Source organism: Zootoca vivipara, chromosome 13, assembly GCF_963506605.1.
Source record: "Zootoca vivipara chromosome 13, rZooViv1.1, whole genome shotgun sequence".
NCBI lineage: Eukaryota > Metazoa > Chordata > Lepidosauria > Squamata > Lacertidae > Zootoca > Zootoca vivipara.
In genome coordinates, this window is record NC_083288.1 from 23,725,368 (window position 1) to 23,867,322 (window position 141,955).

Sequence of the window (141,955 nt, forward strand, 5' to 3'; positions counted from 1 at the left end):
CCTACTGAAACAACAGGCAAACCCTGTTACTGAGGCATGCACATGACCTGACCCAAAGCCCACCACCAAATACCAGAAGAAAATAACACTAATTCTTAGTACCGTACATACAAGTGTATGTACATACTGGGGTCAGTATGTGGCTTTTTTGAGCAGTTGTTCGGAGCCGTGGCCCAGTGCCCTGGCAGAGTCCATCACTAGGCGAATTTGCCATTCAAATTTCCCACAATGCCCTGGAGTGAGACAGCGGCTGGGGCATTAGGGGAAATATAAATGGCAGCTCCAACCTTCAAGCTGTCCCGACTCCGAAAGGCCGACTAAACCAGGTGAGGGTAGCTGATGGGTCTCAAAGCTCCAGTGAGTTAGCGACTTCACCTGCATGTGAAAACAGCCTCCGGTTGATTGAGCGGATTAGACCAATCGTGGGCCCAACGGTCAAGGAGGCGGGTTCTGCAAGTGCCATAGAGGGATGTGAGGGGCAGATGGGGCTCGTCAACCTGGGAAGGGAGCCCATCTAGGAGAAGGAAAAACTCTGATTCGAAACCTCCACTGACTTGCCACACAAAAGAATTAGATACAGGTAGGTAGCCGTGTTGGTCTGAGTCGAAGCAAAATAAAAAAATTCCTTCAGTAGTACCTTAAAGACCAACTAAGTTTATGTTTTGGTATGAGCTTTCGTGTGCATGCACACTTCTTCAGAAAGAATTCACCCCCTCAAAAGAATTAGAGAGGAAGCTCTTCTCTAAGCCATGAGAAGGTAAAGGGTTGCAGAGCTTGGATAATAGGTCTTTAAAAAAGAAAAAGAACCAACACACTCAGAAGACAAGTCATGAAAGAACTGGGAGGTATTTTATTAAAATCCAGCTAAAATTGTAACAAAAAGAAATCTGTACAATGCAAGGAAAAACAAAACAAATTAAATTAATTGACAACAACATTACAAAGGCAACTCTGTGAGGTTTAAAAAGGCACTTGACAAGCCAATTTGAACGTACCTATCGCTCTGTTTTAGAACCATGTCAGAAGGGAGCTGACATGTCCGAACAGTCAGTACCAGGCAAAACCAGAGCAATGCATGCTGGGAGCCTGGTTCTTAAGAGAGCCAATGTTCTGTGAGGAAAGGGTCAATGGCTTACATTTGGTCCCGTTGGGAAATCAGTGGCACTAAAAAAAACCAGTTGCATAGATCACTACCGTGTGTGTGTGTGTGTGTGTGTGTGTGTGTGTGTGTGTGCGTTTGCCCGAATAGCCAAAGTCACTGGCTCCCAGCATATCTGAGGTCACACTGGCAGAGCCCAGGATGAAATCAGAAGCAGGCGCTGTGCCGGTCACCTCTGCCACTTTTGCATGGAAGTTTGTTACAAAGCAGGGCTCTCCTAGAAGCGAAGCACCATGGGACAAAACACAGCATCTTGGATTGGCTCAGAGGCACCCCAGTTGCGTTTGGGGTGGACTGGAAAGTTCTATGCAGGAGGTACTGGGAGGTAGAAACACCCCCCCAGCCTTGGAAGAATCTTAAACAAGGGCCTGGAGGGTGAGGTTCCCAAGGCAGGGATTTTGTTGAAACACCATCAGGGGCACATCTGCCGGTTCCAGACAGCCCACTTCAACCCTGGTGGGCGCAAGGAATCAGAACACACACCCCTCACCTACAGAGGATGTAGGGACCACACCGCTCATTCGAGCCCCTCTGTCTCTGTGAACAAAGAACACAGTGCGTTAAAGGAGTCCTTCCTTTGTCTTTGCAGGGGCACGAATACTTGCCAAAATGCTGTTTGCACTCTCCAGAGAAGTCATGCCACGATGCGCGTGCTCACTGCTGCCCCCTCCAGGATCCATGCAGCATGCACAAGAGTCCACCTGCCAGCTTCAGAACTCGGAAGCAAGAGGAAGGGGCGGGGCATGCAGGAGAATCGGCACAAACCCACCGGGGAGCCGCTGCAGCTCTCTCCTTTCCTATCCTACAAACGCTCTTTGCAATGCCTTCTGGGAGCTGCCTGAGCTCCGGAGCCAAGCTTAGCATCATTGGCAGGCGAACGGCTGGACAGACGCACATGGATGGGAGCAGAGGCGGCACATTGGAGACACAGATAGGAGAAGGGGACACAATGCCAAACAGGAAGGGGTTGTGAAGGAATGCAGGAGGGAGGGTAGGAGTGTGGACACAGGACCAAGCCACACAGTAGGGAGAAAGGTCCAGCCCTTCAACGTTGCTATTAATAACCTTGGTCAGCCCTGTCGCCTTTCGATTTCGGCTCCTGCCACCACTGGGACAAAAATCCTTCTTCGTAGTCACCCATCCCCTCAAACTCGGTATCTGATGGCAAAGCCGGATCCTTTGCTTTCTCCTCACCACCGTTCACCTCCGCCTGAGGGAGGAAAGAACATGTCACACAAAAACAGAACAGCTTGAGAGGGCTGAGTATGTGCTGCTTCCACAGAGTGAGGGAACTGGGCATAGAATCCAGCATCAAAAGATTACCACCCTCCAAGTTTCCAGTCTATATGACTGTCAAAACAGTCTTCAAATCACACGCATGATGCCTGATGTAATCTCAGAAGCTGTGGCAAGGTGGAGGTTGATTGGAACTGAGCTGGCGCCTCCTACTACAGTCGTACCTTGGATCCTGAACGCCTTGCAAATTGAACGTTTTGGCTCCTGAAAGCCGCAAACCCGGAGGTGAGCGTTCCAGTTTGCGAACGTTCTTTGGAACCTGAACATCTGACGGGGCTTCCGATTGACTGCAGTAGCTTCCTGCAGCCAATCAGAAGCCGCGCCTTTGTTTCCGAACGTTTTGGAAGTCGAACGGACTTCCGGAACGGATTCCGTTTGACTTCCGAGGTACCACTGTATAGATGAGCGGAGTTATATATTTATAGCAAAACATTATCTACGAATCAAGGTTGCCAACATTTTCCTTTCTTTTTTTAGGAAAAAAGGTAGCACTGTACCAAGTTATAATCAATTAGAAAACAAAACAACGTTCCTAGCATTTCCTTTATGTAAAGTAGGTAAATGTAAAGGGGTAAAGGGAGCCCTGACCATTAGGTCCAGTCGTGACCGACTCTGGAGTTGTGCGCTCATCTCGCATTCTTGGCCGAGGGAACCGGCGTATAGCTTCCAGGTCATGTGGCCAGCATGACAAAGCCGCTTCTGGCAAACCAGAGCAGCACATGGAAACGCCGTTTACCTTCCCGCTGTAGCGGTTCCTATTTATCTACTTGCATTTTGACGTGCTTTCGAACTGCTAGGCTGGCAGGAGCTGGGACCAAGCAACAGGAGCTCACCCCGTCACAGGGATTTGAACCGCCGACCTTCTGATCAGCAAGCCCTAGGCCAGGGGTCCCCAGACTTACCGCGCAGTGGGCCGGTGCCCGCCGTGCCAACCGCGCGGCGGGCTGGAGGGCAGGGGAGTGCGCGCCCGTGCGCATGCACACACGCACATGGGCGGGGAAAAAATCGCTGAAAATCGCTTATGCGCATGCGTATGGGCCTCCCCCGACCCGGAAGTGCATCGGAAATGACCTCTTCTGGGTCGGGAGAGGCCCATACGCATGCGCACAAAGGATTTCCGGCGATTTTTTGCCGATTTTTAAGATCGTCGCCGCGCCGCGCGCTGTAAGAGCGGGCGGCGGCAGCGGGCGGCGGAGGTCGTCGCAGGCCAGATTGGGAGGCCGATTGGGCCGCATCCGGCCCAGGGGCCGTAGTTTGGGGACCCTGCCCTAGGCTCAGTGGTTTAACCCACAGCCCCACCTGGGTCCTAGCATTTCCTTTATGTAAAGTAAGAAGTCCACAAATCACCCAAGACCGTTTACAGATGTTTGTGAGATGAGCAAGACTCAAAGGAGTTGGCTTCTCTGGATGCACGGGCAGTGAAATCATGATTGTGTCTGTATCCTTTACGCTAATAGTGAACTCATTTTCCAAGTGCTGATACTCAGGCGGCCAAAATGGCACCATCGAGCCTCAAGAGAGGTCTCAGCTGCCTTTGGAATACCCCAATTTGAAGAAACATGGAGAATGTGTGTGAGAGAGAAGAAGAGGAGGAGGAGAAAGGGAATAACTTAGAGAAGGCATGCCTGTCTTCCTGAACGGTACTTCACACTACGGCATTCTGTTGCAGGCCACATTAGTTTTATATGTATAGTCCCATGTGTAAATAATATCCAACACCTTGATAGATCTGATTGGATGATTACCACAACAGATCTGCAAACTTTGCTGGTTTGCAGGACTTGTTTTTCCTATGCCCTCTCCCGTTTTGGAACAAGATAATTGAATGCCTGCTTTTATTTCATATTTTATTTAACTGTAAAGTGCTGGGCTAGATTCTGCATGATTTGAAACCACATTAAATTGTATTTTTTTTACAGGCCGCCTGAATGAAGCTCATGGAGCCCTAGTGGTCTGCGAACCGTAGCTTGGGAATGCCTGGCCTATCACCTTCCTGTCCTACTGATCTTCCTGTGGCGTAGGTGAGGTCAGTTGATCAGCTGTTCCTGCAGCTGCCTTTTTGGCCCCGCCTTTACCTGCCTCTCGTCGCTGACAGGTAGGCATGGCTTGGCCAAAACAGCCTGGTGGGTAAAATGGAGAGGCCCTGAGGGCTGGAGGCTGCCCATCCCTGGGTTCACATTAGAGAGAGACCAAGTGTGTGTGTCTGGCCCCAAGCCACCCAGAAAGCCAGGATATGAGCTTGGGCCTCTCTCGTGAAGCATCCTAGCAGCCACCACATCATTCTGCCTCTGGCCTCGTGGCCTCTCACCTCATCGTCTGGCTGGAGATACTGCCTGGCAAACTCCAACAGCTTCTTCTGCGCAGATGTCTGGTTGTGATAGCGCAAGGCCTCCTGTGAAGGAGACAGAAGTCAGTCGTTGTAGGGGAGGCAAGTAGGGTGGGAAAGGAGGCCCCTTCTTCCCCCCTCAGCTACATGACAAGAGGCTTTGCCCACCAAGGAGATAAGCTCCATAGGCAGAGCACAAGACTCTTAATCTCAGGGCTGCGGGTTCGAGTCCCACTTTGGGAAAGAGATTCCTGCGCTGGAAGGGGTTCCCTTCCAACTCTACAATCCTAGGCATGAAAACACTTTCCCAGCCGCTTTGTTAATGCAGCTCTGGGCCCTGCACATCTGAGCACAGAACCCCAGATCTTAGCTTTCATTTTAAAAGGGAGGAAGCTTCGAGACTGAATGGCTTGGAAGTCTGGAGCCGACAGCTGGTGAAATCTCCAAAGGGGCTTGCGAGGTTTCCAGTGGGGGTGATCTTTGGCCCTCCCCGTGACAAGAGGAAGCAGAAAAAAATGGGCAGAATGTGTGTAACAATCCATAGTAGGTTGCACAATTTCTAATTTAATATAGAATGATAATTTTTATTATTTACACCCAGCCCATGTGGCTGGGTTGCCTCAGCCACTCTTATATTTTTAATACCAAGGGGTAGCATTCTCTGGGATATCTGGCCTGCCAGCTTTCCCAGGACAGCTGGATGTCGGAAACCGGATGTACATTTGGTTTTGCTACAATAGGCTACTCCTTAAGGCAGCCCCCTTACCGGCCGTGGGTGGAAGTCGTCTTCCTCCAGGTGCCACCGCTCACGATAGAAGCGGTAATAGACCAGATTCTGCTGCATGACCTCGTCCCCAGGGTCAAAGAGCATATAGCTGGCCACACTCTGCACGGCATTCTTGATATCATTCACTGTGCAGAGAGAGAGAGAGAGAGAGAGAGAGAGAGAGTTTATAAATAAGTCATAATACACATCATTTAGGAGCGAGGTGAAGGAGTGAGGGAGAAGAGAAAGACAGGGATAAAAATGTCCTGTAGGCCAACTGGCATGCTGTGAGCCAGATCTAGCCCCCAAAGTAATTTTAGCCCCAGCTGGCCCTACCCAATGCTCCCGCCCCCCACCCCCGGCACCGTCTCAGTCTATGACATCACCTAGATGCAACTGTGGCTATATCTGCAACATATGTTTAAAGCACTATTATACCACTTTAACAGCCAAAGCATTCTGGGAACTGGAGTTTGTTAACGGTGCTGAGAGCTGTCAGGAGAACCCTATTTCCTTAGCAGAACTGCACTTCCCAGAGTTCCATGGACACAGGGGTCGACTGTTAAACCACTCTGGGAATTGCAAAAGCATCAGAGAGGTTGGGATGCCATAATGAGTGGAGGAATATGAAATTTTAATTCTCTCAAGATGTTAGGAATTTGATCAACCTGGTGGACTATTTCTATCTTCTGTTATGCAGGTGGCATTCTGTGGCTTGGGTGATATTTTTGTGTCCCCCCCCCCTTAAAATATACAGTGGTACCTCGACTTACGAAGGCGATCCATTCTGCGGCGCTCTTCGTAAGTCGAAACCTTCGGATGTCGAAGCATCCATTTTGCGCATGCGCGAAGCACGCTTTTGCACTTCTGCGCAGGCGCAGAATGTGCATGCGGTGAAAATACTTCTGGGTTTGCCGACTTCGTAAGTCGAAACCTTCGGAAGTCGAGGCATTTGGATGTCGAGGTACCACTGTACTGCTTCATTGCAGTAAAACCTCTAAGCGGCTTACAAGAAAGATTACAATAATAAAAAGCCAGTTAATGCGACAGAATAAATTCTCATATACGCATTTAACATGGGTGAAAATATTTTCTTGTGATTGTTTCCTGTTGTTTTTGTTTTGATAAAAAAAATAGTTTTAAAAAATAAAAGCCAGGTTTTTTTAAAAAAAATTTTTTGGCACAGTGAAGGTGCCTGCCTGATATCAAGTAGCAGGGTGGAAGTTCCAAGGTGTAGATGTTGCCACACTGAAAAGATCAATTCCTTACAAGTGCAGAATGAGCATTTTGGTACTTGGAACAGTGCCAGTTCCGCAGATTGAAATGGAGTGTGTGGGGCGCAGGACAAGAAACCTCTCCCCTGGGATAGGGGCGAGGAGAAGAGGGAATACTGGCCAGATCCTAAACTAGAGAATTCCACAACAATCTGCCAGTAGCCAGCTACCCGACCAACATTGCTTTCCGAAGCACCATTCCTCCCCAACCCTGAGGACTCACACTTGTAGTACGCGAACTGAAGGTAGTGATACATCGTGGCCACAAACTTCTCCACAAAGTAGCCGCCTACATTTGGGATCAAGTCGGTTTCGCAGTCTACTTTGCACTGCAGGACATCGACAAAGTGATCTGGATGGAGGGGTGGATAGGGAAGGAAGGAATCCACAGGGTTAAACATCTATACCAGGCACGTCCAACAGGTAGATCCTGATCTACCAGTAGATTACTGGACGTCTGTGGTAGAGCACTGGTAGATAACTGGCTCCCCCCAAAGAAGCTCAACAACTTTGACTCCCCTAAACAAAGCTCAATTTTTTGCCTGCACCCCCCCAAAAACGGAGCTTTCCCCCGCCCTAAAAAAGCTCAACAACTTTGACCTGAACACCAAAAAGGGGGGTAGATCACTGCCGGTTTTTAACTCTAAGTAGATCACAGTCTCTTGGGAGTTGGCCACCCCTGATATATACCAACTGATGGTTGCCAGGTAGCTAGGAAGCTTCAGAGATTTTATCACCTTTCATAACCATTTGTGGCACTGTCTCCTGCAACCTGGTCCTATTGTCAAGGACTGGGCAGAGGAGGAATGGTGGAGACCACCTCCCCAGCCTGACCCTTCCAGAGAAGAAGTTCAGAATCACAACAGGGGTTTGAGGGAGGTCACAGCTCAGAGGTAGATGAGGGGGAAAGCTGGGAAATAATGGGAGAGGAAGAGGAGGAGGAGGAAGAAGAAGAAGCACCAGAGGGGCGACAGCTGATGGACACAGTGTCTTTAGAAAGCATTCCAGACCCCCCCCCAAGAACCCAGCAAGCATTGAAAGTAGGAGAACAAAGAGCTCAAAGGCTGATGGCACTTTTCAGCACCTGTAGCTGTGACACATGAGAGAGGAAGGGAGTAGAGACTCACTTAGGGCAATACCATTATTCCAAGAGGCTGCATTTCCAAGCCTCTCTCTGTGAATATTGAATAAAAAGCAGCTGGTAAGAACTTTTCCTTGTCTTATCCGTTCTTGGTGTCCTCCTGCTGAAGGGGTCGGATCCTCTGCCGCCTGACACCTACGCATGCTTGCTCAGCGGTAACGTTCTATTTGCTCAAAAAGGCAAATGTATGCAGTTGTAACAGTCTCCCCACTTTTCTGGAAGCCTTGGTATACTTCCCCATACCTACCCCTCCGCCCCAGTTTCCACTTTCCTTGGATATGTCTGGGTTTGGCTCCCATTTAGCTCTCTCAAAGGACGGAGCCAAGTTGAGACCTTGGACCAAGTCATAGTTTACCACAGGGGTAGGCAACCTCAGGCCCGTGGACCGGATGCGGCCCAATCGCCTTCTCAATCCGGCCCACGGATGGTCTGGGAATCAGCATGTTTTTACATGAGTAGAATGTGTCCTTTTATTTAAAATGCATTTCTGGGTTTTTTGTGGGGCCTGCCTGGTGTTTTCACATGAGTACAATGTGTGCTTTTATTTAAAATGCATCTCTGGGTTATTTGAGGGGCATAGGAATTCGCTCATTTCCCCCCTCAAAATATAGTCCGACCCACCACCTGGTCTGAGGGACGGTGGACCAGCCTACGGCTGAAAAAGGTTGCTGACCGCTGGTTTACCATGAGAAGAATGAATGATCACACATAGGTTTGTGGATGCCTGTAAAAGGTAAAGGTAAAGGACCCCTGGACAGTTAAGTCCAGTCAAAGGCGACTATAGGGTTGCGGCGCTCATCTCGCTTTCAGGCCAAGGGAGCTAGCATTTGTCCACAGACAGCTTTCCGGGCCATGTGGCCAGCATGACTAAACCACTTTTGGCGCAACGGAACACTGTGACAGAAACAAGAGCACACGGAAACACCATTTATCTTCCCACTGCAGTGGTACCTATTTATCTACTTGCACTGGCGTTGGTTTCGAACTGCTAGGTTGGCAGGAGCTCGGACACAGCAATGGGAGCTCACCCTGTCACGGGGATTCAAACTGCCGACCTTCCGATCAGCAAGCGCAAGAGGCTGAGTGGTTTAGACCACAGCACCACACTGGACGCCACCAGAAACAACCACCAGGCTAATGAGAGCTCAGAATAGAACAAAGACAGACTGCCATGCCTACCTGAGTAATGGCTGACCTTCCCTCAGTGGCCTTCATTTGTTGTGATGGCAGCTATCACTGCCCTTACCCTTAATGGCTGCCCCTTCCCCAGCGCCCTCACCTGCAATGGCGGGGTAGAAATCCTTAAATTCACGGAGTTCGTAGCTGCCTTCGCAGCCAGTCAAGCAGCTTTCGTAGGCCTTGTAGTACTGAGACAGGGCGTGCTCCATGTCAGCAATGCTGCTCCGGAAATCTCCAGCGTTGTAAAGTTTCACCGCTCGCACAAAAACAGTCTGAAAACAGGGAGGAGGGAGACTGGGCAGGTCAGGTTGAACAAAGAAGCCCACAGACCTGGAACTTAACAAGGAATGGCCATAAAAGGGTGAAGCGCCATTGAGCCTTCTTCCTTTTTCTGAATTTAAAATATGTTTAGGTTGTCATTTTTAAGTGCAAAGGCCTTCCAAGGCGGACTGCACAAGATAAACACACACACACACACACATATCTAGTTACAGGTAGGTAGTCGTGTTGGTATGACGTAGTTGAAACAAAATAAAAAAATATTGTTTCGACACACACACACATATATATTATTCTATACTAGTGTCATTCAGCCCGTTAAGTAAACGGGTGCTGCACCCCCGGAGCCACCTTCGTCACCAGCCTCTGTTGTTCTGGCGAAGGAAGGAGGCGGCAGAGGCGGCGGTAACAGCAGCAGCGGGAGCAGCCCCGCCCCCTGAGGGTGAGGAGCTCAGAATGGGCAGAGGCCAGGGATGGTGAGGCACGCTCGGGCCGGGCTGCTCCCGCTGCTGCTGTTACCGTCGCCGCCTCCGCCTCCTTCCTTCTCCAGAACAACGGAGGCTGGTGACGAAGGTGGATCTGGGGGCGCATATGGTTCTCACGGGGCCGAAGCCGGGGCGGCGGCGGCGGGAGGGGGCGGGGATCCTCTAGGCGCCCATGGAGGCCGCCGCTGGGAGCGGCCCGCTAGCACAGCCTCCAGCACCGCATGAGAGTGTCCTGGGCTCTCAGCAGCCGCAGCTGCCCCCTCCGCGCTGACTCCTCCGCGTGGGGCTTGTCCAGGCTGGCGCCTCCTCAGCCGCCTCCTCCTGCTCCTCCTCCCTCACTCGCAGGTCTCTAAGGCAGGCGGAGGCGGCGCTGCTGCTAGAGGCTGCTGCCACACGGACCCATCTTCCACCTTCACCTCAGGTCGCCGCCACTGCCCCGGTAGGGAAACGGTAGGCAGAGGGGTGGGGGGGAGAGAGAGTGCGTGCGTCCAGTCTCTGCGTCCAATCCCTGGGTCCGTGGGGCACATGCGCGGTAGCGTGGACACAGGGAATACTGGACGCAGAGACACAGGGACTTTATTATATAGGATTTCATTCACAAACCATTTCCTATGAGACATTTTGAAGGCATCTGCAGCATACAGAACACAGCAAATAGATAAACTTAGACTTAGATCCCAAATATTTACATCCTATGCCAGGCATCCCCAAACTCGGCCCTCCAGATGTTTTGGGACTACAACTCCCATCATCCCTAGCTAACAGGACCAGTGGTCAGGGAAGATGGGAATTGTAGTCCCAAAATATCTGGGGGGCCGAGTTTGGGCATGCCTGTCCTACACCCTTTTAAAATGTGTTTTTTTGGGGTGGGGGCTATTGGGTTGTTGTTTTTATTTTTATTATGTACTTTGTGGTTTTATATCTTGATTTTATTCTGTGAACCGCCCTGAGACCCCCCAGGTATAGGGCGGTAAACAAATTCAATAAATAATAATATCTGAATGACAACCTTCTTCCTAACAGACCTTCTCAGGTGTTAAGATCAACAGAGGAGGCTCTCTTGGTAGTTGGGAATTGAGGGAACGGCAACCTCTGAGCCCCCTTTCAACACTCTTGCCTCCACATGGAAAGGGTTAATGATGCCTTCTAGGTCTCAGATGTTCATTGGATTCTAACTTCTCAGAGTTGGGTTCTTCAAAAACTAACAGTGACATTTAAGCACCTTCTATAGTGTTTTCCCCAAATATTAACTCAAGCTTTCTTGGTCCAGGGTTACTTTTCAGAGTTTCAGAAAAAGACAGATTCTAGCCAACGTAAGGAAATATACTGTAGATGGATAACAACTTGACTCTGTATGGAACACAGCTTTTGACAAAACTGAATAAAGGCACCCAAGTCCACTGTCATATTAAGCTGGGGTGGGTGGGATCCATTTATTGAATGAACCATCATTCTGCAGTATCAAATTGCCTTCCTGTGCTTCCGCCACTTGTGGGCGGGGGAAAAATGTTCTCTTGGTTCTTGACACACCCAACTCTATCCAGCTCCCAATTTTGTTCATTTTCCAGCCAGACAAGCACTACAGATTGGTCCAGCCTTCTTATTGCCCTCAGAGCAGGGGTCCCCAGACTTACCGGCGTTTGGGCCGGTTCCCACCGCGCCGATCGCGCGGCGGGCCGGAGGACAGGGGAGTGCGCGCCTGTGCGGGCTGGCGGACGGGGGAGTGCGCGCCCGTGCGCATGCGCACGGGCACTTACTGGCGCAGCAGCGCGCTTCCAGGGTGGAAAAAGTGCCGAAAATCCGTTGTGCGCATGCGTATGGGCCTCCCCAGACCCAGAAGTGCACCAGAAATGACCTCTTCCGGGTCGGGAGAGGCCCATACGCATGCGCACAAAGGATTTTCGGCGCTTTTTCCCCGACCCGGAAGAGCGCTGCCGCGCTGCGCGCCATAAGAGCGAGTGGCGGCGGACAGCGGGGGTCGTCGCGGGCCGATTGGCAGGCCAATTGGGCCGCATCCGGCCCCCGGGCCGTAGTCTGGGGACCCCTGCCTCAGAGGCTTGCTGAAACCAGCAGGCCCAACCCTCCATAACAATGGACACCATTCGCCTGCCACAAAAACACTTGATTCTTTGCCCCCTTGTACATCCAAGACCTTTAAGGCAGGGATGGGAAACTAGAGGCCTTCTGGATGTTGTTGGGGCTCCAATTCCCATCAGCCTCAGCCAGCGTGGCCAGGGATGATGGCAGCTGGAGTCCAGGAGACTTTCGGAGCTCTCCTATAAGGCTTCCGACCAGGGTGGATAAAAATCAATAATTTTTTTAAAAAAATAAATTAAAAAAATCAGATTTTTTTATTTAAATCGGATTTTTAAAAATAAAATGCTTTTTGAGGAAAATATATTACCATCCAAAGGTTATTCCATCATGATATAAAGATTAGTTTTTTAATTATGTAGAATAAGGTTCTATATGTTTAATTTTGGGGGTAAATAAATTCCATTAATCCATTCACAATGTCATGCTCTTCCAGAGGTTTTTGTAAGATTATTGGGCAGTTTCTCTGCCTACAAGATATTATCACAGATGCTTGGTTTACTTTTGCAGTTCTCAAAACTGAATTTGACTCAGCAGAGATCACATGCCTCTTCTTCACAGCAAAAATGTTATAACATCAACAGAGTTGAGAAAAAGACCTTAACCCTATTGTTCTACAAACCTATGAATACAGAAACAACCCCTTCAGTGCTAAGTTTCAAGAAGTTCAGTGAATAGAATAGAAACAATATTTTTCTGATTGTTTGGAGTGGACAGTATTTAAGTTTTTCATGTGTAGGCTGGGCTGACAGTCTAAGTTTCCTAAAATATATATATATTGTTTATTTTTAGCCAAATTAGTTAACAAACATGGATGTTTGTTGAAGCAAATAACATATGCTGTAATGTTATTGTTTCAGTTGAATAAATCTATTTAAATTGTTATTATTAAGGTAATGATTATTTTTCTCCTTCCTAAGTACAACAGTACAAGTATGTCCAAGTATGAATGATTAACCTATTAAACTGGGGATAAAAAACTAATATGAAAAGTTGTTATTCTAAAAATCTTCATCTACTTGCATATTAAAGTTATACCAGCAAGAATTAGTCTTTATGTAGAAAACTATGATTTAAATCAAGCCTTACTGACTAGTGATTTAAATCGTGATTTAAATCAAATCCACCCTGCTTCCGACCGTGGTCCCGCTCCAGGAAATCAGCTCCCTCTTTTCCCAGCCACCCCTGAAAACCTCCCTCGCTCCATTTACCTCATAGGGCTGTGCTTCCAAGTCTATGAGGTATTCGTCCACATCAACCATAGTTTTGTAATAGTTCATGTACTTTTGGGTCATCTCGTGCTTGGGGTTCTTCTGCAGGAACGTATGCGCAGCCGACACAGCTTTTTCAATCTTATTTGCCTAAAGAAAACAAGGGAAAGTAGTTACAGGTAGGTAGCCGTGTTGGTCTGAGTCGAAGCAAAATAAAAAAATTCCTTCAGTAGCACCTTAAAGACCAACTAAGTTTATATTTTGGTATGAGCTTTCGTGTGCATGCACACTTCTTCAGATACACTAGAAACAGAAGTGTCAGACCCTATATATATACAGAGGGTGGTGGGGGTGGGTGGGAATGGGTGGTGGGCTGATGGGAGTGGTAAACCTGGAGATGGGTGTTAATGGCTGCTGATGGCTGCAATTAGTCCTGGGCTGAGGTGCTAAAGAGAGCTTGATCATGCATAATGAGATAAGAATCCGATGTCTCTATTCATCCCAGGTGCTTCCATGGTTTTAAGCTTGGTAATGATTTCCAATTCAGCAACTTCTCTTTCCAGTCTGTTCCTGAAATTTCTCTGTAATAAAACAGCTGCTTTGAGATCTTGTATAGAATGTCCTGGGAGATTGAAGTGTTCTCCTACTGGTTTTTCAGTCTTATGGTTCCTGATGTCAGATTTATGTCAGATTTATGTCCATTTATGTCCTGATGTCAGATTTATGTCCATTTAGGGAAAGTAGCTCAAGCAGAGGGTTTCATGCTTTCCAGACCCAGGGCCCTAACATGCATTTGGTGTGGACCCACATCCAAATTTATTTTACCATACATGGCAATGCTGCTGTTGCGATCAGGATTAGATCAGGTCGTCATTCAGTGAGAGATGCTAACCTACCACCTGAAGACATATGGTTTAAGGCAGGCTTCCCCAAACTGCGGCCCTCCAGATGTTTTGGCCTACAACTCCCATGATCCCTAGCTAACAGGACCAGTGGTCAGGGATGGTGGGAATTGTAGCCCAAAACATCTGGAGGGCTGAAGTTTGGGGGTGTCTGGTTTAAGGCCCTCCAGATGTTATTGGACTCCAACTCCCATTAGCCCCAACTGGCGTGACCTATGCAAAGGCAATTGTGGTTCTTAAAACTAGGGACTGGAACAAAGTTTTTAAAATTTTCACTAAATATTATGCAGTTTACACCCTCTTTGAAACAAGTGCAGACTGCAAGGGATTGTGTGTGCACTTGTGGAATTGCATTGCCCCAGATCAGGCATCCCCAAACAGCGGCCCTCCAGATGTTTTGGCCTACAACTCCCATGATCCCTAGCTAACAGGACCAGTGGTTGGGGAAGATGGGAATTGTAGTCCAAAACATCTGGAGGGCCGAAGTTTGGGGATGCCTGCCCTAGATCCTTATTTTTCTGAAATTTACCTAAATGTTTTCGAAACAATTGGTCCCCTTTTTATTTTTTCCATACAAAATATTGTTGCTAGCTTCAGTACACAACTAATCTCCATTCGTTCCTGAAGGGGAGGTCGGGCTGTCTTTGGTCTAGAAGCAAATACAGTCGTACCTCGGAAATCGAACAGAATCCGTTCCGGAAGTCCGTTTGACTTCGGAAACGATCGAAAACCAAACTGCAGCTTCCGATTGGCTGCAGGAAGCCCCGTTTCCAAAAGAATGTACGAAAACCGGAACATTCACTTCCAGGTTTCGATCATTCGGGAGCCGGAATATTTAACTCCCAAGGCGATCGGGAGCCAAGGCTTACGGCCTAGAACAGGCATCCCCAAACTGCGGCCCTCCAGATGTTTTGGCCTACAACTCCCATGAAGTTTGGGGATGCCTGGCCTAGAAACTGGGTCTTTCCTTTGGGGGCAGGGGAAGAGGGGGGGAAAGGAAGAAAGAATGTTACACTCTTCATGAAATACTAATGGAGTGTGATCACATAGCAGTCATTATCTGGAACAAAAGTGAGATCATGTGGGCGGTGAAACCTGAGACGCAACATTTAAAAAGTAAGTTATAGAAAAAGAGATAACGACTTGCCTACCTATGTGCTCAGCGGAAACTTGGAATTTTAAAAAGCAGACTTCCGTACCCATTAGAGCAGGCATGTCAAACCTGCGGCCCTCCAGATGTTTTGGACTACAATTCCCATCTTCCCCAACCACTGGTCCTGCTAGCTAGGGATCATGGGAGTTGTAGGCCAAAACATCTGGAGGGCCGCAGGTTTGACATGCCTGCATTAGAGTAACTAAAAGCCTCTGAGTCAGCAGCACAGAACTGCCAGGCTGCCATTCAGTGCCAACACTTGAAGTTAAAAAACACATTTGCCACCAATAGTTGCATTCTCTCTCTCTCTCATCTGAAAAGTTCCACTAACTTCTGTTCATGCCTGCTGTTCTCATCATGGTGTCAAATGCCAGGGTGATGACGTGGGAAGGAAAGCTCACCACTGGGAGCATCTCATCTGTTCCAGAGGGAAGAAAGGAGCTACTGTATTCAGGGTCGAAACAAATAATTTTTTCTTCTTCCAGTAGCACCTTAGAGACCAACTAAGTTTGTCATTGGTATTCAGGGTGCGGGAGAGCACAGGGACAACCTACTATCTCTGCTGGTTTTCTTAGATTCTCCTCCAGGCGATTTGGTGGCACCAGGAAGCGACATGCGGATTTTCAAAACCTTTTTCTTTTGCCCTCACCTGTCTAAAACACCCCTCTCTTTAGCCAATTCTGCCCTCGCATTAAAAAAATGTATCTCTGCAAATTTTCCGGAGCAAGTTTTTTTTTATAGAGAGGACGTTTCTAATGAAGTCTGGAAACTGGGTGTTTTTTTAAAGTAAAGTATTAAAAACCTAAGTTCTTTCCAATAGTAGTAAACCTGACTTTACAAAGGCCATTATACGACCTGGTTTTTAAAAGTCCCATTTGCACCTGCACCTTGGTTTTCAAACAGCTTAGTTCTCTAATGTTAGTGACTGTTCCGGTTTGCGAACTATTTTTGGAAGTCGAACTTCCAACGGGGCTTCCGATTGGCTGCGGGAGCTTCCTGCAGCCAATCAGAAGCCGCGCTTTGGTTTCCGAATGTTTTGGAAGTTGACCGGACTTCCGGAATGGATTCCGTTCGACTTCCAAGGTACAACTGTACTGGCAATGAGGCCAGGAATACAAGGGAGAAGGGGCCCCACCCATGGTACCCTGCCCTTCCAACATACCTCCATGGGGCCTCTGAATACACTTTGCGGGTGGACAGCAGAAGGGGCTTAATTTGAATCAGAAGGGTCACAGATGAGAGGCAGAGCATCAGCTATGTGTGTAGGAGGTCTCACCTCAAGATGCCGGAGGTCTCACCTCAAGATGCCAGAAACAGAACATGGGACCTTCTGCCTGCAAATCTCTGAGCTACAGTCCTCCCCAAAGGTCAGCAGCAAAGAGGCGAGAGCAGTGGTCAGATATATAAGCTGATTGTCAAATGGCACCTGAAACCTAGGTTGCGTAGAATCATAGAGTTGGAAGAGACCACAAGGGCCATCCAGTGCAACCCCCTGCCAAGCAGGAAACACCATCAAAGCATTCCTGACATATGGCTCTCAAGCCTCTGCTTAAAGACCTCTAAAGAAGGGGACTCCACCACACTCCTTGGCAGCAAATTCCACTGCCAAACAGCTCCTACTGTCAGGAAGTTCTTCCTAATGTTTAGGTGGAATCTTCTTTCTTGTAGTTTGAATCCATTGCTCTGTGTCCGCTTCTCTGGAGCAGCAGAAAACAACATTTCACCCTCCTCTATATGACACCCTTTTATATATTTGAACATGGCTATCATATCATCCCTTAACCTTCTCTTCTCCAGGCTAAACATACCCAGCTCCCTAAGCCATTCCTCATAAGGCATCGTTTCCAGGCCTTTGACCATTTTGGTTGCCCTCCTCTGGACACGTTCCAGTTTGTCAGTATCCTTCTTGAACTGTGGTGCCCAGAACTGGACACAGTACTCCAGGTGAGGTCTGACCAGAGCAGAATACAGTGGTATTCCCTTGAGTTCCCTTGAGTTACTTCCCTTGAGTTCCTTCGGTTCCTTTGAAGGAATTGCAAAGACTGTTTATGTACACTACTACAGCTGCAAGGATGCTGCTTGCCCAGAGTTGGAAAGATGACAAGATGCCTATGAAGCTGGACTATGCAGGGTTGGCAAGACTGAACGGGAAAATCAGAAATCGGGAGGATCAAAACTTCCAACAGGGAATGGGAGAAATATAGATTGTATTTAAAAGAACACTGTAAACCAGGCACCCCCAAACTTCGGCCCTCCAGATGTTTCGGACTACAATTCCCATCTTCCCCGGCCACTGGTCCTGTTAGCTAGGGATCATGGGAGTTGTAGGCCAAAACATCTGGAGGGCCGCAGTTTGGGGATGCCTGCTGTAAATGCTTTAACTCTTTGGCAAGATTTAAATAACTCTTGCAATGTTACAAAGACTTTGGACACAATGGGGGACTGTAATTTGGATGAATTTATAATATGCAGTTGACAAAGGTATTGAAAGAACCCATGGAATGGAGGGGGGAAGACCTAAGATTCAGAAGAATCTTGTTTTAATTTTAATATCTGCAAGAATTTCAATTGTGTGAATGAATTTGTAAAACCAAATAAAAATTACTTTAAAAAATAAATAAACCTAGGTTGCGGTCGCCACAGCAGAATGCCTAGGCACCTTTTTTTTTTTGCATTGTGATGATGATGATTTTCTATACCACTTTCTATTTTAAAGGGGGGGAATCTCAAAGCAGTTTACAACACATTAAAACCTCAAATAAAGCAATCCAGAATAAAACAAATTCAAGTTTCAAAGAAAAAATAAAAATTCAGAGCCTTCTTCCTTTTGCTTTCCCCATATTTATTCACCTACTTACTTAATATAGCTGTCCCAAAGCAGAACTACTCTAGGAAGCCAGTGTGGTGTAGTGGTTAGAGTGTCAGACTTGAACCTGAGAGACTAGAGTTCAAATCCCCACTTCAGTCATGAAGCTCACTGGGTGACCCTGGGCCAGTCACTGCCTCTCAGCTTAACCTACCTTGCAGGGTCGTTGTAGAGATTCACTGGTGTGTGTGAACCATGTACACCTTGGAGAAGAGGGTTGGATATAAATGCAATAAATAAGCTCTTCCACTTACTTGCTTAAGAGAGCTGGAGAGGCCAGCTAGATGGAGATGTCAGTTGCCAACCTGGCATTCAAAGATCTCCACGGGGTCGCAACTGGACCTGCGCCAGTCACTAATTTCTAATACTAGGCAACACAATCCAACCCCCCCCACCTGTGCGTTTTCCAGCAGGAAACCTGGATAGGAGAGACATTGTGGGACCCCCCCCCCCAGCAACCCACAATGAGGCCTACTGCCCTCCTGATAACAGCCCACCACATCTCCAGACTCCTCTAGACCAGGCATGTCCAACAGGTAGATCGTGATCTACTGGTAGATCACTGGACGTCTGCGTTAGATCACTGGTAGATCATTGGCTCCCCCCCCCAAAGAAGCTGAACAACTGTGGCTCCCCTAAAAAAAGCTCAACATTTTACCTTCTCCCTGAAAAAAACTCAACAACTTTGACCCGAACCCCCTAAAAATGGGCCTGCCTCCTTCCTAAAAAAAAAAGCTCAACAACTAACTTTGACCTGAACCCCCCAAAAGGGGATAGATCACTGCCAGTTTTTTATTCTCTGAGTAGATCGCAGTCTCTTGGGAGTTGGCCACCCCTGCGAGTCTAGACCATGTGATGTATGTTGCAGAGCACACCCCCAGGCCCAAAAGTACACCAAAATGTGGCATCTTCCCAAAAGTCTAGCTGCTTTCCCAGCATCACTTTGGTAGACAGACAAAGGGTTAAACAGCCTGGAAACTCCACCAAGAGGAGGCAGCCAAGGAACAAGAAGTCCAGGGAAGATCAGAAGTGAATCTGATCATCTCTCGGCAATAGTGTCCACCTCCTCCAGGAGTCTGAAAGCTGCGGGACGTGGCATCTGAAATGCCTCTGTTCCAGGAAAGCCAGGGGAGGCTACCTCATTGGTGAAGGAGATTGGGGGGGGGGGGCGGAAGAAAGAGAAGGGGAGGAGAGACCAGAAGCTGCTGGCAAAAGGCACTGCTTTGCTCATCCAACTCTCCTCCTGGAGGCCCAGATTTAAAGAGCCAGGCTGTCAGGATTAAGTTACTTAAAAGGGAAAGGGTCCTGGGAGGAGGGGGGGCAGAGAGAAGGAAAAAGAGGCAAAGCAAAGGAGGAAGTGAACAGTTTCCTCACTGGCAATGTAACACCTTTCGGGTTTGGAAAGCAGGGATCAGGAATTAGATGCACACACCACACTGTTTCACAGTTCACAAAAATCCCAGCACGGAAAGCGCGTAGGAATGAGCACAAACTCCTCATCTGCAGATTGTTGCGAAGCCTCCCAAATGGAAGGCTGTCAGAGGAGGTGACTGTTTCACGCTATGGTACTACCAAGTGATGGGAGTGCTGAGAGCAGTGGGGTTGATGGGGGGGGGTCCTGCTTGAGGCAGTTCCGTCTCCTGCTCTTGACCTGCTCAAAGGGACCCAAGCAAAGGAATGTTTTCAGAGGGAAACAGCACACACCTCGAACTTCCATAACCTCAAACTTCATCCATTCAGGGAGTCTGTTCGACTCATGAAACGTTTTGAAAACCAAGGTGCGGCTTCTGATTGGCTGCAGGAGCTTCCTGCACTCAAGCGGAAGCCGCGTCGGAGGTTCGGCTTCTGAAAAACGTTCACAAACCGGAACACTTACTTTGGGTTTGCAGTGTTTGGGAGCCAACTTGTTCGACCCCTAAGCCGTTTGGGAACCAAGGTACCACCGAACTGTGAGCCTGTACTGTTTAATTGTAACACATACTGATCATTCATTTGGCGGTGTGTGTACACGTGTTGAGGAATCATAGCCTGTGAAGATCATGAAGTGTGGTGCTCTGGGAGGGAAATCTACATGAAACAAATCACACAAGTGGGTTTTTCATTCAGGGGACACGAACTGGCTATAGTTCCTTGACACAGTAACCTTTCCACATGCAGGATTCAGTATCTTTGCATAGCGGAAAGCACCTTCCCTGAAAGCTGGATAGCTCAGTTGGTTGGAGCGTGTGAAGGAAGGTCATAAAATGAGAAGCAACCCGTAGATAAGGTCCCCTGATGTGCACTGGAGGGGCTGGCGGAAGGAACAGGCCTTGGATGTTTTCTACTGGTCACTTTGAACCCCAGATCCGAAGAAGCTATGGAAACATTAACTGAGAAAGAGGCTCCGGTGCAAACCTGGAGATCGAACAGAAGCTTATTTTGCTCTTAGAAATATTGAAGGGGTTCTGGGAACACAAGAGTACTGAGAAGGCCCTTAGATCCTCTGCGGTGGCATCTTTTAATGAAATGCATTGTCTCCAGAGGAAGAGATGTGAAAACCCGCATCTGGAAAGAACTCCCTTTGTCTAGAAACTTTTTCTGCCTAATATCTGATGGTTGGGAACTCTCTGTAGTCAACAGGGAAAGAAAGGCACACTGTATCATCTCAGGACTATTCTTTCCTGTATTTCTGCCCACTGGAAACAGATGTCCTGCCTCTGCTTTTACTAAAACACACTGGACAGTCTACCACCTCTGGGAACCATTAATACTTCTTACAATGCTTACAATATTTAGATCAGGAATAGGCAAACTCGGCCCTCCAGATGTTTTTCAGACTACAATTCCCATCATCCCTGACCACTAGTCTAGTAGCTAGGGGTGGTGGGAGTTGTAGTCCCAAAACATCTGGAGGGCTGAGTTTGCCAATGCCTGATTTAGATCATAGAATTGTAGAGTTGGATGGGATCTTGGGGATCATCTAGTCGAACCTCCCTGCTATGCAGGAATATGCAGCTGTCCCATACGGGGATCGCACCTGGAACCTTGGCATTATCAGTACTGTGCTCAAACCAACTGAGCTCAGGCTGTCTACTACGATATACTTTTTATATTATTTTTGTATGCCGCTTAGAAGTTGTTCTCTCTCTATATATAGAGGTTTAAAAGTGATTTTAATTAATTAATATTTTGATTAAATCGCAATTAATTGACATCGTTTCCGAGGAAGCCTCGAGACGCCCCCCTGCGCGCGCTCCCCATTTGCGCCCCGCTCACCTTGAAGAGCGCGTAGTGCAAGTACTGGTAAGGAGTGCGGCGCTGGAAGTCGCGCAGGGTGTCTGCGGGCGGGTAGCTGAGCTGGAAGGCGGGCAGGCTGCGCTTGCACCTCCGCAGGCACGAGGCGCGCTGCAGGACGAGCCCGAAAAGCTCCATCTCCCGGCGCCACTCATCCGCCGCGCCCCCGGCCGGCTCTCCAAAGTCCGCGCCGGGCCGTGCGCCCTCGCCAAGCGCAGCAGCGGCGGCGCCTTTCGCCTCTTCTCCATGCGCCGAGGCTCCCTGGACGCCCTCTGCAGGCTCTCCAAAAACAGCACCCTCTCCAAACTTCTCGCTGCCGGCGCACTCCTTGTGGCAGTGCGCCTCGCTGTCCCGGAGCAGGCGATGGAGGCGCAGGCTCGCCTCCAGGTAGCGGACGCTCTCCCGCCAGTTCTCGGCCTCGTACTGCTCTAGCGCGTACGCGTAGGCGCTCTGCAGAGGCATCAGCTCGGCTTCGGGGAAGCCGCGAAAGCTGTACTTCTCATACTGCGCGCCGCCTTCAGGCGCCGCCGTGGCCAGGAGCACGAAAGCCAGCAGGAGCCCCCGGCTTCGCCGCTCCATGCCGCCCGCGCAGCCGGCGGCTCGGTGCTCGAGAGCTGCTGCCCAGCCGCTTGGAGGCCCATCGGGAGTCTCCGGGAAGCAGGGGGAAGGAAAGAAGGCGGCGCGGGAGAGCCCAGGCGGATTCCGCAGGGTCTTAGTGCGGCCTGGGATAAGTTGTGGGCCCCGCCCACCAGTTTCTTCCTCCAGGAGTAGGGCTGGAGTTATGGAAAAAGTGAGGCCGCTCAACACTATATGATCCCGCGCCCTGAACTGAGGCATCCCAGAAGCTAGCGAGTTGACGTTGCTTGTTGTGGGAGAAGAGACCAAGGTTCTCTTCTCCAAGACCTATCTTCCTGCAGGCATCATTCATGACGGATCGATAGATAATACAGTATTTGTACCCCAATAAATTCAGAACAATGTGTATGAATGACAAAGATGCAATGCAAAGTTACACCACAGCCTAACACAACAAGCAAGCTAAAAACAGCCAGGGAAAAGCAGGTCAACAGCAATGTTGTCAACCCAAAATCTAAAGGAAGAGGCTTACAAACAGATAAAGAACTATATGACTTTTAGAAGACATCTGTAGGAATCCCTGAATAGGGAAGTTTTAATTGTTGTTAATGTTATGTTTGCTGGAAGCTGCCCAGAGTGGCTGGGGCAACCCAGTCAGATGGGCAACACACACACACACACACACAGTATTTCCTGCTTTTAAAGTTTTTACAAACTTTAGACTGTTGTTCCAGCTCAGTGGATGGGGTTCAAAAAACGTGTTTGCGAGCTCAGAAAGCTGCTGCCATATTCAAGATGGACAGCTCCACAAACAACTGCTTGGCGGGGGGATGGGGAAGTTTGGACAAATTCTAACAAAGATTTGAGCCCCTGGAATACTTTGAGTCAGGGTATCTAGTGTGGTGACCACCATGTCTGACCATTGGCTCTCCTGGCTGGGGCTTATGGGACAGTTGGCATCCCAACAACATTGGGCGGGGGCACCACATTGTGTTTTTAATAGGGTCGGATTTACTAACAAACCCAGCCGGATGGGCAGGGTATTTAATTTTAACAACAACCAACAACAACCCTCTGACAGACACACACACACACACACGGGCACACATATTGGCTCGCTGCCTCCAGAGAAAGTCTGTGAATTGCATCTTCTTTGCTTTCTGCAGCAGCCATCCAAATATGTGGCTGTGATGTTGCCTTGATCTCGCTTTTTAATAGTTTCTGGATGGAAAAAAAATGTCAGTTTGAAAAATGCACTGATTCTAAACTCCAGGAAAGAGATGGACGAAGTCCTCTGCTGCACTCTTAATAGGAACTTGAAAACTAGGTCAGAGAGTTTGTATTGTCTGAGGGCAAAGCGTGGTTCCAGTTCCTGGCATGATGTACAGAGCTCCCATCTGTCCCTTATTTTAAGGTATGGTAGGCAGCATAGTTTTTTTTAGCCCCTTCCTGCTTGAAAGCCACAGCCCGGTGGAGCGTATTTCAATAGTCTCTTCTTCTTTCCAGTTTACGATTTGGCAGGCAGAATACAAAACAGCTTTCCTTGCAAACACTGCCTCCTCCTGCAGAAATCCTGCATTAAATTGCTTTTATCAAGCCCTTCCATTATAGAGAGTTTTAAATCATCCTGACTTCTCTGACTGCCTTTGCTGCAGACGCAGGTCACAGCCCTCTTGAGTGCTTGTAACATATGCATCCCAGTTCTACACAGGTTTACTTAGAAGTAAGTCCCCCTGGCTTGTTTTTGTTTTTTAGAATATTTTAATTAATTTGTTGTGAAATAACGTTGATCCAAGTCCAACAAAACCTGTAGATTGTTGCATGCTTACATCAATCGCCTATAGAAAGAAGATTTGAGTGGGGAGGCTGTCAGATAACTGAACACATAATCAAGGCCACAAATGGGTGGGGCTCCTTCTTCGCCTCTTAGATAGTTAGAAGGACAAAGCCTGAGTTGAGTTTGCAGTAATGTGGCCTGGAAGCAAAGCAGCAAGCAGGAGAGTCTGGATGAAGACCCCTCCATCGTAGACTCAGGTTGTATATAAGCAAACCATATATCCTAATGACACCACAGCCTCCTCAGTGTCTTATTCCCAGAAGGAAACACGAACTCTAGTTAAGCAGCAGGAACCCCTGGCCATCTCTCACAGCGTGCAACTGTGCAATGAATTTTATTCAAATGAATAGTGTGGATCTGCCTTCTCTCCGACACACACACTTTCTCCATCTTACTGCCACTATGGAAGATGACTTGACAGCCTTTCTCATTGGCCAGGCAGGCTTTCGCTTCATGTACTGGTCTCTTCTCAATCAGGCTGCCGTCCTCAGAAAGTCTTGATGTGGGCAGTTGGAAAGGAGCTGGGTGGAGCAGAAGGGCTGTGGAAGCTGCCCTCTGGGTTGAATAATGAACTGCGCCACAGGGAGCGGGGGAAGAAGTGTATCTGGGACCCGTTCAGCACCCACAAACCACCCCAAAGATGCCCAAGAGTCTGTGCATGAGCTGAGTCTGAGCCCCTCGCCGCCAGGCTTCCTGCAGTCCATAAACAGCACGTGAGCCGTAGACCAAGGGTGACACCCACTTCCTGTTGTACACAGTTACCATTGAATTCAGTGAGGTTCAGTTCTCAGGGATAGGATTATATACCTGAAGGAGCGTCTCCACCCATATCATTCAGCCCGGACACTGAAGTCCAGCGCCGAGGGCCTTCTGGCAGTTCCCTCACTGCGAGAAGTGAAGTTACAGGGAGCCAGGCAGAGGGCCTTCTCAGTAGTGGCACCCGCCCTGTGGAACGCCCTCCCATCAGATGTCAAGGAAATAAACAACTATCTGACTTTTAGAAGACACCTGAAGGCAACCCTGTTTAGGGAAGTTTTTAATGTTTGATGTTTTATCATGCTTTTAATATTCTGTTGGGACCCGCCCAGAGTGGCTGGGGAGGCCCTGCCAGATGGGCGGGGTATAAGTAATAAATTTATTATTATTATTATTATTATTATTATTATTATTATTATTATTATCCTGTTTTCCAGAGACAGTTCCTAATTTCTGGCACTGGTCCCTCATAAATCACTGCCCACATCTTGCCTTTGTGGAAGGTTTCGGTGGTTGCCTGTTCAATTATCTTTGTCAAGGTACACTTCCTGTGCCTGCAAATGATCATTTCTGATACTCAACCCCCTCCTTAAGTTTCTAGATGGGGTAGCTTAGTTGGGAAGACTCTTAATCTCAGAGCTGCAGGTTCGAGCCCCACGCTGGGCAAAAGATTCTTGTATTGAAGGGGGTTAGACTAGATGCCCTCATGGTTCCTTCCAACTCGACGATTCTATGAGTCTCTCAGGGGGAGGGTTGATGTTTCTTGGCTTGAGCCTATCTGTGGAGGGCTGTGCAAAGACCCTTATGGGATGCCAACGGAACAAACATAAACAAGAAAGGTTGTGGTTTTGTGTATGTGGAGTTGAATTTTGTGGGAAACTGAGGGTCAAGTCATGAAGCAAACGGAGTGAACTTGGGCAGCTGGTCAGACTGGGTTTTCCCTTTTCTCATCTCATATATAGAGGGGTACCTAGGTTCCCCTGCGTCCTTGGCAAGTAGATTTATCAGTGCCCCCCCCACGAAAATACCAGCGGTATTTGACGCCCACTAAGCTGGCAAAAATGTATAGGACAAGTACAAATGTCTGCTGGAAATGTAAAGAAAACTACTTTTTATCATATGTGGTGGACTTGTAAGGTGGTAAAAGCTTTTTGGGAAACGATATACAATGAAATGAAAAAAAAATGTCTAAAATAACCTTTGTTAAAAACAAACAAACCCCAGAAGCTTTCTTATTAGGAATTACGGGTATCGATATCCCAAAGGACCAGAAAAAGACTTTTTATACATGGAACAACAGCTGTTCGGATGCTACTAGCCCAGAGATGGAAAGAAGACAAAGTCCCTACAAGAGAAGAATGGCAAACCAAGCTGATGGACCATGCCAAAATGGAAAAGCTGGCTGGAAAAGTCAGGAATCAAGAGGATGAAAACTTTACAAAATGGGGGAAATGTATAAGTTATTTAAAAGACCACTGTAAGCAGATGGAAACATTGGCAGGGCTTTGATTTCACTTGTAGTGTAACAATTACCATGAACAATATGGATTGATATAATAGTTAGAGTATGGAAGAAGATGCAGTTTTAAATGATTAAAAAGGGACTCCAGGGAGTGGGTGGAGGGTGGGAAGTCCTGAGATTCGGAGGAATTTCTGTATATGGTTACCGGTATATTTTTGAATTTTTTTTATAATTTTGTATTGTAAAACCAAATAAAAATGATTTCAAAAAAGAAAAAGAAAATGACAAAATTCAATAATCACCAATGACTCTTAAACTGGACGTTTAAAAGCACCATCCTATAAATGTCTAGTCTAGCCCTCCAGGTCTTCCGACTGGGACATTACCAATTTGCTCCGCTGCTTCTGTCCTCTTCCCCAGTTTGTGGAATCACGAGCCACTCAGGCAGAGATAGCATTGGCACAGCTTTATTGGCACAGACACGCAAGAGGAACGGGTCTGGACATTTACAAAATGCTCATAATGTATTTAGAATGTGCATCGCTGCCTCTTCCTTCCCCGCCTGGCTTGGCCTGGGAAACGGGTCACTTAGGCCTCTCCTTCCAAGTCCTCAGAGCTTCGCCGTCCAAAGTCCATCCAGCTGGGGTAATGAGCCTCTGGGTCCTGCACTCTGCCAGCAAATTCTGCAGTTGGGGGACGAGACACGGTGCGATTAACTAAAGGCAGGCGGTGGATTGGCCAAACCTGCCCTCAATCTCAGTCCTGCCAGCCCACTCTCTGCAGATCATCAAGAGCGATGGGGTCTGCTGGAGTTTTTCTCCTATGGCTAATAGCAGCTTCAGGGCAAGGGATTTACATCAAGACACTGGCAGGGGAGGAGATGGCTGAAAAAACACCCCTCCCTGTTTCTGCCTCCAGCATCCCCAGTTCTGACTGCCCACCCTTTGCTGCCATTTAAAAACAAAGCGAGTTAGTCACATTCAGACCATTAATATAATGTGCTGTTTTCTCTCTCGCAATTTGGAGGTACCGGTAATTCCACTACCAATGGAGACCACAAAGTACTTCTTTGGCATCCCATGTTTCCAAAAGTTAGAGGTTTTAAATTGTGCTCTCAGAGCAGTATGGAAACACTTGCAAACCACCCAGACAGTTTAAAGATTGAAGCCAGGGAGTGGTTTGCCTGTGATTCTCCAGATATTTTTGGGAGTATGGTTCTCACCACCTCCCCTGATCATTGTGGCCATGTTGGCTGAGGCTGAAGGGAGTCCAAACAGCAGAGGACCACAGGTCTGCCAATCCTGGTTCAATCAAGTAAGGAGGCAGGTTTACATTCAGATCGGAGTCTCCCCACTCAGCTCACTTCAAATCTGCCTTCCCTGTCCAGGGTTGAGGGCTGGGGGGGGGGGGGAAATGGCAGTGCAAATTTGAAGCAGAAGCTCGCTCTGCACAGTACTGATCGGCAGCACCCTCTAAGATGTCACCGAGAAACCTCTTCCTTCATCCTGTAGCGGGTTTTGCATTTAACACTTTAAGTGCCCCTTTTAAAATTAATAATAAGGGATGAGTGAATGCATGAATATTCATAACATACTTGCATGTATTAAACACCATGCATGTAGGGAGAAGCAAGACGGAGGGCTGAGTAAATATTTTATTTAATGCTTCGCCTGTCGTTTCATTTGCACAGCCAGATTAACCCCTTGGCAGAGGGAGATGCACACTATTAGTTCTTACTTTGGGAGTGCCTCTCTTGCTCTGAAGAACCCCAGCCATCCACTACGATCTGCAAAGGTCTTACTGAGAATGCGAGAAGCATGTGTGCAGTTTCTCCTACCTGTACGGAGGTAAGGCAGGAACTGGGCGACCAAATCCTTCTGGTCCTCAGAAAGATGTCCTGGCCACTCCCTGCGGATGGGACCGCCACTGCTGCTCCTCTGCATCCTCTCCGGTTGTGGTCCAGCCTTGGCTTGCCTGCTTAGCCTGCCACCCCCCTGATAGGACGTGGACACAGATCTTAAAAGGCTTGTGGCTATGAAGGTGATCAGCAGCAGGCTGGTAAGTACCTTGGTGTGCATGCCTGGAACTTGGAAGATAGTAAGAGGAGGACTTTAGGGGGTGGGTGGGGTGGTTGCCCAGCATCACATAAATTATGGAGCTGATTAAGTTCTATTGCATAGCCTGGATTTCTTTTTACCCACCTTTAGTTAACGTAATGTACACATTCACGCCATCATGCATTTGCTAGGCTTTAAAGTCTAAACTAGTGGTTCCCAATGGGTGGTCTGAGGACCCACCAGTTGTACTACCGGCCAACCAGATGCTTGCAAGCAATTCAGGAGTGCAGCAGCGCTCTCTCTACTTGGCAGACCCAGCAACTGGTGTTAAGAGGCACTGCCTTCAATACTGGAGACAGCACACCACTGTCATCATTGTAGTAACCATTAGAATAATAGAATTGTTGGAAGGGACCCCAAGAGCCATCCAGTCCAACCCCCTGCAATGCGGGAATCTCATCTAAAGCATCCATGGCAGATGGCCATCCAACTTCTGCTTCCCAAGGAAGGAGAGTCCACAACCTTCTGATGGAGATGGTTCCATCGTCGCAACAGTTGTTATTTGACTTTTTTCCATGTAGTTTTCCCACCACCCTTTTAAAGCCACATTGGTGGCCATCAGAACATCTCGTGGCAACAGATCCCCCAGTTTCAGTCTGCACTCTGTGCGGAAGCACGCCCTTTTGCTTGTCCTGAATCTTTTAGATCTAGCATCTAAAAAACCCTATCTACTCAAGAGTAGCCTTCCCCAACTGAGCGTCCTCCAGATGTCTTAGATGACAACTCCCATCCATCTCAGTGGATAAGTGTTATAGTCCCAAACACCTGGATGGCACCTGGTCAGGGAAGGCATGACTCAAGGATTCCTTCTCCTTACCTGTTGGGAGTCCTCAGTCAGTGCTCTGCTTCCGTCTCAACAGGATTCTCTCTTCTTCTCCAAAGCAGTGAGGTGCTCTCTTAAAGGCCTGTGGGCTTGCTCCTCCCCCTGATGGAGATAACTCCTCCTACTCTCTTTTACGTCAGCGGTATAGAATCAATTCCTGCAAGGGAGGGGGGATGTCTTTCCGCCCATTCCTTCCCTTTTATTGGGTCACCACGGTGAAAACTGCTCACCTGCAGCTGCTTAAAACTCAGCCAAGCCGTTTCAATAAAAGCCCAGCATTCAGCCTTCCCCAACCCAGTGCTCTCCAGATGTTGTTGGACTCCAGCTCCCATCATCCCTTGCTAGCACGGGATGGGGAAGGCTGGTGTAAGGCAACTCGACAGGAGCTAGATTTCTTGGGGGTTTGTTTTAAGGGGACAGTGAGAGGTGGTGGCATAGGTCAAGCCCCTGTCTATCTTCTTAGAGCAGGCATCCCCAAACTGCTGCCCTCCAGATGTTTTGGACTACAACTCCCATGATCCCTAGCTAACAGGACCAGTGGTCAGGGAAGATGGGAATTGTAGTCCAAAACATCTGGAGGGCTGAAGTTTGGGGATACCTGTCTTAGAGTGATCATTCCCCAAGCCTCCTCAAATCTGTTTTTCCCTTGGGTAGCTTTAAAAGAGGATATGCCTTTGAATACCAGTTGCTGTGAATCACAGGTGGGCAGAGTGTTGTTGTTGTTGTTGTTGTTGTTCTTACTTTCATTTCTATACTGCTTTCTATTTTAAAGGAAAAATCTCAAAGCGGTTTACAATACATTAAAACAGTGAATCAAACAATCCAGAATCAAACAAATTCAAGCTTCAAGGAAAATACTTCAGACCCTCCAGGTTGCAGGATTTCCACAGGTAAAATGGTAAAGGTAAAGGACCCCGGGATGGTTAAGTCCAGTCGAAGGCAACTATGGGGTTGCGGCGCTCATCTCACTTTCAGGCCGAGGGAGCCGGCGTTTGTCCACAGACAGCTTTCTGGGTCATGTGGCCAGCATGACTAAACTGCTTCTGGCGCAACGGAACACCGTGATGGAAACCAGAGTGCACAAAAACGCTGTTTACCTTCCTGCCACAGTGGTACCTATTAATCTACTTGCACTGGCATGCTTTCGAACTGCTAGGTTGGCAGAAGCTGGGACAGAGCAACGGGAACTCACCCCATCGCAGGGATTCGAACCGGGGATTGATCGGCAAGCCCAAGAGGCTCAGTGGTTTAGACCACAGCGCCACCTGCATCCCATTTCCACAGACACCTGGCTGGCCACTGTGAGAACAGGATGCTGGACTAGATGGGCCACTGACCTGATCCAGCAGTCTCATGCTATGTCCTTATGTGGAAAAAGTGCTGCAGCTGTATAACCTTCTGAGCACATATAGATACATATGAACCAGTTTTGATAGAGGTAAACCTGACCTAGCAACTGTCTGAACATCAGAACAAAGTTTGAGGAGGGAGGGGGGACAGAATTTAAATGGAAACCAAGGGTACTTGACACAAAACACATATTAAAATAGTTTATTTTAAAAATAGAGCACATCAGCCATCACAATGCCACTGGAGGAGGTGGAGAATGATCTAACAGCGACGGAAAAGAAACCACACTCCACTAAAAGCATCTTTGAAGTCTTAAGTGGCAAGGAAGGACCTCAGCTGCAAATGCTGTGTAAAGATGAAGTTTGTTTTTCAGATGCAATCCTTTCATCATCCTCTTGTTATTTCCCCGTCTTCTTTGTGGAGCAAAAATACTTCGATGATGCATAGATAGATCATCTTAAAAAGTGTCAACTTGCTACCATAAGAGCTGTTAAAGAAAGTGGGACTGTAAACATAGCCTCATAACATCCATCATGTAAGGCAATAAATTTGTATTTTCTTACCTTCTCCCCGCTACCCGCCTGCCTTCCATTCTGGTTTCCTGAAATAACATGTTGAGCTAAAGCTCCCCAGATTGCTGCCATCCCCAAACTCTCATCTTTCAATGCCAGAAAAGAAAGGAAAAAAAGAGGAAGCTTTAGGCCTACATTAATGCATTGAATTCCTACAATAAGACACCAGCCTCATACAAACCAAGGCTGTTTTGAAGATCTAGGAGGCTGCCAGTCCAATAAGAAACAACTTCTGGTACGTTGATCAAAATAACACAACGCAAAGACATTTTCAAACACGGCAAAAGGCTGATGGGATGCACAACTGACTTGTGCTTCCTTAGCTTGCACTTCTCCATCTCGTCCCAAAACCATCTTTGAATGGGAAAGAAAAATACGCGAGACACAAAACACAAGAAAATTGCTCCCTCTCTGGTCTTTGTTTACTGCCATGCATCCAGAACAGGTAAGAAAACTGATCAAACTAGGATATCCATTCAGCTGAAACAGTATAGTTTGCATGTAAGGATGTTGTATTACAAATAAGAATTGCCAACACTTAAAAAAAATGAAACCAAACAGAATTTACCCACAGAGCAAACAGGGCCTAGCATCATCTTGGAGTGAAAATGGCAGGCATCAGGGAAGTGGCAGTCAGTGGCAGTGTCATTGGCTGAGAATGCTAAGGGCTCCAGCCTGGCTGAATTAGAGAAATGCCCAGGTGGGGTTCAGCATAGCTACGAGAAAGACATGTCTCAGGTTGGCAGTTTCTAGGCCAGGGGCAGCAACGCGGTGCCCCCCCCAGATGCAGACTACATTTCCCATAATCCCTCACCATTGGCTACATCGGCTGGGTCTGATGGGGGTTGTAGGACTATCTGGAGAACACTATTTTGGCTATGCCTGCTCTACGTCCAGTTAGTAGCCTGCCAGTGTGGAGAGAGGATGCCAGGCCTCTTGACCCACTCTTCAAAACAGATCACATGGGCACAGGAGTACCTTTACAAGAGGAAGGTTTGGTCTTGAGTTTCCAATCCCTCTGCTGCAGACGTCACCACAAAGTTGCAGAGATTGATTTTCATCCCCTCCTGTCTCCTCTGACATCTCTCCTCCCTGCAGCATCTTGCGTAAGATGGATGCATCAGCCCATGAGGCTGTTGTTTAAACAAACCCTTTTCTTGGGAATAATAGCAAGGGAAAAGGGCAATTAGATGGGAAAGTAACCGATTCAACACTCCCTTCTGAGAGGAACACAAACAATTTATTCTACCATTACTGGAAGATTAGGAAGACGTGCTTTCCTGCTAAGACCAAGCTACCTATTTGTGCTTGATTTATGACTTTCCAATTGGACATCCTGCCTAGTTTAAACAGTGTCAGATGTGGAGGTAGGGCTGCTACCGCTTTCCCCGCCCAGCCGCTCCAGTTCTCTGGACAGAGGCTATGGCTCTAAAAGGGCAGAATAACAGGCAGCAATTCTAGTAGCGAAGCTCTGCATCAGTGTATTCTACCACAACTGGATTTTTTCGCTGAATAAAATGTTGTGAAGTACCAATTTGCACGTGCCACAGATGGGGAGAAAGCAGCACCGATAGAATTTCTGTGTGCTATGCTGCTAAAGTTGGCATCTCGCAGGAAAAATTTGTGGATCTATGGAACACATTTCATTAGAACTCAAGATTTAAAAACAAACCAAACAGGAAGATCAGTGCTCTATGCACTTGAAGATCCACAGCAGCTTACAAAATAACTGGAAATATTTAATGCCAGTATGAACCATCTTGAACTTTTATCATTCCTTACCTTATATTCCTATGATCCAAGTCTTCCCCTTTGCCTTTATTAATCTCCCTTCTGTTCTTTGAAGTTTCTGTTGCACACACCTGCTCAGACAACTTGCTACTCAGTGAAGTCTCAAAATAGCAGTTTAACTCTTCACTATATGTAGTGAAAATTTCGACTATTCACCTTTTTCTTACATTATTTTCAGCATGGTCTTTGGGATCACAAGGGAATACTGGTGGCCCCCAGAAAGCTGTCTAAGAAACGTTGCCATAGTTGAATTCCCTGCAACAGCCAGAATTCAGTGAGATTCAAGCGGCATACAAGGGGTTCCCTCTTGTGTTTGACCACCAGCACTGCAATTATTTCATGTGCACCTCCATGTTAATGTCTTTTCAAAGTGTGCACTGAAAATTACAAGGCGGCCAAGATTGAACAAACTCCTACATTTCTGAACAAACTAAGAGGGTGTTAGGAAGTCCCCCACTTCACTAAATATGATCGTTCTATTTTCTCTTATCTGGAAGCAAAGTACTTATGCAGTACATTTTACCTTCCTTGTTCAGCTGTAAGATGGCTAGAATGTAGACATGTCATTGTACAGTATATAAAACTATCAACGTGAGCAATAAACTATGGGCACACAGTAGCTGCCTGCAGTCACGTTACTTGACTATTTATCTCTTGATAAATGGGTATGGAAATCCACTCCATCAACCAGTCAAGTTCAAACTCAATAGCCAGGAGCTTATTCGCCACTAATGTATCAGAACCAAATTGGCTCTCTTAACACCCACATAAAAAAAGGAAATAGACTAAGAGACTCTTGACTTTAATAGATGAGAAAAGGATTGATAGGAAAGTATTAACAAGGAGTCACTCAGTGGAAAGTCACATCCACAGGATAAAGTGTCGACAAGCAAAGTGCGTGAGACCTAATAAATATTGTGGAATGGAGACAGCCAGTTTTAAAAAATCAATTCCATCGCTACACAGTATACAGTGCCAACTGTTCCAGATTGCATACTGGCTAAATATTTGAGGAACTTAAGGAAAACTTGCATAATCTTTTAACATTCATGAGATTTGTGTATGCACGCTTAGTATTTTTGTACATAACCATCACCTGAATAAGCACAAGTTATTAGTGTTACTGATGTATGTTCTAGTAGACTGGCTTTGCCCACCAGCCTGCAAGGTAAGTTTGTCCACACACTAGATTTTAGCTCCTGACACACACAGAAAAATACGCCCCATACCAGCTACAAAAGGTTTTTGAACTGCACTTAAGATTTTAAATACTCCCAGCTCTATCTTCCTTGCAAAGTGACTAGGCTGGAAAACTGGGGCACTTCCTGCAAGTGTCAGTTTGTTACATAATTGTTTGCCTCAGCCATTTCCCTATTTGGAATTATGTTTTAACACCATGAACACCACCTTTGGGCCACTAAATGGCACCAACAAATGATTTAGAACCACCACTTATACAGTGGAATAGGCCCCTTTGTTGCAAGGACTTTTGTCACACCCTGAAGAGAAAAATTCCATGTGGAGCTCAAAATGCCTAAAGTGGTTTGTGTGGAAACTGACCCCTTAATGGAATCTACAAGCTCTACCCTGGGCCAGATCTCTTTCGTCTTCTTAAAAAGTGTATCATGGCTGACATCAGGCCACCTCCGGCTATTCTTATTACTATTGCAGGACTGCACCCACGAGCTTCTTCACCCTACCCATCTTTCACCAATGGCACAAACAGAACTTCCTGATCTGTAAAGCCCAACTGAAGCACTTTACATATTAAGCTTACTAAACTTTGGTATTCATTTAAAGTAACTCTCCATCCTCAGTCTCTTTAGGCTGCATTAACACACAAACATTCTGAGCACACTGCTACACAAAAGGCCTAACCAATAAAATGATGCAGCATGTTACAGAGATCATCCCTCAGCATTGTGATGCAACTCAACGGTCAGCAGGCCAATTATGTTGGGGATACCAGGGCATGGTATTGCGTTGTACTTTTCCTGTCCCTTCTACCTAAACTCAGAATTTATCTCCTGAACCTCTACTTTGGACAGTGCTTAAGTCTGCTTATAGTCAGAAGATCTTCCTCCTCTGGAGATGCCTACAACTTTAGGCTGGAGTGGCACAGATCAAATGTAGTTTGTGAACTGCTACTTCAGCTGACAAAAAAACCCTATAGGTGTACCCTTTAGCAGGGTATTGAAAGGACAAGGAAACTGTTTCTGAAAATCATTTTTATTTAAATAATTGTTTAAATACATTTCACAGAACATCAGGACTTGAACCAAGAAAACTGTTGCTTCACAGGGTCATTAGTTGTTAAAAGCAGCACTCCACAATGACAAACCTATTTTAAAACTGCTCCCTTAACTTTAAGCCACAGATTGAGTCTGCTATCGATGGGTCTGGGAACGGGGACTTTGGTTTCCACATCCCCTGATACCTTTGAAGGAAGATTCCTTCAGATGTACGAAGGCAATTCAGACCCAAACTCTGCACTCTGCCACTTAAGTGTCACAGTTTGTTCCAGACAAGCACCTCTAGTTATTAGCCTCAATTTCTATGACATGGTGGCTTGAAAGTTTTTTAGAAAGTCCCCAACACAGCCAAAACATTCATGGCCTCTTATCTGAAGTGTCTTGTGTAGAATAAGCTTCTGGCTTTATACCACAACTGGGCCTGGTTTAAATGAGGAACAGCAAGACGACACAACGTGGGCTCTTGTCAGTTTATTACATTGCTGAGTTACACTAGTCCAGACTAAGGGGAACCTGATGCGATTACATTTTGCAAGCTGGCTTGTTTTTAAACTAGTGATGCGGGGCACAAGGAATTTCTCATCTTAGGGAAGTCTTCCCCCTTGAGACTTTGGCGAGCCACAGGCACTTAAAACCCATGGACTTTCAGCTGGTCGTCTTTAGCCAGTCCAATCTGCAGAAGGAAAGAGAGAAGTGAATGTGGCTTCAAACACCAACTCATGAATGCAGTCTATACAATAGGGTGTCTTTAAAAACTCACCAGCTCGATAGCCACCACACAAACCAACAAAAGTTAAAAACAGTTACTTTACAGGCTGTGTGGTTGTCTTAATTCAGTTGCTGTGATCCATCATGAACATATTCAACCTTATGCCCATCTTAAAATGCAAGAACAGCAGCAATAAGCCAAACAGGAGGTTTAAGGACTCCCTTGAGATGCTCACCTCAACAAGGAACTGACATATGTTCTTCCGCTGGTCCCCTTGAAGCTGGATCACCTCTCCATACTCTGGGTGCTCAATCACGGTACCATTGCAGGCAAATTTCTACAGACATAAAAATCAAGTATTAAAAATAAATCTCAGAGAAGCATTTTTTTTGGGGGGGGGGGAAGGAGCTTTGCCGCAATATACGCTGAGGTGTCCAAGAAACAGATCACCTTCTATCAACCAAAGCACAAGCATCTTTTGCCACACCTCCAAGCACTTTTGAGTTCTTTCTGCAAAAGATGGAAGCTACTTGCCTTCTTGAAGGCCTTCACCAGTTTCTTTTTATCATAATCATCGGCGATGCCCTGGACTGTGGTGAGGGTTTTTCTACCGTTTCTCTGCTGGATCCTTATATGGATGTAGTCCTCAGTCCCAGCAGGAAGTAAGTCATCACCCTTACTTGCATCAGCAAAGGGGTCTGGAAAGAGAAAGAAAGGGTTAAAAGCTACACAAAGGACATGGCACCCCTGCTAAAAGTGTGAAGGTGCTTATTTTTGTCAATGCCGCCTTCTCAACACCATCTACAACACTTCATTTTCCTGTTCAAAAGCCCAAGAGCTATTTACTATGTACCAAACAAAGTGCCATAAATGAACTGCTTAGCCACAAGGAAAGGAGTTGGCATAAGAGACAGAGTGTTACTCCATCACTGATCCGGGCCTCTTCCCTGACACCCGGTTACACAGTACTTTGCTCTCTTTTCCTCTTGCAGGCCCTGAAAACAGCCCTTTCCTCTCGGGCCACGTGACACCCGTCGAGCCGCCTCTCCCTGTTCCGAAGCCCCTCCCTCGTCTCCGGCTGACGCAACCGCCAAGAATTAGCAACTGCGTCAGTGAAGCCAGAGGGAGGGGGGGGTGAGAGAGAGAAGAAAAGGGAAGATGGCAGAGGCTGCTCAGCAAACGCCACATCCCGGAGCCTCTCGTGGCCCCAAACACCAAGACACAGAGAAAGAAACCAGCATCTTGATGCGCCCCCCCCCCCCGCTCGGGCTTCCTCGGAGATTTCTCCCCCACAAAAAAATCTGGCTCCCCGCAGCCCCCATGGCCGATCAATCATCTTTACAGAAAAACCCCTCCCCACGTCCAATACACTAGAATATTTGCGCTAAGCCCCCCCCCGCGAACTTCCTACCAAATGCACTCTCCCCCATCGCCTCCAATACCCCCATAGCCTCCGTAACTCCCGCCTCGCTTTCCAGCCTATCGAAAAGTATTTCGCTTCCCCCCCATACTGGCTTCATGCCAACCTCGATCTAAGTTCTTTAACCTTCCTTAAGCATCTCCCCCCCCGAAAAAACCCCCAACAACACCGCGGTCAAGAGGCTCCTCCCCATTTACCCCCGTCCCCCCATTGTCCCCCCTTCCCACGCGGCAACAGGCTCCGCCCTCTCTACCGCAGCCATGGCTCCGCCCCAGACTCTTCGCCCCCCCCCGTCCCTTTTCGAAAAAATGCCCCCTCCCTTTCCCGCAGTTTCCAGTCAGCCTCTCCTCTTTCTCCCTAGTTCAGGGCCCGCTTGAGCCTCGCCCTTTGTCCCGACATTAGAGGCCTGTTCGCCTCCTCCGAGGCCTTCCCTCGATTACGGACCAACCGACGATCCCCCTCAAACGGTCGCCCTTCAGGCTCGTTTCTGTCCCCCCGCCCGCCCCACAAAAACCTGAGGCTTCCAACCTATTTGCCCCCCCCCCCCGCTCTGGCCGGTGTCCTCACCGAAGGAGTGGAGGTTCTGGATAGCGGACATACGACGCGCTTCGCTTCGCTTTTTCCCGGGTCGGAGGCAACAGCAGCGACGGCGAAAGGCGGACGCGACGAAGTAAACGGCTCTTCAACCTCTGCGAGGGGGCACCAAAAAAAGGAAAAGGCAGCAGGAAGGGCGGAGCCACACGGCCGGCCGTTTATATAGTGGGTAGGCTTTTGTGACGTCAGCGCGCACCGGGAGGCGAGGGAAGGGATTGGCTAGAAAGGGGAACGGGGTGTGTTGTGTATGTGGTGGGGGGAATAACGCGCACAACCCCGCTGGAGGGGGATGGGAGGAATCAAGGCTGCGGCTGTGCAGCCGTCACGCTCAGGCCCTTTCCTCCTTCTCAAACCCTGCCCCGCCCGTAGCCGCGTATTTGTGCAAACCCAGCACGCTTGCGCAGTGGGGCGAGGGAGGCGACGGGAAACTGGACACGACTGGATTTCCCCCCCTTGTGACGTCGTTGCGCGCTAGGGCTTGAAGGGGATTGGACGACAAAGAACGTAGCGCGGGGAGGGGGCGCTGCGCACTTTCTAAGGGGAGGGGGAGGAAAAAAGGCAGGCGGGAAGGAAAAACAGCACAGTAGTTGTGGAGGCGGAGGGAAACGAATGTTTGGCGCATGCGCGTTGTTGCGTGAGGCATTTTTTCAGGGTGTGAGTTTGTGTGTGCTTGCCTTTGTTTGCTTGTTATTTGCGTTTGGTAGTCTTGATAATCTCGTGTCATCATTTTTTAAATAATAATTAAAAAAGAGCATTTTAGGGTCCTGAAATGTGAAGTCTTCTGAAGGAAGCCTATTCCTTGGTAGTAGGAAATGCACTCTGTACGTTCCCAGAGGCGCCCCCTTTTTAATTGAAAAGATCACGTTCTGCTACGCAGGAAAACAACGTTTTAATTCATTAACGGAGTTTAGTAGCTACATCAAATCAAGCCTGCTTTCATTGGGGCTGAGGTGAATAGCACCCCATTTCAATTGACCTTTCACAAGATTCATATTACTTGTGGAGAAGGACAACAAATGGTGGCAGCTCTATCTGAGCTTCGGCTCTGGCTCAGTGTCTTTGGACCCTAGCATCTAACATTTTGTGCTACTTTAATCATCATCTATAGCAGGCAGAACTCCAGAAGAGCAGCAGCCCTCTTTTATCCCTCTTCAGAGGCGCAGAGGGGCCTTCTCTTTTTATATATACAGTATATAATTTTCATTAATTTTCCTGTTTTACAATTTAGAATACTCATTTAAACATCCTTAAAATATCAATGACTTCCCTTCTTCTCTTTCCATGGTTCATTTTGCATATCATAAATCCCTGCATATTTTACATGAACTAAACCGTTCAGTATTCCATTATTACATCCATCAAAACGTATTTACACGGTTGAATTTATCTTAATGCTGCTGTTATAAGAGTTTTAAGGTCTTAGATATATAATAAATGTTCATAAATGTACAAGGCAAACACGTACATAAATATATAAACCAATGACTGAAAGCAGTTACAGGAAGACAGTCCTAAAACCATTTTGACTCCCAAACTGACCAAATGTTTCTCTGCAAGGAGGGAGGGGTGAGGGAACCTTCCCATTGTCTCAGGAATTAAGTAATTACCATCTCAAAGAAATGGCCAGGCTACCAGGAAAGGAAATTAGATAAGGCATTATCAGATAACCTGGCAGACAGGAAAAACAACATTCAAGTTTCTGTTGTAGTCCGCCTTTTCTGTGACATAGGGTTTCTGTGATGTATGTATGATGTATGGAGGGGTGGTCTTGAGCTCCAGGGCAGGGAATTTCAAAATGTCTATATAAGGGCAGGTACACTTTTGTTCTGGGTCCTCCTCCGTTCTCCTGCCTGTAAGCGGGCACCCTGTTGCAACAGTTCAATAAAGATCAGGCTTACTAGCTGCTTTGCTTCTCAATATTCTCTGGCTGGCCTCTGTTACAGTATTTTCTCCTACTGATGGAGAACCTACAAAGGACTCTGTAAGGACAGATTTTGTTTGCAACACTGCCAACCCTTTCAAGTGTGCACAATTTCCCCCCATATATTCAATAAACTTTTCCCAATCTTCTCTAAACGGATGTTCTAGTTCTCTTATTCTATATGTTAACTCCGCGAGTTGCACATATTCTGTCAGTTTAAGTCGCCATTCTCCTTTAGTTGGGTTCTCTCTCGTTTCCCATTTTGGGGCTAACAAAACACAGGCCGCAGTAGTGGCAAACATAAATAACATTTTTTGACACCTGGGAATTTCCATCTGAATTATCCCCAACAAAAAGAACTCTCTTTTTTTTGGGGGGGGAGTACTTTTAAACATTTTTTTCCAGTTCATTATGGATTATTTTGGATTGAATGACAATGAATCCATAATGGCAGAGGAGCCTTCTCAACGCAATTCAGAAATAGAAACACCTAATCCCGTTCCTTCGTCCTTTTAATCCAGTCAGTTATCTTGGTGACTTGTGCTGTCTATGTGTATTAAGCCAATAAAAGTTTTATCCTTAGGTCAAACATTTTGAAAGCCAGATCTACCTCAGCTGAGGTGAAACTCAGGATTTTCTTGTCTCAGTTTCTCAGGAGAGACAAGCAAAACAAAGACAAACCACCCCCCCCAAAGACTTGTATGTGTAGGCTCCTCTGTAAAATAATAGCCAGCAATTAATTAGCTGGGAGAATGATGCAACATGAATACTGCAGAAATGCCTGGACTTTGCAGTGAATTTTGTGAGTTTCTGAGCAGTAATTTCAGAACAGATTCCAGAACGTCTGGAATTCATGTGAGGCCCCAAACGTACGGTTTCCTGTTTCCCCCCGCTGCAGCATGCATGCATGTGTGGGAGCTTTGATGACTGGACATCTCCCCCTACTCCGGGGGAAAAAAATGCCACAGAGCTGGCTCTCTGCCTCTGCATGAGCTGTTGCCATCACGTGATACCAGGGCCTCTCTTTCACACTGCACATCTTTCAGATTTCCAAAATACTGCAGATCTCCAGTTTGTCCAAACGACTTCTGAAATGAACCAGTTAATCAGGCAGCACGCACCCCGTTCTTTCCTCTGTGAATTCCTCCTCTTCAATTGCAACTCCATCGCCCTTGACTTGGGACACAGCACTCCATGTTCTGGCAACTTCCAGACTGGATTATTATAGGGTGCTCAGTCCTGGGGCTGCCCTTGAAGATGACCCAGAAACTTCAATTTATCCAAAATGCAACAGCCAGATTATTGGCTTTAGAACTCATAATAATCCTTGTTCCAAAACAGCTGCATTGGCTGCTGGTTAGTTTTCAGGCTGTATTCAAGGTGCTCACAATAGTGTGTGCAGCTTTTGACGTGGCACCTGAGATACCGTAGGTGTTTTCAGAACTCACCCTATTATTGTGAATGTAACATGTTATGACATTTCTCTTGTGGTAACCATCTGGCACCTGTTGGTTAAGGTGAGTACATAGTACTGTAATAATAATAATAATAATACTCCTGGAGCTTCATGCATACGCTCCAACATTTCTCTGATGAAAATAGGGATGTCCTGTTCAATACTAATACTAATACTAATATTTATACCCCGCCCTTCTGATTGGGTTGCCCCAGCCACTCTGGGGCGGCTTCCAACATAGGTATTTAAAAACATAATAAAACATTAAACATTTAAAAACTTGCCTATACAGGGCTGCCTTCAGATGCCTTCTTAGTATAGTTACTTATCTTCTTGTTCTCAGGGGTCCATGCCCTCCAACATTTCTCCAATGAAAACATGGACATCCTGCCATACCCTCCAACATTTCTCCAATGAAAATAAGAAAAGTGGGACATTCCGGAATCAAACCAGAAACTGGGGTGGCTTCTGTAAATCCGGGACAGTCCCTGGAAAACAGGGACACTTGGAGGGCCTGTTCATGTTTCCTGCTGCTTAATTTGGGATATTCACTCTTCTTTTCCACCTGCTATTAGGCTGAAGCTACTGGAACCTTATAATGGCATGGTCTGCGTTCTATAGCCAGTTGCCAGATCTTCCTTGAATTGGTTTTGACCCTGGGGCTCCTAGGTGCTTGACCCCTATAGTAAAGCAATGCAGAGAAACATCTGGATGTTATTTTCCTATGACTCCCCAGCTGGAACCAGAACATACCTGCCCAAACCTGATTTGTATTTTCTGTGCAGTGCAGAGCACATAAATAGGCTCTCAAACACAGACTCCGTTGGATGACCTTGCACCAGATTGTCTATAAGCCATTCCACAGAGGAATGTGGCCCAGTCAGTCAATGCAGGTGAAAGCTTAAGAATGGATTAACTCTTTCTGTTTGTCATGGGTTTAGATGCCTGGTGCTTGTTTTCATCCCCGGTGGCGTGTGATCTGCTTATTTTATGCCAAAGGGGAAGTGATGCTTTGCATTGGGTCAACTCGTGTGTTGCAAGTGTATACACGCTTGTAGGTTCAACCTTCCCAAATGTTTGGTATTCTCCACACATTATGATTGCATCTGACACGTGATTAATTTGTGCGACTTCAACCTTGTGTACTTGAAAGCTGGCCGGTTGAAATCCCACAAGTTAATTGCCCACAAGGCAGAGATCTTAAAAGCTCCCTTTGCTCTGAGTTTCCCTAGCATGCAAATAGCTTTTAAACCAGGCATCCCCAAACTGCGGCCCTCCAGATGTTTTGGCCTACAACTCCCATGATCCCTAGCTAACAGGACCAGTGGTTGGGGAAGATGGGAATTGTAGTCCAAAACATCTGGAGGGCCGCAGTTTGGGGATGCCTGTTAAACTCTCAGACTTGCTTACCAGGCTCTGGGAGGCTCTCTTGAGATTTTGTGGGGACTCAAAAGAGCCTCCTAGAGACTGGTAAGCAAGGCAAGGTTAGCCATGCTGGGGCAGTTCCAAGGGGGTGTTACAGGTATACACATTTTTGCGTGCATGCGCCACCCTCTGAACACAACCCCCGTGCAAAACGTGTTCCCCTTCTCGGTGCATACATTGCATGAGTTAGAGATTTCCCATGTGCAGGGCAGGCAGGATGAAATGTGTCTGACAATAACAAAATTTGGGTTCACCCTTTGAATGGCAGCTTTAGCAAAAGTGGTACTAGACTACTTGTCAAGGGTAAAGGTAAAGGTAAAGGGACCCCTGACCATTAGGTCCAGTCGTGACCGACTCTGGGGTTGTGTCGCTCATCTTGCATTATTGGCCGAGGGAGCTGGCGTATAGCTTCCAGGTCATGTGGCCAGCATGACAAAGCCGCTTCTGGCGAACCAGAGCAGCACACGGAAACACCGTTTACCTTCCTGCTTGGAGCGGTACCTATTTATCTACTTGCACTTTGACATGCTTTCGAACTGCTAGGTTGGCAGGAGCTGGGACCGAGCAACGGGAGCTCACCCTGTCGCGGGGATTCAAACCGCCGACCTTCTGATCAACAAGCCCTAGGCCAATAAAGCGAGATGAGCACCGCAATCCCAGAGTTGTCCGCAACTGGACCTAATGGTCAGGGGTCCTTTTACCTTTACCTCCTATATAGCTTATTGGGCCACTGAGTTCAGCCCCAATTATCTGTTCTATACATCCTTGTGAGATCTTTGCTCATGCAGCCTATGGCTGTGTAAAAGGATCTGTGGATCAGTAACCCTACGCTGGGGCAATAAGAAGAAGAAGCGGAGCTGTGCATCCCTGATGGCTCTCCTGTCTTGGCCAATGAGGCAGCGAGAGAGACGCCTACCTTGTCAGGAGGGATCCTATTTTTCCCTGGAATGTTGCGTCATGGCCTGCCAGGGCCCGCCCCACGGTTTGCAAACCACAAAGGAGGCTGGAGAGGGAATATCCTGGAACGACCTTAAAAGGCAGCTCGCCCCTGTTGTGTCTTGTCCACCTCTCCAGAACTGCCTCAAGGCAAAACATTCCTTCCGACCAGATTTTCTTCTCTGAAATTCCTCCCTTCGCAATCACCACAATTTTTAGGGGTGGTGGCGGCGGAATATCTTGCAGAAATAAGCTAGAGATGATTGTTGTCAGGTCCGAAGGATGAGTTCAGGGTTGCAACGCTTGGCTGAGCTGCTCCTGGAAGTCGACATACAGTACATTATTTCATCCTATGGCCTTGGCCTTGAGAAGTTGGGTGGGTTGGTGGTTGGCAATGCTTGCTCCATTGCACTTGGTGGCAGAAAGCTCACTGATTTCAATCTGTGCCCGATTATGCCCTTTGTTTCTCTGGAGCTGAGGGCACCCGCTCTGTGGAACGCCTTCCCACCAGAGGTCAAAGAGAAAAACAATGACCAGACTTTTAGAAGACATCTGAAGGCAGCCCTGTTTAGGGAAGCTTTTAATGTTTGACGGACTATTGTATTTTAATATTTTGTTGGAAGCCGCCCAGAGTGGCTGGGGAAACCCAGCCAGATGGGCGGGGTATAAATAAATTGTTGTTGTTGTTGTTGTTGTTGTTGTTATCATCATCCTTGGCTCGGTTCACACCAAGTTGGCTGTGGCCATCCAGTAACAATGCTACATTGAGAACACGAATCATTCCCAAAATATACATGCCTCTTACTTACCCACCTTAAGTATGTATACAGACTCGATGAGAGGAATGAGCTTGCTTTTGGCGGGTAATCTCACTTACACAGGGTCTAATTTGAGACAAACAAACTCCAAATTCCTCATCATTGCAAAGAAGGCTTTTCTCTTTTCCGATCTTTTGTATTTGTCAGAGTTGAACCTACCTCACATGGTTGTTGTGAGGATAAAATGGGGAGGGAAAGGAACCGTGTATGCTGCCATGAGTTCCTTGGAGAAAATGGTGAGATATAAATGCAATTATTGTTGTTATTGAAGCGCTCAGCCCCAGTCTCTGAGTGATGCAAGATTCCAGGGGTTCCAGGCGCTTCCCAGGGTTCGTGTTTCCTTTTGGAAATGAGGCACAACGGAGACTGTGGGGTCTTTATGATATATGGTTTATTTACACGTATATACAACCTGAGCCTGTGATGGAGGGATTCACAGCATCAACAACCCAAAAGGGTCTTGTTTCTTCCATCGTTGCATCCTTGGATTGAAACAGAAATCAACATGGCTCTCAAACGTTGCTCTGACTCTCTCTTCAGCTTGCTGCTTTACTTCTAGGTCCCTCTCAACTCTCACCTTTGTCTTTTTTTCACTACCACACACCCACCTGCCATCTCACACAGAACCACTTTGTTTCCCTTAATGGCCCATCACCCAGGCGATCGCTTCAACACCGAAGCTAGCCTGGCTTATATTTTAACACTTGCTGGATCCAGGGGTTAGAAGGATCTCTGCATACAGCCTACTTTCCCCCCACCCCAAACTCATAACATTATTACAGTATTAATCCGGAATGTGGATGAAGACATGCATCAAAATGTGCCTCCAATGAAGGCTTTGCAGCCACACTTTGATGCATGGTGGGTTATGCATCTGACTTGACACTGGTTCTCAGTTCAGCAATACCCAGAAGCCTCTTTCCACAATGACCTCCTTGTTTGGGGGAAGAGCCTGGTTTAGTAGAACTGGCTGGCTGATAGCTGCTGCAGCCTCTCTCTGCTGGAGCTGAAAGGGCTCTGCTTGAATAGAGATGCTGTGGTGGGTGTCCTATGGCAGGGACGTGGGTGGCACTGTGGTCTAAACCACTGAGCCTTTCGGGCTTGCTGATTGGAAGATTGGCAGTTCAAATCCCCACGATGGGGTGAGCTCCTGTTGCTCTGTCCCAGCTCCTGCCAACCTAGCAGTTCAAAAGCACACCAGTGCTAGTAAATAGATACCACTGCAGTGGGAAGGTAAACGACGTTTCCGTGCGCTCTGGTTTCCGTCACGGTGTTCCGTTGCGCCAGAAGCAGTTTAGTCATGCTGGCCACACGACCTGGAAAGCTGTCTGTGGACAAACGCCAGCTCCCTTGGCCTGAAAGTGAGATGAGTGCTGCAACCCCATAATCACTTTTGACTGGACTTAACCATCCAGGGTCCTTGGCCTTTTTTTTTTACCCTATGGCAGGGAACAGCAGACTTCAGGTTTGCAGAATCTATACCCTGAGATCCACCAACCAGAACCAGGTGCAAAAGTGGTATGCTTATCATTAAATTCTAAACCCTGGAATTGTTTTTGAGCACCAGAACAACAGAGCTCATAGCCCTTCTGCACAAAAATCCGGTCCAAGCTACCGTTCATTCTGCTATAATCTAGTGAGTCAGTTGTCAGTATTAAATAACCGAGAGTCCAAAATATTTGCTGATCTACTTCAAAGAAAGGAGATATGATAGCCATCTTCAAATATCTGAAGGGCTGTCATAAGGAGGATGGAATAAGCTTGTTTTCTCCTGCTCCAGAGGGTAGGACTCGGACCAGTGGATTCAAATTACAGCAAATAAGATTCTGACTAAACACCAGGAATAACTTTTAAATAATTTTACATTTTTTGGACACAATACAGTAAAACCCAAACTAATCTAAATAAGAACTTTCTGAGTAAGAGCGTGGAATGGACTTACTTGGGAAGTTGTGGACTCTCTTTCATTGAAGGTGTCTAAGCAGAGGTTGGAAGGCCATCTGTCACAGATGCTTTAGTTGAGATGCCTACATTGAAAGAGGGGGGGGGGTTGAACTAGATGACCCTCAGGGTCCATTCCAACTCTACAATTCTATGATATCACCAAGATTTCTACCAGTAAATCCTGATCTACCACCCTGATGCATGTGTGTGTAATGGGACACCAGGATGGAACCCTCCTTCCTCCTTTAGAACTTCAAAAGAACATTCACCTTCACAGCTGAAAGTCTCCTGATGTGGTGGTGGTGGGACTTAGAAGCTCTACTTTGCTTGCATTCAGCTCAGTCTCTTCCACCATCATGCCACTTGGGAGATGCTCAACAGAATGTGAGCAAATCATTTCGCTCAGCTTTTTGCTTCCTGCAGCGGCCATTCCTCCTCTTTCAAATCCCCCAGCTCCATGTGCACAGCTTGGTAATTTCCTCCATTTTTACCCCCCCCACCCCAGTTGATGCAAGAGTAGCAGAACCACAGCTAAGAAGCTCAAATCATATATATGACTGGCACCTTTCTTTGGGAATTAAATCAATATCCAGACATTAACATTCAAAAACTTTACTTGCGGAAACCTATAGAGGAATTCAAACATACGGTAATATTTACAGTTGCATGCTTGTCCAAGCATGGTTCTTCAGTCTCTTCTTCTAAAGTCCAAACAACTGTATTTTCCTCCCTTTCCAGAGCTCAGCATGCAGCCTTCCGTATCTCAATTAGGCCATGCCTTGCAGCTCCTATGAGAGATTTCCACTTTTACCTTCTCCTGCAGCTTTGCTCTCTTTCAAGTAGAGAAGAAGCACTACAACACTCTATTCAATTAAGCAGTGCTCACAGTGGATTCTAAAACACAGTAATCTGGCTTCACATAAAAAGGAGTCTCTCCTTCTGTAGACACCCTTCCATGTGACCAATGTTAGCCAATCACTTGAGAACTACTAGAGAACGCTCTAGAATTCAGTTACCAACCAACCAAGTGTAAAGACATAGTAATGCATACAAGCGTTGGCAATTTCAGCGAATTAAATTACTAAATACCACCGACCTGTACAGCTTGAGGGTCCCATCTTCACCTCCCCTTCACCAGCGGAGACCTACTCCTGCCTTTTCCGCAGGAAAAGCCATTTAATAGGGACAGTGTCATAGTACCATCAAAAGAACCATCAGTGTATAATGGCGCTTTGCAAAGGGACATAAGCTGAACAGCTTTCTGCCCCAAAGCACTTACAGTCTCCATTTCTACGGTGGAGGAAATAACAAATGCCAGGGTGGAAAAAGAAAGCACTCCTATGTATTATTGAACTGCCCCATTGAAAGCTGTTGCTTCGCTTTAGGGCTGCTTTGATGTGTGTAGATTGTGGCTGTTTATTTTGACTAGTGTCTTTAGCACATCATTGTGAGACTGTCACACTTACAGAGATGTAGGGTATGTTCACATTACTGCTAATTCTGCCTCCAGCATTAGCCACGATCCATATCGATTCTGTAGTTTGTTGCCAAACACTGCTGTTTGGTGTGTCCCCCCAGACCTCCCCTCCCCAAAAAAACCAGTTTCACTCCAGCTAGAAAACCAAATGTGGATGAAACAGTGAAGCGAAATTTGAGACAGCTGTCGCACATATGGAGCTTACAACTTTGTGAATAGGAGTTCCAGTAGCAGGCGGGTTGTATGGGCAGGAAAACCAAAATGGTGCTGTGTGTTGGGCAAAGACATCCTTCTGATGTGAACAACACAGTGCTTAAAATGCACTTTGTGGGGGGGGGGAATGACCTTGCTGCGTTTTAAGCTTCTAATGTGAGCATACCCGTATTTTGGAATGTGTTGCCGAAACTGCTATGGCCAGGGATTTTTCCGTATTCTTTCTTCCATATTCAGAATGCCACTTTGTGGAAAAACCCACGGAACGTTCCGGGCACTGGAAAATTCCACATACCTGTGCTGATGTTTCCAATACGCTGCCTGCCTCAACTCACCAAGCTTTACTATCTTGAAATGTCTGCATTTTTTCTTGTGATCTGTCCTCACTTTCAGCATTCTTCCACTGAGCTCTTAACATGGGTATGGGCCAAGAATGACTTTCAGGAAAAAGATATATCGTGCATTTGAATTTTGAAGAGAACAAAATCCTGGAATGTTCACAGTTTGGAGTGGGGTGGGGGGTGGGGAATCAACGTATTGCAATAGCTTTCTATCTACTTTTTATGGTTTTAATAAAGCTAGATACAGGCTGCCTCAGTCAGCTGGAATTTTCTTGCTATGAAATCTCTCTCCCAGGGCCGTCTTGAGCAGATCGCACGCCCTGGTGCTGAGGGGCGGAGATCGCTCCGCCGCCCGCCCCGCCCTTGCAGGGCGCAAATGGTTTTCGCACGGCTTCGCCGCGCTGCGCCCTCCTTGCCAGGTCGGCGCCCAGCTTACCAGCCCCCCGCCATGGTGCACTGCGCCACCGGGGGTCTATGTAGAGCCGGCCCTGCTCTCTCCTTCCTTACACCCAGCCACCCTCCCTGATCTGAGAACATTGTGATCTGGAGTTCATGAATGGGGCAGGGGGCTGGGGGGGGGAGGCTTTGCTGTGTGCCAACCTTATGGTTCTGAAACCAAACTCAAATATGCTCCATGATCTTGTATGAAAAAGGGACTGGGGCTCCAAGCACCTCCCCCCGCAATGTTTTATTGCAGATGTATTCTGCAACATGTTCTCCCCTCCCAAATACTTTGGTTTTCGAATGCCTTGTGACTCGAAAGTCTTGGCTTCCAAACGCCGCAAACCCGGAAGCGAGTGTTCTGGTTTGCAAACTTTTTCCGGAAGCTGAATGTCCGACGTGGCTTCTGCGGCTTCTGATTGAGTGCAGGAAGCTCCTGCAGCCAGTCGGAAGCCGCACCTTGGTTTTCCAATGTTTTTGGAAGTTGAATGGACTTTCAGAATGGATTCCATTTGAGAACCAAGGTACGACTGTATTTTTTTTATTGATTTTGTCAGCTACGTATAAAATGCAGTGCATGAATTTTTAATACTGGGCTGACAGGGCCAAAGAAAAACAACAAGAAATGGTAAATAAAAGAAAAATTCAAAAAGCATTAACATTGATGGAATACGCAAATTCTAACACTTATGACACAATGGTGTGTGTGTGGGGGGGGGGGAGAAATATCTAAACAAGCAGGGAAGCATATGTTGATTCAGGTGGCATTAGATTGTGTAACCCTCTCCAAAGTGATAGCTGAGTAATGGTGGGGGAATAATAGTTGAATGTTTGTTTGCATGACCTAGAAACAGGAACCAAACCGCATCAAAACGATCTGTCTTCAAAGTGCCACAGCCTTGCTATATTATTAGTAGTATTATTTCTTAAATTTCTATTCTGCCCTTCCTCTGAGGATCACAGGAAGGTTTACAATATAAAAACACAAAAATACATAACATACCGGTAGCAATGAACAAACACAATACCCACTCAATTGCAAGAGTAGAGTGTTCAGCTCCTGTGTTTGATGCTTATAATAGTGCTATAATAAATGATGCTGTAATAAAGGAGTTAGTCTCCTTTATTAGCAGTTGTGCGAATCTGTCATGGTTTCTCCATCCTACCATGTTATTGCTGCCCAGAGAAGGCTACAGCCTGTCCAGGAAACCTTGCCCAGAACATTTGTGGCATGAGAAGTTTCAGGATTCCAGCTGGAAGTTGCAAGGTATGCACTACCTGAAAGTTCTCTTTCAAACCAAAGACACCTGACGGTCGGGGACTCTTGCGTGACAAGCTGCTTCCTCCAGCCTGTTCTTGCAGGACCGAACCTGCAAAGGGTTCCTTTCACGTGGACATGCCTCCAGAGATTTTTGCACCCACTGTGCATATCCGGTTCTGGGATTGTAAGGGGCTGCTGGCGGGGAGACGAGAAAGGGACATTGCATCTCGGTTATCTTGGCACCCATCTGGCATTGACAAATTGACCCGGGTCCAAATCTGATCAATGGATGTCGCAATGGCGTTGCAAATCTGCCTCGGGGAGCGAGGACATTCCGCTTTCCAAAACAAATGCCTTTCTTGTTCATGTCCCTGTGAAGGACAGCGAGATGATCCAATGAGGGAAAGGCCAAGAGTTAGCCCTGCCCCTCAGCTTGCCTATATAAGGGAGCTCTCCAGGACTGAGCCTGCTGACTCTCCCACCCTGCATTGCCTCCTGCGGCCAGGGAGAACCATGACCAGTTACTCCAGCCGCAGCCAGTCCTTCTCTGGAGGCATCCAGGGTTCCCGAGGGGGGAGCCTGCGTAGCCTAGGCAGGTCTCAGACAGCATCGAGCATCTATGGGGGCACCCCAGCAAAGAACGGCCTGGCCTGGCGTTATGGGCAGGGCGGTGCGGAGGCGAACATCTTTGACATGAACGAAAAGGGCACCATGCAGAATCTGAACGACCGCCTGGCTGCCTATCTGGAAAGGGTGAGTAGCTGGAAGTTGGGTGCTGAGAACTGGCCTCAAGATACATGGGTGGTACAAATATCCCTCTGCCTACCTCAGGCTTTGCTTTTGGAAGGCGGAGGAAACAGGGACAGGGCTTGATTTCTAGCGTGGACCCTGTTGCTCCGTCTGTGTTGGCAGCTGTGCCACAGGGCCGGGCCTGCCGTTGGCAGAGTGAGACATGTGCCTCGGGCAGCTGACTTTAGGTGCACGAAAGGGCAGGAAATTGCCCCTGATTTGTTTAGATCATTACGGCTTCACTCCCAGGGAGAATGGCTCTTGTGGTGCTAAAATGACTTGGCCACTTTGCACCTTGACTCAGGCACCATGGGGAGGGCCATCATTTACTGTTCTGCCTCAGGCAATAAAACGGTTTGGCTTGGGCTGGATCTGCCGCGCCATCTTCCCTGGAAGAAAGCCCCAAGTTCACACAGTCAGCATTCAAAAACCGTTTCAGAAATGCCAAACGTTTGCAAATGCAGTCAGTTCAACCCTGTGAGATACTTCAATAAATCACGGGTGTGTGTGTGTGTGTGTGCGCGCGTTTTTTTTGCCAAATGGAATTGCTTTATAACAAGTTTATGCTCCCTAAAGGTAAAGGGACCCCTGACCATTAGGTCCAGTTGTGACCGACTCTGGGGTTGCGGCGCTCATCTCGCGTTATTGGCCGAGGGAGCCGGTGTACAGCTTCCAGGTCACGTGGCCAGCATGACAAAGCCGCTTCTGGCGAACCAGAGCAGCGCACGGAAACGCCGTTTACCTTCCCGCTGTAGCGGTACCTATTTATCTACTTGCACTTTGAGGTGCTTTCGAACTGCTAGGTTGGCAGGAGCTGGGACCGAGCAACGGGAGCTCACCCCGTCGCAGGGATTCGAACCGCCGACTTTCTGATCGGCAAGCCCTAGGCTCAGTGGCTTAACCCACAGCGCCACCCGCGTCCCCCACTGTTCTCTAAATCCACATCATGCATAACTGGGAAACTTGGGAAAATAGGACTTTCTGAGTTAGAAAGGCTGAACTGTTAGTAGATCAGTACATTGTTGGAAGTACTCCTGGGATTCTATCTATCTGTCTATCACCTACCTACCTACCTACCTACCTACCAATCTATCTAATCTATCATCTATTTTTAAATTTGTATACTGTATTGCCATATACCTCCAGGACTCAGGACAGTTACAACATAAACTTCCTGATTTCTGTGTTAGCTTGTACTTGATTTGGGGTAGGATTTCCTGGACCTAGTGCATTCCATGTGGATTGCCCCCTCCTCAAACTACTGGCAAGAGCTGCTGCTAAGTGTGCATATATTAGCTTAGATTAGCCTACCTTACAAGGCTGTTGTTATTTGTAATTATTTGATTTCTTACGCACCCTTCACTGTAATGTCTCAGGGCAGGTTGCAGCAAATATGAAATAATAATTATTAATAGCAATTTAATAACAAATCACAGGAGTAGGCAGGATCCTATTGCAAAGATAAAAGTGGAAGAAGGGGGAGGATAAGGTACACAATGTTGAGTTCCTGTGTAGAAAAGCAAAATGCAAATATGTAATTTCATTCGCAGCAGCTCCCTTGCTTTAACTGCAACGTTTCATAGTCCTGATGTACAGCAATATATACATAAGGCTTTCAACCCTGATAAATCTCAACATGCAAAAAATAAAATAAAAAAAGACTCTGAATATGTGCAGTTTAAAACTTGGGCGTCTGAACTATCGACTCTCAGCCTAGCCTACCTCACAAGGCTGTTGTGAAGCCTTCAGCTTCCGGGAGTGAAATCAATATCCAAATATAGAACAGGAAGCAAGATATACATGTGATTTCACAACTCTCCGCAAATCACATACACATACCATTTGGTCAGCCTTGGCCAACAAAAAAGGATCCTTGCGCTAAAGTACAGCCTGCAGGGATTTTAATTTTCTGCAGCTGTAAGGTGTTTGATGATTCATTTTATCTTTTTTCTTATAGTTACTGCATATTAGTTAATAACAGCCCAGTCATGACAAGCAGGCCACTAGTGGCTGGGTGGCGGACATTGCAATAACGCCATTTCCCCCTAAGTAGGAAGGAAACACCTGGCTTTTATTTCAAGAGAATTACTTCTGAGTAAAACAAACCAAAGCCAGCAAATTCTGTTTTATTCTGTAGAGGCAGTACATTTTGGGAGTGAACGAAATAGTATGGAAATGGGGGAAAGTGCTTAAGCACAGACATCCCCTGTGTCTTCCTCTGTCCATCATTTGCCTAGCTGCAGTAACCTCTGCTACTTTTTCTGCTGCTCTGGGAGGGTCCCTCCTGAGTCCCATCTCTTGCTCTAATAGCTTAGCAACCACTTTCAAGTGTCCTTAATGGTGCTGAAGCCTTAAAGCTGCCTCCGCATTTTGTGCTCTAACTTTCTTCAGAAATCTCCAACTGACTTACTTTTTTAAAAAAATGAAAGTTAAGAATCTGGGTCCCCTGTTGGCTCAGGGCTTTGTCCATGTGTACCTTCTATAACACTCCACCACCGCTGTTATCCCCGGGTCAGATGTTGTGAATAACCCTCCATGACGTTCACAATTCATTCCCTGATGCTATTTTCCATGACCGTCACTTATGGATATTTTTAATCCCTCTAATATCAAACTCATGTGGGTCCTGTGCCAAAATGAGACCATTAAAAAAGTAAGGCAGTTGTTGTTTTCATCCTTGTAAAGGTTCCCCAGGTTTGTGTTACAGGGAACCAGGCAGAGGGCCTTCTCGGTAGTGGCACCCACCCTGTGGAACGCCCTCCCACCAGATGTCAAAGAGAAAAACATCTACCAGACTTTTAGAAGACATCTGAAGGCAGCCCTGTTTAGGGAAGCTTTTAATGTTTAACAGACCATTGTATTTTAATATTTTGTTGGAAGCCACCCAGAGTAGCTGGGGAAACCCAGCCAGATGGGCGGGGTATAAATAATAATTTATTATTATTATATATTATTGTGGAAGTATGTTTGTTAATTGAGCGAAATGGTTAAAAGCAACAACCCAGAAACAACCAGGCAATGACTTGTGTTCATTAGCTTCCTGGATCGACAGAAAGTTGAGAGTGTCAACTGAGAAAAGGAAGATAAAGAAGGAATTTCTCTGTTTGCACCCCAAAGCTATTGCAAGCTACTCTCTGGTGAGTAGACTGAACAGTCAAAACTACTTAAAGGAGAACACATCTGTGCTTGGTGGGGTTCAGCAACTCCTTTATTCTGTTTTTTTTTTACAAAAATCTCTTTATTTGTATATTCTTTTAAAATATTACAAAATACAATCAAATAAACAGAAAAAAGAACATACAGAAAAAAATAAAGAATAATAACGAAAACAGAAACATATAGAACATAAAATTTCAATCCAATACCCTTAACAAATAATGCATACGGTAGGAGCAAAGAAAGAAAAAACCCAAAGCAAATAAGACAAAACATACCCAAAAAACAAAATTGACTCCCTAAAGTTTGTACACCGCTTCCCTTTGTTTAACTTTCCCTTGTCTTGCTTCATCTGTGTTATTATTTACATAGATTCTCTATATTTCCCTACTTATCTTTCAATTCAAGCAAATCACCAATTCAATATTCATATCCTCTTTGATCAAATAGTCATCAACGTACTTCCATTCAGCTTTACGCTTCTGTTTGGGGATATTCCTAATTGCAGCAGTCATTTTGGCGAGGTTCATAAACTCTACCAGTTTTTCTTGCCCTTCAAGAATTGTTGGGATTTTTTCACCCTTCCGGTTCTGGGCAATGAGAAGCCTAGCAGCAACCCCTTTATTCTGATATCATCACCACCCTGTTTGATTTCCTCTGTCATATGCTAGGTGCGCTCCCTTGAGGAATCTAACACTCAGCTAGAGAACAACATCCGGGAGACATACCTCAAGCGAGCATCAACCGAGGCTCCGGATCTGAGCAGTTATTTCAACACCATCACTGATCTGAAGTCTAAGGTACCAGGGTGATTGCCAATTCTTCTTCTTCCAAAGGGCTGTAGCTTAGTGGCAAGAGCACCTGTTTTGCATGGAGGAGCTCCCAGATTCAACTCCTGGCATCTCCAGGGATGTGCAAGATTTTCAGTTGTAAAACAAAACAATTTTGCCTACGGATGGGCTTATTCTTGCACTAACAGAAGTCTGTCCTCTGGGCCTATTTTACAGCTCCAACTCTGGACTCGTGCATGGTCAGTATCCAGGCTTGGTTCTTTGGTTGCCTGCAGATCCCCCATGCCGAGATCTAGGATAGCATTATGGAGACTAACCAACCTCTTTCATCCCTCTGCAGATCCAGCAGGAGACCTTGAACAACGCTGGGCTGCTCTTACAGATCGATAATGCCAAACTCGCTGCAGATGATTTCAGAGTGAAGTAAGGACTCGTCATCCTAGCTGCCTCTTTCTGTCCATCATGCATATACAGCAGAGGCTTTCGACAGTGTGCCGTGGCACCCTGGGGTGCCTTGAATGATGGTCAGGGGTGCCGTGGGCAACGCTGCCTCTGTCCCTCTTTCTTCCCTCCCTCCTCTGATGCCCTATTGCAGTGGTCAGCAAACCTTTTCAGCAGGGGGCCGGTCCACTGTCCCTCAGACCTTGCGGGGGGCCAGACTATATTTTGAAAAATATATATGAATGAATTCCTATGCCCCACAAATAACCCAGAGATGCATTTTAAATAAAGGGACACATTCTACTCATGTAAAAAATGCTGATTCCCAGACTGACCGCAGGCTGGATTTAGAAGGCGATTGGGCCGCATCCGGCCCCCAGGCCTTAGTTTGGGGACCCTGCCCTATTGCTTCTCTCCCTCCCAAAGGCTTGCACAGCTGTTTGTTGCAGCAGCCCTGGCTACAAGCTCCCCAGGTGAATGGTGTCTCTGGGGCTGGCCATGGTGCGTTTCTCAGCCGCTCTGGGGCAGTGTGAGGAAGCATCTCTTTTTGGGGTGGGGCGGGAGCAGTTCAGAGATTGGGGCGGCAGCTGTGGCTGCCCAGAGGACTCCCAATGGGAGGGGAGAGGAGAGGAAGCTGAGGGAACCCTCCACAAGGGAGGTTGTTTGAGAAAGAGTGAGAGGCTGCTTGCTCTGCAGGCAAGGGGTGACATAACTGGGCTCCTGAGCTCTACAGGGGTGCCACAGAAATAATGCAGTTGATCAAGGGAGCCATGACCTCCAAAAGGCTGAAAACCTCTGATACACAGTATTATTCTGTGTATTCTGAAGGAGCGTCTCCACCCCCATCGTTCTGCCCGGACGCTGAGGTCCAGTACCGAGGGCCTTCTGGCGGTTCCCTCATTGCGAGAAGCCAAGTTGCAGGGAACCAGGCAGAGGGCCTTCTCGGTGGTGGCGCCCGCCCTGTGGAACGCCCTCCCATCAGATGCCAAAGAGAAAAACAGCTACCAGATTTTTAGAAGACATCTGAAGGCAGCCCTGTTTAGGGAGGCTTTTAATGTTTACTGAATTATTTCATTTCATTTTTCTGTTTAATAGATTATTTTATTTCATTTTTCTGTTGGAAGCCGCCCAGAATGGCTGGGGAAACCCAGCCAGATGGGCGGGGTATAAATAATACATTATTATTATTATTGTTATTATTGTTATTATTATTATTCCTTTTAAAAGGAGGGTGGGCTGCAACATGTTTTTCAACGGCCGCTGTGCCAGTATCCAGAGATGCAGGGATTAAATTCAGGCATTTCCAGGGAAAATTCTGGCAACAGGCCTGGGAGTAAAATTCTGGCTGCACTGTTTACCCCCCATCCCTGTAGGGTCAGCCACCCAGCCGTGGGCCTTGGAAGATGGGAAGGATCTGCTGCCATAAAGGCTACACAGAGGCACAAGTTAAAGAGAGGCTTTCCTTGTTAGAATTTTCCTTATTCTATAGCAATTTATCCAGCTTAATGAAAACTTCAAAATGCTGAAAAGTCACCATCACCATTGGGGAAAAAAGAAAAATGATCCACGTTGCTGTTGGTTAAAGCTGAACAGCAGATTTAGAGCCCCTCCAGATCTAGGGCTTTAGGGAGCTTGTATGGTTACTTATCTCCTTGGTTCAGGGATCACATAACTCCATAACCTACAACATTTCTCCGATGAAAATAGGGATGTCCTAAGGAAAAGCGGGACATTCCAGGGTCAAATCAGAAACTGGGACGGCTTCTGAAAATCTGGGACTGTCCCTGGAAAATAGGGACACTTGGAGGGTCTGAGATTAGGGGCTCTCAATAATACAGTGGTGCCTCGACGTACGAATTTAATCCGTTCTGAAGGCACCTTCGTAGGTCGAAAAATTCGTAAGTCGAAAAGCGCCATTGGAAACGCGATTTCCCATAGGAATGTATTGGAAACGGAAAAATTTGTAAGTCGAAGCAACCCCATCTAAAAATGTGTAAGTCGAAAAAACCCTATCTAAAACCGCCGCGGTTTCCGTTCGGATGTCGAGAAATTTGTAAGCGTGCAGCCATTTGCCCTAATTCGGTTGTTGAGTTGTTCGTAAGTCGAGGTACCACTGTAATAATAATAATAATAATAATAATAATAATAATAATAATAATAATAATATACCCCTCCCATCTGGCTGGATTTCCCCAGCCACTCTGGGCTGCTTCCAACAAAATATGAAAAAGACAACACAACCAGACCCTCAAGCATTGTCCCAGCACACCCTCAGTTATGTGGTTTTGCAGAGCCTTGGCTAGAAAATTGCTGCACAGACCCTTTTTGCCCTCTGCAGGCTGGAAACGGAGGTGGCCATGCGGCTGTCCGTGGAGGGGGACTTCGGTGGGCTGCGCAAGGCCCTGGAGGAACTCCACACCAGCCGGGCTACCTTGCAGGTGCAAGTGGACAACCTCCAAGAGGAACTGGCCTACCTCAAGAGGAACCACAAGGAGGTGAGAGTTGGGTGGGCGTAGGGACTCAGGAACAGCGGCGGGAAGCTTTTTCAACTATTCTGAGAGCCGCATGCCAGCGGTGGTTGAAGCCAGAGGCAACAGCGGGCAAAGCAATGGACGCAGATTTTACCTTTGCTCCCACCGAGTCTCTGCCCTTTATTTATTTATTTTCTATACTGCTTTATATATATTTTTGTTTATACACCTAGTTCTTTATTATTTAAAATTATATTCTCACATAACATAGACAACATTAAGCAAACATAAATAAACAATACAACAATATTTACAAAACATAAAAGATAAAAACCTTTCCCCTTAATTCAACACCATAGTAATCAAACATGTGCCTAGAATACTTCCCATCCTTCTCATTATACATTATTTTTCCTTTTATTTTCCACAGGTTTATATTATATTATATAATTTCATATCATTTCTTTTTCTTTTTCTTCCACCTGCTCTTCTTATCGTTATTATCTTACGCAAACATCATTCATTTTCTGCTAACATAGAGTTGTTCGTACAGTAAAGTTTTAAATATTCCTTATATATAACCCATTCTCTTGATACTTTTTGTATTGATTAGCCTCTTATTGAACCAGTAAGCTTTGCCAATTGTAAGTGTTCGAGCATTAATATTTGCCAGTCTAGGATTACCAGTAGGTTTTCATTTTTCCAATTTCTCACTATGAGTATTCTAGCAGCCGTTGATCCATACATAAATAGAGTTCTTTTACCTTTTTTAATTTCGGGTGGTAATATACTTAACAGAAATATCTCCGGCCTTTTCTTAAATGTTATTTTGAGTAATTTCTTTATATTTTTAAGAAGAATCTCAAAGCATTTGAGCATATTTACAGCATATTACAGCATAAATTAAAACATTTACAGCAAATTAAAACATCAATAAAAGATCAATAAAACAATCTGAAGAAAGTCAAATACCCAGTCAAAACAACATAATTAACAGAAGACTAAAATATTACCTTAAAGATTTCAAAATAAAACATTACAAAGGAGGTCAACTACAGAATACATATTTAACACAAACAAAAGTTAACAAAAAAAACTGTCTTAAACATTTTTTAAAAAAACAACATTGCTAAGTGAAGTCAAACATAAACTGCACATTTAAAACAGCATAATTAACAAGAGAATAAAATATGACCATAAGCATGACACAGCTGTTTGGCAGGCACAAAAAGATGGGGCAAAAGAATCCAGTAGTTAGGGTTTGTTGTCAGGCATAACGATGTCCCTCTGCTCTCAGCAGAAGCCTATTTACCGTGTTTCTCCAAAAATAAGACACTGTCTTATATTTATTTTTCCTCAAAAAAACACATGGTGGCTTATTTTCAGGGGATGTCTTATTATTATTAAGTATGGCACAGTTTAACCTACAAGGTTAAACTGCCTATCACTATGGCTTATTTTTGGGGTATGGCTTATTTTTGGGGTATGGCTTATTTTCGGAGAAACACGGTAGTAGAGCTGGTGAGTGTGGGCCCTACCCCTTAGGCAAGGCTGCCAAGTCTCCCGTTTTCCCTGGGAAATCCCTGTTTTTCCAGCTGTTCCTAGCTGAAAAAATGGATTTTTGGGGTTTTCCCCCGGTTTATTCTGACGCAGCGGCCATTTTGGAACTGGGCAAAGCAGCATCAAAAGTCACTTCTGAGCATGCTCCTCCCAGTTCCAAAATGGCGGCAGCGCTACTTCCGGTATGCTATTTCCGGCCCGGTCCCTTATTTCTCTGACAGCAACTTGGCAGGTATGCCCCTTAGGCCAGGTGGAAAGGGCCTTGCAGGGAGCAGCTTTCAAGACTCACAGCCCTTCAGGGCTTCTGGTTGGTTCCTCACTGATGTGCCTACTCGCCCCTCTTCTCGCCCCACAGGAGGTGACCTCTCTCCAGGGGAGGCTGGGGGGCACCATCAACGTGGAAGTGGACTCCATGCCCGGCGCAGACCTGCAGAAAGTGCTGGCTGAAATCCGTGACCAGTACGAGGACGTCACAGAGAAGAACCGCCAGGAAGCCGAAGCATTGCACAAGTCCCAGGTTAGGAAAGGCTCGACAAGCAGAGATGGTTAAATGGCTCAGGGGCAAAAGGCGGAGGGGGCGGCTTGCTGATGGGATGCATTTGCACGTAAATCTTTGGCCTTCGCCAACCTGGTGCCCTTCGGATGTTGCTGAGCAGCAGCTCCTATCATCCTTGACCATTGGCCAAGGAAGGCATGGGTTTAGCATCCTGTTTAAGGAAGTGTAGTTCTGTTTCAAAACAACATGACATGCTTTTCCCTTCCAGAAATCTAGCTGGCAAGAACATCTATTTTCTTTCTGTGCAGCTTTTAGGGATGATTCCATGACCTTCAGATTTGATTCAGGATCTGTTTCCATTTCTGTAAGACAGAGTAGCAACGTCATGTGCTGAAGTCTGCTCCAGCTCCAGCTTCCTTTTCTGTGCTTTGACATTTACATATTCAAATGCTGAGCATTCAAATAACTTCCCCCTCCTTCCTACGCCTCCCCAAGTTTCTGGTCCTTATGATTGCTGAGTTTAAGCTTAAGAATGTTTGGGCAATGCCCACTGTTTTGCAAAATGCATTTAATTTGCATTGCCTATTTAGTCTGAGGAAGCTTGGGGAGATGGGTTGGCTCGGAATGCTGAATTACTCTGCCATATTAAAAAGATGCTGAATTAACGCTGATGCAGAATTTTGATTTGATTAAAAAGAACCCCTAAGGCCCTTCTACCTAAGCTGGAAGAGGATGCAGGGAGGTCACACCAGAAATGAGGACTTCTTCTGTCTTGCAGGTCGATGCACTCAACCAGGAGGTTGCTGTCAGCAGCGAAGCTCTGCAGGCAGCTCAGCAGAAGGTCACGGAGCTCAAACGCCTGGCTCAGGCCTTAGAGATTGAGCTGCAGTCTCTCCGCAGCATGGTCAGTACCAGCCACTCTCTCCTGCTGCCAAGAGGCTGCGCATAGGAAAGCATTGTCAGAGTGATGTGGATTCTGTGATTGCTCATGCTTGCCAACGGATTTGGAAATCTCTGTTTTCGCTTCCTCTTTTTTAAAAAAACTAACGCAAAATCAAGTTCCGGCCTTTAAGTCTGGATACCACAGCTTTTCAATTTGGGTGTGTGTATGTGTGCCATGTGTGCATTGAACAGAGTTCCCAGTTAAGAGAGAGAAAGAACTCCAGCACACTGCATATCTCTTAGCCTGTGTCAGGCTTGAGGAACCCTCTTCTCCAGCCACACCCCCCCAATGGCACCAAGAGGCGGGGAGGAAACAAGAATATGATTTATCCAGTCATCATGCTAAAGGCAAAGAATTCCAGTCATTCCTCCATAATGGAGTTGCTCACACTGAGCTCCCCCCTTCCCCTTCTAGCAACAACACCTGCTTCTACGGTGTCTGTCTGTGGACAATTGCATAGCTGCCAAGTACCCCGTTTTCCCCGGGAAACCCCCGTATTTTCTTACCATTTCCCGCAGGTGTCCCGAATGGCAAAATACCCCGTATTCCCCCCGGATTACAGAGCTCCTGCCGGCGGCCATGTTATTCTGGTGCCGCGCCGGCACCAGAAGTCACTTCTACGCACTTCCGGACATGCATAGAAGCAACTTCCGATGCCGCTGTGCCCATTTCCAAAATGTCTGCAGTGCCAGAATTCGCTTCTACACACTTCCAGACATGCGTAGAAGCGACTTCTGGCGCTGCGGACATTTTGGAAATGGGTAGAAGCGACTTTCGATGCCGCTGTGCCCATTTCCAAAATGTCTGCAGTGCCAGAAGTCGCTTCTACGCATGTCCGGAAGTGCGTAGAAGCGACTTCCGGTGCTGCGGCACTGATGATCCTGGATTTTTCAATCCGAAACTTGGCACCTATGCAATTGTCTCTCGCTCTTTGTTCTTGCACCCTTAATGAAAGCCACTTTTTGGGGGGAGAAGGGGAGGTCGGTTATGTTGTCCAGAGACATGTCAGTTAGCTGCTCTGTCTCCCCTCCCCCTTCTCCTAACTCTGCATAACTCTGCTGTTCGCCTAGCTCTGAGCTGTTATCTCCCTGCAAGCCCTGCTGTAAATCAAGACTGCCTTTCTCCTCTCTGGAAGCTACAGGAGAAAGGGGTGGGGAGACCCCCACCATTCCTCCTCCTCTTCAGTCCAGTCCCTGACAGCCTGTCCCTATGGCTAGGGGACACATCATTTAATTTGCACAATGTATACTGGTCCCAGAAGGTGCTTTGGCAGAGAATTTATGCAACTTTGGGGAAGCGATTTGGTTTTTGGAGAAGGAGAGTCGCCCATCACGTGTTCCCTTGCAAGCATGATGGGAGTGTGCAACCTTTCATGTTTCCCTACATCTTTGGACACCAGAGATTGGTTGGGGTGCTGTGGTGCCCTCAAGCCCTGAGCTCCTTGCAGGAAAGGCAGGATATAAGAGAGACAACACAAGGCCTCTGCCAAGGCACCCGGCCATCTGCTTGGGACTTTCACAAAGCAACTCCCTTCTTTGTTTCCAGAAAGTGGCCCTGGAAGGTTCCCTGGCTGAGACCGAATCCCACTACGGGATAGAGATCTCGCGCCTGCGTGATCTCGTGAGCGCCAGGGAGGCCGAGCTGTTCCAGCTCAGATCTGATGCCCAGAACCAAGCGGAGGACTACAAGCGACTGATGGACATCAAGAACAGGCTGGAGCAGGAGATTGCTACCTATCGGCACCTCCTTGAAGGGTAGGAGGATATGAGGGTGGGGAATGCAAACAAGGGTCCATCTCCCTGGACCTGTTGGTCACCATTCCTTCTATTTCTGAAGTTCAGGGGTGAGTCTGGATCTTTATGTCGCCGAAACAGGAGCCCTCACACACAAGAGGGAGGTAGCAGCAGGTTCAGGCGAACTCCAGGGTTGGAAGAACTACAAAAGATCTTTAGGGGAAACTAGCCTTCAGGCGATTCCAAGTCTTTGGGATCTTTTAACCGACCCAGTGTTCTTTTCTGCTCCCTTTAGGTCAGAGCCTGAGCCACCGCCTACCCCAGGTAAGCAGAAAAACTTGGCTTTTAGGGTAAGGTTACCAGACGTCCCTGTTTCCCAGGGACAGTCCCCGAATTTACAAATCAGTCCCCATACAAAATCCATTGAAGTTGAAAAGTGTCCCCGGATTCATTAAAAAAAATCTGGTAACTTTCTTTTAGGGTTCATTAGGAAAACGTGCATATATTTGCATACATAGAAACTGCAAACCAGGACATTGTATCTTTCACAGATGAATTCAGTGGGGTTTACTCCCATTTAAACGGGGCTAGGAATGCAGCCCAAGTCTTTGGTCTGGAGTAAAACACACGGCACTCCTAAAGCCCATTGATGAGATCAGTGTATGGTGATTTCCCTGCACAATATAAATAAATCTGCCCGGGATGAATCAGATCATAGTACAGGTACTGTACAGTAGTCAGTGTTTTGCAACACCGTTTGCCCACCAGGGGGCAGCGTGTCCCCACGCCAAACAGGATGGCAGTGCAATCACTAGCAACCTGGTCTTGCCTATGAGCATCGTAAGAGCATCATACCTGAAAGATGCGGGAAGACCGTATTATACAGCCAACCTTAAAAGGCAGCAGTTTCCTTCTACCAGCCCCTTGCAGTTACACAGTCTGGGACACAAGCTGAGATCAGGAGTATGGCAGCACAAAGGCTTGAGCGAGGGAGGCAAGCCACATGTCTGTGGAAGGAGAAGAGAAAACAAACAAGCCATCAGGTGTTGTCTAAGCAGTTTGTCCTGGGGTTTTGTGTGTGTGTGTGTGTGTTGGGGGGGGCGGGTTCTTTCCAGACTCTAAAGACAGCCTGACTTGGAACATGAGCCAAAGGGCCAGGTCTCTCAATAGCTTCAGTGCACACACTTCTCTGGATTTTGCAACACAGTTCTCCAGCCAAGCGATGTGTCAGAAAATGCATCTGCCAGGATGATGCGTGGACAGAAATGCACACTGCAGTGGAAATAGCACACGCCGATGCACTGATCAGAGGAAACTGCTTTGCAGGGGGTGGGGTGGGGGAAGTGCACATTGGCCAAAATTGCATACAAACGTGCAGATGGCTGGAAGAATTCACACTAAAATGCTGATGGGTTTTCACAAGGACTTATAAAAAAAGAGAAAAATATTCCCCCGCAATGGCAATGTGGAGAACAATAACAATAGCAGCAGCAGCAGCAGCTCATTATTTATACCATGCCCATCTGGCTGGGTTTCTCCAGCCACTCTAGGTGGCTCCCATAAGAATATTTAAAACATCAAACATTAAAAACTTCCCTAAACAGGGCTGCCTTCAGATGTCTTCTAAAAATCTGGTAGCTGTTTTTCTTTTTGACATCTGATAGGAGGGCGTACCACAAGATGGGTGCCACTACCGATAAGGCCCTCTGCCTGGTTCTCTGTAGCTTTGCTTCTCGCAGTGAGGGAACCACCAGAAGGCCCTTGGTACTGGACCTCAGTGTCCGGGCAGAACGATGGGGGTGGAGACGCTTCTTCAGGTATACTGGACCAAGGCCGTTTAGGGCTTTGAAGGTCAGCACCAACACTTTGAATTGTGCCCGGAAACGTACTGGGAGCCTGGACTAGACTTAAGGCTGAAAAAATGAGAAAAACTTAACCTGGCTGTTCTTCCCATCCTTACAGAGCCCTCCTCGAGCCGCCGGGTGAAGACTCTGATTGAAGAGCTGGTGGATGGCAAGGTGATCTCCTCCCGGGTGGAGGAGGTGGAGCACCAGCTCTGAACGAGGCTGGCTTGGCCACAGAAAGGGCTGGCAGAAGACGGGTGATGGTGGCGGGTGGCGCTGGGGCCACGATTCTGCATGACTTTTCCTGCCAGGCTGATTATATACATGGCCAGGCTTCTGTCTTCAAATAAAATGAGTCTTTCACTTCTGCTTTGCTGTGGTTTCTGAGATAGGGCTTGGGGGGGGGGGCTTCAAGTCAACATGTGACATTTTCTCCTCTACTTGCACCTCCTGGGTCCTATCCCCTCCATTATATTCCACTGCTGTGTTTTTATCTGGGGGTTGGGGACTGAGCCTTGATGATGGAGCACATGGTCTTTGCAGAGGTTCAATCCCTGACACCTCCAGGTAGGGAGGTGGGAGGGGCTTCTGACTTGAAACCCTGCTGCCAGTCCGTGTTGACAATACTGAGCTCGATAGGCCCATGGGTCTGACTTGGAATGAGGCACCTTCTGGTGTTTCCCATCTGCCTCCCTTTCTTCCATCAACATCACAGGGGAAGGACTGTAGGTCTGTTGTTGAGCATCTACTTTGCACCCAGAATGTCCCGGGGTCAATTCCTGACATTTCCAGGTTGGGCTGGGAGAGACTGCTGCCAATCAGTGTAAACAATGCTGGGCTGGACGGACTAATGGTCTGACTCGTTATAAGGCAGGTTTCTACATTCCCTGGGCAAAAAAAAAAAAAAGGTTGGACTCCACCTCCCATCCTCTCTGAGTATTGGTGACGCTGCCTGGGGCTGGTAGGAGTCCAACAGCCAGGAGAGAACGCCAGACTCGCTGGTCCTATTCTATGTGGTAACTTGCTTTAAAATCTGATTTAGGGATGATGGAATTGTAGAGTTGGGAGGGTTCCCGAGGGCCATCTAGTCCAACCCCCTGCGTTGCAGGAATCGCACCTAAAGAATCTCCGACAGAAGATCATCAAACCTCTGTTTAAAAAACCTTCAATCAAGGAGAGTAGCCCATTTCGCCCTTGAACAGCTCTTACCATCAGAAAGTTATTCGTGATGTTTAGTCGAAATCTCCTTTCTTGGGATTTGAATCCATTGGTTTGGGTCCTACCCTGTGGAACAGGAGAAACAAATTTGTTCCATCTTCCACGCGGCAGCCCTTCAGGTATCATGTCTCCTCTCGGTTTCCTCTTTCCCAGGCTAAACCTACCCAATTCTCTCAACTGTTCCTTGTAAGGCTTGGTTTCCAGACCCTTGATCATCTTGGCTGCCCTTCTCTGCACACTTTCCAGCTTGTCAATATCCTTCTTAAATTGTGGTGCCCAGAACTGAACACAGTATTTCATGTATGGTCTGACCAAAGCAGAATAGAGTGGCACTATTACCTCGCTTGATCGGGACACTTCTGTCGATGCAGCTTAGAATAGCATTAGCTGTTTTTGCTGCTGCATCACACTGTTGACAGTGACAGAACGGTTCCATTACACACTTCCCATGCCATTCACACATAAAGTTTGTAGTACATGGACTTACTTTGACAGAGCATGAGGAACCTTCTCTGCAGTGATACCAGACATTAATGTTAGGCAGTCACCCTTGCTATAATTTTAGAAGCCCGCAAAAAAAGTTTATTTCAGCAAGCCTACCAGGACACAGAATTTATATAGCTATTTTAAAGAGTCACTGATTTTATCTATATTTTTAATTGATATCCCACATTGTTGTTTTTGAGTTTTAGATGGAGCCGTTTATATTTTTTTCTCCAACTAAATGAATAAAAACCAGAACTGGGAAGGGAGAAATATTCTCTCCCCGCCCCCTGCTTCATATGTGAATGGGACAGACATGTGATTAATAGTCTTTTGGCATCTGGCTTGTCCCTCAGTTACTGTAGGTCAGGGAGTAGTTGTTGAACTACGATACTCCGCGGACATCTGAGATCAGCACCTCGGCTCCCTGTGTGTCATAGGCAAACCCAAATACCGTATAATTCCGACCATCCTTGGCCATATACTCTTCTTGCCACCAGGTGGCAGTAGAAGCTGCAAAATCCATCCCAGGAACCCGCTCAATCTCTAGGTAATTGAGAGTGTCTCTAGCAGGTGCGAGGGGGACCTGGACTACAACTCCCGCAGAAAGATAGTCAAAGACCAGGGATGATGGGAGTTGTAGTTCAGTAACATCAGGTCGACCAAAGATTCCTCACCCACCCACCAACTGCGATATAACAATGGAGTTGTCTACACTGGACTTTGCTGCTGCACAGACTTGCAAGGGTTAAAGGTAGTTTCTTTGCAACATCCTTGTATTGAAACTGCTGGTCTTTTAACGGGGTAGGTGGAAGAATGGTTTGGTTTAAAAAAGTTTCTCTTTGGGCGCGAGTGGGAGGAAGCAAGTAAGAGTCCTTTAAAAAGTTGCACGATTCCTGCAGCATGAGCTTTTTATAGGCAAGAACATGACCCTCCCAGTTGGAAGTTATTGCACTGCTAGATGACCCATTCTGAGTCTGTTCCACGTTCAGTGTTCTTAAAGCTAGAAGTTCAAGAACTCATTCCCGGAGGGGAAAAAAAAAGTAGAAATACGGTCCGCGATAGAGTCGTCGTGCTGTTCTATATGTAGCCACCAGATGTCAGTGCAGCCTGCATGTTAAGGAGGGTGGGGGATGTGCCAAAGGAAACCAGGCTGTACCATGGACAGCTCACCATCTAGGGGTGCAATAGGACAAGGAATGCATCTAGTAAGCTACACCTACGGGACTCAAGCGAGCAGACTTTCCCAGAGCTAAACAAGACCAGCCGATGATCTAATTCCTTTTAAAAGCAGCTGCCGGGGAACTCGCGTTGCATCACACCCTCTCCCTTAAATCGCACCCTCCCCCCAAAGGATTTGCCTTCTGCAATGGAACAAATAGCACTGAGGGGTAAAGGAAGATCCGGTTTGGGTGGCCACTCCCCCCCAGCTGTTTTTCAAATGATAAAAAAGTAAGTTAAAACAGACAGGACTTCCGATCCTGAGTCTCTTTATTGGCGCTTCGGACATCTAAAAAGTCCACGCCCTCCTTCTGAAACCAGCCCAGCCCCTACTGTGACCTGGCTAGTTCTGGCTGCGCAATTGCAGGATCCTGGAGGTCCCTGCGAAAGACGCACCCTTTGTCTGCAAGGAGTGACGAATGAAAATGGAATTCTCCTCTGCTCTCTCTCTCTCTCATGTACCAGAACTTGACAAGGACAGGCAGCTGCAAAGACACTTTATTTCACCACCCCCCCCAACCAGGCACTCTGAACAGATGAGGTGCCCCTCTCCGCCACACTCTTAGTAGACTCCAGGAATCACAATTTTAATTATCCACGGTGGCCCCACAGTCACATCGCTGCAGGCATTGTGGGAAATGAAAATGGCAGCTCCCAGACCGGGCTGATGGGGAGTGTGGCTGTCGCTTTGCTGCCTGCCGCTGCTGTTGCTGCCATGTTAAGCTCAACCACGTGGGAAGGGGACCACCAGTGTAGGAAGGCGCTCACTAGAAGGCACTTTGCTGAGGGCTCCCTCAAGCCCACAGCCGGTTTCTGCTGCCTCCGATCGTCTTGACATACCCTCCAACATTTCTCCGATGAAAATAGGGACGTCCCATTCCGTAAGGATAATTTCGCTATTTATACCCCACACATCTTACTGGGTTGCCCCTACCAGTCTGGGCAGCTTGCAACATATATAAAAACATAATAAAAACATTAAAGAATCAGAAGAATCTTTATTTGCATCAGCCGCTAGCCATAGCAATAAAATAAAATAAAATGTACTGAAGATGAGAGGTAAAAACTTAACTATAGAAAATACATTTTTTTGGGGGTGGGGTTTAAATCCATAATCAAATAACAGATCTTATTCTAATTACCCCCACTAAAAACCTTGCAGTTTTTGCTGTCACCTGATCATCTTGATCTGCTAAAAGAAAGGAAACAGTAGCAATGGCTGAGCAACCAGCGTGGACAATAATAGAGGGGTAATAAGCTCACTCCTCAAATCTTTATAAAGAGTGCAAACCAGAAGCACACGAGCCACTGATTCAATACTGTATAAAACATTAAACATTTTTTTTAAAACAATACAGGTGGCGCTGTGGTTAAACCACTGAGCCTAGGGCTTGCTGATCAGAAGGTCGGTGGTTCGAATCCCTGTGATGGGGTGAGCTCCCGTTGCTTGGTCCCAGCTCCTGCCAACCTAGCAGTTCGAAAGCACGTCAAAATGCAAGTAGATAAATAGGAACCGCTACAGCGGGAAGGTAAACGGCGTTTCCATGTGCTGCTCTGGTTTGCCAGAAGCGGCTTTGTCATGCTGGCCACATGACCTGGAAGCTGTACGCCGGCTCCCTCGGCCAATAATGCGAGATGAGCGCGCAACCCCAGAGTCGGTCACGACTGGACCTAATGGTCAGGGGTCCCTTTACCTTTACCTTTAATACAGGATTGCCATCAGATAGTTCAGGGGTCGGATAACTCCATCCCCTCCAAATTTTCTCCAATGAAAATAGGGACGTCCTAAGGAAAAACAGGACATTCCGGGATCAAATCAGAAACCGGGACGGCTTCTCTAAATCAGGGACGTCCCTGGAAAGCAGGGGCACTTGGAGTGCCTGTCTTGAGTGCTTTGTGTAAAGTAAGCATGACAGTGAGTTGTCTTTGGCTACTCTAAGGGCACTTAGAAAGGCCTGATGTTGCCCAGAGCTGACCCAAGCTGTGAACATAGGAATGTTGGATGCTAGTCCAAAGAACATGGGTCTAGATCAATATCGTCAACACTGACTGGCAGCAGCTCTCCAGGGTTTCAGACTGGAGGTCTCTCTCGTAGTCCTGCCTGGAGATGCTGGGGATGGAACTGGGAACCTTCCGCATTCAAGGCTGGCGGTCTACCCACCAAGCCACAACCTTCTCCCAGTTTCGTATTTGGTTACGAAGAAGCTTTGGCTCCAAGCCCTGGCGTGTTCCCTGCTCTATACCGCTATCTGCTGAGAATCCTGGACACGAAGGTCAAGGAGGAGGTTGGAGGCCATTACCAGGAGGAAGGTGATGGTAGCCGTTCTTGCTAAATTGGCGATGAAGACAAGGTTCTTGCATCCTGAGAGGGGTGACGAAGAGCTGGGGCACACTCTACATCTCTGAGTCAATATTTTAATTCGCAGCCGGTACCTTTGAATTAAAGCTTTGGCATCAGACCCATTGCTAGGAAAGCGCCAAGAGTGTTTGCAGAGCCAGGCCCGGCGCTGCTTGCCTGCCCTCTCAGAGCCAGCCGTTTGCAGATGCCAAGGACCCTCCAGCTGCTCAGGAAGACAATGGATGGAGGGCCTAAACTGCAACTCAGAAACACCATTGAATAAACCAGAACTGCAGAACGAGACTGTCATGGGGGTTGAACTTGGGATCTTCCTCCTGCAGAGCAGATGCTGTGCCACTGAGTCACAGCCCTTCCCCTCTCTAGCTTTTTCTATAGATTGTTGCTGCCGTCCCCACTTAGTCCACATGGAAGCAGAATCCCTAGGATGCCTGCAAGGATCCTGGGAAGTGTAATTTACTGCCCGCAGACCTAGATTTCCCAGTGCCCCCAACAAACTACAATTCCCAGGATTCTTTGGAGGAAGCCATGTGCATTAGGCAAACATATTTGGTACACTTTGACCTGTGAATCTGTGCTGATGAAGAATAATCGAAACAGGGCCTTGTCCTGATGTTGATGTTTACTGGAATTTATCCTTATTAAAACTCTGTGAAGATACTGTTTTGAAATCATCCTTCTTTGGCCTGAGTTCTTGTAATTTATCATTTATTTCTGGACTCTCCCAAGAACTCCAATTTCCACTATACTGAATCAGGCCATTGAGCTGAGAATTGTCTTTATGGTGACTGGCAGCGGTTCTCCTGGGTTTCAGGCAGGTAGGGCATTTTCTGCCCGACTTGGAGATGCCAGGGATTGAACCTGGGACCTTCTGTATTCAAAGCAGATGCTCTTCCACTGAGCCATGGCCCTCCCCAAATTTCTGCAGCAAGGAGGCAAGGGAAACACAGCCCAGACCACATATGAACCTTTCAGATGCAAAGCATGCAATCTGGTCACCAAGGCATGGTCCCTCCTCTCTGGAAGTCCTGGGAGTCAGCTGCTCCTTGGATGCTGTGGAAATCTCCCACTGGTTCGCTGTGACGGACCCATGAAGCTCTTGGTCAACCTTGGGCTCTGCATGCTTCTTCAGGCTGGCTTCCTGTTGCCCCTCCAAAATCTGGAGGAGCCAGAAATCAGATGGCTGATTGCAGCAGACTGAGTGGCATCCCCAAACTTCGGCCCTCCAGATGTTTTCGACTACAATTCCCATCATCCCTGACCACTGGTCCTGCTAGATAGGGATCATGGGAGTTGTAGGCCAAAACATCTGGAGGGCCGCAGTTTGGGGATGCCTGATATAGAGGGTTGCCAGGCTTCTGGGCTTGACCTGAAATGGATGAGTGGCAGGTGGATCTCCAGGCGGGAGATAGGGCCTTTAATCATAACGACAAAATTATTAGGAAGGCTCGCAAGCTTCACCCTGGCAGGAGACAGCTGCAAACTATGGCACAGACACTTGGGAGTGTGTGTGTGTGTGTCTGCCCTCTTCTGCTTCCCTCTCAGCCTCCAGGGTCTACATCACCAGGGGCTACCCCGAGCTCTCAGGTGTGGGCCCTGAAATCTTGAAGAGTCTGGGTTGCTGCTGTCCTGGCAACCCTAGTTGTGCAGGCCCCAGGAAACACAAAGCAACTCACCCACCCTGCCTGCTAGCTGCCCCATGCTGTGTAGTGGGGTGACTCAAAAGCCAATAAAATCACTGTCAGGGGTGGAAAGATGGGGGGGAGGGAGGTTTATTTCAAGCTTAAGCGATAAAGAGGCACAGAGAGTTAACACTCCCAAGATTCTGTGCACCACGCAAAGGCACAGAAGCTCAATTTCGTCTGCAAAAGTTTCATGCGAACACTACATGTTATGAATACGCATAAGCTACTTGAGGCACGATCAGCACATACGCGCATTCCCATTGGTTACAGAAGCATGATCCTATTTGCATTTGCAACACCAGGGCAGTGTTAAAGCAATGTTGCAATTTTAGCTTGGTTTGCTGTCCGTATCAGCTAGTTGCACAGTTGGAGCAGATTATTCCCACAATGTGGGGATCTCTTTGCGGCCCGAGGCAGTGGTGCTTCTGAATGCCAGTTGCTGGAAAGCGCATGAATGGAGATTGGTCTTACGCTCGGCTCCTGCTTTTGGGTTTCCACTGGTTGGCCACGGTGACAACAGGCTGTTGGACTAGGCCCAATCCAGCAGGCTCTTTTCGTGTTATTATATGCTCTTAGTTTTCATTCCCAAAATTCCTTAACAAAGCCCACAATACCAATTCACACCCAGGACATCAAGTGTTATCTGTGGAAAACACAGGGTGGGAGAAAAAAAAACAGGCTGCAAAGCCTTCCTCAGAGGACCCTTGGTGAGCTGTGTGCATTTCTCCTCAGACGCCGGGCGGGACTGGTGTTTGCACACACAAGAGCTCGCCAAAAGGGAGTGTCTGGCAGGCTGCCACTATTTGGCCCTGAGGGGGGAAAATGCTGTGTGGGTGGGAGCCATGTTTTCTTCTCTTCCTCCTTGGCAGCCAGGCCCTGCAGGAATGGCGAAGAACTCAACGCACCTTGCATGTTAAGGCAGACACCCTTTGCTTCTGCCTGGATCAGGCCAAACTGGAGCAAAGGAGGAAAAAGAGGAGGCCTCTGCGTGAGGCAAAACAACAACAACACACCAGTCATTTGCACGACCATGTTTCGCTTACTCCAGCCCTGTTTGTCCAGAGGGTCCAAAAGTGCTTGGAAAGTCCTTTTGGCCTCGTTCCTCTTTCCCTTCTCCTCAGAGAGAGAAGGAGGACCAGTTGGTGTTAATGGACCTATCTGAGCTGTGCCCATTAATTTCAGTCGGTCTCCTCAGAGTAGGGCTTTGTAGGAGACAACCCCAACCCTGGCAAAGGGAGGCATACGTTTCCAGTAAGCTCTGAGTTTTTTCCCCCTCAAGTGGCATGCTGAGAGGCTTCCTCATCAGCAGATGCCGAGGTCAAGATATGGAAAGGGTTTGGCTGGCCATTTCATAAACTTAGGAATGTGGGAAGTTGGCTTACACTGAGTCAGGCCATTGGCCCTTCTCGTTCAGCATTCCCTGCCCCAGGGCCCTTTGACCTTGGCCTCCTGGTGTTGTTGGACTACAGCTCCCATGGTCTTCAGCCAGCTCATAGCCAGGGGTTGGGAAGTTGTGGTTTGACAAGATCTGGGGACCCTAGGTTGAAGAACCCTGATCTGGTCAGACCTCACCTGAAGTACTGTGTCCAGTTCTGGGCACCACAGTTCGAGAAGGATACTGACAAGCTGGAACGTGTCCAGAAGAGGGCAACCAAAATGGTCAAAGGCCTGGAAACGATGCCTTATGAGGAATGGCTTAGGGAGCTGGGTATGTTTAGCCTGGAGAAGAGAAGGTTAGGGGGTGATATGATAGCCATGTTCAAATATATAAAAGGATGTCATGTAGAGGAGGGAGAAAGGTTGTTTTCTGCTGCTCCAGAGAAGCGGACACGGAGCAATGGATTCAAACTACAAGAAAGAAGATTCCACCTAAATATTAGGAAGAACTTCCTGACAGTAAGAGCTGTTTGGCAGTGGAATTTTCTGCCAAGGAGTGTGGTGGAGTCTCCTTCTTTGGAGGTCTTTAAGCAGAGGCTTGACAGGCATATGCCAAGAATGCTTTGTTGGTGTTTCCTGCTTGGCAGGGGGTTGGACTGGATGGCCCTTGTGGTCTCTTCCAACTCTTTGATTCTATGATTCTACAATGACTGGCAATTGCTCTCCAGGGTTTCAGGCAGGGGGCAATCCCAGATCCTGGGCACTGGACCTGGGACCTCCTGCCTGCAAAACAGATGTTCTACCACTGAGCTATTATGGCCCTTCTTCTCCTTAGCAGGTTAGCATCTTTAGTTCTTTCTCAATTTTACTCCAAGGAGAGGGCGATTCTGCCTCCTGGAATGGGAGGTAGGAAGCCCCAGACATACGGCACGGGGCCAGGCTGATGTATTATAGCCCTTCCAGCGACGAGGTGTGTTGGCCAGGAGTAAAATAAAATAAAATAATTGAAATAGATGCATCCAGCCAAGGTATCTGCAGAGCAGGTGGAGGCAGACCATGGACCGTGAGGATGATCTACGTTGGGTCACTGGGCATTTGGCAGTTGTCCTTTGTGGGCTAGTGGGAACCAGTCCTCTTTTGCAAAATGGCACCTTGCACCAGATGGTTCCAGAAGAGTCTGCAACTGTCCCAGCTCTATCCAGCAGCATTTCGCTGCGTTCTGGAATCTGCATTGCACTGCGTTCCGGAATGCAACCCCAGAAAGGGTGTCAACGTTACCCAGAACCAGTGGGGCAGCGCCGCTCTCTCCCCTCACCACAATTTGCAAGACGCCAAGAAGGAGAGGCAAGCCAGAATCTGAGCTCTTCCTTCTGAAGGGATGGGACAGAAGGGAGGCACAATTTGGCGATGGTACAGATTTCCACAGGCACTTGGTAGTGCCACCAAGGCACAACTGAGAACGGATTCAAATGAGACTTACAAAAAAAAACAAGTCAGCATGCTGTTTTGAGATTCAGCAACTATCAGAGAAGAGAGGAGCCATGGGAGCTAAGAACGGCTTCAGGAAAGAGGTTCTCACCGAGGTGGTGTTCCTCATTTGATTGCTCCTCCATACAAAAGAACAAAACAAAACCATTTGATGAATCCACGCACCTACCGGTAGAAATCTAGCAAGTTAGGGAGGAAGGTCCCAACATTCCATTCCCAGCAAGCTAGCTTTCTATTTGCAGGGGGAGGGTCTATGGGAGAGAATTCAGCCATGTGAGCTTTCACTTGCAGCAGTGCAGCCTAGAAAATGGTAGCTACCCCCCCCGCCCCCTGTGACCTCCAGGTTTCATGTGGCAAAGCCAGAACTGCAAAGCAAGAGCTTTGGTAGCCAAAGCAAGCCAAGGCACCCTTTCTCACCAACTGTCAGAGCAGGAGGTCACTTTCCCAAACGAGGGCAGTGCATTTTAGCTGAAAACAGGCCGTCGCTGGTTTTCCGCTGATGCTTCTGTTTTCTTGTTGGCCAACGCCCTGGCTTAGTCACTGATTAATGGGAAGAGCTGGGTGCTCTCTCTGGAGACGATTCTGGGGCTCTGCCCAGGGCGTTCCTTCCCTTTCAGGCCTTGCCAAGGTGGCTGAGCAGGTGGGGAGGAATGTTTGCATAACCTGAGCTGCCTGCCGCACCCTTCGAGGGAACAGGCCGTACTTTTAACCATATAAGGAAGCAAATTGCAGCGTGCATGTTTTTGCAAGAGCTGCGGATGCCTACCCAGGCCTGCACACCTGGGTGGCCTAACTCTGTTGGCTGGTCATGTTTTGCCAGGGAAATGAGGCTGGGGTGGGGAGAGATTGCCATGTTTGGGGGAGCCTCACCGAGGTGGTTCCCTAGTCAGCAAGGTCCTTCAGCTGTGGATTTACCTGGAAACAGCCACTTGGTCTAGGAAGCTGCCTGCCATATGCAATTCCCACAATGCTCTGGTGCAATGCTACACTGGGCCTTCTGGAGCATTGTGGGAAATTTTAAATGGCAGGAGGCTTCCCAGATTTTGGCTGCTTTCACCACAGCCATGAGAGTGGGTTGGGATCGATGCTGCTGAGGCCCGAGGGTGCTGGGCACTGTGAAACCACCAGCCTAGTCTCTGCCCCAGGGAACCATGCTTTTGGTAGTGTCCAGAGAAGGCAGGGGAAACATGGACAGCTTAGGCCTCTGAAAGCTGAGACCGGAGTGGGGAGATGGTGGAGGAAGGTGCAAGAAGCCACTGATGGCATTGCTTCTGCAACAGCCGAGCTAAGTCTCCCCCTTTTCTGCAACCCACTCCGTATGTTCAAAGCGTCCTTATGCATCTTTAGTAGCAGAGGAGAATCTTGGAAACTGTAGTTTGTTACGGGCACTGACATCGCAATGCTGCAATTCTCTATACGTGTTGCAAGCTACAGTTGTTGGGACTACAAAACCCATCGGCCTCAGCCAGCATGGCCGGTGGTCAGGGATGATGGAAGCTGCAGGACAGGGAAATCCGGAGGGGGGGGCAGCACCGGGTTGGTGAAGATTATTCTACAGCAGGCATCCCCAAACTTCGGCCCTCCAGATGTTTTGGACTACAATTCCCATCTTCCCCAACCACTGGTCCTGTTAGCTAGGGATCATGGGAGTTGTAGGCCAAAACATCTGGAGGGTCGCAGTTTGGGGATGCCTGGTCTACAGCATCTTCTTATTCACCCTCTTGATACCTCCATAAGGACAACATGACAGTGAATTGGTGACAGTGCATTCCACAGATGACCATGCTTTGTTTGGAAAAACTCGTAACTCCCCCTACTCCTCACCTGGGTCTGAGCAATCAGTTGGTTCCATTGGTTGATTTGAGTTTTTGTGCCACCAACAAACCCCTTCCTGCGACTCCTGCCTCCCAGGTGTTGTTGGACTCCCAACTCCCATCTCCCCTAGCTAACCTGACCAATGGGCAGAGATGATGGGATCTGGAGTCCAGGAACATCTAGAGAGCAACAGGCCCCCTTCCTCCACACATCAAGAAGACTGAAGCAGGGCTACCCACGTCCAAACTGAAGACCATTTGTGAGGAAGGGCTGTAGCTCAGTGGTAGAGCACCTGCCTTGCGTGCAAAAGGCGCAGGGTTCAATCCCCAGCATCTCCGATAGGTTTCCTGCCTGAAACCCTGTCCTGCCGCTGCTAGCCAGTGCAGACAATACTGAGGTTGATGGAGCAGCCATTTGGGTCCTTATAAGGTCCTTCATTGGAGGTTTTCAAGCAGAGGTTGGATGCTTTAGTTGAGATCCCTACACTGCAGGTGGCTACACTAGAAAGTTGACCCTTGAGGTCCCTTCCCATTCTACAATTCTGTGCGTCTAAGGCTGCTTCCTATGCCTCTATATCCCATCTGGACAAGCCCTTGCTGCAGACCTGGCCTTCTGCTCGCACCCAAGCTATTCGTCGTGTGCACGTTGCCTGCCACTGTTGCAGTGGGTGCCTGGAAGGTGCTGAGAAGCTCCCTCACCCACCTGTGCATGAGCTTCATGCCCAACACGCCCAGGCCCAAAGAGCGAGAGGGAGTTTCCTAGGGCTGTTGCCAAGTTCCCAGGTTTGCAGTATGAGACACACAGCTGCTGGCATCTCTTAGCATTGCGGCCCAACAAAAGATTTGGGAAGAAGCCCAGTGAGACCCATGTATCTTTGGTTTCTCTTGTTATGCATTTGCAACACTTGCTGGAACTCAAAGGGGGCTTCCATAAGGCTTGCGCTTCCGATCTCCTCCTGCAATTTTATTTTTCCTGGGCACGTCCCCTTCTTGGGCAAAACCACCGCCATTTTGGGCTTAGATGAATGAGATCTTCCTGGGCTTAGAAACAATGGGTTCTCTGTGTCTTCCTTTCCTACGCTGGCTACCTCAGTGGAGTGCAATTGATGTGATCAATAATCTTATCTTGAATGTTTCCCACCATTTGACATTAAACTAACTTAACCTCCTTCCTCCCATTCAGTTCCTTTCTCCAAAAGGGTTTCTTCTGGGTATCTCAGATGATAAATAATAATAATAATAATAATAATAATAATAATAATAATATATTTATACCCCGCCCATCTGGCTGGGTTTCCCCAGCCACTCTGGGCGGCTTCCAACAGAAAAATGAAATGAAATAATCTATTAAACAGAAAAATGAAATAAAATAATCTATTAAACATTAAAAGCCTCCCTAAACAGGGCTGCCTTCAGATGTCTTCTAAAAATCTGAAAGCTGTTTTTCTCTTTGGCATCTGATGGGAGGGCGTTCCACAGGGCGGGCGCCACCACTGAGAAGGCCCTCAGTCTGGTTCCCTGCAACTTGGCTTCTCGCAACGAGGGAACCACCAGAAGGTTCTCAGCACTGGACCTCAGTGTCCGGGCAGAACGATGGGGGTGGAGACGCTCCTTCAGGTATACTGGACTGAGGCCATTTAGGGCTTTAAAGGTCAGCACCAACACTTTGAATTGTGCTCGGAAACTTACTGGGAGCCAATGTAGGTCTTTCGAGATCGGTGTTATGTGGTCTCGGTGGCCGCAAAGTGGAAAGGGCAAGAGGTCTCTTGTATAGAGAACATTTTGGAAGCTGCAGGGTTGTTTGTTTTTGTTTTACCAGGGCACAATGAAATCCCATCTTAAGGGAGGGCTCTTAAAGACACAGGGACCTCATCTCCCCTTTCCACATTGCCAGACCAGAGAAGGCCAAAGTTCTTCAGGCTGGATTATTCCTGAGCTGAACTTTTCAGGGGTTGGAGGCCACCCTGTGAGACTGCCACCCACCCAGCCCCATTCTTCTACCCTTCTTCTTCTTCTTCTTCTTCTTCTTCTTCTTCTTCTTCTTCTTCTTCTTCTTCTTCTTCTTCTTCTTCTTCTTCTTCTTCTTCTTCTTCTTCTTCTTCTTCTTCTTCTTCTGCACAATCTTGAGCAGCCCCAAGTCCTGGTCAGAAGCAGAGCAAGTCCTACTTCTTATCTGGAAGAAGGTGCACCATCTAGGCTTGCCACACGCCTGGAAAAAACCTGGCATGTCTTTGTTTTCGGGGGAAATGGTGTCTCGGTGTGTGTGTGTGTGTGTGTGTGTGTGTGTGTCATGCAAAAAACGGATGTACGGCAATGTAATGGAAAAAGTAGTGGAAACTACTCCAATTTTTTGGGGGGTTTGTTCCCCCAAAAAGCTCAACAGGAATTTTACTTTTTGAAATATGGCCATCTAAGTCAGGGGTCAGCAATCTTTTTCAGCAGGGGGCCGGTCTACTGTCCCTCAGACCTTGTTGGGGGGGCGGCGGCGGCGGACTATATTTTGAAAAAAGAAGAAGAGCGAATTCTTATGCCCCACAAATAACCCAGAGATGCTTTTTAAATGAAAGGACACATTCTATTCATGTAAAAACATGCTGCTTCTTGGACTGTCTGCAGGCCGGATTGAGAAGGCGATTGGGCTGGATCCTGCCCCTGGGCCTTAGTTTGCCTACCCATGATCTAGGTAACCTCTTGCTTCCCATGGCTGTCAGGGGAGAAGTGACACCTGGTATGCCCAGCTTCATAAACTGCTTAGGAGCCTGTTTTGGCATTAAGTGGTTGGTTGGTTGATTAATTAATTAATTAATTAATTAATTAATTAATTACAGCATTATTTTGGGGGGGGGAGATATGGCAGAATGGTAGCAGAGCCCAATCTGGCCTATGGGCTGCTCATCCACCTTCCTTGCCTTTAGTCTGGGGGTCCCCAAAGCGGCTCCTGTGGACACTCTGCTAACCTCAGGCAAGGCCAGACAAGGCTCTCTGCCTCCCTCTCATTCACAAAAAATAAAGTAAAAATTGAGGGGGTGTTGCTAGGTTTCTGTTCTAGTTCTGGGGGAATGTTTGTTTGGAGCACTGTCTGCTCTTTTTAGGGTTTATCTACATGTTTTGCCCGTTCTTTGGGAGGTAGGGCAGTTCTCTGAGCCTTGCCATTTTCCCCTTCTGTGAAATGGGTACCCCCCCCCCAAATGCACTTTCCCTGCTCCCCTGGCTTAGAGAAAAACATGGGAAGGAGGCAGAGCCCGTGTGCTTCTGGTTCTCACGCATCGGTGTCCCAGGCTGGGTTTCTCACCCTCGCCCAATAAAAATATAGGCGCGGAAAGGTACGGCGCACTCGTTAAGCAACTGCTGCGCTTCTGAGAGTCCAGCTGTGCTGCGGGTGCGGCTTGGTGAGAAGGTATGCAGAAGAAGCTTTGAAATCCTCGCCCATCCCTGCAATTAGTTCGCTTGCAAGTTTCAGCACAGTTGATCCGGGGCGTCCCCAGCCCTGGGTGAAGTCCAGAGCAAATAAGTTGCTGAGGCAGACAAAAGATACCCGCCTCTGAGAGAGAGAGAGAGAGAGAGAGAGAGAGAGAGAGAGAGAGAGAGAGAAAGGGCATGTTGCTTCCTGACAAAGCAATGAGCGACGAATGATTCACAGGGAATTGGGCCTAATCCTCTGCAAGGCTGGCAGAGGGACTTCTCAGGTTGCCTGCATGGAGGACCTAGTAGTGCCCTCCAGATATTGCTGGACTGCAACCCCCATTGGACTGTGGTTGCAAGATTGGAGCAGGTCCCTATTGGACAATGCCGGTGATGTCACTATCATGGCTTGGGGCTGCTGAGAGCTGGAGTCTCACAACATCTGGAGGACCACAGAGTTCTCATCGTCCCTGACCAGTGGTCCTGCTAGCTAGGAATGATGGGGGTTGTAGTCCAAAAGACCCAAGTTTGGGAAACCTGTTTTAGGGCATGCATGCCCAAAATGCACACTTGTTCCTCATTGGTTGCATGAACTAGCCTTCCTCAAGGAAAACTGCTAATTTTTTTTCGGGGGGTGGGGAAGGATATTCTTCTTGCTGGGAAAATGTATTTGCTTAAGATGTTTCTCATTCCTCCTTTCCAAGCCTCAAGGGAGACTAACGTCACAAAAAGTGAAATGTATGCTGCAACTAGAGGAGCCTCAGCAGAGCACCAGGGGAAGAGCTGTAGATTAGTGGTAGAGTCCCACGTTCAATCCCTGACACCTCCATTTAAGGCTGGGAATGTCCACTTCCCAAATCCCTGGAGAGCCACTGCCAGTCAGGGTAGACTATACTGAGCTTGTTGGAACAATGCTCTGATTCAGGTATAAGGCAGCTCCCCAGGTTCCTTTCTCAAATTCAACCTTTCCTGTGAAAAAATAACCTCAGGTTAACCAATCTGGGAAAGACTGTTGCTACTCAGAAAACACTGCTGGAACTAGATGGACCAACGATTGGCACAGGTCCCTATTGGACAATGCCAGTGCTGTCAACTGGGAACGAGCAAATTCCACCCACCTGCTGTGTGCATATTATTTTGTGACCCAAATGCTAACATTCAGCCTTGCAGAAGAAGCCAACTGTGTTTTCATGTTCTACTTGTTTGGCCACTGTGAGAAATGGATACTGGACTAGGTAGGTATTTGGTCTATTATAGCAGGTGCTTTTCTTGTGTGCAAGGGCTGAGACTGACCCCATCTTGTCACTGCTGCCACCTTCAAGCTTTGCCTGTACGCTTTGCCTTTTAAGAGTTTGATTGCTTCCATTTTCAACAGTTGTGTCATCTGCTATCATGGGGGGAAAGGGTGAAGCAGAAGCCTTGCTCCCCACTTTCCCGTGCAGCAAGACCCACCTGTTTATGCATGGACCGGACATCGTGCTCCCGCTGCTGTGTCAGGATTGTCAGCCTCTGCTCTGGCTAGGTCAACGGAGGCAAATGGCAAGTTTGGAGCAGGGAAGAGCCATGCAGTTGTGGCCTTTGTAGGAAACAGACGTTGCCTACGCTGACCAGTTATATTCATATCTGATATACAGGAGGATGGGGCTCCAGTCCCTTCAACAGTTGCCTTGGAGAGGGAGAGAGTTTCGATATGTGCAGCTCCTTTCATCCCTGTAGGAGAAGCTGCACCCAGCCAAAGTTCCCTCTTTGATATACAACTCTTTAAAGCAGTAGTTTCCAGTCTTTTCAGGCTCACCAGGACTTGTCTTGCTGTGGTCTAAACCACAGAGCCTAGGGCTTGCTGATCAGAAGGTCGGTGGTTCGAATCCCTGCAACGGGGTGAGCTCCCGTTGCTTGGTCCCAGCTCCTGCCAACCTAGCAGCACCTCAAAGTGCAAGTAGATAAAAAGGTACCGCTCCGGCAGGAAGGTAAATGGTGTTTCCGTGCGCTGCTCTGGTTCGCCAGAAGCGGCTTAGTCATGCTGGCCACATGACCCGGAAGCTGTACACTGGCTCCCTTGGCCAATAAAGTGAGATGAGTGCCGCAACCCTAGAGTCGTCTGCGACTGGACCTAATGGTCAGGGGTCCCTTTACCTTTTAATACTGAAGACATATAGTGGAATGGCGGCACACAAGCCATTCCTACTCCCCAAGGAACCCTGGGAATTGCAGTTGAGGGGGTAAACTACCATTCCCAGGATTCTGTGGGGCATGTCATGCGCTTTAAATGCATGGTTGCGGATATGACCTAGTATGTGCTTGGCTTCCGTGTGTGTGTTTGTGGTGCTCACAACATTTTCTCTAGTTTGCAAATATGCGCAAGGCTCTTCCCACGCAAGTGTGGTGAACACTAAATTAAGTGCAAGGAGGGGGAGAGGAGCGAGAAATTTTGCTACCTCGGGCAGCAGAGGACAAGATGGCACCCGCTCCCATGCCATGTATAGAACTGGACCAGAGTGACTGACAGGGATGCCAACTTGAATTGGGGAGGGGGGCAGGTAAGCAAGCCCCGCCCCACATAATTGATCACATGACGTGGTGCACACACATCATTTGAATGGCAATGCCCATCAACTTGGAGGGGGGGGCTCGGCCCCCTCAAATAATTTATTGGGGGTCCTGAAGCCCCTTTGGCCCCTTAGGGTTGGCCCCTATGTTGACCGACGACTCTTATTTTGACAGTGGAGAGGGGCTAGCATCTTCTGTTGAACCTGAGGGAGAGGGGCTAGCTGAAGGGGTGCCAGGGGGGCCCACGTGGCATGCAGCACCCTGCCTTCCAATGACTCCCCACTGCTCTGCACCTTCTGCCTGAGGTCTCCCCCTCACTCTGCCTAATGGCAAGGATGTTGCTGGAGAGGAGGGAATGCTAGGTGTTACGACCACATGCTCTCTGTCCCTATATCGACGTAAGAAATAATTATTTAGAAACATGGCACTTAGGAAGCATTCCTCAAACATTGGCCTTGCCTTCTTACACCGGTTAATTCTGAATGCATGGGAGGGTGTGGGTCATGTGACCCTGTTCTGGCTGCCTTTTCTGCACCGTGCAGCAGCAGCTTGGTGCCACCTCTGGGTAGGGACTGGTACTGCATGCATGGGCCCGCATATACGTGCCCGTCAAGGATAGCAGAAGACAGGGCTAAAACGAAGAAAGCAAACAGAGATACAGAGAAAGGCAGGTAAACAGCAGGAAAACTCTTAGCTGGCACACTAAAGCAAATACCTCATTTTTACGTGTATAACATGCCCCCATGTATAAGACGACCCCTATTTTTGGGGACCGCAGCAAAAAAACATTAGGGGGGGATTGCACAAAGTTGTTGAGCTTCTTTTGGGGGGAGATTGCCCAGAGTTGTTGAGCTTTTTTTGGGGGGGCACAACCACCAATTGCTTTATAGCCTTCCCACCACTGCAAATCACATGCCCATCACTGCGGCCACCAATCGTCTGCATGCTCGCCGCCAAAGCCCCACCTGCCCACTTGATGCAACCGCAGCCAATTGCACGCAAGCCTCACTGCTGCCGTAGATCGACCGCCCAATTGCCACAGCCGCTCGGCCCTGCAGGTCCTGCTGCAGCAACCAATCACATGCCCAATCACCGCTGCCAATCTCCTCCTGCCCCCCCCCCCGCTATCCATGTACCGGTATAAGACAACCCACAATTTTTGCCTATTATTTCTAAGGAAAATATATCGGCCTTATACACAGAAAAATACGGTACTTTTAGGCACAGCAAGCAGCTAGAATCCTAGGGACAGGACAGGACATTGCATTTATGCATAGCAGACCCAGAGGCCAATTGCAGCTCCCTGGCTGTTGGGACTCTCCCCAAGCTGCACCCCTCTCCTCAGGCCACATGTCTTACCCGCCGGCCTGTATGTCCTCCTTTTTCTTGGCCAGGATGGAATGTGTCCTTGAACTCTGATAAAGCTTCTTGTTTGCCTGGATAGAGGACTGAGAGGGGTGTCCAAATGTGTGTGGAAACTGGCCAACGGCCACAAAGGTGAAATTCGCATCCGTTCCTTTGCCCACATTTGCCCCTGGCCCTGGCCACCACAAGCATGCGGCCCCTGGGAGATTGCCCAGATGGGAATGCTGCCCTCAAGCTGAAAAAGGTCCCTGGCTTTTTCCACGTCCCATTGTTCGACACAGACGCAACAATGCTCAGACTGCCGACATAGTTACAGTGGCAGTGTAACCTATGGATCAGCCTTCCCCAACCTGGTGCCCCCCAGATGTTCATGGGCTCTCGTCAGCACCAGCCAGCATTTACCATCTCCAACCATGGAAGCAAGAGCATAGCCATCTCAGACCTTCCAAGTGCCCCTATTTTCCAGGGACAGTTCCACATTTACAGAAGCCATCCCGGTTTCTGATTTTATCTTGGGATATCCCACTTTTCCTTAGAAGGCCCCTATTCTCATTGGAGAAATATTAGAGGGTATGGTAGGACATCCCTATTTGCATAGGAAAAATGTTGGCGGGTATGGAGTTATGCGACCCCCGAGCCAAGGACATAAGTAACTATATAACCTATATTCAAGACATCGGAAGGCAGCCCTGTATAGGGAAGATTTTAAAACATTTTTATATATGTTGGAAGCCACCCAGAGTGGCTGGGGCAACTCAGTCAGATGGGTGGGGTATAAATAATAAATTATTACTGTTATTATGCAATAGGACGCCCCTATTTTCACCAGAGAAATGTTGGAGGGTATGATGATAGCTAGTACTGTGCTTCCCAACCTTTTTCTGATCGTGGTCCCAACCTTGTTTCCCTCCCATCCAGACACTGACCAGACCCAAATCTGCTCAACCTCAGTGAGATAGATGGCTGCATCATATACCCTCAGCAATATTTGCCAAAGACTTGGGGAAATCAGCAGAGAAGAAACAGATGCGGTGAAATGTGCAACTCCCTGGATCTGATCATGTGGCAGCCTGGAGTTCAAATTCATGCTCAGCCATGGAACTGGTCTTCAGTCACTTGCATTCTCTCTCACCCTCGTAGCTTGCCTGGCTGTAAAATGGGCACAGAAGAGGACGTCCTCTACTGAGACCACTGGCCCATCTAGTTTAGAACTGTCTAGTCCATTCTTACTTGCAGACACTCTTGAGGGTTTCAGACAAGCGTCTTTATATATTCTTTAGCATTCATTTTGTTACGGTTTTTTAAAGCTGCATCACGAATTTGGAGAAGCGCATGATCTTGTGTTTCAATCCACACATTAGTATGTGGGGTGTGGATCAGATCAACAGGAATTGACAAAGAAATTATTCAAGCACCCCTACATTTAGGGACAACAAATGACAAACACTTATTCTGAAAATGGCATGTAAAGTCATATTTAGAGATAGGTAATCCCTTGCCCAGGGTACATGATCTGAACCTCCAATCCCAGATTGCATATTAAGAAGGCACTCTGAACCAAGCATATGTCTGTCAAGAAAATTGTCAGGGATGTTGATCGCTCCAGTAATTGCAACCTTGTAGGATGATTAGATCTTATTGACTTCAAAGTGACTTCAAAACACTTCATTGTGTGCGGTCTTCCCACTGTTTCAGCAGGCGCCCGAGATCGTGTGAAATCGTCTCACCGATTTCCTTTGTGTGGAGACGTTCATGCACAGCTGCTCTGCCGCCAGGTGAGGGCACCTTTGATACACTTTTGGAAGATGCACCTCACTTCCAGGTGAGTAGGCAGACAGGCAACTGGCACTGCTTGAGCTTCCTGCCTGCTTCTTTTCCTTTGACAGGCGATGACGGGTACCAGCTCAAACTCACCTGTAGCGTAAAGGCACACACGGGACCGCAGCATGCCTGAGGAGGTCTGCTTTGGATGGGAGAATGGGCTGAGAAACCCACAGGAGTAGTTGGAAAGAAGACCAGAGCCCTTCCCCAAAATAAAAGCATATTTCTGTTTTTAAAAATTACAAATTTGCAAAGTTTGTTTCCATCGGCAGAAAGCTTTCCTTTGGAAAGAGAAAAGATTTGCCCTTGTTCTCTCCACCTTTCCAAGCAGCATACTTTATGTGGCTACGGGAGGGATTGTTTGGGAAGAAGCTCGTGCTTTTCCGTCTTGGGAACAGCCACGCCTCGCTCGTTTCAAGGGCCGCCTGCCTCAGTTTCTCCTCTGGAGGTGCTCCAGGCCACCCATCTGCCAGGTCACAGGGACCGATTGCAGGTGGAACTTTCTGACAGATACTTCACACAAAGCAGAGCGGAGACGGCTGTCTCCTTCTCTGGGATTGGAACACACACAGTGTCTCCCAGTGCTGGTGTGTGACTGATGCAACCGAGCCAGCCGTGCTTCAGTGCAATCCCACACAAAGGAGGGATGAAATGTGCTGCATGTGATTACGCTCCCCCTTCTCGTGAGACACATACCATGCAGTTCTGGGAGAAGGCCAGCTTTGCAATGCACATTCTCTTCTGGACCACAGAAACCCTCCGGGGCAGATGTGCATTGTCTAGCAGGGTGGGGTGGCAGCACCTGATGGCAGAACAGAACGCCGAGGTTTGCGGGTTCAGAAAGGCAGAGCGAAATATGCAAAGCTAGAGACAGACGGATTACCAAATGCGGAGCCGGTCAAAACTGGGGAACGCCGTTGTTGAGCAGCAGCAGACGGAGCTTGCGAAACCAAGGAGGCTGCTGAGTACATAATGCGAAATGACTCAAACGAGGGAACTGCACACTGCAGGTTGAGCGTGTAAGAGGAACCCAACTGAATCAGGCCAAAGGCCCATGTTGTCCAGCGTTCTGTTTGCAGAGTGGCCTACTGGATGCCCAGATGAAGCCCACAAGTAAATCTTGAGGGCACTAGCATTCTCCCAAGCTGTGTTTCCCAGACAGTGGCGGAGGAAGGGGGTGCGGGGCACCCTGGGTGTAATAATAATAATAATAATAATAATAATAATAATAATAATAATTTATTGTTTATACCCCGCCCATCTGGCTGGGTTTCCCCAGCCACTCTGGGCGGCTTCCAACAGAAGAATAAAATAATCGATTAAAGATTAAAAGCCTCCCTAAACAGGGCTGCCTTAAGATGTCTTCTAAAAATCTGGTAGCTGTTTTTCTCTTTGACATCTGATGGGAGGGCGTTCCACAGGGCGGGTGCCACTACCAAGAAGGCCCTCTGCCTGGTTCCCTGCAACTTGGCTTCTCGCAACGAGGGAACCGCCAGAAGGCCCTCGCTGCTGGACCTCAGTGTCCGGGCAAAACGATGGGGTGGAGACGCTCCTTCAGGTATACTGGACCGAAGCCATTTAGGGCTTTAAAGGTCAACACCAACTCTTTGAATTGTGCTCGGAAACGTACTGGGAGCCAATGTAGATCTTTCAAGACCGGTGTTATGTGGTCTCGGCGGCCGCTCCCAGTCATTGGTCTAGCTGCTGCATTCTGGATTAGTTGTAGTTTCCGGGTCACCTTCAAAGGTAGCCCCACGTAGAGTGCACTGCAGTAGTCCAAGCGGGAGATAACTAGAGCATGTACCACTCTGGCGAGACAGTCTGCAGGCAGGTAGGGTCTCAGCCTGCGTACCAGATGGAGCTGATAGACAGCTGCCCTGGACACAGAATTGACCTGCACCTCCATGGACAGCTGTCACCACTGAAATAAATTTTTTTTTTAAAAAACTGGGCTCACAAAACTTTTAAGTTACGGCAATAAGTGTAATGAAACGCAGCTGGCAGTGGGAGCCACACTGCAGGGCCTGGCACTTACCGCGGGGCCTGCAGCATGCCTGAGCCATGCGTCTCTCCTGGGAGTGATGTGGTGGCCTGGGAGCCTGCAGGTTCCGCGCTGCCTGAAATGGCAGTGTGGGGATTGCGTCTGCCCACCGCCTCTCCCTCTGCCCCCCTACAGCTAAGGGAAAGGCGGCAGAGAGCCTCAACGCAGCGCACCCTGCCTTGGCTCACCCCACCCCCATGGGCGGCTTGCCCCGTCCCAGGCTGCAGGACCAGCGGGCCGCATCCAGAACCCTAGCGGCTAGCTACGCCGCTGTTCCCAGCAACTGGTATTCAGAGACATGCTGACATTCCACACCCTTCAACATCTCTCAGATGAAAATAGGAACATCCTATTCTACAATAATACCGTGTTCCCCCCAAAATAAGACACTGTCTTATATTTATTTTTCCTCAAGAAGACACACTATATTTATTTTTCCTCAAGAAGACACACACTAAATAAATATAAGACACGGTCTTATATTTATTTTTCCTCAAGAAGACACACTATGCTTATATTTATTTTTCCTCAAGAAGACACACTTATTTTCAGGGGGTGTCTTATTTTTTTATTACGCGTCCAGCCTCACCTCTTCCTTGGCTGCGCCTGTCACTATGCCTTATTTTCGGGGTATGGCTTATATTGTGCAAATGCTTAGAAATCCTGCTATGGCTTATTTTATGGGCATGTCTTATTTTCGGGGAATCAGGGCATATACCAGTAATATAAGGATGATGATGATGATGATTTTATATATACCCGCTTATCTGACTGGGTTGCCCCAGCCACTCTGGGTGGCTTCCAACATACATAAAAACACAACAAAACATTAAACATTAAAAAAAACCTTCCCTATACATACCCTCCACCAATACTCCGATGAAAGTAGAGACTTAAGCGGGGCATTCCAGGATCAAATCAAAACCTGGGATGGCTTCTGTAAATCCGGGACTGTCCCTGGAAACTTGGGACACTTGGAGGGTCCGCTATCCTGACACTGGGAGTAGAACATAGTCATCATGGCTGCTAGCCGTGGATAACCTTATCATCCATGAATTTGTCTAATCCTCTTTTTTATAATTTTTAATAAGTTTTCAATTTTACATTTCAAAATAAACATCTTACAAACTTCATAATATCCAATGACTTCCCTTCTTCTCCTTCCATGGTTCATTTTACATATCACACATTCCTGCATGTTTTACTATAACCATTCAAATCAGTTCCCCTCTTTTACATCCATCAAAAATTATTTACTCTGTGGAATTTATCTGCCAGCGTTTTCAGCAATATACAGTTATTTTCCACATATTCAATAAATGTTTTCCACTCTTCTTTAAATATATGTTCTTCTTGCTCTCTTTTTCTATGTGTTAAATCTGCAAGTTCTGCAGATCCTGTCAACTTAAGTTGCCAGTCCTCTTTACTTGGGACCTCACTCACTTTCCATTTTTGGGCTAACAAAACACAGGCTGCAGTTGTTGCATACATAAACAACCATTTTTGACACCTAGGAATTTCTGTCTGGGTTATTCCCAACAAAAAGGACTCTGTTTTTTGGGGGGAAAGTTGAGTGCCGCAACCCCAGAGTAATTCACGACTGGACTTAACTGTCAGGGGTCCTTTACCTTTTTCATTTTAAACATTTTCCCCCAATTCATTATAAATCATTTTCCAAGATACATCTACATTTTTACATGTCCACCACATGTGAAAAAAGGTTCCCTCCACTTCTTTCCACTTCAAACACAAATCTGATTCTGTTTTATAAATCCTAGCCAACCTACTCGGAGTTAGGTACCATCTATGAATCATTTTCAAATAATTCTCTTTCAATGAATAACATGCAGTAAATTTCAGGTCTCTTTTCCAAAATTTCTCCCAGAGGTTAAGATCTATTTGTTGTTGTTTAGTCGTTTAGTCATGTCCGACTCTTTGTGACCCTATGGACCAGAGCACGCCAGGCACTCTTGTCTTCCACTGTTGGTATCTTCAAGAACACTGTCCAACCATCTCGTCCTCTGTCGTCCCCTTCTCCTTGTGCCCTCAATCTTTCCCAACCTATATCTATTGTCCAGTGTGTCATTGAAGCTTTAACTAGCTCATCTTTTGTTTCCCATTCTAATAAAAAATTTACACATTTTAGACTGAAGTTTATCCTTATTTTGTAAGAGTTCTTTTTCAAATTGTAAGTTTTGGTCCAGCAATTCATTCTTTCTATCTAATTAAACATGTCATATATCTGGTGATATTGCAACCAATCCATAACTTGGCCCCTTAAGTTTTCCATTGATTTTAGTTTGGGTTCCCACCCTTGTAAAATCCAGCAGTTCCCTGAAAGCCACCCATTAACTCTCTTAATTGTAATTGCTTCAATGGGAGATAACCATAAAGGTGTCTTTCTATCCAGCAGATTTTTATATTTCTCCCAGACTCTATACAGATTCTTCCTAAGAATGTGGTTCATAAAACTCTTATAGATTTTAGCCTTCCCATACCAAAGACATGCATGCCAGCCGAATTTTAAATCATGACCTTCTAAATCTAAAATGTCTGCATTGTCCAATACAATCCATTCTTTTAACTAACACAAACAAGCTATCTCTTAATGCAACTGCAGATCTGGCAGGGCAAAGCCTCCAATTTCTTTTGTATGTGTCATGATTTTATTTTTAATTCTTGGCGTTCCCCCCGCCAGATAAATTTAAAGATATCTTTTTTCCATTCTTTGAAGCAGCTTAAATTATTTACAGTTGGGATTGATTGGAATATAAATAACATCCTGGGGTGTATATTCATTTTAATGGCTGAAATTCTACTAACAGGGAGAGTTTCATTCTCCCCCACATCTCCAACTCTTTCTTAACTTCTTTCCACAATTTAACGTTATTATTTTCAAATAGGTTAAGATTTCTTGCTGTCAGCCAAATTCCCAAATAAGTAACTTTTTTGCCTATTTTTAAACCAGACATCCTTTCTAATTTTTTTTGACTGCTCATCTATGTTTTTGACCAACATTTTGGTTTTATCTGAGCTTATTTTGAAACCTGCCACTTCTCCAAACCTTTTAATTTCTTTTTTTTTAAAAAAACTAAACTGACAAGATCAACATTTCCTGGCCTTATAAACAAATATACTTTATCCTTTGGCTTTCTCCCTTCTCTAGATTTTGTGATATAGTCCTCTGTTCAAAAATGCCCCGCAATCTGCAGAAGTATTTTTGGGCGAAATCCATAAGAATGAAAACATGCACAATCGATGGACAATTAAAAATACAGTGGAACCTCGGTTTATGAACACCTCGGTTTACGAATTTTCAGTTTACGAACGCCGCGGACCCATCTGGAATGGATTAATCCACTTTCCATTACTTTCAATGGGAAAGTTCGCTTCCGTTTATGAACGCTTCAGTTTATGAACAGACTTCTGGAACCAATTACACCCATGCTTCAGGTTAAGTACGCTTCAGGTTGAGTACTCCACAGACCCGTCTGGAATGGATTAATCCACTTTCCATTACTTTCAATGGGAAAGTTCGCTTCAGTTTATGAACGCTTCAGTTTATGAACAGACTTCCGGGACCAATTGTGTTCATAAACCGAGGTACCACTGTAGTAATAGATTTTTTCCTCCTCCTCCTCCACCTCCTCCAAAATGCAGATTGATGTTGGAACAGGACAGAACAGACTAATGAAAGAGCACATGTCAGGAGCACAGGTGAAACAGGTCAAACCATCCATCTCGACCTTTTGCAACTTGAGTGAAGCAACAGCAGAGCTCCTGTCACTCTAATGAGTCATTGATATTGGAATAGGGTCAGCATCCTTATGTGGCAAGCCGAACCCATCAGAACTCCTTCTTCTGCATGATTCCTAAAGGTATGTTTGAGCCCCATTATCCTTTGCTCCTGGAAAACTTAATGCATACAGAGAAGGAGCCTGCTGTGCCCCAAAGTAAAAGACTTCTGGGAAAAGATTTACAATGAGTTGAAAAAGGTGTTGAAATACACTTAAGAAACCAGAAGCCTTTTTACTGGGAATAGTAGGGGAGGAAATCCCCCAAAAGGACATTACATTCTTTCTGTATGCCACAACTGCTGCGAGGCTACTACCTGCGAAGAATGGGAAGAGTCAAGACATACCAACAACAGACGCATAGCTGCCAAGTTATCCCTTTTTTACAGGGATTTTCCCTTATGCTGAATAGGCTTCCTCGCGAGAAAAGGGAAAACTTGGCAGCTATGAACAGACGACTGGCAAATGAAGGTGATGGGCTTTATGGAACTTGCTGAACTGACTGGGAGACTCCGCAACCGGGAAGAAGAGGAGGTGGAGGAAGATTGGAAGAAATTTTAAGTTATATCTCGGAAAATATTGTAATATTTAATGACCTTTAGTACTCTGTGGACCCGTCTGGAATGGATTAATCCACTTTCCATTACTTTCAATGGGAAAGTTCACTTCTGGTTAAGTACGCTTCAGGTTGAGTACTCCGTGGACCCGTCTGGAACAGATTAATCCACTTTCCATTACTTTCAATGGGAAAGTTCGCTTCAGGTTAAGTACGCTTCAGGTTAAGTACAGACTTCCAGAACCAATTGTGTACTTAAACCGGGGTACCACTGTATATATTCAGCCTTTTCAGCCTGGGGCCCGCTAAAATAACATGTAGTAGAAAAGAATACATAAAACAAAGATTAGGATCAAATACAAAACAAAACAGAGGATAAATATGCAATTTATAAGGTGCTAATTATTATTATTATTATTTTAAAAAATTCATCTACTGATGGCTTTTGCCAGGAAAAATCCTGGCACAGTTACCTAGTAAAAATAAAAATAATAAAATCATAATGAAAGAGAGAGAGACACCATAAACCCAAAGTATAAGTCATGGTTGGCAATGCTGCCCTGAGGCTATTCACCCAACAGAAGCCACGTAATTTCTTAAGCAAAGGCGTCAAGGTGAATAGGGTGCCAGGAGTCAAGCCAGGGCAAGTTTCATTGATCCCTGAGTACACAGAATTGTTTCCACCTTTCTGAAGGGTTGTGAAAAGAAAAGGAGAGGAAAAAAGAAATAATTAGAGCCTGGTTGAGAGCCAAAGCTGGCAACGTGTGGGAAACGCAGGAGCAAGGAAACAGAATGCGCCAGTCACAGTGTGACAACGTGCATTTGGCACGCAGCCCCCTTGCGCATGATGTGGCAACAACTGCCAGTGCTCTCTGGCTGTGATGCAAATGCTGTCCGGACTGGAGGGTGGAAGGCAGGCAGGTATCCAGGGAAATAGCCCTCCCTCAGAGACGGGGGACGACGACGTCATTTCAGATTTGTGTGTGTAGGGGATGCAGTAAAGTCTCTAGGTCTGCATTCCAAGCGACATTTGCCTTCAGAATTCACTGCCAGAAGGTGTGGTGATGGACGTAGGCCCGGGGCGGGGGTCTTGATTTGGCCCATCAGGCCGTTTCTCTCCAGCCACGCTCACCTGCCCTACACCTGATGTCATCCATGCTGTCAGGTGCGGGGCAGGTGAAGAAGATGCTGCTCCCTGCAAGAAGCAGAGTGCCTGTAAATCCCAGAACTTTTGCCTGCATGGATTTATTTCAAAGGGGCAGGATGCCTACCTTTCAAAAGGACCCATGGGGAAGTTGGGGGGAAGTAAGGATCTGGGCTCGCTGGCTGGGAAAGTTTCGCTAGCTCCAAGTGACACATTTTCACAAAGGATAGGCTGTTAACCATGAGAGTTACATGGGACCCCTCTGTTTGGGGACACTCCCTGAAGTCTGAGGATGAAGAGGGTGGTGATAAGATGAGCCTCAAGCTTCTTTTTGGCTCATCCAGGTTCCCGCTTCCTTCTGCCTCTCTGAGCATGGAACCCCCAAAGCTCCTTCTGGGTGAGCAGATGCAAGAAAGGGCTCCTTCGCTTTTCCTTCTTGAGCAGAACAGGGAGTTTCAGCAAGTGGAGCTTGCCAGCAGCTGTGACTTGCGTGACAAACCACCCCTGCTCAGAAACCCCTCTTCGATGCCTCTACTAAAGTTGCAAGAGACTGCTCCTCTTTTCCACCTGGCCATCCTAATTATTAACACAAGGGATGTTTTTTGCTTCCTGCGTGCATAGAGCAGATTCACTGCTGCGATCTTGTACAAGCACATATGTGGTATTTATTTTAATATTTCTTTGGCTTTTTACTAAATTACTTTTTTGTATCTTTTTAAAATTATCTGAATAAAGAATTTTAAAATTAAAAAAAAATTAAAAGAAAAGAAAAGAAGAAGTGTTTCTCAACCTTTTTCTGACCTTGTTTCCTTCCTGTGCCCCCCCCCCCCATCCTACCGGTAGAAAGGTAGCTATTTTGTATTTTGTTTATAAATAGAACATGTTTTTTATATTTTTTAAAATAATTATACAAATTATATAATTTCACCTGTGGCCACCTTGGAATATCCTGGGGGCTGCCGGGGGCCATATGCCCCCCCCAGTTGAGAAACACTGATCTAAAGAACTTCCAAATAGGTTGGGGTAGGGGAAACTCTTAGTCCTCCAGATGTTGTTACAATTCCCATCACACTCCTTGGCTATTTGCTGTGTAGGTTGCGCCCGATGCAGACCCCTCAACTGTCCCAGAAATACTGGGAAATCTGGTTTTTTTCTTGAGAGAACAGTGGCTATTTTGGGCACTGTGATCTTGTGCTATTCTGCACCATGATTCCCCCTGAAAAAAATGTTGTTGTTTTTTGCAGTGCGAAATCACGGCACCCAAAATGGCTGCCAAGTTTTTGCAAGAAAAAAATGGGAAGATGGCGCCCCGGAAGATGGTATTCTGCTTTTTGCCAACGCCTTTGGAATTTGCTGTGACAAGATTCGATAATGGCCAATGACTTATTCCAAATATTAATATTGTGCAGTATGAAGTGACTGGGTGAATAAAAACAAACTCCTTTTAGAAATAAAACATTGTCAAGGCCCATAAGTTTAATTAAAGCTTTACTTGCAGAACTTTCTTCAAAACAGAACAAAAACCAGTAAATGACACATCCAAATAATTCCATATAATATCTTGTGCTGTCCAACAAAGGCTCAGCATTTTAGAAATAATTCCAAACAGACCTATAAGCAAAGGTCTCTCTCCTTACAGCCTCCATTTTGCCTGGAGCTGTATTCACTCCCTTCAGGAGAGTCATTTACAGTGGTACCTTGGTTCTCAAACTTAATCTGTTCTGGAAGTCTGTTCCAAAACCAAAGCGTTCCAAAACCAAGGTGCGCTTTTCCATAGAAAGTAATGCAAAATGAAATAATAATAATAATAATAATAATAATAATAATAATAATGGTTTATTATTTATACCCTACCCATCTGGCTGGGTTTCCCCAGCCACTCTGGGCAGCTTCCAACAGAAAAATAAAATACAGTAATCTATTAAACATTAAAAGCCTCCCTAAACAGGGCTGCCTTCAGATGTCTTCTAAAAATCTGGTAGCTGTTTTTCTCTTTGACATCTGATGGGAGGGTGGGTGCCACTACTGAGAAGGCCCTCTGCCTGGTTCCCTGTAACTTGGCTTCTCGCAACTTGGCTTCTCGCATTCCAGACTTTTAAAAACAACCCCTAAAACAGCAATTTAATATGAATTTTACTAGCTAACGAGACCATTGATCCATAAAAGGAAAGCAATAAACAATGTACTGCAGTCACACAGTCAATCAATCAATCAGTAGCTGAACAGGGTTCCATTCAGTCACAAAAACTAAACAAAAAAGCCGCCAATACAAAAATGCAAAATAAATGGCACAAACAGACAGGCCTCAGCGTAGCCCTCAAAATGAAAGTGTGGCACTCACAACGGAAGCCTAACACTTAAAACGGAGCACATTTGGCTTCCGGAAAAAGTTCACAAACTGGAACACTTACTTCTGGGTTTGCAGTGTTTGGGCTCCAAGCATAGCTGCCAAGTTTTCCCTTTTCTCGCGAGGAAGCCTATTCAGCATAAGGGAATTTCCCTTAAAAAAGGGGATAACTTGGCAGCTATGGCTCCAAGTTGTCTGAGTACCAAGCCGTTTGAGAACCAAGGTACCACTGTACATCCTTACTCCTACAGAGCCTGGGAACAAAGACCAAAGGGCTTTCAAAATGGAGATGTGCAACCAAATACCTTTGTCACCTGATCTAAGGTTAAACACTCATGGGTTAACTAGCAGAAAACAACAATAGTTAATTATCAACCCATCAAGGAGTTCAGAAACCACTTAGTATACTCCAGTGGAATTTCACTATGTTAAAGCCTTCAGTAATGCACATTTAGGCATTCCCCATTTCAGTGGGGCATAGGACTTCACCCTATAGAGTAACAGTTCTGACCAGCTCATAACAAACTACAGTGCCCAGAAATCTTTGGAGAGGGATATGTGCTTCAAATGTGCTTCAAAGGTGTAGTGTGTATACAGCCTCAGGAAGAGCACCAAAGTTGCAAACTGGAGAAAAACAACAACTTCATACTTTTTGTTTCTTTGTTTTTTCTTTCTTTCTTTTCTTTCTTTCTTTTCTTTCTTTGTTTTTTTATGCCCTTGAAATGCACTCTTTGTCCTGAAAATGTTCATGGGTACAAATTCATTGCGGTGCAATTAGGAAGTTAGGGGCCTAGATTAGTGGGCGCGACTTCCTCCAGTTAGGTGCGTTGTGTCATCTCCTTGCACAAGGGCAGAGCAGGCTTAACTCTTGCTGTCACTGTGGCACCCTGCAGTCGTCAGAAGGAGGTGAGCAAGGCTGTGAACTGCCTGACTTTCTAATTGTGACTCAGCTGCACCAGAAACGAGAGCCCGGTGTGATCATGACTGGAATAACTTGGAACATGTGGCATTTTGAAGCTCCCATGAACTTGAACAATAGTCCCAAGCCTTCCCATACAGTGATATTGGTGAGAATTCCCTTCTGGTGCTGGAATAAAAGCTCCCACGGGTATCGACTGACAAATCTCTCACTGCGCACCCATGCAGTGTGAATCTACGGCAATCTTCTGTGTAGGGCTTTTTCCTTCATTTCTTGCGCTCCCTGAAGCAGCCCCTGGCCAGAACTTTCAGGTTTGCGTCTCCTGCCAGAAACAGACGTGTAAGGCGTTTAGAGCTTGGAATCCTGCATGAATATCCCTTTGTTTTGTAATGATTCCCCCCCCCCTCCCTGAGATTTCCAGCTCTCAAGGGCTCATTGTTTCTACCTGGGCACACTGCGCATTCAGAGGGGGGGAGGAAAAAGTGGCAATCTTACACCGTACCCTTGAGCAATAGTCCTCCTGCTTTCTGAATCACACCACCTGGTAACAGAAGGGGAAACACAAAACCGCCCTTTGTAGGGCAAGGTGTATCTGCTGGAATGTGACACACGCATGAATAGACCTGGGGAGACAAATGATGAGCGTGGATGTCGGCTTTTGATGTCTGTGATGACGAAAGCTCTGGGGAATGCAAAGCAGAGAGAAGAAGGGCTTTTCCAAAGCAACGCCCCCCCCCAACCTTGGAGATAAAAGGAGCATGGAGCATGAGAGAGCCGTTAGTTCTCTCGGCCCTTTAGAAAGCAGCAACTCTCCGGGCTCGGGTGTCTCCACTTCCTGACAACCATGAGCACCACCTTCAGGCAATACACCTCTTCCTCCTCGATGAAGGGGCCTTCCTTTGCTGGGGGTTCCTCTCGGCTTTCCTCTGTCCATCTGGGTGGAGGATACAGAGCCCCGAGCATCCATGGCGGAGCTGGTGGCGTCTCCATCTCTTCCTCACGCTATGTCTCTGGGGTAGGCAGTGCCCTTGGGGGTGGCTATGGGGGCAGCTTCTGCAGCAGCGGCAGCCTTGGTTGTGGGTTTGGTGGAGGCTATGGTGGAGGCTATGGTGGAAGCTTTGTTGCTGGTGGCGGTGAAGGCCTTCTGGCCGGGGGCGAGAAGGAGACCATGCAGAACCTGAACGACCGCCTGGCTAACTACCTGGACAAGGTGCGGGCGCTGGAGGAAGCCAACACCGAGCTGGAGTTTAAGATCAAGGAGTGGTACAAGAAGCAAGCACCTGGTCCAGACCGTGACTACAGCCCATATTTCAAGACCATCGAGGATCTGCGGAGCAAGGTATGATGAAGTGACTCTAAGGGGGCTCATTAGCCTTGGTAGCTCAGTTGGTTAGAGCGTGGTGCTGATAATGCCAAGGTTGCGGGTTCGATCCCCATATGGGACAGCTGCAGATTCCTGCGTTGCAGGGGGTTGGACTAGATGATGCTCAGGGTCCCACCCAGCTCTATAATTCTATGATGGAAAACCATAGCAAACTGGCTGTTAACAAGCCCATAAGGAAAGTCTGAAAGGTTTGGGGAGAAAAACTTTTTTTAAAAAAAAATCTGCTTAGTACCCAGAGACCTCAAATCCAATTCTTTTAGTCTATACAACTTGTAAGTAGACATTAAGGCAAGGATTTTTAAAATCACAGTAATCTCCCAGAACACTTAGCTGATGATGTCAGAATAATATTAACCACAATCAGGAAATAATATTAAAGGGAAGTTCCAACACGCACCTGCTGAGCTAACACTGATCAGCACATTTGATGTTTCCCCCCTGTGAATTTAGACTTAATCAGAACTGTGTGTTTCTTTCCCACTATAGTTGTTAAATTTGTAAAGCTAAGATTTTAAAGATAGTGCTTGCTAGTGCTGTTAACAGGTCACAGATCTTAACTTGCCAATGATTTGGCCCTGCATAGAAATGCCATTGAATTACCCCTGTTTCTTACATTTCATAGCCATTGGGTATTCCCCTCCATTGTACATAGCTTTCTTTAGTTAAATGCCACCACAGAGCTCTTGGCTGTTTAGCTGCAACTAGCCCAGTTATCGTCCAGAAATACCATTATCACCACTACTGCACTACTGTTGTGGTACTATTAGTGGTATACTACTTTCTTTTGTGCCTTAATTTTTATTTATTTTATTTTATTGAGAAGACTGTGCATACAGCCTGCAAGCTTCAGCCTGGCAGGAGCCAGCTGCAGATTATTACAGAGACTCCCTGGAAGGATCTGCCTACCTACCCTCTTCCAATTAACTTCCATCTCCAGGGCTCAGAGGTGGGAGGGAGTGCAGTGGAAGAATGCCCGGGGCCCACCTCTGAGACATCACCAGGGGATGCCCCTGTGTCTAAGGTTTAGGCCCTGAAATCTCAGGGTCTGGGGTGCTTCTAGTGTACACCCTTCTTGAAGGTGTACACATTCCCCTTACACAGGACCAAGAATCTATGTGAAGTAGTTCAAAGTCCAACACAACCTCCTAGTTGGGAGGTATAATTATTAACTGTCGGGCTATGGAGGCTGTGGAGGGATGGCACCAGCCAAACCAAAGCCTTTTCTGTAGTAAAATTAGCTAGGATTTCCCTAGTGCGGGAAGCTAATTTTTTTTGCCCACTTTGATCCCTTAAAACTGGGGCCAGCCCGTGACATTTTTTGTTACTCAAGTCTAAGCCAGAGGGTGACTAACCTGTTCTCCTCCAGATGTTGTGGGACTCTAATTCCAATCAGCCCCAGCCAGCAATGCCAGTGGCCAGGGCTAATATGGGGGACTCCCAACAGATTCTGGAGAGCTGTAGGTTAGACCCTGTACTCTAAATGGTGTCCCCACTAATTAATACGGGGCATTATCTACTGGGGTGTTCCCCTGCACAAGCCCTAATAAAAAAGGATCTGGAACGCTGAAGGATGAAGATGACACATTTTTTAAGAACATGATGATGATAATTTAGTGCGTGCCACACTCCTCCTGGAGAGCTCAGCTGGTTACAGCACAGTGCTGATAATGCCAAGGTTGCAGGTTCAATCCCTGAATGCGACAGCAGCCGATTCCAGCATTGCAGGGGGTTGGACTAGATGGTCCTCAGGGTCCCTTCCAACTCTGCAATTCTGTGATTCCTCTATGATTTCCCTCCTTTGAAATGGCTTTCTGTTAAGTAAATTAGATATAACGTCCCAGAGCCTGCATGTAGCAGAAGGCTAGGTCCTGAATGAAATGCCTGTCAAGGGTTCCCTAAAAACAAAATAAAACTTGTGCGGATTTTTTTTACCATTTTAAACCACCCATTCCCTACTTCCCTTGCAGATTCTTGCTGCCAGTGTTCAGAATGCCAGCATCCTCCTGGAGATTGACAATGCGAAGTTGGCCGCTGATGACTTCAGAACCAAGTAGGTTTAATTGTTAAAAAACAACAACACACACAACCCAGTGGTTGGGTTGGTTTCACAGCCAGCACCATGGCTGGGAGCTGCATGACAAACCTTGCCTGGGACGGCCTCTTACCCCTTTCCCCTTCCCTCTTCCTCTCAATCCTTTGTGGATGCAGGTTTGAGACAGAGCAGGCCCTGCGCATGAGTGTTGAGTCTGACATCAATGGTCTGCGGAGAGTCTTGGATGACCTAACACTCTCCAGATCTGATCTGGAAATGCAGCTGGAAAATCTAAAGGAGGAATTGGCTTATCTGCACAAGAACCATGAAGAGGTAAGGATGCCCGACAGCCAACGTCACAGAGGGGTGCACATTTTTAAAGTGTGTGTGTGTGGGGGGGGGACACCAGCATGCAACTGGTTTATGTCTGATGAACCCAACACACGCTACCTTGGTCCAATGTGGCTGCACACGTTACACGCGTCTTATGAATGGCCCGGCACAGCAGACTGTGCCACAATGATTAACGTCTTTGTAATATCACTGGAAAAATGGGCAGGAAAGAGACCTCTTGGGCTGTGATCTAGACATTTACCAAACAATTCGTGTAACCATAAACCTGGGCCTGATTTATCCATAAACATACGTTTGATCACAGACGTTAAGTCTAGGAATGGACTCCATTGGAAAGCATTGCGTTTGAACAGGTTCTGACTGTTCTGTTCTGTAAAGGCCCATTCATACATGCAAGTCACTCTTAGACACTGCAGCCATCAAGTGTTGAAGATGCTCAAATGAATCGGCCCTTAAAAGTCCATTGGAAAAGCGAACAGGTTGAGTTCTTCATGTCAAATAAAGCTGTGAGAATCTAGCCTAGATCTGCTCTAGTGTGCCTTTAGGGCAGAATTGGCCCTTGAAAACGATATACAAGATTTCATAAACACATACTACCCTGTTTCTCATATTTTAAGACATACCCATAAAATAAGCCATAGCAGGATTTTTAAGCATTCAATGAATATAAGCCATACCCCGAAAATAAGACATAGTGATAGGCGCAGCAGCAATGCCGGCCGCAGCAGGAGGAGGAGGAAAAAAATAAGACATCCCTTGAAAATAAGCCATAGTGTGTTTTTTTGAGGAAAAAATAAATATAAGACATGTCTTATAATATGAGAAACACGGTACTACTACTACTACTACTACTACTACTACTACTACTACCACCACCACCACCAAAATATTTATAATCAGTGCTATTTTTCTAGAAAAAGAGGTGCCAGAGCTCACCATGAACTTCTCCCTTGTTCTCTTAGAATGGCAATGGCACCTACCTGAGAGGTGCCAGAACTAAGCTCTGGCAAGCTCTGGCTGAAAAGAAATAATAATAATAATAATAGTTATCCAAATCAAAACCACACTACATGCCCCCCCCCTTAAAACGGAGTAGTAGCAATGACTACAATTGATTGCAACAGTAATGAGATAAAAACCAGTCTCTACAAAGCCAGATTGCGGCAATGGTTGGCCTCCAACCTAAACTCAATGTATCCAGAGCAAGGTGTAGAAGAACTAAATCCTTGAGGCCACGGCTCAAAATAATTCATTGTGTGAGACCGCAGGCACCTCCTGATTCCCTTACCAGTCATTCTCTAGTACATCTTCAATTAGTTTACTGGCAAATGTGGCAAAACCCGCATTTTTCCGTGTTTAAGACTATATTTCCCCCTATTTTTTCAAGTTTAAAATTGGTGGTCGTCTTATACTGGTACACAGAGGGTGCATATGGGGGGATTTCTTTCTTTGGAGTCCCCAAATTAGGGGTCTTGTTATACACAGGGTCATGTTATACACAGAAAAATATGGTACTGATCTGGGATAGCTGACCCTTGACAACATCAGCCTCATGCTTTCAGATGCGTGTAGGAAATCCTCGCATGAAACAGAGGCACATTATGAAATGCACTTTCATTAGGGTTTGCAATCTAAGTGCTGAACAAAGACCAATTCCTTTTTAGAAACAAGCTATATTTTTCAGATCGGTGGAATCTCCCCCAAAGAAGTTGCACCTGATCTATTTATAAGAATATTCCTAAATTGCCAACACTTTAAAAAAACAACAATAGTGGTGTACAATAAAATCAACAACATGATAGAATCTTAATTACGAATAACCTCGCTCCGTGTTCCTCCAACACAGGAAATGACTGTTCTCCGAAGCCAGATGGGTGGCGAGATCTCTGTGGAAATGGATGCTGCTCCTGGGGTGGACCTGACCAAGATCCTGGCGGAGATGCGTGAGCAGTACGAGACATTGGCGGAGCAGAACCGGAAGGATGCTGAGCAGTGGTTCTTCAGCAAGGTGGGTCTTCCTTTGGGGTGAATGCACTTTCTTGGGGGGGGGGAAGAAGCAAGAAAAGAATGCTGGGTGTTTTGATCGGTGAGGTCACTATTGCATTGCCTCCCCATTTCCTTGTAGACCGAAGAGCTGAACCGCGAAGTTGCCATGAACACGGAGCAGCTGCACAGCGGCAAGTCGGAAATCACGGAACTGAGACGAACCCTCCAAGGCCTGGAAATAGAGTTGCAATCCCAGCTTAGCACGGTACGGCGTCCAGGCAATCTTCTCCCTGCCTTTTAATCAGGGAAACGGTTGCGCAATGTTGCAGCCCACCACCAGACCAGACTTGCTGGGAATTCCAACAATGACTTTCTACCTTCTCCGAGGAAGCAAATATTAGAATTTGCTTCCAGAAGGTGTTGTAATGGCCATCAGCTTGGAGGGCGTAAACGAGGGTTAGATAAATTCATGTAGCTGTCAATGGCTACAAGTCATGATGGCTGTAGTCTACCTCCACAGGGTCAGGGACTGGGCAAAGGAGGAATGGTGGAGACCGTCTCCCCATCCTGACCTTTCCAGGGAGGAGGAAGAGGAAGACAGTATAGATTTACAACAGGGGTTTGAGGGAGGTTGCAGTTCAGAGGCAGATGAGGGGAAAAGCTGGGAAATCATGGGAGAGCCTGGCTGACACATTGTCATTAGAAAGCATTCCAGGCCCTCCATCTCCCAGAACCCGGCGAGCCTTAAAAGTAGGAGAGCAAAGAGCTCAAAGACAGAGGGCATGTAGCAGCACCTGTAGAAGTAATGAATGAGGAAGTGGGAGAGACAGGGATGGAGGTGGAGATTCATTTGGGACAATGCCATTATCCAAGAGGCTGGATTCTATAGCCTCTCTCTGTAAAGACTGAAATAAAAAAGGGACTGTAAGAAACTTTCCCTTGTCTTTATGCTTTCCTGGGCAACCAGCTGGGAGTCGCTGACAACATCCTGACACACAGTCAGAATGCTAGCTGCTGGGAGTCTCAAGTAGAGAGAGTGCTGTTGCGTTCAAATTTTGCTTGTAGGCTTCCCCCAGGCATCTAGTTGGTCGCTGGAAGAACAGGACTCTGGACTAGATGGGCCACTGGCCTGAGTCAGAAAGGCTCTTATGTTCTTAATATGCATTGACCGAGAGCCCCTGTGTTTCCCTTTGATTAGGGAATCTGATTGCACAGGATTTCCAGTTTCGGGGAGGAATCCAGTGAAGGTCTATTAGGGTGAATGGGGTGCTGCCCCACCAACCTTAGTCTGCCCTCAACAAGCTGCCACCTGCCTGCCTTCTTGCTTCTGACCAGTCAGAGGGTGGCTGTGTCTGTCTTTGTCTCATTGGCGCCACCTACTGTTGGGCTCCCTTCCTTCTGCCCTACCAGCCACTGCTGGAGGACTCTAACATTAAGGGTTGCTGTGCAGCTTCCCTCAGAAGCTAACTCTGATTTCCTCTCTCTCAATTCTCTTCCCCCAGAAAGCAGCACTGGAAGGTAGCTTGGCAGAGACGGAGTCCCGCTACGGAGCCCAGCTCTCCCAGATCCAGGTTATGATCACCAGCGTGGAAGAGCAGCTGTCTGAGCTGAGGTGCGACATGGAGCGCCAGAACCACGAATACAAGATCCTCCTTGATACCAAGACCCGCCTGGAGCAGGAGATCTCCACCTATCGCCGCCTGCTGGAGGGAGAGGAAGCCCAGTATGTATAAAGAGGGGGCCTGTTTTCTAATGTTGGATAAGGAGTCAATAGGCTGAGATAGGAGGATGTCAGGAGTGAGCTGGCAGTGAATCACACTGTGCAAGTTGGAGCTAACTCTTTGTTAGCAAGAACATGATCTGCACAGACTTGGTGGAGTGTCGGGCCTAATGAACCTGGCAGCTCATCCCTGGTAGGTCTTGCTCCATAGATGAGTTGCCGAGACTGAAAGTCCCCACCTTGTCACAGCCCACTCCTCTCCAGGGTTTTCCCCAAGCAATTGGAGACTGTGCCTAAGTGCAGCCAACCTTTCCTCTGCCCTTTTCACGCCTCTTCTGGTTCTGGGAGACCAGTGGGGAAGGAAGCTTGTCACAGCAGGAAGAGAAGATACCCATGCCTCTGCACCAGCTGGACTCATCTCTGCTTCTTGGCCTTCCTCATCCCATTCTCCTGCTTTAGTTTCTGCCTCTGATTCTGGACTTCTCTCTGCCACAGACTCTCCCAGCTCACTAAGCCCTGTTACTTCTTCAGTTTCCAACCCCTCCTCTTCCCAGTCTTTTTCCTCTGACCACTCAACAATGTCCCGCCACCACTCCCCAGGCTCTGAGCCTTCTTCCCCTGGTGGTTCCCCAGATGGTTCCTCCCACCATTCCTTTGCATCAAAACCAGTCCATCACAGAGGATATCTTTCAATTGCCAAGTAATTAGGATTGTTGGCTGTTCTAGGCCTGTCCTCCCATCCCATTATTTCTGATGTATGTTAAGCACAATATGTGCCATTGGCACACTAGGTCCAGCTGTTGGTGCAATAGTGTCAACACACCATGCTACCCTTGAGCAACGTCTTGTGTTGGCTTGCAAACCTGGTGCATTTCTAAAGGTGACATTGGCACAGAAGTCCTATATCCAGTCCTCCGCCCCCATTGGCCTTTCACACATCACATCCAATGAGTGTACAACCTGCATTCCTGTAAATACAAAGAGTTGTGCTTGCATGCAGTTATTCACACATGCCATCCAACTAGGATACAGTCTGTGTACACAGCAGCTGATCCGTATGAATCAACACAGGTACACCTAAGGGTCTGGCTCTTCTGTTTCAGTGTATCTGAAGAAGTGTGCATGCACACGAAAGCTCATACCAAAATAAAAACTTAGTTGGTCTTTAAGGTGCTACGGAAGGAATTTTTTTTATTTTGCTTCGACTCAGACCAACACGGCTACCTACCTGTAACTTGTAGCTGTGTTTGCCGTAATGTGTGAAGAAGCCGACAGTATTGGGCCAGAGGAGAAAATGTAACAAATGGAAATGTTCCAGGGCTTCCTCTGGGGTTCCTTTATTTTAAAGCAATCTGATCACAAAATTAACTGTACACAAGGTTGTGTTGTTGTGCCTTTCCCTTTAGCGCATTTGATTACCATTTCTGCACCTGCTGCATTGCTGCTGAAAACGAACTCTTCGTGTTTCTCTAATCCAGTCTTGTCTTTCTCCCCTTGCAGCATTTCTTCCCAGTACTCCTCGGCAATTTCTAGCGGTAAGCATCTGTTGGGCCGTTGCTCTTCCTTTTGCTTTTCAGAAGTTCTCTTTGTTTTATAAAAGCTGAGAATATTGAAGCATGCAGACAGGCAGGATAAGGAGATGATACAATCATCAGTATGCTGTCAACAAATAGGCCTAGCCATTCAAGATGGTAGCTGCTTCTATATTTTTTACCATCCAGTAGGGATCGATGGTGCTGTGGGTTAAACCACAGAGCCTAGGGATTGCTGATCAGAAGGTCGATGGTTCGAATCCCCGCGACGGGGTGAGCTCCCGTTGCTTAGTCCCTGCCCCTGCAAACCTAGCAGTTTGAAAACACATCAAAGTGCAAGTATATAAATAGGTACTGCTCCGGTGGGAAGGTAAACGGCGTTTCCGAGTGCTGCTCTGGTTTGCCAGAAGCAGCTTTGTCATGCTGGCCACATGACCTGGAAGCTGTACGGCCAATAATGTGAGATGAGTGCCGAAACCCCAGAGTCGGTCACGACTGGACCTAATGGTCAGGGGTCCCTTTACCTTTACCTTTAGGGATCAATCTAGTTAAGTTTGCCAAAGTCCAGCCTGTTATTTCGGCAGTTGCCATTCTTCAGAATTATCAGTGAAGTATTTCATAAAAGGGTGCCATGTTTCAACAAAGCCGTCTACGTCATTTGTATTACTCAATGCATGTAATTACTTGATAACTCAGGAAGCTAATTGGATTAAGGCACTAGCCTTCAACGAATGAGTCGTAGTCAACAACTCAAACTGGATCGAGCTATGGGTTGTCCTATAGGAACATAGGAAGCTGCCTTAGGTTGAGTCAGACCATTAGTCCATCTAGCTCAGTATTGTCTACACTGACAGGCAGCAGCTATCCAAAGACTCAGACTGGGGTCTATCCCAGCCCTACTTGAAGATGCTGGGGATTGGCCTTCGGACCTTCTGAATGCAAAGCAGAAGTTCTGCCACTGAACTATGGCCCTTTCCTTTTGAAGACGAATGGTAGGAGATGCAGAATAGAAAAGAAAACGTGTAGTACTTCTTCACACAGCCCATAGTTAAGGCATGGAAAGATGTAGTGTTGGCCACCAACCTGAACAACTTTAAAAGGGGACTAGACCAAGTCATGGAGGAGAAGGCTGTCAATGGTTATTAGACATCATAGCTTTATCGCCTTCAGTGTCAAAGGTGGTGTGTCTCTGCATATCAGTTGCTGGCTGTTGTGGGTTTCCCAGAGGCATCTGGTTCAGCCCTGGAGATATTGGATGCTGTGTTACACAGACTTCTAGGAAAGTTCTTCTTAAGTAGACCATGCCAGTTAAGTCTTAAGGGGGCCACTGCCACTATTTTTTTCTTTGTTTCGTTTTTTTTTTAATAAAAAAGAAGGGGCAAGCTGGAGAGGAGAAAGATGGAAGGAGGGAGAGGGGATAGTGTGTGTGTGTGTGTGTGTGTGTGTGTGTGTGTGTGTGTGAGAGAGAGAGAGAGAGAGGGAGAAGGAAAACGAGAGAGACACATACAGTATGAAATAGAAGTGGGCCCCATGTTACAAATAGAAAGTGGCTGGTCGGAGTTAAATATTGGCCCTAGATCTGTAAAGGCTGAAGAAACGTTCTGCAGATGTTGAACAAAGCACAAGAAGCCCTTTAAATGCCAGTTCTGCAAAGCTTGCTCTGTGTTTCCATGGTTTGGCAAAGCAACGCATTCTGAGGTTCCATGGGAGATGTTAAAATCCAGTTCCTTCTAACAGTGAGCTTTGGCTGATGTGTAGGACACAGAGAGGCAGGTCAGCAAATGGTGGAGGCTGAACCGCTTTCCTGCAAATAACATTTCCTCCCCTTCTGTCTCCTTGTAGGACCCTCAACCACCCGCCAAGTCCGCACAATTGTCGAGGAGGTCCAAGATGGAAAAGTGATCTCATCTCGTGAACAGGTCCACGTCTCTGGGCGTTAAGTCTGCACCTTGAACACACCAGCCTTTCCTTCTCATTTGAGATACTGCTCTGATTTTTCGTTTCCTGCTTGTCTTCTTACCAGCCGCAATTAGAGTTCTTGTACGGCTGCATACCCAAGGCTCCAATAAAGTGTGTTCATTCCAACAAACCAGGAGTTTTCTGTGGTCAGTTCAAGAGAATGGCTTCATTGCTCTTAACCCTACAACCTTCAGCCTTCCTAGATGGAAAGGAGGCATGCCTTTTCAAAATAATTCCATAGATAGATGGATAGATAGATAGATATGTGAGATTAGACTTGATCGTTTGAGTCTCAATATCACAGTATCAAAACACATTTCATTCAGAAGGACCAAACCTTCCAAAACATTGTTTACCATGATGCTTTCAGTGCCCGAATATGCAGTGTGGGATAGATCCTTGTGAAAACGTCCTAAAATTCCTCCCAATAGCCTAGGAGCAAAGTAGGACAATACTGAGCTAGATAGACTAATGGTCATTGGTTTGTCTTGCTCCATATTGTCTATACTAGCCTCCCCCAACTTGGTGTCCTTCCAATGTTTTGGACTACAATTCCCACCATCCCTGTCCATTGGCCATGCTAGTTGGGGATAACAGCAGCTGCAGTCCAAAAGTATCTGGAGGATACCAGGTTGGGGGGACTACCAGCAAATTTCAAGGGTTTTTAGGAAGGGGCTGTTCCCAGCCCTATCTGAACCAGAGACCTTCTGTGTGCAAAGGAGTTGTTCCACCGCCTTCTCTCTAATGCAAATCAATGGGCTTAAAATGGTTTGGGAATCTTTGCCTTTCCAGGAATACAACTCCCATCATCCCTGATCATTGGCCACGCTGGCTGTGGTTCTTGGGAAATGTAGTTCAGCAGCATCCGGAGGGCCAAAGTTTCACCACCCATGGCTGGAAAATGCACTTAGACCAGGCCTCCAGACCACACATGCCCCCTTGCCCCCACAATTGAGAGGGCCCCCGGGGCTGTGTGGCATTATCACACTAGACGTGCGCGCATGATGTCAGCATGCTCCACAATGTGCTTGTGATGTGCGCCTGCGTCCCGCAGCTGATATCACTCGCGCACACTGTGAGGCATGCTGATGAGTCTTGCGGATGCCCCATGGCCTGCATATGTGGCCGCTGCAGAATTTTGAGGGGCCCCATGCCCCTTCATTGAACATTTTAGGGGAGCTCTGCCCCTCAGCCCCCCTACTTGTCACCAGTGCTCCAGACTCCTTCATCAATGAGGCTCCAATAATGTGTTAGCATTATCTGCCAAGAGACCTCATAATCAGAAACACAACTGAAGCGTCAAATCCATTTTCACAATATTCCCCTAACTGTTAATTTCCACATTATACAAGTATTTGAGTTTTGGGATGATGCAAAAGCTACTTCTGGAACTATAGTGGAAGATATAGCACAAGTTTAGCACTCATTTTCACATTATTTGCAAATTGTTCCCCTCCTCTCGCCCCGGAAGCAAATAACATGGAAATGAGCACCAAACTTGCACTACAGTCATACCTCGGTTTACAACTGCCTCGGTTTACAACCACCTCGGTTTATAAACACCGCGGACCCACCTGGAACGGAATAATTCACTTTCCATTACTTTCAATGGGAAAGTTCGCTTCAGATTAAGTACACTTCAGTTTAAGTACCGACTTCCGGAACCAATTGTGGTTGTAAACCGAGGTACCACTGTATAGTTCAGAGGAGGCTCAAATATAATGCAGAACTTAAGAGTTAGGGAAAGGTCCCGAAAACAGAATAAACTGCCTTGTGGATGCAGCCTGAAAGCAACAGCAGCAGCAAATACTGATCACATTTGCTGGATTGATTCCCTTCTTCTACATAGGAAGAATAAGCAAGCATTCACGATTTTGCTCTCATTTCTGTTTTCGTCAGAATTCTCCAGCATCCCATAGTAAGCCCATAGGCCTTTGTGCAAGTATAAGAAGGTAGCCAAGATTCTAACACGATCACTGCTGCTGGATGTTGTGGTACACACAGGTATTGCTTTTATCCACACATCACTGCCCCCCTTTAGTCTACACTCAAACTGATACTTGTAGGTTGTTTAGATAGAGTCTGTTCTCCTGATAGATAGCCCCTTTGCCTGCTCTCTGCAGATGCCGTGTTAAAAGCCTTGCTTGCACAGACTTGGTTCAGGGCTTAAACGAAACTCTGCTCTAGTTACTTGGTCAAAAACATGCCCTTGTGCTGTCTACGGAAAAAGCCTGAAGTTTTCCTCTGCTGCAGTTGCTGGCTTTTCAATACCTGTAACTAATAATAAAACTAGGGAACTCATTTCCATAGGAGGCGGTGATGGGCACCAACTCAGAGGGCTTTAAAAGAGGATTGTACAGATTCATGGAGGATAAAGCTATCAATGGCTTCAAGCCATAAGGGCTATGCCAGGCATCCCCAAACTTCGGCCCTCCAGATGTTTTGGACTACAATTCCCATCATCCCTGACCACTGGTCCTCTTAGCTAGGGATCATGGGAGTTGTAGGCCAAAACATCTGGAGGGCCGCAGTTTGGGGATGCCTGCTCTATGCTCAGCCCCCACATTTGGTTTTGAAGACCAGTTGCTGGAAGCCACAGGAGGGGAGAGAATGCTTTTGTGCTCAAATCCTGCTGGCAGGTTTCTCTCAATCCTCTGGTTGGCCACTGTGATAACAGGGTGCTGGTCTAGATGGGTTAAAAAGTCCAGTCAATGGAGTTTTGGGCAGGGCCGGATTTAGATGAAGAGAGGCCCTAGGCTACTCCACTGGTGAGGTCCCTCTCCACCCCCCACCCTCACAACTAGAAGAAAATGGAAGAGTCTTATAGACAAAATTGAGTGAAGCCAAGGATGACGACGGGTATTTAAAATTCTGCAATTCGCAATTTCTCCTCTAAAGGACATAAAATAACTTGCACTAACTGAACTGTGTAAACCTTTTGTGGAATAGGCGGAGGCCTGGCCAGAACCACCAACCTTCTGACTGGCAAGCCCAAGAGGCTCATCGTTTTAGACCACAGTGCCACCCGCGTCCCATGCTCTAGATGGGCCACTAGCCTGATCCAGCACAGATCTTCTTGTAATCTTAAATGAAGCTTGCACACAAATCCTTTCCCATGTGAATTTACTCCTGATGATTCCCCAAATCACCTCGCAATCTTCCACTAGATCCCAAGCTACTTTCTGCCTACACTCGCTGAAAGCAGAATCCCAGGAGAGTAGCCATGGCAGTTAAAAGTGATTTCTGTCGGGGATTAAACGAAGAACATGATCTCATTCCAACCTGGCTCATCTCACCACGCCGCAATTAACTTTTTTTGGAAGTGAGTTTTATAGGGTTTCAAACCACCAATTCTGATTTAAAACAACCCCCCCCAAAACAAACCTCAGCTTAAGGTTAATTATGATGCTGAACGTACGATCCTCACAATTATTTGTCCAAAAGGAGCCAACAAAATATTGTAAAGGCTTGCCAGGTTCCATCATTTCTCTGCGTCATTTTGAAGGAAGCCTCTAGGCTCTCTAAGGTGCCCTTGCCCAGCTGTTGGGGGATGTTTTTACAAGCGGAAGCCTTTCCATGTCTTGCAGGGTTGTCGTCTTTCCTCTCCCTTTGAGGCAGCCTGTTTGCAAAACATGTTCGTTGCGGTTGCTGGGACGGAATTGTTAGGACCTGCCTTTGAAGACAGTAAAACAGTTGGCAGGACATTTAAGGGAATGCTGTTTCTGACACACCTTGCACGGCCCTTAGTGTGTGTGTGTGTGTGTGTGTGTGTGTGTGTGTGATCAAATCATGGGGGATGAAATAGGACTTCTAGTGCAGAATCTTGAAGACTGCACATAATACCATGACTTAGGGCCCCTCCAGATGTCCTTTTCATCGTGCAGCCACAATGTTTTAGAATCATAGAGTTGTAGAGTTGGAAGGGACCCCCGGGTCATCTAGTCCAACCCCCTACGATGCAGAAATCTTTCACCCGACATGGGGCTTAAACACACGACCCTGGGATTAACAATCTTCCCTGCCTGGTGCCTCCCACTACTCTTCTGCATCCGGCCAATCCATGACTCTTTGAACCTCCACAAACGTCTTTAAAATCACTTTAAGCCTGCAATTGCCCTACCTTGCCTGCTCTGTACCCACACAAAATAGGTCAAATGCTCCCCACCTCCTGGTTTCCTCTTCTATGTCTCACCCCCTTCCTGGACTCTCCAGGGATTTGCTGAGACAGGAAATGGATCCATGAGAATTTCATAGAGAAATTCATGACAGCGCGTGCTGAGCCAAATGCATCACCTATTCGAGCTTAAATTAATCATTTGCTGAAGGCAATCTAGAGCCGCACCAACAGTCTGATGGAAATACAATGAGTACCTGGGCCTCAAGACTACTTTTCACTCAGGGCATCGTTCTTTCTGCTTCTGGCCTGTACCACTTAAGACGGCATACGAGGTGGAGCTCATAGGATGGAACAACCCACTAAATTTAAGGAAATAGCCCCTGCACATCAAAATCTAGCAATTGGGGGAGAAGGTTAGGTTCAACCCATCTCCCCAATACAGTTGTACTTTGGAAGTCGAACGGAATGCATTCTGGAAGTCTGTTCGACTTCCAAAATGTTTGGAAACCAAAGCACGGCTTCTGATTGGCTGCAGGAAGCTCATGCAGCCAATCGGAAGCCGCGGAAGCTGCGCTGGACATTCGGCTTCTGAAAATCCTTCGAAAACCAGAACACTCACTTCCAGGTTTTGATTGTCTGGGAGCTAATTTGTTCGGGAGTCAAGGCATTCGGGATCCAAGGTACGACTGTACCTGGTTTTCCATGTGGAGATAATTTATGTATCAAGGAGTGCTCCAGCATGTGAGCCTCCACCTGCAGTCTGAAGGGATCACAGCTCAATTGTAGAGCACATGCTCTGCATACAGAAAACCCAGAATTCTGTCTCTTGCACCCCCAGGTTTTTTTAAAAGGTTAGGTTCAAGAGATGAGAAAGACCTCTGACTTAGACCCTACTGAGCTGCTGCCAGTCAGAGTACACAATATTGGTCTGGATGAGTAAACAGTCTGGCTTGCGTATAAGACAAGGATGAGACTTAATTTTTGCAAATTTCTTAAGTGAGAGGTCTTAAAAATGTGTTTTTGGGCGTGAGGAGTTTTAATTTTAGCCCCTAAATATGTCAATAATGCTGAATAAATAAAAACAACAACAAGAACATAATATTAATATATACCGGTAATACACCTGCAAGTACTTGGCAATCATTTCTAATGATTTCTATGCAATTTTACACACATTTTATATCATATTAATTTAACCAAAATATCTTTTGAATTCACAAGTCATGTTATAACAATACTATAATAATTTATTATTTCTACCCCGCCCATCTGGCTGGGTTTCCCCCAGCCACTCTGGGAGGCTTTCAACAGAACATTAAAAACAGAACAGAACTTCAAACATTAAAAAACGTCCCTACACAGGGAGGCGGTGTCAGAAGCTGAAGAGGTAACAGGGCTTAGTGAGCAGGAAGAGTCTGTGGGAGAGAGCAGTCCAGGCTCAGAGACAGAAGTGGAGGCTGGAGTGGAGGGGGCCAAGAGGCAGCAATAAGTCAGGCTGCTGAAGAAGCCAGGGAAACTCTCCCTCCTGCTGTGGCCAGCTCCCCTTCCTCCTGGTCTCAAAGAACACCCAGAAAAATGAAGAGCGCAGACCAAAGAGAGACAGGACGAGGAAGCCTTAGGCTGCTGGAGGAGGAGTTTTAGAGAGCAGAGGGAAGACGGGGACCTTCAGCCCTCGCAACCGCCTCATTGGTGCAAGGCCTACTGGAAGAGTTGCTGTGATCACTAGGCCAGCAGTGTTTTGGTTTCTTTGAATAAGGAGTTAACTTCACGGTTTATTCTGCCCTTTGCTGAATTTTGCAATACAGTTCGCAGCTTGGAAAACGCACCAAACACAAAAATGATATTTTTTTTTAGCCAAGAGTGGAAAAAACATATAGAATACCTTAAAGACCACTGTAGATATTTAAAAATGTTAGCAGGATTGTTACAACACTTGTAATACGATTTAAGGTAAAAAAGGAGATAAATTGGATTAGAAAAATGTAATTAGATGCAGTGGCGGAGGAAGGGGTGGTGGTGGGGGCAGGCTGCCTTGGGTGTCATCCCTGAGGGGGGTGGTGATATCGCTGCCCCGCTCCCCTGGAACGCTCGCCGCTCGTGGCACCCCCCCTCTGATTAGATGTAATAGGAAAAAAAACTGGGGGCGGGGGGGGGGTGAGTCCAGGGATCTAAGTAATCCTAGATGTCTAGAAATTTAAAATGTATAAAATGTATAATAATATTGTTGTGTGTTTTTTAAAATAAAAAAATAAAAAAAAATTTAAAAAGGGAAAGGCACCAAATTGTATATTCAAGGATAAGAATATATTTTTAAAAGCATACATGAATATCTGTCTAAATGTATTTTTAGTACAAAATATGTATTTAGAGTTTGAACATGAATGTCCATGGGCATTCTTAAAAAAACCCCAAAATACACAGATTACTGTGGAAACAGGACGGAAGAGATTTATGAATGAATTACATGTGAAACTGACCCGGACCTGAAATAGACCCAGCTGCCCATCCCTGTTTTTCCCCTTTACCTTCTTGCAGAGCTCTGAGCTGGCAAATAGATGCTTAAGGTGGAGCACGGTTAGAGTCATAGCAATCCAACGGTATGATGTGTACTTTCATTGTGAGTACATGCAATTGGCCGTTCCAATGGAATGACATAACTGGATGCGGCTAATTCAGCAGCGGATTTGCACAACAAGCAGCAGCTTGCAGCATCATTCATATCCACTGGGATAGCACCAAACTTGAGATTTGTTTGTGAGAGATCATAGCCACTGCAGTTCACTTATTGTCAGGGGCTGGACTGAAGAGGAATGATGGGAACTCCCCCTCCTTCTCCTGAAACTTCCCAAGAACAGGAGGACCGTATAGATTTAGAACAGTGGTTTGCAGAAGGACATAGTTCAGAGGCTGCAGAGCGGAGAAGCTGGGAAATATTGGGAGAGGAACGGTAGGAAGAAGAAGAAGCACAAGGGGAGAGACAGCTGACAGACTCAGTGTCCTTGGAAAGCATTCCTGACTCTCCCTCTCCCAAGATAAGGGGCATTGAGGGTATTAGAACAGACAGCTCAGAGGCAGAAAGTCCAGATTAGCTGATACAGGGGTGACATAGAACAGGGACAATATAGAGGGGTGGGACTTTACTTGGAGCAATACCATTATAGAGAGCAGGGGTGTCTTTCCCGTTGGGCTCAGTGGTGCCCTGTGCCACGGCGCCTGCCCAGAAAGAGCGCATTGAGGGGTGCATCGAGGAGGCACATGGAGCTGCCCGCGCGCACGCCTCACCCGCTTTGCTCCTTTCCCAGCGGTGGTGCCTGAAGCGAGGCGGCAGCAGCAGCGGTGGTGGAGCTGCCTCCGTCAAGGGGTGGCACCCCACCCGCTCAGCCCAGCCCAGCCCAGCCGCCCAACGCCGCACACTCCTCGGGGTGCAGATTGCCGCGCCTCCAACAAAGCCGCCTTGACTACCCCACAATAGTCGCACCTCGGCGCTTTGCAGCCTCTCCTCTGCGTGCACGTTTCCCGAGGGCGCTTCTGCAACGCCCCAGTGCTGCCGCTGCCTTTGAATGGCAATTTCCTGCTTCTCCGGGAAGCAGAGCCCGGGTCAGTCACCCAGTGGAGGGCTGGGTGAAGTCCCTCCCCTTTGCCTACCGCTGCTTGCAACTTCCCCCATTTAATGTGGGGAAGAAGACACCTCCTTTCACGTCTATCTGGCGCTCGGTTCCTCCATGAGGCTCGCTGAGGTTTTCTCCACCCCTCCACATCCCGGTGTTGTATTTTAGCGCTGCAGCTGCTCCAGGGAGCTTAAGGGGAGGGAGAGTTAAGGGTGGGGGGGCCACATTCCCCAAATGGGAGAGAGCTGGAAATGCCCCTGTGCAAAGGACCATAGGGGAATCTTCAAAGTGGCGCAGCGTTTGCAAGACCATCTTTTTGCGGGGATCATCTGGAGGAGGGGAGGGGCGCCGGGGATGTAGCTGGGACAGTGCCACCATCGGCCGCCGGGTTCTCCATGGGGCGGAAGCGGCTCCTCCGGTGCAGTGCATATTTTAAATGAACCAAGCCATTCAGTATTTCAAGGAGAGGGGAGCAGAGAGGAAGCTGAGGGAACACACTCCACAAGGGAGGGTGTTTAAAAAGGGGCGAGGGGCTGCTGGCTCTGAAGGCAAGCGGTGACATAACTGGGCCCCTGAACCCCACAGGGGTGCCTCAGAAAGAAGGTAGTTGGTCAAGGGAGCCGTGGACTCAAAAAGGTTAAAAACCTCTGGTTTAGGGGACACTTGCTTCATAGCTGCCAAGTCCCGGTCAGAAAAATATGGGATCAGCAGCGCCGGCATCAGAAGTCGCTTCTACGCATGTCCAGACATGCGTAGAAGCAACTTCCGGTGCCGGCGCTGCCCAATTTCCGGTGCCCAGACATGGGCAGAGCGGCACCGGAAGAAATCCGGGGGAATTACGGGATATTTCGCCATTCGGGATGACAGCAGGAAACGGCTTTAAAATGGGGGTTTCCCGGGGAAAACGGGAGACTTGGCAGCATAGCTGCCAAGTCCGGGTCATAAAGATCCGGGATCGGCAGCGCACGCATGACCGGAAGTTGCGTGACGCAACTTCCGGTGGCGCTTCGCCCTTCTATGGGCACCAGAAAATGGTGGCACCGGCGCCGGAAGTCGCTTCCGCGCATGACCGGAAACACGTAAAAGCGACTTCCGCCGCCGCCGCCGCCATTTTCTGGTGCCCATAGAAGGGCAAAGCGGCACCAGAAAATGGCCGCCGGGCAGAAGCCAATTTAAGGGACAATACCGGGATTTTCTACCAAACGGGAGACCGCCGGGAAACGGTAAGAAAAAAGGGGTTTTCCCGGCGGATACGGGATACTTGGCAGCTATGCTTGGCAGCTATGACTTGGTTGCAAATGTAGGCTTACTGCAGTGCAGTGTGTGAAATGGCTCTCAGGAATAAATTGGTATCGAAACAAAGAAAGAAAGAAAGAGAGAGAGAGAGAGAGAGAGAGAGAGAGAGAGAGAAACATAAGACCAGTGCAATTTAATTTCTCCCTATTCTCTCCACACTCCTAGCATTTAGTTTGTAAGCTCACTGGGGCTGAGACCTATTTATTGATCTGGGCCAAGCTAATGCTGGATGCTGTGGCATCTGCAGAACCAGTGGGGGATTGATTTATGCAGAGTTCCACAACTCAGACAGGGCTAAAAAGGAATGGGCAACCTGTGCTCTCCAGATGTTGTTGGACTCTACCCCCCCCAAAAAGCCAGCATGGCTAATGGTCAGGGATGATGGAAGTTGTAGTCCAGCAATATTTAGAAGGTCGCAGGGTGTCACCTCAAAATGGCAGGGGGAGAATGCAGTTCACATTTGAAACTGAATTTATCAAATTTGCACTTTCTGAACTAATATAAGAACCTAAGCAGCCATCTTTCAAAATTTGCACTTATCCAAAGTCTGTGGTGTAGTTCTCCAACCTATGTTCACAAATATGCAGCTATTGGGGGAAAGTGAGCATAAAAGTGTGTAGATTAGTCAAAACTGCATATGAAATTCACACTAATATATATACAGTAATTGCTGCAAAAAATTAAGACTGGAAAAATGAGAAACCAAGAGAACCAATATTGGCAGATTCTGCTATCCCTACATGGCTGGGGCGCAATTTGCAAGAAAGGGAGGGCAGATGGGAGGGTACTTAACCCTTACCCTCCCAGCCATTCTTTTCTATACTCCCTTCAAATGACAAACACACACCTGGGAGCCCTAACTTTGCAGGATTGTTGGGGGTGTGTGTCTTATATGAGGAGGGGGAGAAACAAGTACTGTGAGCTCCTTGGAAAAAAGGTGGGTTAGAAATGATGATCATGATCCACAAGAGCAGGGTCTCCCAAATTTGGGTCTCCAGCTGTTTTTGGACTACAATTCCCATCATCCCTGACCGCTGGTCTTGTTAGCTATGGATGAAGGGAGTTGTAGTCCAAAAACAACTAGAGACCCAAATCTGGAAAACCCTGCAGTAGAGGTTTTGGGGGGTGTCCTCTGCTGATGCCTGGCATGTAACTAAACCTCTGCAACAAGGAAGATAAGCTTTGTTTGCTGTCTGGCCCTGAGATTTTCAGTTCCCAGCCAAGCGAATTCTTGCCAGCAGACCTATCCTTCCACTTGGTCATTGGTTACACACTCCTAAGAGTCTTTGGCTGAACACTGCTTTAGAGACAGAGTCCACACACTCCACATTCCAGAAGGTGCTGAAGGATATGGGTGCTTAGGAAGGACTCAGCAGAGGGAGCCAAGAAAAACATGAGAAAGGCAGGTTGCCCTGACTTTTCAGAAAGGCATCAGGGCGGAGTCCCCAAATACTTTATTCTTTCTTACTTGCATTCCATAGCTTTCCTGGTACAGAAACCCTTTTTTATAAAAAAAAAGATATAGCCTTGGGTGGAAGAGCCACCCTGGCTGAGTTAACAGCTGACGATTACTTTTCGGAAACAAAAGAAGAAACAGTTCAATAAAAAGAAAACTCCGCCCTCTGGAATGCGGCATAGGCATGAATAAACGCAGGGAGGAAAAGGATAGTTTGGGAAGTTGGCTTGGATGCCTGGGGTGATGAAAGCTTCAGGGAATGGAAAAGAGAGGAGAGCAGCCCCCCACCCCACCCCGCCACTCCTTGTGGCAACGCCTCCGTCTCAGATATAAGAGGAGAATACAGACAAGGAGCTGCTAACTCTCTTCAGTCCTTTAGAACCTAGTGAGGACATTTCTCTCCATTTCCTGGCAGCCATGAGCACCACCTTCAGGCAATACACCTCTTCCTCCTCGATGAAGGGGCCTTCCTTTGCTGGGGGTTCCTCCCGGCTTTCCTCCGTCCATCTGGGCGGGGGATACAGAGCCCCGAGCATCCATGGCGGAGCTGGTGGCGTCTCCATCTCTTCCTCCCGCTATGTCTCTGGGGTGGGCAGTGCCCTTGGGGGTGGCTATGGGGGCAGCTTCTGCAGCAGCGGCAGCCTTGGTGGTGGGTTTGGTGGAGGCTATGGTGGAGGCTATGGTGGAAGCTTTGTCGCTGGTGGCGGCGAAGGCCTTCTGGCCGGGGGCGAGAAGGAGACCATGCAGAACCTGAACGACCGCCTGGCTAACTACCTGGACAAGGTGCGGGCGCTGGAGGAAGCCAACACCGACCTGGAGATCAAGATCAAGGAGTGGTACAAGAAGCAGGGGCCAGGTCCAGAGCGTGACTACAGCCCATACTTCAGGACCATCGAGGATCTGCGGAGCAAGGTAAATGGCAAACCAGACAGCCTTTGAAAGCACTGAATTGCTAGAGTTGGGTCGTCTAGAGCAGGCAAACTTCGGCCCTCCAGATGTTTTGGACTACAATTCCCATCATCCCTGACCACTGGTCCTGTTAGCTAGGGATCATGGGAGTTGTAGGCCAAAACATCTGGAGGGCCGCAGTTTGGGGATGCCTGGTCTAGAGCAATGCAATGGTGCAAAAACAGTTAAGAAAAGAAGAGTAAGGTAGCTGAAAACAGAGTTGCTGTGGAGGCAACAGTAAGGGCGTCCCAGGTTGCTGGACTGCAAACCTAAACATGGCTATTGAGAACTATGTAACTATGGCTATTAAGGCATTTGAACCCTTCCCACTGGTTTCTGGCTTAAGCCCATATGCATGTGTAGCTGTTACAGAGCCCAGAACGACTTGTGACAATGCAGCTGCGACCATTCGCCTTGCACATAAGAAGAACAGCTATCTGCGATTCCTGCATGAAACTGGGGTGCGATGGAGAGTTTGGTGCTTGCTGTGGGAAGTGTGGGTTCAGATCTTTAGAATGCTCACATTTTAGGGCTTCCCACACATTAGGGTGGCCAAGTGTGTTATCAACCGGATGCTTCTTAGGAAGCTGCAACAAATCCTTATCCTGTCGTCTGCCCCACATAATGCTCATGTTTCCATATATATCCTTCTCTCATTTACACACGACTTTTTTTTTAAAAAAAAATTAGTGCATGCTTAAATAATCTCAGGGGTACAAATGGACTCTTATTCAGAGGTGTGGATCTCCTGAACATAAGCTATGTTGTGCAACTGAGATATGTTGCCTAAGTTAGATTTTGGTATAAGCCCTCTAAATGTAGGGCACAGAGGAATGTAGGAAGATGCCTTGTACCAAGTCAGACCATTGGTCCATCTAGCTCACTGACTGGCCTTGACACTCTATAGGATTTTGCTGGGGAGTCTTTCACAGCCCTACCTGGAGATGCTGGTGATTGAACCTGGGACCTTCTGCATGCAAAGCAGATGCTCTACCCACTGAGCTATGGCCCTTCCCCATTTTTCCAAAATTTATTCTGGTCCTGCTTATCATGGGGAGGGGCAAGAAGGGCATCCTGATTTCTGGTCCACCAGTGAGACATCTGTAAAGTCAAATGAACCAACCGCCGAGAGGTTTCCTCCAGAACACATCATCTCTAATCCTTTTGGTTAAGATTCTGGTTAAAAAAAACAACCCCATATAACCTTCAGGGAGATGAAAGTTCACAGAACGACCGAGCTGGAAGAGGTCTTGTAGGTCATCTAGACCAATGCCCTTCTTGATGCAGGAAATCCAGTTAGAGCATCCCCAACTCTCCTCCGACCTCTGCTTCAAGCCTACCTACCCCTAAGTCCAGGGCACCAATGAGGTGACCTTCCAGATGTGGTTGGACACCAACTCCCATCATCCTGACCATGGGCCATGCTGGCTGGGTGGGGGAGTTGATGGGAGCTGGAGTCCAGCAATGTCCAGAGGATACAGTGTTGGCTATCCCTGTCCTGGGTAAACAGTACCATAGTCTAACTGCTTGTAACTTCAAGAGGTTTCTCTTAATGGTCAACTGAGATCTATGGTCTTGTGGTTTAAAACCATTAGATCTAGTTCTTCCTTTTAAAGAAGCAGATAACTTCCTCCTCCTCCTCCTCCTCCTCCTCCTCTTCCTCCTCCGCCCTCATCTATGTAACAACCCATTAGGTACTTGAAGTGCTGCTCAGCTGCTTTAGAAAAACTGGCTGTGAGACAGGTGCACACCTGACATGTAAAGTACACCAAACATACATTTAAAGCACATAGCTTTCCCCAAAGAATCCTGGGAACTGTAGTTTCTCCATGATTCCTAGTTCCCTTAACAATCAAGGGAAGTAATAATATCACTGTATTCTGCTCTGGTCAGACCTCACCTGGAGTACTGTGTCCAGTTCTGGGCACCACAGGATGGCCCTTGTGGTCTCTTCCAACTCTATGATTCTATGAATTCCCAGGATTCCCAGGATTCCTTGGGGGAAGTTGGGTGTGCTTTGCATCTCTGGTGTGGACCCACGGTTTCTAAAACCCTTGGTCTCTAATTATTTTAAGAGCGAAGGGCGTGGACTGATGGAGGAACGGAACTGGATTAATTTCCAGTTGAGCTAATCCCTAGGAGGATGACAGCCACAAGATCAAGAAAAAGGTGTCAGCTAGAGCGCATGGCTGCAGGGCACCAGTGGTTCCACTCCAGGTGCACCCAAAAGGAATAGAAGGGCCGTGAGTGATGTCTGTGCTGACAGGACCATGGGCTTGTGGATGTGCGGCGGATATGACTTGCGCTCCAAGTATGCGCTCCCTCTGCCAAGCCCCTCAGATCATGGAAAGGCTGGAAGTGCCCGGGGGCAGGGAGAGGAGAGCTCTCTAACGCAGCTCACCCTTTTGTCTAGCGTCGCAGTGACAGGGCGATGACAAGGCGCAGGAGCAACGGTTTTCCACTGGACCGAAACGAGAGATTAGGAGAGCTCTTTGAAGAGCGAACTGGCTAAATAAAACAAATGCAAGCCTGCTCAATTGCACCTCCCACAACAACCCTGTCAAGTAAGCTGCGTTTCGCCAGGTGCAAAAGGAGGCAGGCGGATCCTGCACCTTTAATGTGACGAGAGTAGGAAGACAGGGTGGCATACTGGCTTGGACCAGGACCTGGGAGACCAGGGTTCAAATCCCCACTTGGCTATGAAGCTTGGACCAGTCACTGCCTTTCAGCCAAACCTACCTCACAGGGATGTTGTGGAGATTAAGTGAAGAGGGGAACCGTGTACACTACCTTGAGTTCCTTGGAGGAAAAAAACGTGGGATATAAGCGCAATAAAATAGATGATGTGTGGAACTTCAGCAGTTCTGTGCTGCCATGCCAGCTACACCAGCTGAGACCCCCTCTTCTGCATGAGTATCCTGCCCCCTTTCTATCTGCCCACCTGCATTTTACAGATGAGGAACTGACAGCACAATCCTATAAGTTTCTACTCAGAAGTACACCCCATTGAGTTCAGTTCAGTGGCACTTACCCTTGTGTAAATGAGTTTCTGAATGCAGCCTGAGTTTGAAAGATGCCTCACCTAAACAATTGTAATAGAGGAGGAATTTTTTTGTAAAAAAAGATGTAATGCAGCAGAAAAGATATAATTCAGTAGAAAAGGTTTGAGGAAAAATACTGGGGAGAAGTCAACTGAGGGTGGGAAGTCAGCTCAGGAAATAATGTAATTATTTGATTTGAAGGGCACTGTGAACATGTTTTTGTGTGTGTGTATGTGTCTGTCTGTCTATCTATCTATCTATCTATCTATCTATCTATCTATCTATCTATCATCTATCTATCTATCTATCTATCTATCTATCTATCTATCTATCTATCTATCTATCTATCTACAGTGGTACCTCGGTTTATGAACACAATTGGTTCTGGAAATCTGTTCATAAACTGAAGCGAACTTTCCCATTGAAAGTAATGGAAAGTGGATAAATCTGTTCCAGACAATCCGCGGAGTACTTAAACTGAAGCGTTCATAAACTGAAGCGAACTTTCCCATTGAAAGTAATGAAAAGTTAATTAATCCGTTCCAGATGGGTCCGCGGCGTTCGTAAACCGAAAATTCGTAAACCGAGGTTTTCATAAACCGAGGTTCCACTGTATCTATCTACTATCTATCTAATCTATCATCATCTATCTATGCCTTGTGTGAGGCTTCTGTGTTTGCTCATGGATCACCAGAAATCTCTATCCATTGCTTGATCTACTGATGTCCTTCTTTGAAAATGGCACCTAATGAGGAGCAGCCAATGGATAACAACATCAGAGTACAAGTCCCTTCCTTGCTTGGCAGCAGACTTTGCCAATCTGGCAATTTCCAGGCATCATGACTCTGCTATCTAGGGCTGATGGGAGTTGTAGTTCAAAACAGTTGGCAAGCTGCAGGTTGGCAAAAGCTGCTTTCCATTTTCCTCATGTTTATCATAATCCATTTGGATAATAATAATAATAATAATAATAATAATAATAATAATAATGCAATAAAATGTCAAACATGTCTTCTAAAAGTCAGATAGTTGTTTATTTCCTTGACTTCTGATGGGAGGGTGTTCCACAGGGATTAGTAGGGATTACTATTAATATGGTCAACCAAGTGGCAGTGATGGGTAGAGTAAGCCTGTTGGATAGATCATAGAATCATAGAATTGTAGAGTTGGACGGGACCCTGAGGATCATCCAGTCCAACCCCCTGCAATACAGGAATATACAGCTGTCCCATATGTGTATAGAACTTGCAACCTTGACATTATCACCACACTCCAGCCAACTGAGCTATCCAGGCTAACCTGATGCATGTTACCTTGGTGCCATGAACTGCCATTCTAACTTCCACCCTAGGCATCACTTAATGCCTGCTCTTGTCCTGCATACTTAAGAGAGTACATAATTCGGACAAGCCTCTTTAAGACTTCTCTTTAAGAATACTTGTTCTTTCCCCAGATATTGGCTGCCACTGTTGACAATGCTGCCATCGTCCTGCAAATTGACAATGCCCGCCTGGCTGCCGATGACTTCAGAACCAAGTAAGTTTTGCTTCCACAGAATATGTATGAACCATGAGTGGGTGGCGCTGTGGGTTAAACCACTGAGCCTAGGGCTTGCCTATCAGAAGGTCGGTGGTTTGAATCCCCGCGACGAGGTGAGCTCCAATTGCTCGGTCCCTGCTCCTGCCCACCTAGCAGTTTGAAAGCATGTCAAAGTGCAAGTAGATAAATAGGTACCGCTCCAGCGGGAAGGTAAATGACGTTCCTGTGTGCTGCTCTGGTTTTGCCAGAAACGGATTAGTCATGCTGGCCACATGACCCGGAAAAACTGTCTGCGGACAAACGCCGGCTCCCTCGGCCAGTAAAGCGAGATGAGCGCCGCAACCCCAGAGTCATTCACGACTGGACTTAACTGTCAGGGGTCCTTTACTTTTACCTTTTTATGAGCAGGTGGAACAAGCTTTTCATTTGGAGAATGGTCTCCAATCTATGGCTCCCTGGACTGATGAAGTTGCTCCAGCCATATTAAGCACTGGTGCTAGGATTCAAATAGGCCAACAGCTTCCAAGGCAGACCTAAAAGCAACTAAACAAGTTGGAGCAATGAAAGGAAAAGTAGGTTTAGAAACACAGAGTTTGGTCCAGAACACAAGCAAGGTGTAATTAGCAGGAAGCCAATAAACGAGGTTGGATAGGATAATCTGACATATCAGGAAACTTAACCAAAGGCCTGTCATGAACAACTAGTCTGATAAAGCAAATACTGTTGTTTTCCATGTATAAGGCTATTTGGGGGGGAGGGACTAAATTTAAAGAAAATGAGGGGAGGTGGCCCAAAATTGTTGAGCTTTTTTAAGGGGGAATGGCACATGCGCCATCCCCCCCCAGCAGGGCAATTGCTGGGGGTTGGCAAAGTGGGAAGCCTCTCCCCCCATGCCACTGCAGGCAGGAAATGCTCCCCACAGTGCACACCTCCCACAGTGGCATGGGGGGGGGAGTTGCATGCCAGCCAACCAGCAGGCTGGCAGCTCCCCCCATGCCACTATCCGTGTATAGGACGACCCCAGTTTTTTGACATGATTTTTGAGCCAAAAAACCTCATCTAATACATGGAAAAATACAGCAAGCAAAACTACGTGGAAGAAAACAAAACAAAAAATATGAAAAGGGGATATCTTAATTTAATCTGTCCTTTTTTCTGCTTCCAGGTTTGAGACAGAGCAAGCCATGCGCATGAATGTGGAGGCTGACATCAATGGGCTGCGCAGAGTCTTGGATGAGCTGACACTATCCAGGGCAGACCTGGAGATGCAGATTGAGAACCTGAAGGAGGAGCTGGCTTATCTCAGGAAGAACCATGAAGAGGTGAGAGGCAAAGCTGCCACGAACTTTTATCGCATAACCAGTGGCAAGTAAAGCATCCTATGCTTGCTGGCTTCAGTCCTATAACCAACCAGTCAGGTGCATGTACTGCCATGCTCAAGTTCTGGTCTTTGGAGTGCCTGGACAAACCTACATTTAGGGTGGCTTGTGATGGTGCGCAGAAAATCTAATTCATAGCAGTCGAGCAGCTGGTCAAAGCCTGCTTGCTAGCCACCAAGACAGAGCCTGCCTTCAAAGGACCATGGTTCTATTCAGTGGTGGAGTATATGCTTTGCATTCAAAAGGTCCCCTGCTAAACCCAGGAGAGCTGCTTCCAGTTGTTTTGGGAGATATGGACAACTTGGACAAGTAGGCTACAGTGGTGCCTCACTAGACGAATTTAATTCGTTCCACGGGTCTATTCTTATAACGAAAAATTTGTCTAGCGGATCCCATAGGAATGCATTGAATTTTTTTTTAAAAAAATTTGCCCATAGGCATTCCTATGGGAAACCGCGATTCGCTAGACGAATTTTTCGTAAAACGAATTTGTCTAGCGAGGCAACCTCCGCTAGAAAAATCCTTTCTTTAAGCGAAAATTTTGTCTTACGGGGCGTTTGTTAAGCGAGGCACCACTGTAATCTGCCATAAGGCATTTTTCTATGTGGTTTTGGACTCCCATGTCATAGCTGGAATGGATAAGCAAATAAACATTCTTTCTTTTTTATAAGATTTTTTTATTTAGAATGTTCAGAATACATTACAATAAAAAAGAAACTGATCTAAACAATTTTTTTAAAAAAAAGAAAGTAAAAATAGGTAGATCTCTCACAGGTAGATCTTAACTCTTGTCCCATACTGAAAAAGGTGAACCCTCTCAGCTCTCACCTGGGACCTTCCTTTTCTTCTCCCAGCCTCCCACCCTGGGAGAACTTCCCTTCCCTGCCTCTCACACAGGGTCCTTCACCAACCACCCATCACCTTCACCTGTGTGCAATTTCCTCCTTAACCCAGAGTAGAGGACAAAAAAAAGAAACAAAAACAAAGCAAATAAACTTTCCGCCTTTCCCTCTCTTTCCAGGAAATGACTGTCCTCCGAAGCCAGATGGGTGGCGAGATCTCTGTGGAAATGGACGCTGCGCCTGGGGTGGACCTGACCAAGATCCTGGCGGAGATGCGTGAGCAGTATGAGACCCTGGCAGAGAAGAACCGCAAGGATGCTGAGCAGTGGTTCTTCAGCAAGGTGGGACTTCCTCTCAGGATGGAGGGGGGAAAAAAGAGTGCCACAGGTTCTCAAATGGATACTCGGTGCTCTGAGTTTCATGTGAGCAGCGCGTCTTCTCCTTTTCCTTGCAGACCGAAGAGCTGAACCGCGAAGTTGCCATCCATACAGAGCAGCTGCAGAGCGGCAAGTCGGAGATCACAGAACTGAGGCGGAGCGTCCAAAGCTTGGAGATAGAGCTGCAGACTCAACTCAGCACGGTAAGGGGGCAGGTGGCACTGGGGAGGATGGTGAGTCTCTGAAAGTCCCCTTGGCTCTATCTTGGTGACACAGTCCAAGAAGGAGGACCTTCTCATTTGAATGATTTGCGGTGTGTTTCTGGCCATTGCGTAACAATGCCCACTTCCCCTCTTTTGGACAATATCTTTAGTGTGTCCTTACACAGAGTGCAACTCCTCAATAGCTCAAGGGAAAAAAAACACAAGGCAGTTAAGAGAACAGAGACACACAGGGCTCAAAAGTCAACTGCGCTTGAATCCCATTGAACTCAATGGGATAGGTTGGTGGTGACAAATGGTGCAATCTTATACAGTGGTACCTTGGGTTACAGACGCTTCAGGTTACAGACTCCGCTAACCAAGAAACAGTACCTCGGGTTAAGAACTTTGCTTTGGGATGAGAACAGAAATCGTGCGGCGGTGCCGTGGCCAGCGGGAGGCCCCATTAGCTAAAGTGGTACCTCACTTTAAGAACAGTTTCAGGTTAAGAACGGACCTCCAGAACGAATTAAGTTCTTAACTAGAGGTACCACTGTGTATTTGTCTATTGAGACCGTTGAATTAAGTAGGACTTACTTCCAGCGAAGTGTGCAGCCTATACTGTATCAGATTGCAGTCTTTGTGTTCTTTGGGTGAGAAAGTCAGAGGTCATTGAGAAGGGATGGAGCGAGTCGTCCTGCTGCTCTTGTCTCATAGCCTAGAGCAGGCATCCCCAAACTGCGGCCCTCCAGATGTTTTGGCCTACAACTCCCATGATCCGTAGCTAACAGGACCAGTGGTCGGGGAAGATGGGAATTGTAGTCCAAAACATCTGGAGAGCCGAAGTTTGGGGATGCCTGGCCTAGAGGCTCTGCAAAAGTTTAATATGGGATGATTAAAATGTAAGAGCGGGCGGCGGCATCGGGCGGCGGGGGTCATCGCGGGCCGGATTGGGAGGCCAATTGGGCCGCATCCGGCCCGGGGGCCGTAGTCTGGGGACCCCTGACCTAGAGTCTTGTGGCACCTTAAAGACTAATTTTTATCATGGCATAAGCATTTGTGGATTGCTTTCAGGCTTCCCACATGCATCTGGTTGGCAACTGTGAGAACAGGATGCTGGGCTAGAGGGACCTTTGGCCTGATCCAGCAGGCTCTGTAACCCAAAGGTATTTGCTGATTGGACATCTGAATTTACCTAAGGACTTTAGATGTTATTCCTGATTTGACAAATCTGACCATGTTGGTTTCTGTCACTTTCTCATTTTTCCAATCTTAAATCCAGTTCTCCACATCTCAGTAGTAATGTGCAGGGCTTTTAGAATTTTGTCTGAATTCTTCCTGATAAACACATTTTTATATAGACTTTTTTTTTGGCAAGCAACATCCCTCAACATAAAATGAATTTCATGGAAACCTCCTCTAATATATGCATATTATTTGGTTAGGAAGCTGCACCACAAAATCTGGTGAAGTGCAAATTTGGAAGAATAGTTGTGTTTTGGTTTGCATATTTGTTTGAGAAGAGCAAACCAGATTCAATTTCCCTCCATCCCTCCTTGAAATATTTCATGAAACCAGCATGCAGCCCAATACTGTCATGTTATATACCTGATAATCTTCCAAAGTTCTCAAAGCAATGAATGTGACCCTCCTCTCAATTCTCTTCCCCCAGAAAGCGGCACTGGAAGCCACCTTGGCAGATACAGAGTCTCGCTATGGTTCCCAACTCGCCCAGATCCAGGTTATGATCACCAGCGTGGAGGAGCAGCTGGCTGAGCTGAGGTGCGACATGGAGCGCCAGAACCACGACCACAAGATCCTTCTCGATGTCAAGACCCGCCTGGAACAGGAGATCGCCACCTACCGCCGCCTGCTGGAGGGAGAGGAAGCCCAGTATGTAAAAGAGGGGCTGTGATGGGGAGGGATGGCAAGAAGGGTGTCCTAAAACAGCTCACATGGAGCAAAACAGGGAGGTTCCTTCAATATCTTTATACAGCAATTTTATACAGATTTTGGTGATGCTGGCATTAATAGATCCATTAATTATTGGGTTATCTAACCAACTAAACAACACTATACAGTGGTACCTCAGTTTAAGTACACAATTGGTTCCGGAAGTCTGTACTTAACCTGAAGCGTACTTAACCTGAAGCGAACTGTCCCATTGAAAGTAATGGAAAGTGGATTAATCCGTTCCAGACGGTCCGCAGAGTACTTAAACTGGAGTGTAAACTGAAGCGTACTTAACCTGAAGCAAACTTCCCATTGAAAGTAATGGAAAGTGGATTAATCCGTTCCAGACGGGTCCGCGGAGTACTCAACCTGAAGCGTACTTAACCCGAAGTATGAGTGTAATTGGTTCCGGAGGTCCGTACTTAACCTGAAGTGAACTTTCCCATTGAAAGTAATGGAAAGTGGATTAATCCGTTCCAGACGGGTCCGTGGAGTACTTAAACTGAAAGTACTTAAACTGAAGCATACTTAAACCGAGATATGACTGTAATCGGTACACGGCCCCGTTTCCACATTTAAGAGGCATTTTTAGGATTTCTTTTTTTTTCTTTTATCACATTGGCATTTCATAATGTATTCTAGGAAAAGCAGCCTGCATTTCTAACTTGGCCATGTTTCTTCCCTCCTTTTCTTACAGCATCAGTTCCCAGTACAATGCAGCTATGTCTGGAAAAGATGGTAAGAATGCATGCCCACTAAAAAAAAGTTCAGTGCTCAGATTATGGGGGAAATATAGGAGAGCCTTTCAAGAGGCCCTGACTTGTCCCATTTTTAGCCAAACCCAGTAGCCTTCTAAAAACAGTAGCTGAAGGACCACCACAAATGGTAAGGAGATGGTAAGGAGATAATCTGAACACTGAGACCTTTCATCTTGTGTGATGTTAGCTGCTGCCACTGCTAAGTGAGTCAGGATGAAGATATCTCTGCACATCAAAGAATGCTGTTCACCGACATCACTATCTTGGATTGTATTTCCCTTGGTCAGAATCCTAAGCAGATTTCAGGTTGTTCAGAAAAACATTACGATGCTTTCAGGGCCATCTTAAGCACCTCTGGCACCCTGGCGCCGTGGTGTGATGGATCCCTCCGGCCCCCCGCCCCATTTCCCAGCGTGATGGGCGGGCGAGCGCAGTGGGGCTGCCAAGGGCGCTGCTGCACGACGGAGTGGCCGGAGGGCGAGCGGGTGGGCGCAGCTACGCGGCGCCCCTCTGGCGGGCCGGCGCCGTGGCTCCCTGCGCCACCTAGCCTGGCTGTAGGGCCGGCCCTGGATGCTTTCCTAAACACACTTACTGGGAGTAAAGCTGTGCACACATTATACATTTAAAGCACATTTGAAAATCATCCTTTCCCTCAAAACGTTCTGGGCACTTTTGTTTACCCCCATAGAAATGCAATCCCTAGCAACCACTTAACAAGCTACAGCGCCCAGAATTCTTTGAGGGGAAAATGTTCTTCAAATGTGCTTCAAAGGTATTAATGTGTGTGCAGCCATAGTCACGCTGAACTCACTGAACTCTGAGCAAACATGCCTAGGATTGCACTGTTAAGGACACCCCAGCCCACTCAATTCCTGTTCTCCCCAACAATTCCAAGTAGATAAAGAGGAAAGTAGATGAGGTACTCATCTCTGCTATTCTGACAGGGCGCAGACAGGGAGTGGGTGCTCTTCCAGATGTTGTTGGACTCCAACTCCCATCAGCCCCAGTCAGGATGGCCAATGGTCAAAGCTGACAGGAGTTCAGCAACATTTGGAGGTGACCCACAGGTTCCCCATCCCTGTAAGACATTCTACTTTTGTCTCTCAACTACATATATTTTGCAAACTGCTTTGAGGTGTTTGTTTTTTTTAAACAGTCAAGTGGTGTGTGAGACAAGTTATGAAATAATATCAGGAGCAACTTCCTGGGGTCTTCTGTATGTGGAAATGGAAACATTAACCATTCTTCTCACAGGCCTAGAAAGCAACAGAAGCCTTCCAGCATTCCTTATTCGTTCCCTCAAGGTCTGATTGGCTCCCCGCTCAGCCTCCCAGTTGGCTGAGGACCCTATATAAGCTTCTCGGGTCCTCCCACCTCCTGATCATTCCGTTTTTGAGATGAAGTTAGCAGGTGAAGTTAGGAAACGTCTGAAGGGGAAATAAACCCTCTCTCCAACTCTTCTCTTGCAGTGATAAAGACCTCACGTCAAGTCCGCATGATTGTCGAGGAGGTTGAAGATGGAAAGGTTGTCTCTTCTCGTGAGCAGCTCAAACAGTCCAGCTATTGAAAAGAACCTGCCATCATCAGTTCCCCAAGATTATAGTTCTGTGGATACAACTGAGAGAGTTTAACATCACAGAATCTCCATGCATTCTGCCGTTTGCCTTCCTTTTTTATTAAAAAAAAGCTATCAGCAAGTTTTCCAAATTAACAAAAACAACACACATTTTCTGTTATGTATGTGTGTGCATCTACATGAAACTTTTGCATAAGGAAGAAAAAGCACACAGTTAAGTGACCTTTACAGTCAACTGCTTTGCTTGCTAATAGCTAATAAAGCCTTATTCCCTATAAAACACGAGATCGTGTCATGGTTGTATATTCAGGGTTCTCAAAAATGTAATCATTGTAGGATGCCACGAGAAAGGATAAAATTGGGAAAGAGCCAGTGTTTTTTATTGTAGAAAAAAACCAGACTTCACGAATTATTTTGGGGGTGTAAAGATCTGTCTTCATTTGAAGCAATTTATACACAGGTCCTGCTATCCAAACACAATTTCTCAGGAAATTGATTGTTAGGTGAGTGTTTGTATAATGACTTGATGGTTTCAATTGGTTCCTACTGGAATTTTTTTTAATGCATTCCCAACCAAGGAATTTTGATCCCGGGGAAACCCAGGAAACCCCTCTGAAACCTTGCAGAAGGCAAAGAAGTAAGGGGGGGGGGGAAATGCTCTCATATTTGTGCAATCTCTCCCTCTCCCTCCCTGCTCCCTCTCACCATGGTTTTGATGAAATGATAGCTGTAGGCCAGCTAAACACACAAAAAAGTAAGACTTGTTTAAGGCCGACAATCTGTTTACAGTACTACATGCAGGTCTGGATGTTTGGGTATCTGAATCTGCACTGTGTATAGTGAGATTTGAGTACTAATTGCTCGTGTTTGGATAAGTGAATTTTCATATACTGAGCATTTGGATAGCAGGACCTGTGCTGAAAGGAGCAGGTAGAAAACCCAGCAGAGGGGCCCCCAGTTTAGGTTGGTTCCTCTAAAGAAGTCAAGCATTTTTACACAGGTTTAGCCTGATGATCGTCTTCCAAAGCAACTACTCTATTCCGAACTTAAAAATGGAAAGCGTAATGCTGGTGGTCAACAAAAGAGGTTTAAAGACTGTTTCAAGGCAAATCTTAAAAAATGTAGTATAAACACTGACAACTGGGAAACACTGGCCTGCGAGCGCTCCAGTTGGAGAACAGCCTTTACCAAAGGTGTCATGGGCTTTGAAGAAACTCGATCTCAGGATGCAAGGGAGAAACGTGCTAAGAGGAAGGCGCACTTGGCAAATCCACACCGTGATCAACTCCCGCCTGGAAACCAATGTCCCCACTGTGGAAGGATGTGTGGATCCAGAATTGGCCTCCACAGTCACTTACGGACCCTTTGTTAAAATCGTGTTTATGGAAGACAATCTTAATTGGCTACTAGTGATCGCCAAAGAAGAAGAAAGAAGAAGAAGGGCTGCAGATAAGGAATTTAGCCAGGCTATTTCCCAGAAAACAAAGGCGTTATTTCAGCTTTTTAGCTTCCAGCTCACCTTGCAGTTTTGCTCTTTTAGTTACATTCCAAGAATTTTCTTGTAATGACATTTGAGACTTGGGTTTTTTTTGGCTTGGAATCTTTTTCTTCTACATCTTTTTCTTATCTACCCTTTCACCCACAGAAACAGAGTCCAGTCTTCAAAGGGAGCTTAATGGATATCCTCCAGTCACGTTCTCAGTTATCAGCTTACCCATTCATTCTTCTCTGTCTCCTCCTACCTCCTTCTGGAGCTACTGGGTTTTGCTCAAGAACTTCTCAAAAACTCAAACTTGTGGTGAACAGGAAGGCAACACAGAACCACCTCTGGATTTTGTGGGGTCCCCTTTGAGCAAAATACCCCCCAGTGGGTCTACCCACTCCTTGATTCTCTCCCAGAATCCCATTCCTTTACTCTCCCACCTACCTCAATTTGTAGAACTGCCTGGAACAGATGACACAACCCTTGTCACTGCTTGCATGCTCAGAGAGGATAGGTGAACAGGCAGAAATAGCAAGCAGAAGGGCCAGAAGGGAGGAGGTTGGGGACAAAAAGAAGATAGGCTCTGCCTATCACTGGCTAGCAGTTTGCTCTGGCTTCACTTCACTGTCAACCTCCCTGAATTCCACCCTACCAGTCCTAATGAGCACCACCCTTCACTTCAGCCATGGAACCTCTTCCAACTCTAACCAGGGTTGGGCAGGTGACACAGAATGGCTACGGCCATATGGAGGACCAGTCATCTCCCCCAACACCCCTCCCCATTTCCATTTGTATTTACTTATTTAGAATACATACTGCCCTTTGCACAAGCAACAGGTCTGTTTACAACAAAATCAAATAGATAAATATATTATTATTATTAATTTCATTTCTATTCCGATTTATATTATTAAGAACACGTTAAAACATCAAGTAAAAGAACATAAGGTACATACCATACGAAACGATACGATAATCTTTATTGTCATTGTCCCATGCAGAACAATGAAATTGAAAATCTATATCAAACTTACAACAGCCATCAGCCTACTATCCAAAAAAATGCATATCGACTCGCTACCCATCCCGCCTATACATAATTAACCCCTAAAAAACTCTAATACCCCTCTTGATTTGCCCCCTAAAACTCTGATGCCCCACAACTGAATACAGACCCCTCCCTCACAAACTGAGTCCCTAAAATAGCACAATCCTTTAAAAAAGACCCCAAATCAACCAATCACTAATCATGGGTTGGTCTTAAACACTTCTTTTGTTTGATAGCAGGATTTGATCTAGGGTCTCCTCTACGATATAGTGGCTGCACATTAGCACTAACCCCCTGCTGGCGGAGGTGAGAATAGCAGGGAAGTATTAGCATTGCCTCCCTAGACTCCTGATTGGCTGGGAGGATTCATGTGACAGTTTCCTGCCACTTTGGGTTGGCATAACTGGATGCTTCCCTTGGCTGTTCAGTGCAATTTTTGTAATTTTTTTTACTGTGATAACTTGTCTTGCCACACCTCACCTCATCACCTTGGGCATCTTGCCAGAATCAGAACCCCAAGCTTCATGTTCAACATTCCTCAAATTAAACCGCACAAGCATTGCCAACATCACGCTAAGGGCTTTTGAATGACAGCTTGCTGAGCCAAATCGACTGACTGAATATGATTCCGGAGCCTTTTGATGAAAGCGAGCTACTTGCTTGTGTGTGCAACAATGTGGTGGTCAGGAGAAAGTGCAAGGGCATAAAAATGAGAACATCAAAACCCTGCGGTTAACCAGCATTTGTACTAAGCAATGCTTTGAAGGGCTAGAGTACTGAAGAGGAGCTTGAGCTTCATTAGAAATGCTGATTAAGGCGATGATGATTGCCTTGCTGCAGGTGAAACAGTGCCCTCGATATGAACAATGCAGGCAGGTAAGACTGGACATCAAAGGAAGGAACAAGGAACGAGGTGGTGGAGACAGAACTTTCCCCACAATACATAGCTCACATTACTGAAGAAACTGGGGAAAGTGCAGTAGAGGACAGCGAAATGGCAGAGCTGGAGGCTTCCATGGTGCAGGAAGCAAGAGATGGGTAGCAGAAAGTCACTTCTGCTCCTGCTACGGAGGTGGGGTTGTGGGCTTCCCGACTGAACCATTGCGCAGGGGCTGCCAGCTCAGCCCCTGCACGATGGAAGGTTCCCGCCTGCATCACACCCGGACCGACCAATCAGGTCGGTCGGGGGGGGGGGGCTTCGAGTTTAAAGCAGGCGGGAACTCTGCCTCTTTGACCCCCTGTTCGCCGGAGCGAACGATTCACCCGCCCGCCCACCCCTTAGGTAGGGGACGCTGCTATGGATGTCAGTTGGTCTCCCTGGTTGGCCATGGGGCCTGGTAGGATTTTTCCCATTGGGGGTTAGCTGCAATGGGTTTTTCGCCTACCTCATAGCAATTTGTCACAACTTAGGTTAGGCGGTTAGGCGTTGGAAATTTGCATAACAATGAGACAGGGAGGGGCAGGTTACGTCAGCAACTGCCCAAATTTGGAGAAGTAATTCCGTTAAAGGATTCCGGGGGCGGGGCTTGGTCCTGAGCTTGGAGATGCCAGGGCCGTAGGGCACGCCCCTTTGGTGGCCACAGGAGGAGTTCCGGTAGATGTACATCACTGGGCTCCTTACTGGTGGTCAACTTCTCACGGGCTCCAACACACGGGTTGGAGTCGGATATAGTCTGATAGGTTCCAACGCCTAAGCCAATTCCGCTCAACGTTCGCAATCAATAAAGATGTGGCCTTAACCACCCAATTAAACTCATTTACCGTGTCTTGTGTCTTTATTACACGGGAAGGAGGGACATTGCCACACAAGCAGGATCTTTTAGAGTGGTCAGCAAAAATGGCCTCTCTAAACACTCTGGTGGGCAGCATAGCTGCCAAGTTATCCCTTTTTTTAAGGGATTTTCCCTTATGCTGAATAGGCTTCCTCGTGAGAAAAGGGAAAACTTGGCAGCTATGGTGGGCAGAGGAAGTGCGCTGATCATTTCCACTGAATTTCTCCAGGGGAAGGGAAAAAATTCACCCCAAAATGCGGAAGTCAGGGATATTTTTGTGACAGGACTCCCCAGTATGGAGTACTGGAACTTTTGATCTGGCACCCACAACACTTCTATAAATATATGAGAACCGGCATTTCATTATTTAACAAAAAAGTGAAATTATTCAACTTGAATTGCTCTTCAAATTCACATTGTTTCAATGTGTTGCTTATTCCCTTGCCTATTGCTTCTTGGTACTATTTCCCTCCTTCTCCTTCTCCTTCTCCTTCTCCTTCTCCTTCTCCTTCTCCTTCTCCTTCTCCTTCTCCTTCTCCTTTACCCTCACTGCCCTTGACCTTAGTTGCCCACACTCCCATTCACTCGGTAACATCGTCAACAAAAGCACATGTGTTGTCACATCTAATACAGCAGCAGTGAAGGAAGATGAGGTTGAGTACTATGAAGGGAAAGAACCATAAAGGAAAATAGCAATGGGGGAACAAAGGCAGCCCGAAGACAACATCAGTGGTGCCAAAAAATGGAAGGCACTCGGGAAAAGAAACACTAAACAAGGTACATCGTCTCAGTCTGTGTCCTTGACAAAACTGAAGAACAGCAAAGAACAAGCCCGAGGCCTGTAAAATTGAAACCTGCCTTTATTATCCTCCCTAATGAGGTGAATAGGTCCATGGCCATGCAATCTATTAATTGCAACAATTGTGGAAAAACCCATAGCCTTTGCATCTCATACGCAGCACCCTTCAGCCTGCGGAAAAACCTGTTAAAAGATCTCTCTTAAGGTCATGTGCTGTTATACACTTCACGCCAATCATGGCATTAACAAGACCTCATAAAAAGGGAACACTTATTGAATGAAATGCCACCAAGTAAAACTGCCCTGACTCAGCTGGCTTCATTCTGATGCTGTGGGGCAGTTAGCAGCGATAGAGCAGCCCCCTTCAGGTTTTCAAAAAGAATTCATGGAGCTCAAATTGAGCAGGAGGTGACACACCAGGCCCAACTGTCCCATGTTGATCAGTCACAGTCCACAGGGACTTCCACCACCCAGGAGGGTGATCGGCTAAACAAGGAGAGGTCAGACATTGCTGACTGTCCAGGCAGAGGAGCAAGGCAAAGGTTAGCCCCTTGGAGGGAGATTAAGGTCTGGGTTCAGCACCACAGATAGCTCTCCGAGAGCTGAGGCCAACCATCCAAGTTGTCTCAACAAAGACCTGGCTGAATTTTATAGCAGCGCAAGGGAGCCGTTGACTGGAGGCTCCACCCAGGGAGTAAATAGCCCGCTGACTATTTAAAGGGCCACTCCTCTTAGCTCCTTTTGGGGTACAGTCATACCTCGGTTTAAGTATGCCTCGGTTTGAGTATTTTCAGTTTAAGTACTCCGCGGACCTGTCTGGAATGGATTAATCCACTTTCCATTACTTTCGTTCGATGGGGAAGTTCGCTTCAGGTTAAGTACACTTCAGGTTAAGTACGGACTTCCAGAACCAATTACACACATACCTCGGGTTAAGTACGCTTCAGGTTGAGTACTCCGCGGACCCGTCTGGAACGGATTAATCTACTTTCCATTACTTTCAATGGGAAAGTTCACTTCAGGTTAAGTATGCTTCAGTTTAAGTACTCCACGGACCGTCTGGAACGGATTAATCCACTTTCCATTACTTTCAATGGGAAAGTTCGCTTCAGGTTAAGTACGCTTCAGGTTAAGTACAGACTTCCGGAACCAATTGTGTTTGTAAACCGAGGTACCACTGTAATGGACTTTCCAGCTGTGGGATTGCTCCCCTGAGGAGTCTGTAGACCAACCATCAACATCTGCTAGCAGTGTTTCCTTCAGTCTCAGGGAAGGGGAGGCAGGCTCCAGGGATAACAGTCCCAAAGAGGAAAGACCTGGGGGTGGGTTCTCCTCCCCCCTCTTCAGAACTGCGGTTAACAGAGGAGAGGTGGTCCAAAGCCATGACAGAATGGGGGCTCCTAAGGGCACACAACTGAAGGCCTTCTTGCTCAATGCGGGGGGCAGAATGGGTAAAACTAGTGCCTGTGGGAACATGGGGTGGAGGCTGGCAAGTTTGCCCCTCCCCAGTTTGAGCACCCCCACTTTTTTGAGTACCAGAACGAGTAAGGGTGAGCTTTAGGCAATCATTCTTTTGCACACAGTATCTTGAGATCTTATGGGGCCTCCCATTAAGTCCTGTTAGGCTTGCCAACAAGGCCTCTCTGCTCTCCGAACCATGAGGATCAGGTTAAAAGCTACCGGTGTCTTCGAAGCCAGCAACTCTGTTTATCAGAAACTGAAATCCTCCTCCTAACACATTTTCTGAGTGGGTGAGCTTGAGATTAGAAAGCCAGCTGGACAAGAACTGCAAAACAATTAGAGGGTGTTTCCTCTGTCACCAGTGCATCAGCTATCCACGGGACAAGGGATGATAGTGACACAAAAATTGTGTACAATTAGGGGGTATTGAGGCAATTCCAGTGAAGGATAGGAGGGGCTGGAAGCTGCAAGCCTCTGATTCTCTGGGGCAGTGATGAGATCTGGAAGATCCAAGGGTGTTGCCATGCTACCCCTGGGATGTTCTAAAAGATCAGATTAAGTGCAGAGCTGAAACAGCAATGAAGTGGTGCTTCCTGAACACTTTCACCCATGGCAAATGCTGCGTTGCAGGGCTTGTTTTGAGGAACCCAGAGATGCATTTTAAATAAAAGGACACATTCTACTCATGTAAAAACACACTGATTCCCAGACCGTCCATGGGTCAGATTTAGAAGGCGATTGGGCCGGATCCGGCCCCCGGGCCTTAGTTTGCATACCCATGCTTTAAATGCTATTCCCTCCCTTTGTATGGTAATGGGCATTATTACACATCGTGCTATTGTGCTCGAGTCCTCCTTTTGGGCTTCCCACAGGCATCTAGTAGGCCACTGTGAGAACAGGATGCCGGGCTAGATGGGCCATTGGCCTGATCCAGCAGAAGAATTCTTAACTCCTTATGGTAAAAAGGTAAAGGGACCCCTGACCATTAGGTCCAGTCGTGACCGACTCTGGGGTTGCGCGCTCATCTTGCATTATTGGCCGAGGGAGCCGGCGTACAGCTTCCAGGTCATGTGGCCAGCATGACAAAGCCGCTTCTGGAAAACCAGAGCAGCACATGGAAACGCCGTTTACCTTCCCGCTGTAGCAGTTCCTATTTATCTACTTGCATTTTTGACGTGCTTTCGAACTGCTAGGTTGGCAGGAGCTGGGACCAAGCAATGGGAGCTCACCCCGTCACAGGGATTCGAACCGCCAACCTTCTGATCAGCAAGCCCTAGGCTCAGTGGTTTAACCACAGCGCCACCTGGGTCCTTATGGACGTCACTCCAAAATGTGTTAAGCCAGCTGTGCTGTCCTGCTCCATTGGCACTGCTGCCCATAGGAAGCTACCTCATACTGAGTCAGACCACTGGCCCATCTACCTCAGTATTTTCTCCTCAGTTACTCACAGTGGTTCTCCACGGTTTCCAACAGGAATCTGGACTGGCCTACCGGCTACGGAGCCTTTACACCTGCAGTTGCCTGCATGCCTACCAGCTGAACTGTTACACCTTGCCTTCTTCCTAGGAAAAAGTATCATTAGCAATATTATAATTCCAGTAGTTCATCCAGAGCTCATCCCGAGCAAATTATGTGCTTAATGCTTGGGTTCAACCCAGGAATCTACGGATGAATGGCTGCCACTTGGCACACATAGACTGCAATTTTCTTTCCTCGTGGCATGAGAACAGTCCAGCACAACCACTCATATACATGTTTGTTTTAGAACTTAGCTGCAAGTCAGTTTGTATTTGTTTTTGCAAAACTACACGCAAACAGCAATGAATAAACGTAACCCCACTCCTTTGCTTTTTCTATTCATTAACTTGCCCTTAAGCTGCAAAAAGCATCTACGTTGCAAGTTAATACCTTCTGTTCGAGATGGCTTGAGAAGTTGTTTTGATTACTTAGGAAGGCTCACCAGGGCAAAGCTCTGCTACTTCTTGTCCACTGTGGTTCCAAAGGCATTCAGTCCACAACAAGACAAGCAATAACTATCAAAACTGAAGAACAACTGGCTCTTTCGAACAGGGATGGGGAACCTGTGGCCTTTCAGATGTTGCTGGAAAACAACTGCCACCATCCTTGCCCACTGGCCATGCTGGCTGGGGCTCATGGGAGCTGGAGTCCAACAATATCTGGAAAGCCACAGCTTTCCCACCCCATGTTCAAGGGTTTGAAGGCAAACAGGTGATAGACAAGTAAGGGTTCATCTACACTTCCATTTGCCTCACAGCTGTACCCTGGGAAAACCATGGTTTAGCGCAGAATCAGAACAAACAGCAATCAGGTTTTGTGTGGATTGCTGTTTGTTCCGATTTAGCACTGAAGAGCAGGTTTTCTGGAGTGAAGCATCTGAGCAAAGTCAAAACTTCTTGTACTTGGGTCTAGAAAGCACAGGACAAGCTGAAAACCTCTCGGACCTGCACTTTCTAGGCATGGGGCAGCTGGAAATATGGACAATCCCTCAGTCACCCTCAGAGGAGATCCATTAGACTCAATGGAGTAAAGTTCATTGCTTTCGGTGGAATTACTGTTGAGTATTACTAACAGTGCCTGTGACAGCATTTTTGTTTCTCTTGTTTATCTAGAAAATCATTTATCAGAAAATCTATGTTAGTGCTGAACTAATTTTTCCTGATTCAGCAGGAAACCATGGGCAATGAGCTTTAGGAAGATAATTCTTCCCAAAAAAATTACACACCTCTTTTCCTGGACTCTGTTATTTAGCAAAGCAGTAATTAACATTAATCTCTCATCAAGTCAGAAAACAAGAGACTGAGAAGGGCTTGTGTGTCATAAATTCCGTATCTCCTTTTAAGCATGTAGAAAGATAAGTAATACTGCTTTTTATTCTTTCGGGGAGGAAAAGAAGAGTAATATTTGTGTTATTCCTTGTTTGAGTTACAATGGTTGCCATCGTGTTAAAGCGACGGTGCTCAAAAACGTAACACACAAGGATAATAAAAGTGCTCTAAAATGAAGTGGAAGCGGGGAGGAGGAGAGAAATTGTGATGAAACAAAGAAAGACTTCTTAGGGCAATTCCACAATTTCTGAGTGGGATTCTATCATATACCGGCAAATTCAGGCTGCACGGTGAAAGTTAATTGCGAGCTCTTGCACAAGGAACCCTCTTCCCCCAAAGATCCGTCTTTCTGCAGCAAGGGAAGTGACAGGAAATGCACTGGAAAGTGTGGGATGAGACTTGCTTGATGCAACGGCATCTAACTTCCCCACAAACAAATCAGAACAAATGTTCAATAAACAGTCAACATCCTCCAAACTCCCTGCAAACAGATCAGGTTCAATGCTCAGCACGTTACCTGGAAGTGCCTCATGCTTTTTTCTTCAACCATTCTCTGCCACTCTGATGTACACTTCTCTTTTTCCTACTAATCCCCTGGAGAAAAATTGCAGTCCTACACCAGTCTTAAATAAGGGTCACCCCACCACGTACTTTTTGTAGGTGGCTTTTATGAACATGGAAAGGCTCTGGGTTTAAGTTGAGCAGAGGCAGCGGAGTAGCTAGCCGCTTGGGTGCCCGGTGTGGTGTGCGTGTCCTGCAGCCAGGGTTCATCCACACATGGGTGGAGTGAGCTGCCCATCTTACCTTCCAAGTCCTGGACTGCAGAATCCGGGACCGGCAGCCGTGTGACACTGGAAGTTATATTGACGTAACTTCTGGTGTCGTTTTGCCCTTCTATGGGCACCAAAAATGGCCGCCGCCGGCTTCGAAAGTCGCTTCTACGCATGTCAGGAAGTGCGGTGACACAACTTCCGGTGTCGCTCTGCCCATCTCTGGGCACCAAAAATGGCCGCCGCCGACACCGGAAGTCTCGTCTATGCACTTCCGGACATGCGTAGATGCGACTTTTGAAGCCGGCGGCGGCCATTTTTGGTGCCCATAGAAGGGCAAATCAGAAAGAAAAAAATGGCCGCCGTCAGGAGAAAATAACGGAGAAAAACGGGAGACGAAGTGATACGGGGGACCACCGGGAAAAGGTAAGTAAAAACGGGGGTTTCCTGGGAAAACGGGGTACTTGGCAGCTATACTGCCCATGGGGGCAGAGCGAGCCAAGGCAGGGCCTCTCTGCAGCCTCCCCCTCAGTTGTAGGGCAGCTGAGGCGGTAGACAGATGCAAGCCCCGTGCTGCTCGAAAAAGCAGCGTGGAGCTTGCAGGCAGTCCGCCCGCCGCCTCCCCCCCCAGGAGAGATGCGTGGCTCAGACACTCTGCAGTCCCCGCGGTGTGACGCCCGGTGCCTCCTGCCTCACCTAGCTACCAGTGGCATAGGAGGGGGATGTGGTGGGTGCCAGAGTTATTTTTTCAAAGAAAAGTGCCGTGAGCCCATTTTAAAAATATATATCCTAAAAACACAGATTTTTGCCATTTTGTCACTCCCCTCAGTGATGACAACTGGGGCAGCCCACACCCACCACACCCCTCTCCCTACACCACTGTGCGGAGGCTCCCAGAGAGCAGAAGGTCAGGGTGCTGAAAGCTGGAGAAGAACCAAAGAGACCACTGGATCAGGCCAATGGCCCATCTAGTCCAGCATCCTGTTCTCACAGTGGCCAACAAGATGCCTGTGGGAAACCAGGATTTGAGCACAAGAGCACTCTCCCCCCTCCTAGGTTTCCAGCAACCAGTTTTCAGAGGCATTGCTGTCTCCAACTGTAGAGGCATGGCATGGCCATTATGGGTAGAAACCCCTGAAAGCCCTCTCCTCCATGAAAACGTTGAGTTTCTTCCAAATGAGAGCAAGTGGAGGCTTATCTGTGGTGGTTTAGAGGTGCTGCGGGGTTCACTCGGACATATGGGGCCCAGCAGCTGTGGGACAGCTGAGAGGAGCATATCCAAGAGGAAGCTGTTCTTCCCCTGGAAATTGTCCATTTCCCCCTTGTGTGAATGCAAACCCCACATTTTGAGAACCTCACCAACCAAAATGTCCCCTCCACAGCTGGGAACGTGTTGCAAACCAGGAAATGCCATGAAATTAAGAGTTTCAGCCGGTTGAGGATGTGACCCGAGGGTTTCTCGCTGAGGCACCCAGTTCCTTTGAAGCTGGCATTTAAGTTTTAATTTCCTTCTGCACTGGCTAAGCATAGAGAGATAGACTGACTTGGTAGGAGTATATTAAAGGGATTTGGGATGGAAGTTTATCATTACTTGGAAATAAACTCCTGGCCATTTCTATGAGCAAGCTTGAGGTAATTAACTCAGTTTACAGTAGCTTTAGCCTCAGATGAGTCAACCAGCTAAACCATCTGCCCGGGCAGTACCTGTGTGCTAGCTTTGGGGGGGGGGGTTTCCAACAGACACTGTTGCCCTAATGAAGAAAGGATGACAAACTGGTTGGTTGCACCTAAAACAATGGTGTGAACTCAGTTCCAATAAACAGATGGCTTGTCCACACTTCTCTTTGCCCCATCGCTTCCCCTTTGGAAAAACCCGTTCTTTACCACTGAATCAGAGCAAATGTCAATTGAGTTTTCATTTGCTCTGATTAAGCAGTAAAAAGGTTTCCCCCACCACCACAGACAGCAGTGGGGCGAATGGAAAACTGCTTGGATCCCTGCCTAGAAAGCATGGGGAAATA

The 141,955-nt window shown here is 47.1% G+C and overlaps 5 protein-coding genes and 1 non-coding gene across 8 annotated transcripts; 3 read left to right on the forward strand and 3 right to left on the reverse strand.

The window, feature by feature from the left end:
* Window positions 1-827: 827 nt before the first annotated feature.
* Window positions 828-22,078, reverse strand: P3H4 (prolyl 3-hydroxylase family member 4 (inactive)). Its single transcript, XM_060281474.1, has 8 exons — window positions 21,387-22,078; window positions 13,211-13,360; window positions 9,242-9,413; window positions 7,045-7,173; window positions 5,548-5,693; window positions 4,764-4,847; window positions 2,225-2,369; window positions 828-1,696 (listed from the first exon to the last, which is right to left on the reverse strand). The coding sequence occupies exons 1-8, from the start codon at window positions 21,981-21,983 to the stop codon at window positions 1,677-1,679; spliced, it is 1,443 nt and encodes a 480-aa protein (XP_060137457.1). The 5' UTR covers window positions 21,984-22,078; the 3' UTR covers window positions 828-1,676.
* A 4,415-nt stretch (window positions 22,079-26,493) lies between these two features.
* LOC118094619 (gastrin/cholecystokinin-like peptide) lies at window positions 26,494-29,015 on the reverse strand. The gene is made up of 3 exons (XM_035135173.2): window positions 28,970-29,015; window positions 27,873-28,121; window positions 26,494-26,718 (listed from the first exon to the last, which is right to left on the reverse strand). The coding sequence occupies exons 2-3, from the start codon at window positions 28,111-28,113 to the stop codon at window positions 26,624-26,626; spliced, it is 336 nt and encodes a 111-aa protein (XP_034991064.1). The 5' UTR covers window positions 28,114-28,121; window positions 28,970-29,015; the 3' UTR covers window positions 26,494-26,623.
* A 5,884-nt stretch (window positions 29,016-34,899) lies between these two features.
* EIF1 (eukaryotic translation initiation factor 1) lies at window positions 34,900-37,807 on the reverse strand. Its single transcript, XM_035135583.2, has 4 exons — window positions 37,637-37,807; window positions 36,184-36,347; window positions 35,885-35,986; window positions 34,900-35,613 (listed from the first exon to the last, which is right to left on the reverse strand). The coding sequence occupies exons 1-4, from the start codon at window positions 37,665-37,667 to the stop codon at window positions 35,569-35,571; spliced, it is 342 nt and encodes a 113-aa protein (XP_034991474.1). The 5' UTR covers window positions 37,668-37,807; the 3' UTR covers window positions 34,900-35,568.
* An 11,549-nt stretch (window positions 37,808-49,356) lies between these two features.
* On the forward strand, window positions 49,357-64,479 carry LOC118094861 (keratin, type I cytoskeletal 19). The gene is made up of 9 exons (XM_035135582.2): window positions 49,357-50,649; window positions 54,513-54,641; window positions 54,973-55,055; window positions 57,412-57,568; window positions 59,460-59,621; window positions 60,379-60,504; window positions 62,089-62,297; window positions 62,572-62,600; window positions 64,239-64,479. Exons 1-9 carry the CDS (start codon window positions 50,182-50,184, stop codon window positions 64,334-64,336), a joined length of 1,461 nt encoding a protein of 486 aa, XP_034991473.2. The 5' UTR covers window positions 49,357-50,181; the 3' UTR covers window positions 64,337-64,479.
* Window positions 64,480-96,226: 31,747 nt separating this feature from the next.
* LOC118094884 (keratin, type I cytoskeletal 14) lies at window positions 96,227-130,056 on the forward strand. Of its 3 annotated transcripts, none has more exons than XM_060281475.1 (8): window positions 96,227-97,037; window positions 99,050-99,132; window positions 99,291-99,447; window positions 101,315-101,476; window positions 101,594-101,719; window positions 102,957-103,177; window positions 128,119-128,159; window positions 129,649-130,043. In XM_060281475.1, exons 1-8 carry the CDS (start codon window positions 96,543-96,545, stop codon window positions 129,744-129,746), a joined length of 1,383 nt encoding a protein of 460 aa, XP_060137458.1. In that variant the 5' UTR covers window positions 96,227-96,542; the 3' UTR covers window positions 129,747-130,043. The 3 variants fall into 3 exon arrangements, with proteins under 3 accessions (XP_060137458.1, XP_034991631.1, XP_034991513.1); XM_035135740.2 differs by lacking the exons at window positions 128,119-128,159; window positions 129,649-130,043 and adding exons at window positions 104,675-104,709; window positions 106,549-106,816 and having other exon boundaries at window positions 96,228-97,037; XM_035135622.2 differs by lacking the exons at window positions 96,227-97,037; window positions 99,050-99,132; window positions 99,291-99,447; ... (1 more) ...; window positions 101,594-101,719; window positions 102,957-103,177 and adding exons at window positions 117,394-118,054; window positions 122,585-122,667; window positions 123,836-123,992; ... (1 more) ...; window positions 125,346-125,471; window positions 127,141-127,361 and having other exon boundaries at window positions 129,649-130,056.
* TRNAI-GAU (transfer RNA isoleucine (anticodon GAU)) lies at window positions 97,070-97,143 on the forward strand. Its single transcript has one exon. It is a non-coding gene; the product is annotated as a tRNA-Ile (tRNA).
* Window positions 130,057-141,955: the final 11,899 nt, after the last annotated feature.

Coding starts and splice junctions, on each gene's coding strand:
- LOC118094619 (XM_035135173.2), bottom strand. CDS start 28,113: ATGCACACCAAGGTACTTACCAGCCTGCTGCTGATCACCTTCATAGCC. Junction 26,719..27,872: donor CCTGCCTTACCTCCGTACAG/GTAGGAGAAACT, acceptor CCCCAACTGCAG/AATTTGCTGGCAGAGTGCAG.
- LOC118094884 (XM_060281475.1), top strand. CDS start 96,543: ATGAGCACCACCTTCAGGCAATACACCTCTTCCTCCTCGATGAAGGGG. Junction 97,038..99,049: donor TCGAGGATCTGCGGAGCAAG/GTATGATGAAGT, acceptor CTTCCCTTGCAG/ATTCTTGCTGCCAGTGTTCA. Junction 99,448..101,314: donor TGCACAAGAACCATGAAGAG/GTAAGGATGCCC, acceptor CCTCCAACACAG/GAAATGACTGTTCTCCGAAG.
- P3H4 (XM_060281474.1), bottom strand. CDS start 21,983: ATGGAGCGGCGAAGCCGGGGGCTCCTGCTGGCTTTCGTGCTCCTGGCC. Junction 13,361..21,386: donor TGCACTACGCGCTCTTCAAG/GTGAGCGGGGCG, acceptor TGTTTTCTTTAG/GCAAATAAGATTGAAAAAGC. Junction 4,848..5,547: donor ACGACTTCCACCCACGGCCG/GTAAGGGGGCTG, acceptor TCTCCTTCACAG/GAGGCCTTGCGCTATCACAA.
- LOC118094861 (XM_035135582.2), top strand. CDS start 50,182: ATGGATGTCGCAATGGCGTTGCAAATCTGCCTCGGGGAGCGAGGACAT. Junction 60,505..62,088: donor TGCAGTCTCTCCGCAGCATG/GTCAGTACCAGC, acceptor CTTTGTTTCCAG/AAAGTGGCCCTGGAAGGTTC. Junction 62,601..64,238: donor TGAGCCACCGCCTACCCCAG/GTAAGCAGAAAA, acceptor CCATCCTTACAG/AGCCCTCCTCGAGCCGCCGG.
- EIF1 (XM_035135583.2), bottom strand. CDS start 37,667: ATGTCCGCTATCCAGAACCTCCACTCCTTCG. Junction 36,348..37,636: donor CCAGAACCTCCACTCCTTCG/GTGAGGACACCG, acceptor TTCTCTTTCCAG/ACCCCTTTGCTGATGCAAGT. Junction 35,987..36,183: donor TGGTGAAGGCCTTCAAGAAG/GCAAGTAGCTTC, acceptor TTATGTCTGTAG/AAATTTGCCTGCAATGGTAC.